This window comes from Rana temporaria, chromosome 1, assembly GCF_905171775.1.
Source record: "Rana temporaria chromosome 1, aRanTem1.1, whole genome shotgun sequence".
Classification (NCBI taxonomy): domain Eukaryota; kingdom Metazoa; phylum Chordata; class Amphibia; order Anura; family Ranidae; genus Rana; species Rana temporaria.
This window is the reverse complement of record NC_053489.1, coordinates 437367268-437511446: the sequence shown is the minus strand read 5'-3', so window position 1 is coordinate 437511446 and position 144179 is coordinate 437367268. Positions and strand designations below refer to the sequence as shown.

At 44.2% G+C, this 144179-nt stretch overlaps 1 protein-coding gene across 2 annotated transcripts; it reads left to right on the top strand.

Annotated features, from left to right (window-relative positions):
- Positions 1-59768: 59768 nt before the first annotated feature.
- RASSF6 (Ras association domain family member 6) lies at positions 59769-127859 on the top strand. Of its 2 annotated transcripts, none has more exons than XM_040326339.1 (11): positions 59769-59866; positions 77503-77595; positions 94750-94828; positions 99031-99179; positions 105524-105621; positions 108510-108694; positions 115920-116021; positions 120549-120600; positions 124205-124323; positions 124411-124508; positions 126269-127859. In XM_040326339.1, exons 2-11 carry the CDS (start codon positions 77531-77533, stop codon positions 126342-126344), a joined length of 1023 nt encoding a protein of 340 aa, XP_040182273.1. In that variant the 5' UTR covers positions 59769-59866; positions 77503-77530; the 3' UTR covers positions 126345-127859. The 2 variants fall into 2 exon arrangements, with proteins under 2 accessions (XP_040182273.1, XP_040182262.1); XM_040326328.1 differs by lacking the exon at positions 59769-59866 and adding an exon at positions 59873-59999.
- Positions 127860-144179: the final 16320 nt, after the last annotated feature.

Sequence of the window (144179 nt, the reverse complement as noted above, 5' to 3'; positions counted from 1 at the left end):
CAATCTACAGCTCTGTAATTTTCTGTAAAATGCAATGCAATATGGCTATCTGGAGGCATTCTGTACACATATGGTGCACAGATAACCTCCGGCGGTCAATCACTAATCACAGCTGGCACTCCCCTACCTGGAACTGCCAGATCACATACTAGAAATGCGAGGAAGAACACAGAACAGAGCTCTGTTCTGTCAGCAGGGATGTGCATGTTTTTGTTTCCGTGCAAACAGGGCCGGCGCTACCACTAGGCAAACTAGGCAGCCTCCTAGGGCGCACTGCTGCCTAGGGCACAGCCACGGCCGCTGGCTTAACTACTCTCTACTGGGAGGAGAGGGCGCCTGGAGCTTGTCAATGCGCCTCGTCCTCTACCCGGCTGTCTAGAACCAGAAATGTGTGTGGCAGTGGGCAGCAATCAGCAGCACCCTTGGGGAGGTGTAGGCGGCCGGGCATCCATCGCTACATGGCAGTGAACAGCGAGGGGCCGACCGAGCGCAGCTAAGCCAGAGAGCCTGGGGCTCAGGAGAAGAGCTCCACCGTGGCACCGCCTCCTCCTTGACCTTGTCCCCTGATGACCCCCCCCAGGAGGCAAGCGGGCGCAGCGTACCCCATGCTTCTAGAGCATGGACTGCTTCCTCTCCGCTCTCTGATGTGAGGCCCAGAGCTAGAGAATAGACAGGCTCGCCGCTCACTGGGTGGACAGATCTGTCACAGAGGACAGGCAGGAGGCGCAGGCTCCTGCGGGAGCTGCTGGAATTGGATGGATCAAAGCAGGAGACTGGCATTATGGCATGTAAGGTACTGTATGTCATCATACACACCTGCAGACAGAGACTGGGACAGAGGTGGGACTGCAGGAACAGGGCTAGGGATCTCTTATCTCCCCCCAACTCCCCCTCTCTCTAAGCCCCCCTCTCTCAGCTACCCTCCCTTCTCTCTCATCCCCCCTCTCTCCAAGCCCCCCTCCCTTCTCTCTCAGCCCCCCTCTCTCTAAGCCCCCTCCCCTCTCTCTCAGCCCTCCTCCTCTCTAAGCCCCCCCTTCTCTTTCAGCCCCCTCTCTCAGCCCCTTCCCTTCTCTCCAAGCCCACCTCACTTCTCCCTCAGCTTCCCTCTCTCCAAGCCCCCCTCCCTTCTCTCTCAGCCCTTACCCCTCTCTCAGCCCCCCACCCTTCTCTCTCAGCCCTCCCCCTCTCTCTAAGCCCCCTCCCTGCACTCTCAGCCCCCCTCTCTCTAAGCCCCCTCCCTTCTCTCTCAGCCCTTCCCTCTCTCTCATCCCCCTCCCTTCTCTCTCAGCCCTCCCCTCTCTCAGCCCCCTCCCTGCTCTCTCAGCCCCCCTCTCTCTAAGCCCCCTCCCTTCTCTCTCAGCCCTTCCCTCTCTCTCATCCCCCTCCCTTCTCTCTCAGCCCTCCCCCTCTCTCAGCCCCCTCTCTCTAAGCCCCCTCCCTGCTCTCTCAGCCCTCCTCCCTTCTTTCTCAGCACCCTCCCCTCTCTCTCAGCCCCTCTCCTCTCACCCCCTCTGAGTCCTCCCCTCCTCTCAGCCCTCCCCTCTCGATCAGCCCCCCTCCTTTCTTTCAGCCACCCCCCCTCTTAGCCATCCTGTGTGCACACTCACAATGCAAGGCTCTATTGCTGAAAAAAAAGCATATTAAATCGCGTTTAAAGTTTGCTGCACAACATTTAGACAAACCTGTGAAATACTGGGAGAATGTATGTATCTAGATGAGATCCAACTTGAACTCTTTAGATACCATAATACACACCATGTTTGGAGGTCAAATGGCACTGCACATCACCCCAAAAACACCATACCAACAATTAAGTTTGAAGGCAGGAACATCATGGTGTGGGGCTGTTTTTCAGCATACAGTACTGGCAAACTTAATTTCATTGAAGGAAAGATGAATGGAAAAATGTACCAAGACATTCTTGATAAAAATCTGCTGCCATCTACCAGGTTGATGAAGATGAAACAAGGGTGAACATTTCAGCAAGACAATGATCCCAAACACAAAGCCAAGGAAGCTCTCAATCTCAATTGGTTTCAAACAAAGAAAATAAAGCTGCTACATTATAGCCCAACCAATCACCTGACTTGAATCCAATAGAATATCTTTGGAAAGAACTAAAGTTCAGAGTTCACAGAAGAGACCCACAGAACCTTCAAGATTTGAAAACTGTTTGTGTGGAAGAATGGGCCAAAATCACACCTGAGCAATGCATGCGACTAGTTTCTCCATACAGGAGGTCATTACCAACAAAGGATTTTGTACCAAATATTAAATAGATTTCAGTTGGCGTGTTCAATACTTTTTCCCTGTTTCATTCCATTTTATTACATATAACTTACTTTCTGAACTTATCTGTTATGGTTTCTTTGTATGTATGGATTGCATAGGTTGTTACTGATATGTGGTGAAAATGTCATGTCAATATCCCCTTTAGAAATATATCCACCTAGAAAAATGGTGACGTGTTCAATACTTATCTCACCCTCTGTATGTATACCATAAATTGTAGATGCTATAACATTTGTGTAAACCTATCAATATACGCTTATTGGGAATTTTTCCCCCAAATATGTTGCAGAATACACATTATCTTAAAACTATGAAGAAGACACTGGCAGCAGGACCGCACTTTGTCACTGACTGTTAGGATACTCAGAACAGGGTCACACAGTGTCACTGATTGCAAGGATTAAGGGCAGCCAGGCTGCAACAGCATCATTGATTGTTAGGATGCAGGCAGTTGCCTGAACCATAGCAACCAATTACACTGTACAGCCTGGTGGCTGAACATACATAGGACTGAACATGCTCTGAGGACAAGGGGCCAGATTCTCTAAAGAGATACGCCGGCGTATCGCCTGATACGCCGTCGTATCTCTGAGTCCGCCCGTCGTATCTATGCGCCTGATTCATAGAATCAGGCATAAATAACCATTAGTCTTGACAGGCGTAAGGCTATTACGCTGTCGGATCTTAAATGCATTTTTTTTTTCGCTGCTAGGTTCGCCGACGTCGTTTTCCCGATCGAGTATGCAAATTAGCAAAATACGCAAATTCCCGAATGTACGCCCGACCGACGCAGTGAAGTTACGACATTTACGTACGATTTGCGACGCGTAAAGTTGCCCCTGGGTATATGAGGCGCAGTCAATGTTAAGTATGGCCGTCTTTCCCGCGTCGAAATTTGAAAATTTACGTTGTTTGCGTAAGTCGTTCCGTGGATCATTTGAATTAGGCGGGCTTGCGCTGGAGGATTTACGTTACACCGCCGCAACTTTACAGGCAAGTGCTTTGTGAATCAAGCACTTGCCCGTAAAACTTGCGGCGGCGTAACGTAAATGAGATACGTTACGCCGCCGCAAAGATACAGCGATCTACCTGAATCTGGCCCAAAGTCTCCAGTACTGCTTTATAATATATGACCCTAATCTTTTCCAGTGACTCGAGACACGGATTACCATAGCTTTTCATGGCCTTGTTTTCACTAGAGAGTTTTAAAGTGATTGTATTGCCGCGTACACACGACCATTTTTAATGGTCTAGAAAAAACTATGTTTTTTCAATGTGATTCTTGTCAAGCCTGCCTTGCCTACACACGATCGTGAAAAAAAATGCTCAAGCAAAGCGCGGTGACGTACAACACGTACAACGGCACTATAAAGGGGCTGATGTTGCATTAGTAAAAGTTTGGTGAGAGACGATTTGCGCTTTTCAGTCTTCATGCTTTTCAGTCTGTTACAGCGTGACGAATGTACTATTTCCAATATAAACGCTAGTTTTACCAGAACGAGCGCTCCCGTCTCATAACTTGCTTCTGAGCATGCACGTTTTATTCACGTCGTTAGAGCCTACAAAATACTCTGGAGCCTACACACGATCATTTTTAATGACATAAAAAAAATGGAATTTTCACGTCATGAAAAACGGTCGTGTGTACTGTACCTGTTGCCGAGAATGTGTTTCCAGCACGACCGCATCGCGCTGATTCTCGGCGACAGGGTGCCAACATCTCACACTCGCTGGAATAGACAAAGCACATTCCAGCCAGCGCGTCATAGAAGCAACGGGGATCCGACTTGGATTTCTGCCAATTCTAACCGCGGCGTTTGGTATGAATCCTGAGGGGGAACTCCACACCAAATTTTAAATAAAAAAACGGCATGAGTTCCCTCCCCAGGGGCATACCAGGCCCTTAGGTCTGGTATGGGTTGTAAGGAGAATCCTCCCACGCCAAAAAAACAGCGTGGGGGTCCCCCCACAATCCATACCAGACCCGCATCCAAAGCACGCTGCCCGGCCGGTCAGGAAAGGAGTGGGGATGAGCGAGCGCCCCCCCTCCTGAGCCGTACCAGGCAGCATGCCCTCAACATGGGGGGGGTTGGGTGCTCTGGGGCAGGGGGGCGCACTGCGGCCCTCCCACCCCAGAGCACCCTGTCCCCATGTTGATAAGGACAGGGCTTCTTCCCGACAACCCTGGCCGTTGGTTGCCGGGGTCTGCGGGCAGGGGGCTTATCGGAATCTGGGAGCCCCCTTTAATAAGGGGACCCCCAGATACCAGCCCCCACCCTAGGTGAATGAATATGGGGTACATCGTACCCCTACCCATTCAACTGGAGGCAAAGTGTAAAAGAAAATAAACACACGACACAGGGTTTTTAAAGTAATTTATTAGTCAGCTCCGGGGGCCCCCCTCTCTTCTTTAGCTCTTTTACCAGGGGGGGCCTTCTTCGGCGAGGGAGGGTGTGTGTCGGTCTTCACCGCCGTCTGGTTCTCTTCCACTCTCCGGGGGTCTTCTCCGCTCTCCGGGGGCATTCTCCTATCTTCTCCGCTCTCCGCTGTCATCTCGGCGCTCCTCGGCTTTTTCTCCATCGTGGCAAGGCGGCTCGGCGCTGGCTCCCGCGATGGGGCTCGTAGGTGGTCAATCTCGCAGAGAAAGGGAGCGAGATTGACACAATATCGCTGTCACCCACTGTACGCAGCATATTACTTGTTTTTATGAGGCTATATATTGCACGGCTGACTCTGAATGTGCAATCAAAGTGTGAAAGTTACTTGTAGTTTATTAAATTCACTATGGCTATTCCTTTTCCAATGGGACCTCTAGTGGTGTGTTATGGGGAGTACAAATATGGTATTTATATTTAAATACCAGATGGTAAATTGGCTAAAGCTGGAAACTGGGGATCATAAATATTTTCGCAAATAATTATTATTGAAGGAAGGCAATCAAGCTATTTAAATTTACATTATGTACAGTCACATGTTGGGCAATCTTCACCACAACACACACAAATAGACAGGGGATAGTGGTGCTGACACCTGGTATAAATGATAACAAGTCCATCAATTCAGTCCTTATTGTAAGATTTTCCGTATAGGGGAAAATAGCCAAGACTAGAGGTAGGGGGAGAATGGGAGAAAGACCTGTATATAATTGCAAAAGTCCATAAACCAGGGCAAGCCTTCAAAGGAAAGTTGAGCGCAGACTCCGGGATACGTGAAGAGAACAGACGCCTCCATTAGTTAGAACTAATGACATTTAATAGGTAACAGGTGCATTTATCCACTTACATCTAAGTTATGGTAATCCAGCACATGTCCTTTTCCACACTAATGTGGAGTCCCTCCGTCCGACGCTTGCTGTGACTTTCCTACAGATTTCCGTGTCCGGGGAGGGTGATCCCATCCAGCAGGATTTCCGGGAGGCCGAGGCTTGGCAGAAGCTGCAGCCCGGTTTTGGTGTGCAGCTCCGGGCGCGGTGACGTCACAGGTGGTCGCGATGATGCGCTCTGACTTACGAGACAGGCGCGCTCTTTTCTCAAGCATCAAGCCTGCAGCTTCTACCAATCCTCGGTCACGGTACCCAGGCCTCCTGGAAATCCTGTTGGATGGAATCACCCTCCCCAGACACGGAAAGCTGTAGGAAAGCCGCATCAAACGTCAGACGGACAGACGCCACATTAGTGTGGAAAAGGACATGTGCTGGATTACCATAACTTAGATGTAAGTGGATAAATGCACCTGTTACCTATTAAATGTCATTAGTTCTAACTAATGGAGGCGCCTGTTCTGTTCTTTTCACAACAAACACAAAGAAATTAATTTTGTAGTAGTGTAGGTTAAGGATCATGTCTAAGGCCCCTTTCACACTGAGGCCCCTTTCACGCTGAGGAGTTGCAAAAACGTGGTAAAAACGATGTGCGTTATTAACACGTTTTTACCGCGTTTGCGGTAAAAATTTTGCTAACGCCCAGGGCCCAGATTCAGGTACGACTTGCGCGGGAGCAAGTGTGATTTGCGCCGCGCAAGTACGGATTTGCTCCCAGGCAAATTTGCGGGTGACCCAGAAAGCAAGCTAAGCCTGAAATGTGCCATTTTTGCACGGAGGCAGTTTCTCTGCCCCGGCGCAATTAAGGGGCAATTTTGCTCAGGGAGCAACTTGCGCTCTCATGGTTTTCCCTCAGCAAATATGCAAATGAGGAACTGCCACTGATTCATAAACTTGCGCGTGTGAGGAGCATTTTGCTCCCAAAGCGCGCAAGCTGTTTGGCCGGGGCAAATTTGCACTTTATAAAAGCAGGGGCAAGTTAGCAACAGATGGCCACAGGTCAGCTGGAGAGCAACTACAGCACTCCTCACCGTGTGTAGGGACTACAAAAAAAAAAAAAAAAAAAACTTTGAGCATAAACTAAATATAGAAAAGCTCCTAATCTGAGCAAAAAAAAAAATATCCCCAAAAAAAAAAAATATAAGCATAATCAAAATAAATAGAAAAAGCTCATTATATGAGCAGCAAGGGATAGGTAAAAAATACAAAAAATAAAAGGAAAATCATTTTTTTTTTGGACATCCTTGTGCCAAGGGTGCCCCGGCTCTGGCTCCTCAGTCTGCGTGGTTAAGCATGTGGTGGGGATGGAGCCTGGGCTGAGGATGGAGCCTGTGGTGGGGATGGAGCATGGGGTGGGGATGGAGGGGGGGAGGAGCATCAACTTCTACTTCCTCACTCCTGGCAGGTGGTGCCTGCATGCCCTCCATGGCGTTGGCCAGGCGGGTGAGCATGCTGTTGGTTTGGGCCAACATCCGCAGCTGCCGGGTGGTATTGGTCCTCTGCTGCCGCCGGGTTAATCTCCCCTCCTCCCGCACAGCAGCAGTGTTGGCCTCCACCGCACCTGCCAACCTGCTCACCTCCGCTGTTAGCAAAGCGATGGCGCCCTGCTGCTCGACCATTCAGGTGACCATGGCTCCACAGTTGGCACTGACTTCCTCCAAGCTCTCAGTATCTCGTATCCCCCCGGTCAGCATGCAGGGTGAGGGCCTGCTGCAGAGAGGAGGAGGAGGATGCCAGGCTGTCCGCCACCCGCCTCAAGTCTCCCACCATGTCCCCTATATGGCGGGTCTGCCGGGCCTGTTCCTCCTGCAGACCTTCACGGAGGCTGGAGGGTACACCCCTCGTTTTACATAGAGCCTTCCTTGGAGGAGAGGCTGGGGCACGAACTAAGGGAAAAGAAGGGGAGTGGGCCACACTGGAGGGAGGGACACTGGAGGGGTGGACACTGTAGGGGGGGACACTGGAGGGGCTTGCCCTGGAGGGGGATGACGTTATGGTCGGGGGGGTGGTAGGGAGGTCAGGGATGGTGGGATCCTCCTGGAGGTACACAGATTCATCCAGGTTGAGGATAATGGACTCCTCCACCACTTCCTCCTCCCTAGATGGACTCTGGGCGATATCCTCCTCCACCAACATGCCCAGTATCTGCAGGGGGCCTGACTGGACGCCATGATGTTCTGGGGATGGCGTGGGTCGCCCTACAGCCGACGATGGCCCAGCCTCATCATCAACATCTGTGGATGACACAAAAAAAATATGTTGCTGGAGCAACACACTTATCACATGTTCCCTTCTACCCCCTCCCATGATACACAGCAGATATGAGAAATAAAAACTTTTTACATCTTCCCTTCTACCCCCTCATATGTTCCCTTCTACCCCCTCCCATGATACACAGCAAATATGAGAAATAAAAACTATTTACATCTTCCCTTCTACCCCCTCCCCCTCATATGTTCCCTTCTACCCCCTCCCATGATACACAGCAAATATGAGAAAAAAACTTACCATTCCCCAAGTCCCCAACAGTGGAGTCATAGCCTGGGAGTCCCTCCACCTGCTCCAGCGCTAAACTCTGTGCGATAACCTCCTCCTCTGGATTGAGTCGTAAAGAGCAGGCTGGTCCTCCTCCGGTGCCCCTGCTATGCTTTCTGATTAGGACAATTTTGTCCCTGACTCGACGACGCATGTCAGTAAATTTTTTTTGGATGTCCTCCCAGGACCTCTCCTCAATGCCCAGGGCATTTATGTCCAATGGGCCTCATATATTGCCCTCCTTTGGGCTACGGTGGCATTCTTCCGCTCTGAACCAAAAAGAACGTCAGTATGGCGCGTCAGTGCCGCAAGCAGTATATCCATCTCAGCGGAGACAAAATTTGCTTTTCTTTTTTTTTTCTTATCAGGAGGTGCCATCTCAGAAAAAAGGGCAAAATTACCTTGCTCAGGGGGGGTGGAACAAGCAGGATGTAATTTTGCACAGGACCTGCGCAGGTCTGCCCCTATTTATTTGCTCAGTGCAAGCAGGTGGGCAGAATTTTCCCTGAAAATAGGCGCAAACCACTGCTGAGTGGAAAAAAGATCATTTGCATAGGGCACACCCACTTTCACTTGCACTGCCTTACGCCCTGATTTTTGCCTTACAAAGGAGCAAGTTAGCAGACAAAAGGAATCCTGAATCAGGTGGCAATCTTTCCAATTTGCCCCAGCGCAGAGCAAATCAGCTGCTCTTTACATGTGTAACTAATGGGCAAATCTACCTGAATCTGGGCCCATGAGTTATAACAGCGTTTTTAGTGCGTTTTCCAAGCGTCAGCGTTAGAAAACAAACACCACCCCCTGACATCATATCCTGTCTACTTCCTGTATTTTCAGAAAGGAAATAGTACAGGGAGAAGATGGAGTATTATGAGCTGATGTTGTTGTTGTTTGTGCTACACGTTTGGCAACGTATTCTCCAACAGAGACCGCAATGTCACTTTTGGGTTCATCCCATCCACCAAATGCACTCAGAGAGAGAACAATTTGTACTAATCTATCGTTAACTGAGAGAGCACCCTGATAAATTCAGAAATTATACTCGGATGAGCATCAGAACGTAAGTAACCATATCCTACTTCTCCAACCGAGTTCCTGTAGTCCTAAACTCCATTATCCCAGTCCTGGCATTCCTAACCCTAATCCAGCTCCCACTAGTCCCAAATCCCTAACCGTAATCCCGCTCCCACTAGTCCCAAATCCCTAACCCTAATCCCGCTCCCACTAGTCCCAAATCTCTAACCCTAATCCCGCTCCCACTAGTCCCAAATCCCTAACCCAGCTCCAACTAGTCCCAAATCTCTAACTCAAATTCCAATCCCACTAGTCCCAAATCCCTAACCCTAATCCCACTCCCACTAGTCCCAAATCCCTAACCGTAATCCCGCTCCCACTAGTCCCAAATCCCTAACCCTAATCCCGCTCCAACTAGTCCCAAATCCCTAACCATAATCCCGCTCCCACTAGTGCCAAATCTCTAACCCTAACCGTAATCCCACTCCCACTAGTCCCAAATCCCTAACCATAAACCTTAAACTATTGGGAGTGGAATTAGGGTTAGGATTAGGGATTTGGGACTATTAGGAGCGGAATAAGGGTTAGGAATTTGGTACTATTAGGATTGGGATTAGGGTTAGGGTTAGGGATTTGGGACTATTAGGAGCCAAATTAGGGTTAGGGTTAGGGATTTGGGACTATTAGGAACGGGATTAGGGTTAGGGTTAGGGATTTGGGCCTATTAGGAGCGGGATTAGAGTTAGGTATTTGAGACTATTAGGAGCCGGATTAGGGTTAGGGTTAGAGATTTGGCACTATTAGGAGCGGGATTAGAGATAGGGATTCGGGACTATTTGGAACGGGGTTAGGGTTAGGGATTTGGGACTATTAGGAGCGGGGTTAGGGTTAGATATTTGGGACTCTTAGGAGCCGAATTAGGGTTAGGGATTTGGGACTATTAGGAGCGGGATTAGGGTTAGGGATTTGGGACTATTAGGAGCCAAATTAGGGTTAGGGTTTGGGATTTGGGACTATTAGGAGCCAAATTAGGGTTAGGGATTTGGGACTATTTGGAGCGGGATTAGGGTTAGGGATTTGGGACTATTAGGAGCGGAATTAGGGTTAGGGTTAGGGATTTGGGACTATTAGGAGCCAAATTAGGGTTAGGGATTTGGGACTATTTGGAGCGGGATTAGGGTTAGGGATTTGGGATTTGGGACTATTAGGAGCGAGATTAGGGTTTAGGGTTAGGGATTTGGGACTATTAGGAGTGGGATTAGAATTAGGGTTAGGGATATGGGATTATGAGGAGCGGGATTAGGGTCATGGCTACGGATTTGGGACTATTAGGAGCAGAATTAGGGTTATGGATTTGGGACTATTAGGAGCGGGATTAGGGATAGGGATTTGGGACTATTAGGAGTGGGATTAGGGTTATGGATTTGGGACTATTAGGAGCAGGGTTAGGGTTAGGGATTTGGGACTATTAGGAGCAGGATTAGGGTTAGGGTTAGGGATTTGGGACTATTAGGAGCGGGATTAGGGTTAGGGATTTGGGACTATGAGGAGCTGAATTAGGGTTAGGGATTTGGGACTATTAGGAGCCGAATTAGGGTTAGGGATTTGGGACTATTGGAAACATAATCCCACTTGTAATACTCATAATCCCACCTTTATTATTCATAATTCCAATTCTAATACTCATAGGCCCTCATAGGCCCAGATTCACATATAATTACGTTGCTCCTGGGCAGCGTAACGTATGTGATTTACGTTACACCGCCGCAGGTTTACAGCGCAAGTGCCTGATTCTCAGAACACTTGCCCGCCCCAATTCAAATGGGGCGGGCACCATTTAAATTAGGCGCGTTCCCGCGCCAAGCGTACTGCGCATGCTCTGTCGGGTAAATTACCCGACGTGCATTGCGCTTAATGACGTCGCACCAACGTCATTTGCTTAGACGTTAATGTAAATGGCGTCCAGCGCCATTCACGGACGTCTTACGCAAACGACGTAGATTTTTTAAATTTCGACGTGGGAACGACGGCCATACTTAACATTGGCTGCGCCTCATAGACCCAGGGGCAACTTTACGCGTCGCAAAGGCTACGGAAACGTCGTAAATTCTCTGCGTCGAGCGCGCGTACGTTCGGGAATTGTCGTAATTTGCTAATTTACATAAGCGACGGGGAAAACAACGTCGACGACACCTAGCGGCGACTTACGATGGCGCAAATGGTGTTGCGCCGTCCTAACGCCTTTGAGAATCTGGGCCATAATCTCACCTTAATTCTTTACAAACCCACTTATATTACTCATAAAGCCACTTCCAATAGTCCCAAACTCCTAACCTTACCCTAATCCCACTTCTCCCAATCTAACCCCTAACCTTAATCTGACCCCTAATAATAATATTAACCACAATTTTCTTTAAATAGCTTTGACTTTCTTCTTGATCTTCTGACACCGGTTTTGTCAAGACAGGATACTGATTGCAGGGATGCAATATCACCATGCGAACGCTTACTTATAACGCTCCGGTAATCTATATTTTTTTATATGTAAAAATGCAGAATACAATAACAAACTCATATTTGTTTCGAAAAAAAGAACATTTATTGTATGTGATTGCGCAACATTTGGCTAAATTTTTTTTATTTTACACAAATTAAATGCCTTGTTGGCTATGGCAAACAACTTAGCTATCATTTTTTTTTCTTGAAAATAGTTGTGAAATGTAAAATAATAAAAAATAAACTTATATAAACACATTAGCCCAGATTCACGTAGACGCGCCTATCTTTAGGCGGGCGTAGCATATCTCAGATACACTACGCCGCCGTAACTTAGTGAGGCAGGTCCCGTATTCACAAAGAACTTGCGCCCTAAGTTACGGCAGCGTAGTGTAACTGTGCCGGCGTAAGCCCGCGTAATTCAAAGTCGGCTGGTGTGGGCGTGTTTTATGATAATGAATCGTGACCCGATGTAATTGACGCATTTAACGAACGGCGCATGCACCGTCCGTGAACGTACCCCAGTGCGCATGCTCTAAATTACGCCGCAAATAGTCAATGCTTTCGACGTGAACATAATTACGTCCAGCCCCATTCACGAACAACTTACGCAAACAACGTAAAATACGACGCTGTTCGTACGTTTCCGACGTCCATACCTAACATGACTTACCCTTGCTTTATGAGGGATAACTTTACGCCGGCGTATGTCTTACGTAAACAACGTATCTTAATACGCCGGGCGCGCGTGCTTTCGTGAATCGGCGTATCTAGCTAATTAGCATATTCGACGCAGAAATATACGGTGGCACCTAGCGTCCAGCGTAAATATGCATCCTAAGATACGATGGCGTAGGAGACTTACGCCGCTCGTATCTAGGTAACTGTGAGGCACATCTGATTCTATGAATCAGGCGCCGAGTTGCAACGGCTCACATTCGGACTTACGACGGCGTACGTGGAGATACACCGTCGTAAGTCCGCTGTGAATCTGGCTCAATGTGTAAATATATTATAACTTTTATTAGAAAACTTTTTAATGGGAACTTTGTATTAGTCAACATTTTACCCAAAAAAGTAAACTCAATAGAATGGTGACTAAAAACAAATTAAATTACCAGTTTTTAATATTTCCCCCAAAAAAACGATATCCGTGATAAAACAGTTGGTGCCGGTGGGATTCCTCTTGGGAACTAGAAGGACGAGGAGGAATAGGAGGAATTGGAGGAGGAGTAGGAGGATGAGGATGTTGCATGTGAGAATATTGGGGGGGTATTTCATAGTGTGCGGTCTGTGACCTATAATTAAATTGGGGGTTCATTGGCATAACATTTGGAGAAAATCGTGGCTGGTATGACATGTGATGAGTATAAGAACTTTCTGGGTTCTGAAGACCATATCCTCCATGGTATAGTTGGTAGATATGTGCATTCCCGTTCGTACGAATGTTATTTTCGTACGAAAATGTTAATTTTCGTACCCGCAGAATAATGTGTACATACGAAAAAATTAAAGCACCAAAATACGAAAACGACAGGATTACGAATGAGCCGCATAACGAACAACTGCAAATACGAAAGAACGATTTGACGAAAATACGACAAAACGAAAACGGCACAAGAACGAAAATTACATCTATAACAAAAGATTTGCATTCTGTATCCTGTTTGAATCCCCTCTCTGCTCGTATCCTCAGCCGTATGTTCACACGACATCCACAACAAAAGATTTGCATTCTGTATCCTGTTTGAATCCCCTCTCTGCTCGTATCCTCAGCCGTATGTTCACACGACATCCACAACAAAAGATTTGCACTCTGTATCTTGTTTGAATCCCTTCTCTGTTCGCACCCTCAGTCGTATGCTCACACGACATCCACAACAAAAGATTTGCATTCTGTATCCTGTTTGAATCCCCTCTCTGCTCGTATCCTCAGCCGTATGTTCACACGACATCCACAACAAAAGATTTGCACTCTGTATCTTGTTTGAATCCCTTCTCTGTTCGCACCCTCAGTCGTATGCTCACACGACATCCACAACAAAAGACCCGCACCCTGTATTTTGAATTCCTTTTTTCTGTTCGTATTTTGGATTCAACAGAATGCAAATCTTTTGCCACAGATGTCACACGAACACACGACCGAAAACACCAAAAGAAAAAGGACCCAAAACACAGAATGCAAATCCCTTGCCACAGATGTAATTTTCGTTTTTTTGAATGGGCAGTGAGTGTAGTTAGTAAAGCAGCTTCTCTTTTGTGCTGAGTAGTACAGTAAAGCCAAATAAACTTTTCTGTGGATTTTCTTCTGAAGGGAGATCAGTTGGCCAGACTTTTGAACCCAAAAATGGTTTTCTGATGGAGGTTAAAAACGGAACAAATTTTCTGAGAGCGAACGGAAAACGATCGTTTTTATGTTTGTTTTTAAAAAAGTCTTAACAATCGTTAATATGGATGAGCCGCGTGTTGAAAGTGCCGCGAATCCCGCGATATATTTACGAAAGTACAAAATGACGAAAATCCTTTTTCTGTTCGTATCTTCAGTCGCATTCCCACATGACATCCACAACAAATTGTCATAGATGTCACACGAACACACGACCGAAAACACGAACAGAAAAAGGAATCCAAAACACAGAATGCAAATCATTGACGAAAATTCACGAAAATTATTGTCTAACAAGTAACGAACATGAATTAAACAGAATAACGAACCATCCCGCATGTACGAAAATAAAACGGTAATGAAAATACGAAACGATCGGAATACGAAAAAATCTCGTCGTACGAAAAACGAACGGGAACGAACAGGAAAACGGGCGTCTTACGAAAAACGAACGGAAACGAACCTACGGAAACGATACGAAACAGAACAAAAAAAAACGAAAACATTTTCTGTGCACATATCTAATAGTTGGTGACTTTCAAGGGCCTGGGGGCGAACAGCTGTGGACTTGTTGGCTGTTTTTTGTTGGTAAGTTTGGACTAATCTGATCATGTCCACTCTGAGATCACATAGCAACGAAGGATCCACTTTGTCTACCTGTGGCATTAAGGGCCTGATCCACAAAGAGCCGCCGTAACTTAAATATTCTAATTTAAGTTACACTGCCGCAAAATTTCTACCTAAGTGCCCGATCCACAAAGCACTTACCTAGAAATTTTCGGCTGTGTAACTTAAATCCGTCCGGCGCAAGGCGTTCCTATTTTCATGGGGCGAGTCTCATTTAAATTAGGCGCGCTCCCGCGCCGGACGTACTGCGCATGCTCACGACGTCATTTTCCCGACGTGCATAGCGCGGTTTTACGTTACGCCCAGTTTTGTGAATCGCGCCGGGTAAAAAAAGTTGCGTCGAAAAAAAAAAAAGATACGGCGGGAAAAAAAATAAAAAAATAAAAAAAATAACAGCGTCGCGGGTAAGAAGGGTCTACTTTTACAAGGTGTAAACAGTTTACACTTTGTAAAAGCAGCCCTAATTTTACACATGCAACTTAATACTTACAGAGAAAAAACGAAGCGTAAAAGCTTCGTGGATCTCCGTAAGTGCTAATTTGCATACCCGAAGCGGCATTTCGACTCGAAATGCCCCCAGCGGCGGATGCGGTACTGCATCCTAAGATCAGACAGTGTAAGTCCCTTACACATGCCGGATCTTCTGCCTAACTTTTGGAAACTGATTCTGTGGATCAGTTCCAAAGATAGAAACAGGGATACGACGGAGTATCAGTAGATATGCCGGCGTATCCCTTTTGAGGATCTGGCCCTAAGCTTTTAAAGAAAGTGAGCATTTCGCTACTTTCGCTTATTTGGGCGATAATTTGATTTTTCACAACCTCGAGTAATTCGATATTATGTGCTTTGTTTGTTTTCTTTCTGTATGTTCCCCTCTTTCTGGGTGGCTGTACAGTGTTATTGGTGTCATCTACATCTTCGTTATCAAATTCCTGGGTTTCATTGGTTTCACTTGTTAGCGTTTCACGCTCTTGCCCCTTTTCGTCACTATTATCTGAACTGAAATTGCTTTCAGTTCTGCAAAAACATAAGAATAAAAAAGGCTTGACTATGCTACATGTTAATTTCGTTGTTAAACATTTTTCAAAAAATGTTCTAAAGTATACTTACCGTCTCTACTGCATATAATAGTCATAATCCCCTTTCTAATAGTCATAATCACACTAATAATAGTCATATTCCCTAATTGTATTCATAATCCCACTTCTTCTATAATCCCACATCCCTCCTAGTCCCATACTAGGGGTAAAATGTTGACTAATATAAAGTGATGCTCATCCGAGTATAATTTCTGAATTTATCAGGGTGCTCTCTCAGTTCACGATAGATTAGTTCAAATTGTCCTCTCTCTGAGTGCATTTGGTGGATGGGATGAACCCAAAAGTGACGTTGCAGTCTCTGTTGGAGAATACGTTGCCAAACGTGTAGCACAAACAACAACAACAGCAGTGGTAAAAACGCGTTAAAAACGCACATAGTTTTTACCGCGTTTTTGCAACTCCTCAGTGTGAAAGGGGCCTTATTGTTGTCTGTGCTCCTTTTGCTTAGATTTTTTTCTCATGTCCTCTCTGTTAAAATTGTAGAGGCACTGTATGTACTAAAACTATTGCATTTCCATGTTCTGTGTACTGTGGGAGATTAGATATAGTGAATGCAGTCTGGGTTTAGAGTAGATTTTCCTACACTGCCACTACTAGTAGCACACACTAGAGGGTGCTACACATATTAAAAAAGACAATTATATTCACAGCCAAATCAGCATCGTTGGAATTTTTAGTCTAGAAGGTCCAGCTGTCTGTTTTCAGTAAAAGGGTAAACCTTCTTCCCCATTTTACAGTTTTGCCATTGCATTCAGACTGACTGCAGTGAAAAGATTCACACATGACTGTAAAAAGACTAATTTCACTGTTTCCAGTCCGGGCACTACTGTGCAAAACAGATGAATCTCAAGAGGCCCATTACATATTTTACTGTAATGGAAAAATCTTATATTTAATTTAATAAAAAAAGGAGTGCAAATGTCAAAAAAGTAGTGCAGGGACCTTTTAAATAATCACTGCAATATGAGTCGCAGCGATATGAATGGTTCCATTGTCGGCAATGGGGAGCGCACTTAGAACAGTCAAATCGCACCGGTTAATGCAGCTTGGCAAAAGCCCTTTGAGTGTTGTTTTTCTATTTTTCAAAAGCAAAAGTGATATTAATTAAATAATTTAAAGCTGAAGCAAAGCTAACGCTGAATTAAAGCTCTTTTACTGCTGCAAGTGGAGTTAAAGAGCGCTCTGATAGACTTCTACGGGGGCTTTAGAGAAGCGCTGAAGCAAGATGAGTGACAGAGGGTATCATTTTTTAGCACAGTGTGAACAGGACTTTAAGGTAACCATTTTATCTAGTTAAAATTTAGTTTAGTCAAATTCCATGTTTGGGATTACAAGTGTAAATGAGCCCTAATATAGCAAACCTTTGGTTTGCCAAAATGCGATATAGCAATGCGATGAAATACTTTAATGAGAAAATGTAATGTATTTTGCCACTGGATGGAGAGAAAGATCACAAAGGGCATGCAACAAAGTTGTGACATCTAAAGAACACTTTGGGGTAGATTCAGCTAGGGGCGCGCACTGATACGGCGGCGCAGCGTACCGTTTTTACGCTACGCCTCCGTAAATTACTGGAGCTATGCTTCATTCACGAAGCAATTGCTCCATAATTTGCGGCGGCGTTTCGTAAAATGGGCCGGCGTAATCACGCGTAATTTAAATGATCCCGAACGTACTGCGCATGCTCCGTCTGGAAAATTTCCCGACGTGCATTGCGGTAAATGACATCGCAAGGACGTCATTGGCTTTGACGTGAACGTAAATGGCGTCCAGCGCCATTCACGAACGAGTTAAGCAAACGATGCAAATTTTGAAAATCGCAACGTGGGAACGACGTCCATACTTACCATTGGCTGCGCCTCCTTATAGCAGGAGCAGCCTTACGGCGAAAACGACGTACGCAAACTACGTAAAAAACGAGCGCCGGCCGTGCGTACGTTTGTGAATCGGCGTTAGTATGCAATTTGCATACTCTACGCTGACAACTACGGGTGCGCCACCTAGCGGCCAGCGTCAGAATGCACCCTAAGATACGACGGCATAAGAGCCTTATGCCAGTGGTATCTTAGGCTACAGTCGGCGTATCAAGCTTTCTGAATACAGTACAGAAAGTAGATACGCCGGCGCTACTTAGCAATTACGCTGCGTATCTATGGATACGCAGGCGTAATTGCTTGCTGAATCTACCCCTTTATAAATAGAGCCCATAGTATTACTGGGAGGTGGGAGGGACCAGGGTGTGCGTATTTGGATCTGTAAGCAGGGAAATTCTTGACATGGGGGTTCCCCTCAAAATCCATGCCAGACGCAGTATTTTTTTCTTAAATTTTCATTGTTGCCATTTTTTTTTTTTTACATTTAGCTGACAGCGGGGAACCGAATCATCAATTGTTAAGGACGCAGCGGCTGCCGCTTGATTGTTAAAGAGGAAGTAAACCCTGATGGGTTTTACTTTCTCTTTGTTTCCCTACAAAGGTAAAGCATAATGGGCTACTATGCATTGCATAGAAGCCCATTATGTGTCACTTACCTGAAACCGAAGCCTGCGATGTCCCCGATTTTCTCGCCTCCACGAAGCGTCCATCTTTCACCCTCTTCCTTCCGGGTATCCCGGCTCCGGCACTGTGATTGACGTGCGGGAGCCGCCAGTCACAGCACGATTTCCTTTAGAAACGGCACGATCAACGTTTCTAAAGATTTCAACAGTGTGCCTGCGCCATTGTCTACGGCGCATGCGCCATAGACTTCGGCGCTAGTCTCTTTTGCAAATATCTCCTAAACCGTGGAGGTTTAGGAGATATTTTAAGCACCTACAGGTAGGCCTTAATCTAGGCTTACCTGTAGGTAAAAGCGGTTGTAAAGGGTTTACAACCACTTTAAGGGTGCCGGTGACTGCTGGTTCCTTAAGCGTTACATCCCGGGACCACTACATATTTACTGTATGCATTTTTTTTCTTTTCTATTTGTGAACTGACATTTACTCCTGTTGTATGTGGTATTTACCTAGCTTGTTTGCTTTATTTAGTAAATACCACATAAAGCAATAGTGAATTGACATTTCAGTATCGCATGCTGTATTTGGGAAACCACCTAAATACCACATGCAGTCTGGTTCTGTAAATAGAGCCAATTAAGTATAGTCCATACCAAAATATACCGGTATTTGCTGCTAGGAAACCATGAATGTCCAAATAAGACAACCAGTTGTGTCAAATATCCTACGATACCAATCCAGTGTAGTGTTTTTTAATAAACACCCTAGGGGAGCAAGAGAGGCGCAAGATAGAACTACATAAGCGATGACAGAGCATGGGAGGGGGGAGAGAAAAAAAAAGTGTTGCAGGGGAAAAAGAAGGTCCATATGACCTGAGGTTTGATCTCCTCCACCAAGCTCCCATTTACATGTAGGACAAGGTGCAATCAGGGATATCTATCAAGTATAATGTAGGAGGCTGTCTGACGGCACGTACACACGACCATTTTTCATGACGAGAAAAAAGCCATTTTTTTAATTGGTCATTAAAAACGAGTGTGTAGGCTCCAGAGCATTTTTCTCGATGAAAAAAATGGGCATTAAAAATTTAGAACATGCTCTATTTTTTTATTGACGTTTTTCACGTAGTTGTTTTTCTCATCGTGAAAAATGATTGTGTGTAGGCTTTAACGACGGGGAAAAAACACGCATGCTCAGAAGCAAGTTATGAAAAGGGAAATTTGCATAATCAAGACCAAAGGGTGTCGCCATCTGAATGGAACTTCCCCTTTCCATCGTACGTGTTGTACGTCACCGCGCTTTGCTCGAGCATTTTTTATCACGATCGTGTGTATGCAAGGCAGGCTTGAGAGGAATCACGTCGAGAAAAACGTTTTTTTCCATGGCATGAAAAACGGTCGTGTGTACGCGGCATTAGAGAAGCAATTTGTATTCTGGAGCAGTACAGAAAATTTATCAATTAAACCAAACCTTCTGAAAGTTTTCATGAGTACCTTTGCTATAGGAAATTGACTTTTCAGTTTGTTTGATACTGTTTATTTTCACTATCCACATAGCAATTGAAGGTGGGTGAGGTTGGTCTTTGAAAGCCAGCCAGTGCCAAGTGGTCAACCTCTATGTTCACTATGCAGAATAATCTTTTTGGCATAGGACCCAGAAGATTGCAGCGCGTACTGTAGTAGTGCCAACTACTACTGTGTTTGTCCACTTTCTCAGCAGTCCTTCAGGTATGAGATGCACATGCCAAGCTAGACCAATGTAGCTATACAAAAAAAACATACCTGGATTATTGCCTCAAGCTGTGATTATTATAGATTTCTGTGTCCCCAGCAGTGACTAGTTCAGATATTAATGTCCCCAGCCATGAACAGTTTAGATCTTAATGTCCCAGCTGTGACCAGTTCAGATACCAATGTCCCCAGGCAGGGCTACCAATAGGGGGTTACATGCAGTCCTCCCGAAAGTCCAAGTAATGTAGCAGGGGGTCTGAGACCAGCAAGTGGCGCCTGTTGCTCTCTCCTCTCCCACCAGTCTTCCCCCTTGCTGGGCTTCCCCAGTGACGTAGCAGAGGGTGCGTCAGAGGGTGCGGGGTCACGTGACGGGTGGCCCCGCCTCCCCTATATAAGAAATGTCACAGCTTCAGCCACGTCATTCGCTGGGCTGTGTCCAGCGGAGAGAGGAGGTCGGCGTGGTTGCGCTCTGGATGGATGGATCTTCTCATCGCTGGACCGGAGATCACCGGTCGCTGGATACAGACAACGTTGGAGCAGGGAGCTGGGACCGAGTAGATTACCACCGCTGGATTTCTTTAATAAATTTTTTATTAATAAAGGACTTTTTTCTACGGTGTGTGTGTGTGTGATTTTCCAACTATTTACACTTCCTTCGTGAAATCGTAGAGGTACATTGTACCCCATTACCAATTCATATGGGGGGCCAGGATCTGGGGGTCCCCTTTGTTAAAGGGGTCTTCCAGATTCTGATAAGCCCCCCGCCCGCAGACCCCCACAACCACCGGGCAAGGGTTGTGGGGATGAGGCCCTTACCCCATCAACATGGGGACATCCTCCCCATGTTGAGGGCATATGGCCTGGTACGGTTCAGGAGAGGGGGGGCCGCACTCTGTCCCCCCTCTTTTCTGCGGCCGGCCAGGTTAACGTACTCGGATAAGGGGTCTGGTGTGAATTTTTGGGGGAACTCCAAGCCATTTTTTTTAATTTGGGGTGAAGTTCCCCTTAAAATCCACACCAGACCTGAAGGGTCTGGAATGGATATTTGGGGGGAACCCCATGTCATTTTTTTTAATTGACGGCGGGGTTCCCCTTAATATCCATTCCAGACCTGAAGGGCCTGGTAATGGAATTTGGGGGGACCCCCCTTGCTATTTTTTTTATTTTTTATGAATGAATTCTCTCTGAATTGCCAGAGCCGACAATTCATTATAGCCGCAAGTCCGGTTTTAAAAGACTTTTTTTCTTTTCAGAAATGACACTTTGTGCAGGGACAGTTCTATGTACGGGAAACATGCGCTATTTCACATGCTAACTTTACACCCCCCCCTAGGTACGAAATTTAAAGTAATATTTCACTTATATTGTTTCACTTTTAGCATTAATAAATTCACTGCTCCCGAAAAAACTGACGTTTTTAAAACTTTTTTTTTGCATTGATACATGTTCCCTGGGACAGGACCCAGGTCCCCAAACACTTTTTAGGACAATAACTTGCATTTTAGCCTTTAAAATTAGCACTTTAGATTTCAAATGTTCGAGTCCCATAGACTTTAACGGGGTTCTAAAGTTCACACAAACATTTGGTGTGTTTGCAAGTTCTGGTGCGAACCGAACAGGGGGGTGTTCGGCTCATCCCTACCGATTACTGTATTTATTGGCGTATAATACTCACTTTTTTACCCTGAAAATGAAGGGTAAACTGTGCCTGCGTGTTATACGCAGGGGGCTGTGGAAAGTTTTTTTCCTGAAACTTCCCGCTTAAAGTTAGGGCGCGTGTTATACGCCTGTGCGTGTTATAAGCCGATAAATACGGTATTTAAAAACGTACTACACTATCCGGAACCTTCGTTTCTTTCAATATCCTTCCTTCCACTAAGAGACAAAGACATTGGTCCAGGAACATAGGAGAGGAACAACCACTCCCAGCACATATATACATGCGGTTGTCTCATTACCGCAAGGTAAGAGGCTACTTCCACTAGTGTGTATTTGCACAAAGAAGGGATTTAGATCTCTCCAGCACTTTTTGCCTGTTGCACATTGGAATGCTGATTTGCACAAGAGAAGAAAAGAATATATTGCCACTGGTTCACCACTTGATTGCAATTTTGCACACTGTAGACATGATTGGATTTCATGGATCAGACTAGCGGTTGTTATTAGCTGTCATTTGCAGTCTGTTCTTCACATTGGGGTAAATTCAGGTAGGGCTGCGCACTCTTACGGAGGCGCAGCGTACCGTTTTAGCGCTACGCCTCCGTAAATTACTTGCGCTACGCTTCATTCACGAAGCAGTAGCTCAGTAATTTGCGCGTGCGCTCCGTAAAACTGGCCGGCGTAAGCGCGCGTAATTTAAATGATCCCGTAGGGGGCGTGGATCATTTAAATTAGGCGCGTTCCCGCGCCGAACGTAGTGCGCATGCTCCGTCGGGAAACTTTCCCGACGTGCATTGCGGTAAATGACGTCGCAAGGACGTCATTTGCTTCAATGTGAACGTAAATGTCGTCCAGTGCCATTCACGATTCACTTACGCAAACAACGTAATTTTCAAAAATCGCGACGCGGGAACGACGGGTATACTTAGCATTGGCTGCTCCTGCTAATAGCATGAGCAGCCTTACGCAGAAACCGACGAACGCAAACGACGTAAAATGCAAACGCCGGGCGCGCGTACGGTTGTGAATCGGCGCGAGTATGCAATTTGCATACTCTACGCTGACCACTACGGGAACGCCACCTAGCGGCCAGCGTAAGAATGCAGCCTACGATACGACGGCATAAGAGCCTTATGCCAGTCATATATTAGGCTACAATCGGCGTATCGAGCTTTCTGAATACAGAAAAGTCGATACGCCGGCGCAAATTAGCAATTACGCTGCGTATCTATGGATACGCAGGCGTAGTTGCTACCTGAATCTACCCCACTGTTTACAGACACCACTGTCTTCATTTGCCTCGTTGTTACTTGTAGTTCCACAGGATGCAATACCTTTAAACCAGTAGTCGCTGTGATCTCATTTGTATTGTGTCAACACAGGAAGATTCTGTTTCTCTGATTATTACAGCCAAGTCAGTCAAGTTACTTTGCTCTGCTATTCAGGAATTCTTCATATAAAAAAAATCATAAAGGCTAGCTGAAGAAGACCAAAAGAATTGAAATCCAGGACTACCTTAAAGGGGTTGTAAAGGTTCGGCTTTTATTTTCTAAATAGGTTCCTTTAAGCTAGTGCATTGTTAGTTCAGTTACCTTATCCTTCGATTTCCCTTCTAAATGTTTTTTTATCTTTGTTTTAATTGCTCACTTCCTGTTTCTCCTCAGTAAGCTTTCCACCATCTTCCGAACGGTGGAAAGTCATTTAGAACAGCTTACTGAACACCTTACTGAGGAGGAACAGGAAGTGAGAAATTCAGACAAAGAAAACAAAGAAAAAAAACATTTAGAAGGGAAATCGAAGGAAAAGGTAAGTGAACCAACAATGCACTAGCTTAACCACTTCCATACCAGGCACTTACGCACCTTCCCGCCCAAGCCAATTTTCAGCTTTCAGCACTGTCGCTCTTTGAATGGCAATTGCGCAGTCATGCTACACTGTACCCAAACAAAATTGGCGTCCTTTTTTCCCCACAAATAGAGCTTTCTTTTGGTGGTATTTGATCACCTCTGCGATTTTTTTTTTTTGCGCAACAACAAAAAAAGGCTGAAAATTTTGAAAAAAAATTAGGTTTTTATTTTTTTCTGTTAATTTTTTTGTAAATAAGTTTTCTCTTTCAATTACGGGCACTGATATGGCGGCACTAATGGGCACCGATGAGATGGCACTGATGGACATCGATGAGGTTGTACTGACGGGCACAGACAAGGTGGCACTAATTGGCGGCGCTGGTATGCGACACTGATGGGCACTCATTGGCAGCACTGATGGGCACACATAGGTGGCACTGATGGGCACATATAGGCGGCACTGATGGGCACACATAGGTGGCACTGATGGGCACACATAGGTGGCACTGATGGGCGGCACAGATGGGCACTCATGGGCGGCACTTATGGGTGGCACTGATGGATACTTATGGGTGGCACAGATGGGCACTGATAGGTGGGCACTGGGCATGGATGGGCACTGTGGGGTGGCACTGATGGACACTGTGGGGTGGCACTGATGGACACTGGGGTGGCACTGATGGACACTGTGGGGCAGCACTGATTTTGCCAGGTTGCCAGTCAGTGCCCATTTGTGCCCATTGGCATCCCTGGTGGTCCATTGGCATCCCTGGTGGTCCAGGGTGGCGATCCGAGGGGGGGCTGCGCTGATAAACAATCAGCGCGAACCCCCCCTGTCAGGAGAGCCGCCGATCGGCTCTCCTCTACTCGCGTCTGTCAGACCCGAGCGAGGAAGAGCCATCAACGGCTCTTCCTGTTTACATCGTGATCAGCCATCATTGGACACGGCTGATCACGTGGTAAAGAGTCTCCGCCGGAGGCTCTTTACCGAGATCGGAGATGCAGGGTGTCAGACTGACACCCCGCATCACCGATCGCCGCGATGCGCGCCCGCACGGGCGCGCGCGGCATGAAATCCTGCAGGATGTTGTGGAACGTCCTGTCAGGATTTCATAACCACTTCCCGGACGTAAATCGGCTATAGGCCAGGCAGGAAGTGGTTAAAGGAACCTATTTAGAAAATAAAAAATGAACCTTTACAACCCCTTTAAGACCTCCCTACCAATTACAGGGATTGCCTTAATTGTGCTCAGAGCTTAAATTTGCCTAGAACTCTCTGAAAAGAGCAGGTTAAATTTCCTTACAGTTAGCAGTTGTTGAATGTTTATAACATTGTCTTTGTTGTTTGCGCCTGTGGGTTGAGGTACAGAAGGGAGTGGTCTGACATAGCTATGGGTCATTCCCCTGCCCTTCTTCTGCCTGTTCACATATGTTTACATAAGGGCTGCCAATATCTAATTGTTCCTTATATTTGATTATCTGACATTATGCACTGCTGTTGCTATTTTAACACTGAAATTTCACCTGGAGTATTTCTGTAAGTTTATGTTGTTCACATTTAAATGCCTTTATCTTATCAGTAGTTATACCTTCTGGTTTACCACAGTTGTGTTTCTTTTCTACTGCTGTGTTTTGCACTAATACTGCATATTAGGTGTGCCAGACGGATTGGGACTGTTCTTGGGGTTGAGAGGCAAAGTACGGAACCAAATATACTTAAAGGGGTGTTCTGGGCAAAAAAATAAAACATTTACAGCCAGCAGCTACACATACCGCAGCTGCTGGCTTTTAATAAAAAGAGACTTACCTGTCCTGGTGTCCCTCGATGTCAACACCGCAGCTGATGTTTCCCATCAGCTGTCGGGTGCTGCCGTCACCATTGCGGGTAAGGGAACCCGGCTGTGAAGCCTTTCGGCTTCACGCGGGAACCCTAATGCGCATGCATGAGGCCCCGCTCCTCTTTCTTATTAGCCCGACGGGGAGGAGGAGGATTGAGCCCTGCGGTGACGTCACGGCCGTGTCACAGCCGCGGCTGGACTCCCGGAAGTGGGAAAGGATACCTGTCTTTGACAGGTTTCCTGTCCCCCCTCCCCCCCAAAAGGTGCCAATTGTGGCACCAGAGGGGGGAAGGAATCCGATGAGCAGAAGTTCCACTTTAGGGTGGAGCTCCGCTTTAAGCAGCTCCTCCAGTGATAGCGCTACGTATTCCCCCCCCCTTAAGGGGGCGTGGCAGGGTGTGTGTCTTATGCCTACATACTTTTGCTAATAGGTGTCCCTCGTTATTATCTCAAAAAGTTGGGAGGTATGGACTTAGAAGAATGCCAAATTCTTAATACTTTCAGGTGCATTCAGGTTGCTTTGACTTGGTTCTGAGCTGATTCTGATTTGCAGTTCAGTTGCTTCCAGCTGCTTATGATTTGCTTTAAGACCCCTTTTACACTGGAGCGTTTTGCAAGCGCTATAGCATTAAAAATAGCACCTGCAAAATGCCCTTAAACAGCTGCACCATTCATTCCAGTGTGGATCCTGCTGGCCGCATCTTTGGAGTGGTGAAGGAGCGGTGTGTTTACCACTCCTTCACTGCTGCTGCCCATTGAAATCGATTGGACAGCATGGCTATACCGCTGCCAATGCGCTGCTGCAGCAGCGCATTGCAGGCGGTTTAAACAGCCCGCAACAGCCCCGCTAGCGGCTGAAATGCACCGCAAATCCGCCGATAGCGTTGGCGGTAAAGATAGCAGAGTTTTACCGCCGCCACTATAAGCGGCTCAGTGTGAAAGGGGTCTAAGTTTCTTTTGCATTTACATTGATTTATAGGAGAAGGCAAAGTAGCTTGGCTACATACACAAATTAACATAAGTCTAATGATGGCATTACAACTGTGATATGGGCATAGGCCATGCCATCAATTTCTTTACCTGTTGGGACACCTATTGCGGTGACAACTTCCCACTGTGAAACAGACATAAAAATCAGCATGGGTCAGGCTGTGTGAGTCTCAGGACTGGACGGATAGAAATAGAAATCCTTTGGCATGTACGCCAGCTCACATATACGTAGTTTATTGCATGTTCAGCTTTTTGTCTATAGTTCAGCTTTAGACTCCATTAACGTTTTGCATAGAGGGAACGCTCTTTCCTGCTCACAATTGTTTGTGTGCAATTTACACGTTTCTATGTGCTGCACATAGGGTAGCCCATTCTACTTTATTGGTAGGCTTTCAATGTAGAATATATGATTAAACATGTTCGATTTTTCTATGTGGAAAAGTTAAAATCCAAGGGCCAGATCCACATACATTTACACTTGCGCCGCGTATCAGAGATACGCTACGCCGCTGTACCTTACCTGGCGTACTTTCAAATCCACAAAGATTTCGCGCCGTAAGTTACGGCGGCGTAGTGTATTTCTGGCGGCGGAATTCAAATCGGCGATCAGGGGGCAGGTTTCATTTAAATGAAGCGCGTCCCCGCGCCGAATGAACTGCGCATGCGTCGTCCAGAAATTTCCCGCCGTGCTTTGCGCGAAATGACGTCGCAACGACGTCATTTTTTGAACTTAGACGTGAGTTACGTCCATCCCTATTCACAGACGACTTACGCAAAAAAAAAAATTCAAATTTCGACACGGGAACGACGGCCATACTTAACATGGCAAGTCTATCTATACGCCGCAAAATACCAGCTTTAACTATACGCCGGAAAAAGCCGACTACAGACGGCGTTAGAAAATGCGACGGCCGCGCGTACGTTCGTGGATCGTCGTAAATCGCTAATTTGCATACCCAACGCGGAAAACGACGCAAACTCCACCCAGCGGGCGCCGAAGTATAGCACCTACGATCCGAAGGCGTACGAAGCCGTACGCCTGTCGGATCGAACCCAGATGCCGTCGTATCTTGGTTTGAGGATTCAAACTAAAGATACGACGTGGGAAATTTGAAAGTACGCCGGCGTATCAGTAGATACGCCGGCGTACTTGCTCTGTGGATCTGGCCCCAAGTGTGTTGTCTGTTAGCCAGTTCAAATGTACCACCCATCCCAGGGAATGTCACATTCTTAGCAGGCTAAAGCATGAAACATTTCATCACACGTGCCTGACAAGCAAGAATTGTCTATGACAGACATCCCTAGGGACATAAAATAATTTGGAATGTCATTTTTATTTTCCAGTACACACATAGACATAGCCTCAGGCGTTTACGCATTCCCTTTCTGAATGTTCCATTGTATCAACGTCTGAAGTTAACCAAGGCACTTGTTTCAATCAACAGGTAACAAACGTGTTAAAGGGCAACTTTTTGTTACATTTTTTACATGTTGCGTCAAGAATATATAAGCAAAGAACCTTTTTTAATTTTAAGGTCTCATGCACACGGGACGTTTTTAATGTGGCTGTTAAGGGGATCTGGCATTCTTTTTTTCTGCCTCTAAACACTCCTGATTGTTAGTCTATATGCCCATGTACACATAGGCATTTAGAGGAGTTCAAAGGCAAGGGTCATTGAGAGGCAGAAAATAACAACTGCCAGTGTTTTGGCAGAAAAAGCGCTTGAACATTAATTAACCACTTCAGCTCCGAGAAGGATGTGCACCCTTCCTAACAGGCCATTTTTGCAAAACGGCACTGCATCGCTTTAACGGACAATTCTTTGACATTGTACCCAAACAAAATTGATGTAATTTTTTTCACACAAATAGAGCTTTCTTTTGGTGGTATTTGATCACCCTTGCTGTATTTATTTTTTGCGCTTTAAACAAAAAAAGTGTGTACATTTTGACAAAAACACAATATTTTGTACTTTTTGCTATAATAAATGTCCAATAAAAAAATTAGAGTGAAAGAGGGAAAGAGCTGTGCATGATGTCATAAGCCTAGGCTAATGATCAGACAGGAAACAGGAAGTGGGCTGTATAAAGTATTTACTGGCAGAAAAAAATGTTTTACTATATAAGACTATATAACAACAAGGGCAAAAGATTTAATAGATAGAAAGATGAAAACATTACCGAAGGTCCGCTTAAACAACCGATGAGTTATCAGCTGTCGGCGGGGTTCCCTGCTGAAAGCTGGATGTAAAAAAATAAAATTGCTGGCAAAAAATAAAATTGTGAAAAAAACTGCATGATTGGGGGTGGGGGGATTATTGACATGGGAGGGATGAGTGATTTGGGGGGGGGGGCTCTGTAATGTCATAAGGGAGGGGGCTCTCTGGGTGATGTCATTGGATGGCCATGCTCCATGACTATATAAGAGATGCCAGACAGCAGACGACAACAAAACAGAGGAAGACAGCCACAGAAGAAGTGCAGCTTTTTTTTTTCCAGGTAACTGGCGGTGAGGAAGAACACAGCAGCAGAAGAAGATAGCACCAGAAGACAGCTCAGGGAGAAGACAGCAGTAGGAGAAGATGGCTCGGGGAGAAGGCAGCAGCGGGAGAAGACGGCACCAGGAGAGACAGCGGCGGGAGAAGATGGCACCGGCAGAGACGGCGGCAGGAAACGAGATGGCTCGGGGAGAAGACAGCACGGGAAAGCTGGCGGCGGGAGAAGACAGCACCCAGAGAGATGGCGGCGGGAGAAGATGGCACCGAGAGAGACAATGGTGGGAGATGTTGTCTCGGGGAGAAGACCGCTCAGAGCTGTTTTTTTTACATTTAACTGCTTTTTGGGGTGAATGGATAAGGGTATGATGTACCCGATACCCATTCACATAGGGGAGGGGATACGGGATAAGCCCCCAGCCTGCAGACCCTGACAGCGGAGCCCCCCCAAAGCACCCATCCCCCCCCCATGTTGAGGGCATTTAGCCTGATATGGTTCAGGAGGGGGGGCTCGCTCATCCTGACCTGCCAGGCTGCATGCTTGGATAAGGGTTTGGTATAGATTTTGAGGGGACCCCACAGTTTTTAAAAGATGGCTAAGGAGACGATGGCTCAGGGAGAAGACAGCACCGGGAGAGATGCCGGTGGGAGAAGATGGCACCGGGAGAGACAGCACTGGGAGTAGAAGGCACCGGGAGAGACTGTGGCGGGAGATGACCGCTCGGGGAGAAGACAGCTCAGAGCTAAAGGGGGGCTTTCAGATTCCGATAATCCCCCAGCCTGCAGACCCTGACAGCAGACCCTGACAGCCAGCGGCCAGGGTTGTCAGGAAGATGCCCTTGTCCCCAAAAACATGGGGGCAAGGTGCTTTTGGATAAGCCCCTAGCCGCAGACCCCGACAGTGGAGCCCCCCAAAGCACCCATCCCCCCATGTTGAGGGCATGCGGCCTGGTATGGTTCAAGAGGGGAGCGCTCGCTCGTCATCCCCCTTTTCTGACCTGCCGGGCTGCATGCTCGGATAAGGGTTTGGTATGGATTTCGGAATCCATACTAGACTTGTAGGGCCTGGGTATGGACCTGGGTAGGGACCCCATGCCATTTTCTTTGCAATTTTTTTTTTTGCCAGTAGTTATTTTTACATTCAGCTGTCAGCTGGGAATCCTGCCGACAGCTTAAGGCCCCATACACACGACCGGATCGATCCGCTGAAACTGGTCCGACGGACCAGTTTCAGCAGATAGATCTGGTCATGTGTAGGCCCGACCGGACAATTGTCCGGCGGATCGGCCAGTTTCCAGCGGATCAAAATTTCTTAGCATGCTAAGAAATCTATCCGCTGGAAACCTGTCCGTCGGACGTTTTCGGTCTACTGTACAGACTCACCGGACACGTCCGACAGACCGCCATCCCTCGCATGCGTCGTACTGATTCGACGCATGCGTGGAAGCTTTGAACTTCAAGCCCGCCCACGTCGCCGCGTCATCGTCGCGTGGACAGCGCGGCCACGCCCCGCGTATTGTTTACGCGCGGATTTCTGTCTGATGGTGTGTACAACCATCAGACAGAAATCTCCTGGCCGACATGTCCGCTGAAAATGGTCCGGCGGACCGTTTTCAGCGGATTATCCGTCCGTGTGTACGAGGCCTTAGACTCATCGGTTGTTAAGGACGCGACGGACGGCTTCATGGCCCCCAGCTTAACAACCAGCTATATACAGGGGTTTATTTACTAAAGGAAAATCCACTTTGCACTACAAGTGCACTTGGAAGTGCAGTCACTGTAGATCTGAGAGGGACATGCAAGGAAAATAAAAAAACAGCATTTTTTCTTGTATATGATTGGATGATAAAATGCAGTGAACTTGGAGTGCAAAGTGGATTTGCCTTTAGTAAATCAACCTCATAGTGTGTTTAAAGAAAAAAAAAAAGTAAAATGCAAAATGCAAGAAAACTGCATGCAAAAAGGCATAAAAAAACAAGGGTTTAAAAACACCAAACGCACTGCAAAACGAGCCTGAAAAGCGCATACCAGCGCAGCCGCATAGCTGTGAACCTAGACTAAGGCCTGATTCACACCGATGCATTTTTAGTGCTTTTTGTATTTTGCAGATTTGCACTACAGAATGTGTTCCATAGGAAACCATGTTCAATGGACTGTAGTGCAAATCTGCAAAATGCAAAAAGTACTAAAAATGCATCGGTGTTCACCAGGCCTTAAAGGGGTTGTAAAGACAAAAATATTTTCCTCTTAAATTAAAGTCTGACAGTAGCTGATAAAGTAAAAAGTAATGTTTTGCATTATAACCAGTTTGATACCTGTTGAAATCAAGCTGTTTTTTTCACCTCCGTCATTCCTGAATCGTTATTCTCACTGACTTCCTGGTTTGCGGTGCGCATTCATTCTTGCTACATCACGGCCTAATTGGAACTACAGTTCCCATTAGGCTTAGCCTCCATGCCTGTGAGGGATAAGAGAGCATCTTCACGCAGGGCTGTAGTCATAGGGAGGGGGTGAGCACATTCTGCTTTCCACCATTCAAAACGGCTCAGATGCTGGTGGAAAGCAAGAAGAGGAGAGACAGGAAATGGCATTTTCAAACCTGGATTACTGAATTTTGGAGGTCAAAAGAAAAAACGACGTAAGTGATATTTAAATGCTCTAGCACCTTTAGTGTTCCTTTAACTTGTTTCTTGATTGATTCTAAATTGCTGCTGAGTTTCTTACAGCTGCTTATAATTTGCTTTAAAGCAGTATTAAACCCAAAAATGTATTACATTGCAGTTTACAATCCTAAGACCCCTTCACACTGGGCGCAGGCGGCATTAACCCTTTTTCGGCCGCTAGTGGGGGTTAAAATCGCACCGCTAGCGGCCGAATATCGCGGTAAAAAGCCCATAACGTGGTTTTTACCGCGATATTCGTCCGCTAGCGGTGCGGTTTTAATCCCTGCTAGTTGCCGAAAAAGGGTAAATACCACCAGCAATGCGCCTCTGCAGATATTACCGCTGTTTCCCATTGATTCCAATGGGAAGGAGCGGTGTAGGAGCGGTAAACACCCCGCTCCTTCACCGCTCCAAAGATTTGGCTAGCAGGACTTTTGGAGCGGTCCTGCTAGCGCACCTCTTCAGTGTGAAAGCCTTCGGGCTTTCACACTGAAGACTGCAGGGCATGAAGTTTTCAGGGGGTATAGCAGCGCCTGAAAAACGTGTCAGTGTGAAAGGGGCTGTCGGGAAAACTGCCATGAGAGCTTTTGGCCGGGAAAACCGGCCGTGTGTATGCTCCATAGCAGTTTTTCCGACAGGAAAACAGCCGGAAAAAAAAGAGAACCAGCTCTCTTTTTTCCCGCCAGGATTCCCGGTGGTCTTTTTCCCAGCAATTCTCCTATGTGAAAAACTGCGATGGAGCATACACACGGCCGGGCCATCACAGTTTTCCTGTCAGGAAAACCTCTTGTGTGTAGGGGAAAACTTACAGAGCAGGTTCTCTGTTTTCCCCTCGGGATTCCCGTCAACCTTTTTACCGCTGGGAATCCTGTATGTTTGTACTAGGCATTAGATGTGGTAGTTGCATTGGGCCATATTCTCTCTAAATATCCGCCTGCTGCACTTAGGGCACTTACACTCCGCTGTCCCAACTTACTGGAGCAGGTGTTGTATTCCCCAAACACTTGCTCCATAAGTTGGGACAGCGGAGTGTAAGTGTCCCGGCGTAGCCTGGCGGATCTCCAAGGGGGCGGCTTCTATTCAAATGAAGCGCGCCCCCGATGCGAAAGAACTGGGCATGCGCCGGGCTGCAAAAAGCCCAGTGCGCATGCTCCAGTTCTCGGCGGAAAACGTCAATGACGCCGACGTGTGCGTCATTGACGTAAAGTCGTATTCAAGAACGACTTACGTAAACGGCGTACCCGACGAAAAAACACGACGGGGACCCGACGCCATCCGTAACATGGCCTACGTGGGACTTGCGGAAATTTACTCCTCATAATAGCAGGACTAAATTTCCGCTTACGCAAACGACGTTAGCGACGGTTACGCGACGCGAACTCGTTCGGGAATCGGCGTAGAAGGATCATTTGCATACGCAAATGACTCCTTCACGTAAATGCCATCTAGCGGCGGCCGGCGTCATTGCATTTAAGATCCGCCAGTGTAAGTGACTTACAGATGGCGGATCTTAAGTGTATCTATGCAAAAATGATTCTAAGAATCAGGAGCATAGATACACTGGCCAAAAAAGGGAGTTACGATGGAGTATCTGACTTACTCCATCGTAACTTCACTGAGAATATGGCCCATTATATTTATATATATAGGCCTAGATTCACGTAGGGCGGCGTATGTGTGGTCGGGCATAGCGTATCTTTACGCTACGCCGCCGCAACTTAGAGAGGCAAGTGCTGTATTCACAAACACTTGCGTCCTAAGTTACGACGGCATAGCGTAAATGTGCCGGCGTAAGCGCGCCTAATTCAAATTGTGAAGAGGTGGGCGAGTTTTATGCAAATAAAGCATGACCCCACGTAAATGAAGTTTTGAACGAACGGCGCATGCGCCGTCCGTGGACATATCCCAGTGCGCATGTGTCGGATAGAATGCCTAAGATACTTTGAACACTGCCTACAACGTGAACGTAACTTACGCACAGCCCTATTCGCGTACGACTTACGCAAATGACGTAAAAAGATACGCTTGTTCCGACGTCCATACTTTGCATGGGCTGCGCCACCTAGAGACCTGCTTTATCCTTATGCCGGCGTATGTCTTACGTAAACGGTGTAACTAAATGCAACGGGCGCACGTACGTTCGTGAATCGGCGTATCTAGCTCATTTGCATATTCGACGCGGAAATCAACGGAAGCGCCACCTAGCGGCCAGCGTATATATGCACCCCAAGATACGACGGCGTAGGAGACTTACGCCGCTCGTATCTTGGCCAAATCTATGCGTAACTGATTCTATGAATCAGGTGCATAGATACGATGCTGGCCATTCGGACTTACGACGGCGTGTCTGGAGATACGCCGTCGTAAGTCTTTAAGAATCTGGGCCATAGGCTTTTTTCCCCCTCTGTTTTCACCTGGCGATCTAGCCAGTAACACACCTCCTGTATTAGTGTCCTCTGGATTAAGGAGCACAGGGGGCATCTTTGGACAGCAGCATTGTTATTCTGGGGTGAGGGGAGTGCTAGGCTGGATGCACACTATACAATTTTCATTCGATTTATTCCTTTAGATTTACCAAAACCATGTAATATGAGGTCAAACCTAAACACTTAAAATTTTTATGAATCAGGCAGGCCCTTGTACTACATAGTTGAAGGTAAATCTTGAACAACAAAAATTGTATAGTATGTATCCAGCTTTAGATATACGAGCAGTTTTTCTTCTAGTCACTCTGCCTGTGCATTATACATACACAGTGCCGATCCACCCTATAGGTTCACTATGCAAGCCGCTTAGGGCCCCGCAATGCTGCGGAGGGCCCCCCAAATTACTAGAGGCCCCGCCTGGTGAGACGTCATTTTTGGCCCCTCACCCGCTTCGCTTCTCAACTCGCTGGCTGCATGGGAGAAGAGGTAAGAAGTCAGCACCCCCGCCATCTCACTTTAATGTAAGATGTCAGTTCCGATAGCAGAACACCCCCCCCCCCCCCCGCGCTTCTCAACTTTAATATTTAACCACTTGCCCACCGGGCCTATTCTGGCACTTCTCTCCTTCATGTAAAAATCATAATTTTTTTGCTAGAAAATTAATCAGAACCCCCAAACATTATATATATATATATTTTTTTTAGCAGACATCCTAGGGAATAAAATGGCAGTCATTGCTATACTTTTTGTAACACCGTATTTGCGCAGCGGTCTTACAAGCGCACTTTTTTTGGGAAAAAATCACTTTTTTGAATTAAAAAATAAGACAACAATAATTTTTGCCCAATTTTTTTATATATTGTGAAAGATAATGTTACGCTGAGTAAATGATACCCAACATGACACGCTTAAAAATTGCGCCCGCTCGTGGCATGGCATCAAACTTTTACCCTTAAAAATCTCGATAGGCGACGTTTAAAAAATTCTACAGGTTGCATTTTTTGAGCTACAGAGTAGTTCTAGGGCTCGAATTATTTCTCTTGCTCTAACGATCGCGGCGATACCTCACTTGTGTGGTTTGAACACCGTTTTCATATGCGGGCGCTACTCGCGTATGCGTTCGCTTCTGTGCGCGAGCTCCTCGGGACGGGGCGTTTTTAAAAAAATGTTTTTATTTTCTTATTTATTTTTATAAATTTTTACACTGCAATTAAAAAAAAAATTATCACTTTTATTCCTATTACAAGGAATGTAAACATCCCTTGTAATAGAAAAAAGCATGACAGGTCCTCTTAAATATGAGATCTGGGGTCAAAAAGACCTCAGATCTCATATTTAGGCTTAAATGCAAAAAAAGAAAAAAAAAAAGTCACTGTCGGCAGTGCCCCCCCCACTTCTCAACTTTAATGTGACATGTCATTTTGCTTAGGGCCCCAGGGAGGTCAGAATCGGCACTGTACATACAGTATAAATGTATTATAAATGTATTGGAAGAGGAGATTACCTTTTGCATTGGCTTTTCCGTAAAATTCATTATCGCCTTTTGAGTACGGAAAAGGGGCAAACAAATGTCATATAGAAGGAAAAGTAGTAGGCAGCATGCTAATGCCTAGAAGGCATTTATGACAGACAACCACATTCCATGAATGTTTAAGACGCCCTTCTCTGTAACAGGCATTCTGCCCTTTGTAAGGCAGGACGAGTATATAAATTCGGAGAAAACAGTCACATGATTTAGAACATAATGACAATAGAAACATACAGAATATGTTTTATAATAGGGAAAGTATCTTTGCCAAGATACACAGACTAGATATGGAACATGCAAACAATAACTTTACTCAGCTTTTGCAGTTTATAACAGATCTAGACAAAACAAGTGACAATAGGTTGTAACTAAGGCGAGACTAAGCTATTTAATTTCATACAGTTAGTTAACTTGCATTTTGAGTGCCAACTTCCTCTGCACACTGTTTGTAATCAGGTGCTTGGCTAAGAATAAAGAGTGAGAGAGACAATAGCTGCAGCTGCTTTTTATAGCTGCTGCCCTGCGGTGCTGAACTGGTTAATAGCTATATCAGCAAGAGGAGGGAGCTGCTGAGTATGAAGTTCAATAGACTGAGTCCGGCAGCACTGCACTGTGGGAACTGTAGTCCAGAGGAGAGAGACTCTACTGTAATCAAGCGCTTTCAAACTGCATTTTCCACAGAAATATTGCCAGAAGGAGGGGAAAGAGCCGTCTTTTCTCTACAGGCTGTACAGGACTTCCTTTTGCCATGATGGAGACTGGAGAGTGCACACTGCTGTCCATTGTGCACCATCACTGCTGCATATCAGTAGCCTAAGTGCTAATTTTGGGAATGCAAACAACCAGAGTCATCTGGGCTCAGAGCAGAGACTAAGCGCTGTGTGTGACCAGATGGTAAGCTGCAATATTGCTGGCACTGGTGAGCTGCTGCTGTGGGGATTTACTATCTGATACTAGAGACACTGAGCCCTTTAGGAACTGACCATACAGCCATATAGTAGCCCTATTGCTGCCTGCAGGTTTGACTGCCATGATTCTGATGTGCACCAACAGTGCAACTGGGCCCTAACACTAGCCAGTTGAAGAGTTAGTACTAAAACATGTCCCTTTACAGCTTCACCCTTTTGTTTATGCTAAGAGGTACCTTTCAGGTATGCATTGCGGCATATCCTAGCCATTCTCCTAGAGTGCACTATAGATTAGTTATAGTATTATTATTCATATTGCAGTTTATTCCTATATGCACTATTTATTGCTGATCTTGCTGATTTATTAGTTGATATCAGTCTAGTAGTACAGAATTTTAACCTAAGTCACTTTAGCCTAGAGATCACATTGTTTAGCAGACTGCCAGTGGCCAGGTACTCTCTCATAGGCTCCAGAGAGGCAGAAGAACTCACGGGGGTGGTTAGAGGACTAGTGCCTAAGAAGATAAGGGGTGGGGATGCAGGATGGCTTAGGGTGAAGTTTTGGAATTGATGAATAATGCACTATTTAACCACTTGCCAACTGTGCTATAGCCAAAAGACAGCTACAGCGCGGCAGGCTAGTTCTAGAGACCATGATATGATGACCCCGGTGATCATGCCTGCCGCGTACCCGCTTCTGGACATAAGTGGCACACTTTGTAAACACAGTGTCCAGAGAATGCCAATCAGTGCCGATCAACAGCTCTTTACCACATGATCAGCTGTGTCTTATGACAGCTGATCACGGATGTAAACAGAAGCCGGCCTGGCTTCTCTAAAATGAACATGTACACTGATAATCAGGGCACTGATTATCAGGGTCCTGATTATCAGTGCAGTCCCAACAGTGCTGCCAGTCTCTGCCCACCAGTGCTTCCAGTTTCTGCCCACTGGTGCTGCCAATAAGTGCCCATTAGCATCATCTATCAGTGTCACCTATCAGTTTCCATCAGTGCAGCCTCATCAGTGCCCATCAGTGCCTCCTCGTTAGTCCCCACCAGTGCCACCTCATCAGTCCACCCTATCAGTTCCCATAAATGCCCATCAGTGCCGCCTCATCAATGATCATCAGTACAGCCTATTAGTGCCCATCAGTGTCACCTATCAGTGCCACCTATCGGTGCCCATCAGTTTCACCTCTCAGTGCAGCCTCATCAGTGCCCACCAGTTCCTCATCATCAGTGCCCACCAGTGCCGCCTTATCAGTGCAGCCTATCAGTGCCCATCAATGCCGCCTCATCAGTGCAGCCACATCAGTGAAGGAGAAAAATTACCTGTTTGCAAAATTTTATAACAAACTATGAAAAAGTTGTTTTTTTTCTTCAAAATTTTCGGTCTTTATTTGTTTGTTTAGCAAAAAAAACAAAAAACAGTGGTGATTAAATAATGCCAAAAAAAAGCTACCGGTATATTTGTGTGAAAAAAATGATGAAAATGTTGTTTGAGTATAGTGTTGCATGACCGAGCAATTGTCATTCAAAGTGTGAAAGCGCTGAAAGCTGAAAATTGGCTTAGGCAGGAAGGGGGTAAAAGTGTCTAGTAGGCAAGGGGTTAAAAGAGATGTATTGGGTTTTTTTTTTTTTTTTCAATCATACTTACCTAGGTGGATGCAGCATAGGACTGATGAGGCATCCGTCCCCAGCCAGCTCTAACACTGAGAACCGAGAGATCTAACACCACTGATTGCTCAGTTCTCAGTGCTCCCTGAGCAGAGAGATTGTGACTGTCAGTCACCGCTCTCTGTTCTTCCCCCGCCTCACTCACTGGAGCGCTGGGCTGTGGAGGGGCAGGAGCGGTTGGCTCAGGCTCTCAGGGGGTTGCTGGGAGGCTGAACCGGGTGCCAGTCTAGGCATGTGGGTGGATCCCGACTGCATTGTCGCGATCTTGCCCAAGTCTGGAGCGGCGCTGTGATGTCAACCGATAGCAGGCTTCAGCCCGCTGTCTGCTGAAAACAGGTCTACAGGAGTGCAGAATAAACTGCACTCCTGTGATCCAAAGCAGAAGTACAGCCAAAACAAGCTTTGGCTGTCATTCTCCTTTAAATTTTATTTTTCTCCTGGAGTTAGACTTTAATTGTGTTGAGATCAGGGCTCCGTGGGGGCCATACTATTTCTTCCAGGACTTCTTTATCTTCTTTTTTATTGAAGATAGTTCTTTATGACTTTGGCTGTATGTTTGGTATCTTTGTACTGCTGCAGAATGAATTTTGGACCGATCAGATGCCTCCCTGAAGTTATTACATAACTAATAAATGGACCTGTTCAATGAGTTACTAATATGTACATTCTGTATTCATCTTTATTGTACTGCTAAATATTACATTTTAAATTCCATATCCCCAAAAGAATGATAAACGATGCATTGAAAAAGACAACGGGCTAGATTCAGCAAGAAGATACGTCGGCGTATCTCCAGATACGGCGCCGTAATTTCAAATCTGCACAGTCGTATCTTTACGCCGATTCTCCAAGGCAGATACGTAGAAAAAATAGGCTTCCTCCGCCGACGTAACTTGAATACGGCGGCGTATAATTGTGTGCATTTTTACGCTGGCCGCTAGGGGCGCTTCCGTTGTTTTCGGCGTAGAATATGCAAATGACCTAGATACGCCGATTCACAAACGTACGTACGCCCGGCGCAATTTTTTACGTCGTTTACGTTAGGCTTTTTCGGCGTAAGGTTACTCCTGCTATTAGGAGGCGCAGCCAATAGTATGGACGTCGTTCCCGCTTCAAAATTTGAATTTTTTACGTTGTTTGCGTAAGTCGTTCGCGAATAGGGCTGGACGTAATTTACGTTCACGTCGAAAGCAATGACGATTTGCGGCGGAATTTCGAGCATGCGCACTGGGATTCTTTCACAAACGGCGCATGCGCCGTTCGTAAAAAACGTAAAATACGCGGGGTCAACATTAATTTAAATAAAACACGCCCCCTCATCCTCATTTGAATTAGGCGCGCTTACGCCGGCCCCATTTACGCTACGCAGCCGTAAGTTAGGAGGCAAGTGCTTTGTGAATACAGCACTTGCCTCTATAACTTACGGCGGCACAGCGTAAATACGATACGCTGCGCCACCGTAATAATTTGCGCAGCTACCTGAATCTAGCCTAACATTGTCATAACTACACTCCTACAGCTGTTACATTTAGATGACACCATATATTCATGCAGCTTTTATATATTCATCATATATCATCAAACACCACTCACATCCATAAGGGTACTCTTATATTACGTTTTATCACAATGTTCATTTCCTCTCTCAGATGCTATCAATATCAGGGTATTTCATAAATTTACCTGTAGACTGATAACATGCCAGCTTTAAACAAGGTGTGCAGCGTAGTGTGAGTCAATGGTATCATGAATGAGCTTTGATATTTATTTTTTCTAAACAGGATGCAATAAATCCCTATTCACACACAGCACAGGCTGTTAGATGCTGTCAAGTTCAATTATGTTTCTCTATTGTAAATTTATATCAAGAGCTAGCTGTGTCACTTCTCATTTGAAAGCAGAACTCCAGCTAAAACTTAAAAGTAAATAAACATGTAAGAATTAAAAATTGGCTTTTGTTACAATACTAAGCATCAATTTTGTGATGTCCCCGGCAGTACTTGTAATCTGCCTCTAGATGTCGTCTTCCAGATTGAGTAATAATCAGACCACTTCCTTTGAGCCCACGCTATCATGGACCTGCCAACCTGATTTTGTCTTTTTAAATAGAAGTCCTCTTTAGGCATGATGAATATGACAGTATTAAAGATAACAGTGAAGCTCTCACTGACTGCAAGCATTTGTTTTCTTGAAGACATTTTAGAAAAGAAAATGAGGAAGTACAAACCTTTTTTTGTGTTTTCTACTGATTGAAGAGCTATTTGTGAGAAGTTTAAGGAGTCTGCTATTATATATCCTCATCTGAATCTTCTAATTGTCTGCTGAGCTGCCCTGGCCTCTAAGATTCCTGGAGTTAAAGTGGAGGTCCACCCTAAAAAAAAAAAGAAAATTACACCAAAATGCTGCAAAAAAAATTGAGAAAAAATAGAAAAGAAAAAACAGAAATTGCGGTTGCTAGGCATATCTTCCTAATCTGCCTCTTCCTAGTCCACGGCTGGTCTTCATCCTCGCGTTGTCTTCTGGGGAATGGGGCGCGCTGTCTTCTGGGAACTGTGTGTATCCCAGAGATCAGCCGCCCATTCATACAGCACCGCGAGACTCGCGCATGCGCAGTAGGAAACGGACAGGGAAGCCACAAGGCTCCACTGCCTGTTTCCCTTAGTGAGGATGGCGGCGCCGGGACCTGCCACGATCGAGGGATCGGCCTCGGGGGGCGGACATTGCGGGCACCTAGGACAAGTAAGTGTCCTTATTAACCCCCCTGGCGGTAACCCCGAGCGTGACTCGGGTTAGATTTTTTCTGCTGCGATCGGTATCCCCGAGTCACGTTTGGGGTAGATATGCAGAGCCTGCAGCGTGCGCTGGCTTACCTTGTCCTGGATCCAGCGATGTCACCGCGCTGTGTGAGCGAGCAGGGCCACGCTCGATTCACACAGCGTCCTCCTGTGCCGCCGATCTCCGTTCCCTGCGACGTTACGACGCACGGGAGCAGAGATCGGCGCCAAATTCAAAAACGTAAACAAACACATTACATACAGTATACTGTAATCTTATAGATTACAGTACTGTATGTAAAAAATACACACCTCCCTTGTCCCTAGTGGTCTGCTCAGTGCCCTACATGTACTTTTGTATAATAAAAACCTTTTTTTCTGCCTACAAACTGTAGATTGTCCATAGCAACCAAAAGTGTCCCTTTATGTCAAAAATGGTTTTAGATCAGCTAAAAAACAGCGATAATAAATTATAATCACTTGCAGAATTGTGCGATAGCGATTTGTGGGGAAATTCGTCATAAAAAAAAAAAAAATAATAATGACAGCGACAATTCTGCAACTGAGAAAATTTCAGTGATTTTGAGTTGATTACATTATTGAATAATTTTTATTATAATTATATTATTATTTGTTATAATTATTTATAATTATTTATTATATTATAATTTATCATTTTGTTTTTAAAAAAATGTCATACCCGGGATGCCTACTAGACTCTTGTTTGGTCAGATTTAAGTGAGTTATTCCTAAAAATTACAGGCCTACAGTATTAAATGCCAAATTTCCTTGCAAATAATTGTACCGCTTTTGGTACGTAATTCCAGACAGAATCATACCAACAGGGAGGTTAAAAGTCAGCAGCTTCAGTGTTTGTAGCTGCTGACTTTTAAAAAAAAAAAAATCGCGGGTGGAACCCCGCTTTAAGCTGGCCATACACTGATCAAAATGCATCTGGTTCATCAGGAACAGTCTGAATTTCAATCAGTGTGTGGCAGTCCCTGCTTGACAGAAGATGTTAGAAATGCTTTCTCAATCAGCCGCTGCCGCCAATCAGCTGGTATTACCTTTCCTTTTCATTCAGCTGATGTAATGTTCTGTAAGGGCCCTTTCCCACTGCTCAGATGAAAAATACGCAGGAAAAAATGAATTTGCATGTTTGATGTGAGTTTTTGAAGCGTTTTTGGTGCTTTTACTGGTTGCCTGACAACAATCATGCACCTGTAAAACATAGGTATATGACTCAAAAAGTGCCTTTTTGGTGTATTTTTTATGCTTTTTACATTTATTTCAATGGGGATTTGTTTTTTGGTGTGCTTCTTAAACATGCAGCAAAAATGCAGCAAAAATGCAGCATGCAGGTTTTTTAAAAACACATGACACACATTGGTGTGAAGAGTTCCATAGGATTTAAATGGATATATTTTTCATGTATTTTTGTGTAGCAAACTCCTGGGTTTAGAAAAGGCTGTTAGGTACATTTAATTTGGTTTTACTGCAATCATTGTAGCAGGAATTGATTGGTTAGGGCTGCTCAGGTTTTCACAAGCTGCTGCTCTGCTACATCCTCCTGTATTCTGGAGATTTCCAGAATAATGTGGGAGGGAGGGCAGAAGCTGCAGTCTAAATATTTATGGAACTTCCACCAATCCCTGGGGAGGTGTGCCCAGAAGGTGAGGAGGGAGCCCATAAATATTTTGAGCCTGAGTGACAAGGGGGGCTAAGGCAGCATCCCAGGGTCCAGCCTGGGCAGAAACTAGTTTGAAGATTCCAGGGTCCAGCTAGGCTTAGCTGGAGGGACAATCTACAGAGCAACCCGGGATCCAAGGGGTCCAGAGAAAGTTCCCAGGAGGAGAGCTGGGAAGGAAGCTGTAGGAGAGAGCCCTTGTTGTTCAGTGACTAAGTAAGCCTTTATAAACCTCATAGGGAATAGTGTTGCTCACGAATATTCGCATTGCGAATATTCGACTCGAATATAGCATATTCGAGAAATCGCGCTATATTTCGAATTTCGCGGTGAATATTCGCAATTCCGAATATTCACATTTTTTCAATTTGATTTTTAAAACAGATCACATCCTATCGACGTCTAAAAGCATTGCTGGTATGATTAGAGACCCTGGGCCGAGTAGCTAAGCTGAGGCGATCCTTTTATGTTGCCAAATTGAAAAAAAAAAAAATTGCGATTTTTCGCTATTGCGAATGCGAAAATGATTGCGAATTTTCGATAACTGTGGTAGGAGAACTCTGATTGTCTCTGATGCAAAAGGGGGGGGCTTTGTGTATGTGTATGTTATGAATATTTGTATGTTTGATATTATTATTTTTTGTAAGAAGGAAAAAATTGCGCATACCTTAAAAAAGGGGAGAATACAGCAGCAACTCAAAAATGTTATACAACATAAATTAATACAAGACAGAAAATGGAGTCGCTCTACAAGAATAAAAAATATGTCTAGTGACAAGACATGTGGGCAAATTATAAAATAAGCAAGCGCAAATAACTTGTGAAATACACAGTGAAACAAATATATAAAGAAATATAGTCCCAATAATAGAAAAATAATCTTTCATAAAAATGTCTTTGATATGTGAAGTGAAAAAAAGTCCAAAGCATGCAGCATGAACGTGTTCAATCTTCAAGGTGTTTGATTGACAAACGGCTGTGACAGATGGATAGAGTAAAGAATCACCACCAATGCAAAACACTTTTTATTTTGTATTGTAAAATATCACGAATATTCTGAGCCAATCAGAGTGCTCCTTCAGCATTTGCCGAATATTCGCAATTATTTTGTATTGTAAAATATCAAGAATATTCTGAGCCAATCAGAGTGCTCCTTCTGCATTTGCCGAATATTCGCAATTATTTTGTATTGTAAAATATCAAGAATATTCTGAGCCAATCAGAGTGCTCCTTCCGCATTTGCCGAATATTCGCAATTATTTTGTATTGTAAAATATCACGAATATTCTGAGCCAATCAGAGTGCTCCTACAGCATTTGTCGAAATTGCGCAATAAATATCGCATTCGCATGTTGCGATATTTCGATAAAATATCACGAATATTCTGAGCCAATCAGAGCGCTCCTCCAGCATTTCTCGAAATTGCGCAATAAATATCGCATTCGCATGTTGCGATATTTCGATAAAATATCACGAATATTCTGAGCCAATCAGAGTGCTCCTACCGCAGTTATCAAAAAAATCGCAATTATTTTCGCATTCGCAATAGCGAAAAATCGCAATCATTTAATTTCGATAAAATATCACGAATATTCGAATTTAGCGAATATATCTCGAATATTCGAATATATATTCGAGATATATCGCGAAATCGAATATGGCATATTCTGCTCAACACTAATAGGGAAAAAGCCTGGTAGATATCGGCAGGGGGCAACCAATGATCTTGTGGCTAAGTGAGTACAAGGCCCCAGTGCTACAAGAGTGTCTGTGTAGTGCTTAAAGTGGTTGTAAAGTCATACTTTTTTTTTTTGTTATCTGAATGCATTCAGATAAAAAGCCTTCTGTGTGCAGCAGCCCCCCTTAGCCCCCCTAACACTTACCAGAGCCCTATCTCGTTCCAGCGATGTCCACGAGTATCTCAGCCATCCGAGATTCTCCCTCCTGATTGGCTGAGACACAGCAGCGGCGCTATTGGCTCTCTCTGCTGTCAAAGTCAGTTAGCCAATCAGGGCAGAGAGTGGGCAGGGCCGGGTCGGGGGTCCATATCTGAATGGACACAGGGAGCTGTGACTCGGCTTGGTTGACCCCATAGTAAGCTCCTTGCTGTGGGGGCACTCAACAAAAGTGAGGGACCAGGATCACAGAAGAGGGACCAGAGAAGAGCAGGATACTGGCTGCTCTGTGCAAATCCACTGCAACAGAGCAGGTAATGTAAGTATGACATTTTTGTTATTTTTATAAGCAAAAAAAGACTTTACAATTACTTTAAAGTGGATGTAAACAAGATTCATGAAATTTGACACAAGCACATATATCTGTAGTGTTTTCTTATCTCTCTCCAAAACACTAAGTCCTGTGTCTTTCTGCTGTTTTGTTGCTCTGTTATTAGCATGATAACTTCTTTCAATTCTCCGTAAACCAAGCTAAAGACCAGCCTGAAGTTTGTGTCGGGAAGGTTGCTATAAATAAATGAGCAGAGAGCTTGTCTTGCCTATGTGGAGTGGGGGTGTGTGCGCCTTTCCTCCAATCAGCTGTCTTGGCTGTGTGTGCCAAGTATACACTCCTAGTGCTGAACAGGAAGAGAAAATCTCCTAACATGATATGCAATTTCTAAAGAATATATAAAGCTGAAGACAGCAAATATACATGTAAAACTTATGTAGGAGGATTTGTCTAATTCCTGTGTATCATCTAAGGCTGATCATTTCACTGGGTATATGTGAGGGTTTACATCCACTTTAAGTCTCCGGGAAAAGGACAGATAACAAGCTGCAGAGAGATTCTGTGAGACTTTGCTAGGAGAGGTACAGCCAGAAGTGTGCCATTGCAGCCAAGCACGGGGTGCAATGCTGTCGGGTGTTGTACAGGAGCAGCTGAAGGTGTACTTTTTGTCCTTTGTCAAGAGTCGGACATGCGTAGCCAGAAGGTTAGTAGTCCTCAAGTTGTTCAAGTTCTACAGTTCGGGGGTATCCTATGCTTCCTATCCCCATCCAAGTTCACCGTTTTCCACAAAAAAAAAATACAAAAATAAACCCCTAGACTGGTTATTGAATCAGAGAAAGACTGCCAAAAATGCTGTGTGCCTCGCTGTGTGCGCTAAGGGGAGCAAATAGGCCCTAATTATCAGCTGCTCTCTAGGACATGCGCTACATTTGTTCCGCTTTCAAAAACTCATGAAAAACTGATCACTGTGAAAGGACCCTAAAATTCAATGTAACATGGCAACCTGGAGGCCTTCCATACACAGTTGGTTTACAGACATTCCCCAGAAATTTCATTTCCTCCATGTGTGATTGGCTCACTGATTTTCCCAGAAGTCAAAAAAGGATAAAGACACTGCTGCAACTTTCCTTACTGGAACTGTGAAAGTGCATCAGCTGATCCTCTTGAACACAGACTATTCAGAAATAAAACTAAAATTAAAGTGACGATAATCTATATCCTTATTCTCCAAAAATAATGGTTTTGTAATCTATGTAATTTCTTATGCCGCATACACACCATCACATTATGTGATGAAAAAAAACGACGTTTTTAAAAACGTCACTTTAAATGACCGTGTGTGGGGGGGGAAACGTCGTTTTATGTCTTTTTTATGTGTCGTTTTTTACTTCACAGAAATTGACCGTGTGTAACAAAAAACGGCGTTTAAAACGACGTTTTTACACCCACGCATGCCCAGAAGCTAGTTATGAAGCGAGCGTCAATGGAAAAAAGTGGTGAACGTAACCTCGCTTTGCTAGAGCATTGTGAGAAAAACGATGGTGTGTAGGCAACTTCGTCTTTGAAAATTTAAGTCTCAAAAACTTTGTTTTTTACTTCACAGAAAATGTCGTTTTTTTCCATCACATAAAGTGATGGTGTGTATGCGGCATTACTGTGTTTTTCTGCCTCTGTGTCCTCCATGCACTGCCGAACCTCTCCTTTTCCTTCCTACTTCCATTTATTTGGCATAAATACTTGCAGTCATGTCCACTAAACATCCCATAGCCCACAGTCCCTAGTCCATCCCAGGAACAATCAAGAGAGGGTAGCTACTAAGGATGAGCTCAGACGTGTTCCCAAGTCCACGTGCCCCCACCTGCCAAGAAGCTGACACTCTGCAGCGCTAATCACAGGCAGTGAGACATTTCCCAATCTGTGCAGCCACGGATCAGGAAATGTCTCACTGCCTGTGATTAGTGCTGCGCAGTGTCAACTACCTGGAGGGCGTGGGCACGCGGACTTGAGAACAGGCCTGAGCTCATCCTTAGTAGCTACTTTTCTACATACAGTGCAACCATGGAGAACAAACATAACCACCCTCTAATAGGAAGTCAGATCACAGCAGCAAAAAAAAAAAAAAGGGAATTTGGAGAGGCTGAGAGCAATAGAAGGTACTTTTTTTTTAGTTAAGATTACATACTTAAGAGTTTTTTTCTACCAGAATTTAGTATCACATTACGTTTCATTTTTTCAATAGTTCCTGGTTTTGAACTATACTGATATTCAACCAGACTGTATGGCGCGTCTCTCTTGTAGGGGATTCCTGATACACGTTCTTTCCCAACCTCTATTGTGCTTACGTCCTTTATTAGTTTCTAACAATGTGCAAACAAATTGTTCTACACTCTCCCTATGCAAAAATATTTATATCATTAGATTGCTTCTCTTTCCCTATCATTTAAACCTCAAAACAGAAACTGAATATATTTCAGCTTACTAGTCATTAGATGTGGTGGCTGTATTAGTTTTCTTGTTAAGCTATTCCCCTTTATTTTTACCTGTTGTCTGTCAGTAGCACACTTCATGTCCTAGGATATATTTATTATTTGTTTACATTTTTGTTTTCTTTTAACTCATAATCTGTCCTAGGGTGACAACTGTACTCAACAACATTGTTATCCTAGAACAGTAAGGCCCCGTACACACGGTCGGACCGAACCGATGAGAATGGTCCGACGGACCATTTTCATCGGTTCACCGCAGAAGTGGCCTGATGGTCTGATGTGTGTACACACCATCAGTTCAAAATCCGATCGGGTCAGAACGCGGTGACGTAAAACACACGACGTGCTGAAAAAAACGAAGTTCAATGCTTCCAAGCATTCGTCGACTTGATTCTGAGCATGCGCGGGTTTTGAACCGATGCTTTTCTGTACTAACCATCGGTTTGGTCCGATCGGGCAGCAGTCCATCGGTTCGGTTTTGAAGCATGTTTTAAAATTTTGGACCGAAGGAAAACAGACCGATGGCCTATACAAACGGTCAGTTTGGTCCGATGAAACTGAACTTCGGTTCATTCTCATTGGTTCGGTCCGACCGTGTGTACGGGGCCTTAGTGTGTTAGGACTATATAACAACTCCCTCTCTTCTCCATATCAGTGAGGGGTGTTTTCAGGGCCAGTGCAAGGATTTTTGTCTACACAAGTGAATGTGCATTTTGCTACCCCCTCCTCTTTGAGCTATGCTGGCAGTGTGTAATGGAAGGGCAGGGTTTTGCATTCCCCTACTTCCCTTCACTCATAAGTGCCAATTCACATCATAAATCGCATTAATCGGTAAGCTGCTATATGTTGCCACTGTGACAAGACCAGACATAGTCGCAGCAGTGGGCATACTATGCAGGAAAGTCTCAACTCCCTGTAAGCGTGACTGGAACGCAGTAAAAAGAGTAATGCAATACCTCCAAGGAACAATTCAGATGAAGTTACGGTTACCAGCTACATCAAATCCAAAACTGGTCGTATATGTGGATGCTGATTGGGCCGGGGACGGCACAGACTGCAAATCCACAATTGGATTCATCTTCCAGTATGGGGAAGAAGCTATAAGTCGGTCTAGTCAAAAGAAAGTAACTGTCGCTCTATCTTCAACTGAAGCAGTGTCAAGAAGTGATATGGATTCGTCATTTTTTTGTGAACATTGGAATAGACATGTCAAAACCAATTCCAATTTTTGAAGACAACCAGGGATGTACAAAGCTCATGCAATCAGAAAGGGACTGTCCTAGAACCAAACACATTGATGTCAACTATCACCTACTGAGGGACAATCAAGAGCAAGGTGTTATTGACATTCAATACTGCCCATCAGAGGAGAAGACTGCTGATGCACTCACCAAGCCGTCATCATTATTTTCAGAAGAAGCTAAATATAATTGGACAAACACATGCTGTTGAGAAGGGGCGTTTAAAGCACAACAGCATAGTTGCTTATAAACTGACTTTATACATCATACCTTTCTATGCAACAGGTGGCGCTGTAGTAGTATAGTGTTATAGCATGTGTTCTATGATATGACAGGATGTACCGTCTTTTTCTGTTCTTCGTACTTGATAGTTGTTCTCTTCTTGTTTCTCATGCTGTAAAGACATGCATTGCAATCCTCTGCTAACAGGTACAGCAGATGCTTGTTCACAACATTTATGTATAGAAAAACATAGAATATATAGTATAAAAGCATTGCCCCTCCTTCTATTGATCACAAGAAATTTCAATCAATTCATTAGCTGTTATCTGGGTGAGACAATAGAACGGGGGGAGGGGGCAAGCCAAAAACCAGATATTTTTAATAATAAATAGAATACATATACGAATGTAGCAAGAATGTATTATTGAAACAAAATTAAATTAATTAATCCATTACAAAAAAAACATGGAAACAAAACGCCCAGGGAAAAAAGACCAGAAATATACAAAATATGAGAGATGGGTGGGAAAAAAATCAATTATCTTAAAGGGGTTGTAAAGCTTCAAAAACATTTTTTTTTAACCAACATGTTATACTTACCTCCACTGTGCAGCTCGTTTTGCACAGAGTGGCCCTGATCCACGTCTTCTGGGGTCCCTTGGCATCTGTCTCGGCTCCTCCCCGTTTATGGTAACCCCCCTGGGAAGCGCTCTCCCAAGGGGTTTACCTTGCGGACGGGCTCCCGATTTGTGTATCCAGTGTCCATAGCCACTGACTACAGGACTCGGCCCCCGCCCCCCAGCCCTTGCTGTGCTGCTATCAAGCTATCCAATGTAGAGCCGAGAAGACCAGGCCGAGTTCAAGCGTGTTCTCGGAGCGGGACTTTCGAGGGCTCAGGTAATGAAACCAGGGGGTTGTGGGGCCTGTAATTATAGGATGTTTTTTCACCTTAATGCATAGGATGCATGAAGGTTTACAAACCCTTTAAATGTAAGTCCAGGTCAAACGAGGGGAGAAAGGGAGATACAGAGAGAGGAATAGAGAGACAGATATAGAGAGAGAGAGGGAGATGAAGAGAAAGGGGAGAGAGAACAAGAGAGAGCGATAAAGAGAGAGAGATACAGAGAGAGGGATACAGAGAGAGTGTGAGAGGGAGAGAGAGAACGAGGGGGGTACAGAGAGAGTGTGAGAGAGGGAGATAAAAAGAGAAAGAGTGATACAGAGAGAGTGTGAGACGGAGAGAGAACGAGGGGGAGAGAGGGAGATAAAGAGAAAGGGGGAGAGAGAGAGAAACGAGAGAGTGTGAGAGGGAGGGAGATAAAGAGAGACAGAGGGAGAGGGAGAGAGAGAGAGAATGAAGGAGGGAGAAAACGAGGAAGAGAGAGCGATAAAGAGAGAGGGAGGGGAGAGAGGAGGGTGAGAAGGAGGAAGAGAGGAGAAAGGAAGAGGGTGGGGGAAGTAAGGGGGAGGAGAGGGCGGAGAGAAGGGGTGGGGGGAGAGAGGGAGAGGGCGGAGGGGGGCTGTTCCTGGTGTGGAAGGCTTACCAATTATGCCCCCCTTTTCAGGCCAGTCTCACCCAGGGCTGTGGCAGCTAGCAGCTCTGATTTCAAACTGCTGTCCATAGAACTTCTCTTACAGCACAGTACAGTCGGATCGGACAAGCAGCGGAATGAGGAAGGGGGTAGTAGTAAAGTGGAGGCCGGATGAAAGGACAGGAGACGGAGTGGATTCAGCCTTACTCCCATGCAAGCTGGCTTTCCCCACTCTCGCTTTGTCACTATGACAGGCTGCCAGTGGCTGTTGGGGGTTAGAGGTGGAGGGGTACAGCTTCTCCTCTACACATTATCCAAGTTGGTCATGGTATCTGGGGAAAAAGACTCTCCTCCGGTAGCTGCACACACAGGCTCCGCCTCCTGCTCCTCTGGCTCTTGTTTATCCTCATCCCCCCTGGATTATCCTCTGGCTTGTCACCCTGCATCCCACAATAGAGCTCTAATCTGCTCTGTGAGGTAGGGTGCGTGATAGCAGAAGTCGTGTGGGGTCACTGTGTCAGCAATGTGGCAGTGCTAGCCACAATCCTGTCACCCTAAGGCGACTGCCTATGACGCCTTAGGGTGGCACAGGCCCTAGGTGTTTTGCAGTCCAGGTAGATTGCTGGGAAAAATGCTAACTGATAGCAGTCCAGATTTCTGGCTGGATGAACAGCTACTTTTTTTTTACTCGTTGAACAGATATAATAAACTGCTTTTAACAGTATAATTTAGGGCTCATTTACACCACAGTCTCTGCATTCACTGTGCATAACTGTATGTGCAGTTGCATGCGTTTTCACTGTGATTGCAGTACAGTTTGTTGAATTTCTTTTTCATTTATTTCAATTTATTTTCTTTAGTAGGTTGCATTTGCATTTTGTTCAAGTGCATTTGCGGTTGGTTTGCGCATGTTTACGCGCTTTTGCAGTGCATTCCAGTGCAAAAAAATACAGCATGCATTATTTTTTGAACGCACGTGAAAGCACTGCAGTGGTGAAAACTAGGATCATTAGAATACATTCATTTTTCTTGCATACACGTTTGTACTTGCTCTGTCCAAAATTTCAAAAAAAAGTATTGCCTTTAGTTCTACTTTAAGATTAGGGGTCGGTTTACACCACAATTTCTGCATTCCAGAGACGTTTCTGCATACACATTGTACTTGCTCTGTCCAACTGTACCCATATAAAATGTATGTGATTTATGTGATTTTTTTCCCCCACAAATAGAGCTTTCTTTTGGTAGTATTTGATCACCTCTGCGGTTTTTATTTTTTGCACTATGAACAAAAAAAATACCAACAATTTTGAAAAAAAAAACAATATTTTTCACTTTAAAACATTTTTTATTTCTTCATATATTTAGGTCAATATGTATTTTGCTACATATTGTTGGTAACAAAAAAAAAATCCCAGCAAGTGTTTATTGATTGGTTTGCACAAAAGTTTATGGCCCGGATTCACGTAGATAGGCGCATCTTTGTGCAGGGAAGTAGTGGGCGTGATCTATTAAAATGAAGTGTGACCCCATGTAAATGAAGGGCCGAACGGCGCATGCTCAGAATCACGTCGAATTTATGCCCTAAGATACGCTGGCACAATGGCAACGACGTGAACGTAACCTACGCCCAGCCCCATTCACGTACCACTTACATAAACAACGTAAAATACGACGGCTGTTCCGTCGTCCATACCCTAACATGACTTACACCTGCTTTAGGTGGAATAACTATACGCCGGACGTACGCCTTACGTAAACGGCGTATACTCATGCGACGGGCGCAAGTACGTTCGTGAATCGGCGTATACGCGGCCAGCGTAAATATGTGCCCAAGATACTACGGCGTAGGAGACTTACATCGGTCGGATGGAGCCGAAATTCAGGCGTATGTTATTTTAAGCATCAGGCGCATAGATACGACGGCGCATCAGTGCACTTACACTGCGTATCAGAAGATACGTTGGCGTAAGTGCTTTCTGAATCCGGGCCATAGCATCTACAAACTATAGGATATTTTTATTTTTTATTTTTTACTAGCAGTGGTGGCAATAAGTGACTCATAGCAGGACTGCGATATTGTGGTTGTCATTCCAACCCTAACTGACACTTTTTGGGGACCAGTGACACTAAGGCCTTGTACACACGATAGGTTAACCAAAGGACAACCGTCTGAAGGACCGTTGTCATAGGTTAACCTATGAAGCTGACTGATGGTCCGTCGTGCATACAAACCATCAGTAAATAAACCGATCGTGTCAGAACGCGGTGACGTAAAACACAACGACGTGCTGAAAAAAACGAAGTTCAATGCTTCCAAGCATGCGTCGACTTGATTCTGAGCATGCGCGGGTTTTTAACCAATGGTTTTGCGTACTAACGATAGGTTTTGACCTATCGGTTAGGCATCCGTCGGTTAAATTTTAAAGCAAGTTGTCATTTTTTTAACCTAAGGTTAAATAACCTATGGGGCCTACACACGATCGGTTTTGACCGATGAAAACAGTCCTTCAGACCGTCGTCCTCTGGCTATCCTATCGTGTGTACGAGGCCTAATACAATGATCAGTGCTTAAAATATGCAATTTCACTGTACTAATGACACTGCCTGGGAAAGGCGTTAACATCAGAAGCAATCAAGGGGTTAACTGTGTGCCTAGCCAGTTTTTTACTATACTGTGTGAGGTGCTTTTACTAAGGGAGGTGATGGAATTTATATATTTATATATATATATATATATATATATATATATATATATATATATATATATATATTGTGAGGGATTAGCTCGTGGGGATCACCTTTTCTGAAATCACAGTCTGTAAGAAGGCACTTTCTTTTAAGTCTGGCGGATGCCAGATTTTATTTATAAACGGTTTGCAGATTAAAATAAACAAAACATGCAGTAAAGCAAACCTTTTCCGTCCAGCACTCAGCGCTCCCCTCACTCAGGTCCCTTCATGAGTTTTTAAGCCAGAGCCCTGTTGTGCTCTCTTCCTGGACATTTAAAGTCCAGCTGATTGTGGACTCCAGTGGACCCAAACATCCGGACCGGAACCCTAGCCAGGCCCAGAGGCTGTAAAACCCGGAATGGATTCCGGTTCAGTCTCTCATGATAGAACGTATGCGAGGTGAAATGTACCTATGATCATGTATCGCACCTCGCATAGCATCACATATCCTCCCCCTCTGCTCAAGCCCCTGCGGCTGAGCACTTGACCCAACCATACAGTGCACACGGGAGAGGGCATCTGCATTATTTTGGAGCTTCCCTGGCCTGTGCTCCACCGTAAATTTAAAAGGCTGTAGAGCCAGGAACCACCTTGTCACACGAGCATTTTTCTCCCTGTTATCACACATCCACTTCAGGGGAGCATGGTCTGTGACCAGCTTAAAGCGGTAGTTCACCCTCCTTCACCCCATTATTCCATTACTTTCGGCATCGTAGCGCGAGCTACGGTATGCCGGTCTTAAATTTTTAAACCCCGTACTCACTGTGCTATTGTTGATTGAAGAATCCGACTCCCGCGGGGAATGGGCGTGCCTATGGAGAGGGAGGATGATTGACGGCCGGCTCTGGCACGTCACGCTCCCCGAAGACAGCCGGAGTAGGTCTCGGCTATTCACAGCGCCTGCGCACAGGCTATGCGCAGGCGCCGTGAATAGCCAAGCCTATTTCGGCTATTTCCGGAGAAGCGTGACGTGCCAGGGCCGGCCGTCAATCACCTTCTCTCACCAGAGGAACGCCCATTCCCCGGATTCTTCAATCAACGATACCGCAGTGAGTACGGGCATAAAAAATGTAAGACCGGCATACCGTAGCTCGCGCTACGATGCCGAATTTAATTGTCTAATAAAAAAAAATTTTTTTTTTTTTTTTTACAGGGCGAACCCCCGCTTTAAATGACCTCCCCAGTAGGTAATACCTCAGGGAGTCTAAGGCCCACTTAATGGCGAGACACTCCTTTTCTACGATGGCATAATTTTTCTCGTGCTTGTTCAGCTTCCTGCTCAGGTATACCACTGGGTGCTCCTCACCATCCCTGATCTGTGACAGTACGGCCCCTAGTTCCACCTCAGAGGCGTCCGTCTGTATAACAAACTCCTGGCTAAAATCCGGGGTTACTGGTACGGGTACCATACAAAGAGCCTGTTTTAACTTCTGAAATGCCCCCTCGGCTTCGGGGTTCCATTTGACCATGACCGACTCCTTACCCTTCGTTAGATCGGTCAAGGGGGCGGCAATGGTGGCAAAATTGGGTATGAAACGCCTGTAATACACCGTAATGCCCAGGAAGGCCCTCACTTGTTTTTTATTGACTGGTTGGGGCCATTTTTGAATTGCCTCAATCTTATTGGTCTGCGGCTTGACCATCCTCCGGCCAATAATGTACCCAAGGTATTTGGCCTCCTCCAGGCCTATGGCACATTTCTTTGGATTGGCCGTGAGACGTGCTTCCCTAAGGGAATCTACGACCGCTTGTACACGGAGCAGGTGCGATTCCCAATCTGGGCTGTGGATGACCACATCGTCCAAGTACGCCGCTGCATACGAGCGATGTGGTCTCAAAATTTTGTCTAGGGTCGTTATGTAGCGAGCCTGTCCCAACCTGTCCACAAGTTCGTCGACCCGGGGCATCGGGTAGGCGTCAAATTTGGACACACTGTTAAGTTTTCTAAAATCATTACAAAACCTAATACTGCCATCAGGTTTTGGGACCAGCACTATGGGACTTGACCACTCACTGTGAGACTCCTCGATCACATCCAACTCTAACATATTTTTTATTTCTTCCGCAACTGCCTCTCGCCGGGCCTCTGGAATTCTATATGGTTTTACATTTACCCGAACCCCTGGTTCCATCACTATGTCATGTTGGATCGTGTTGGTCAGTCCGGGTAAGGGGGAGAAAAAGTCTCTATTTTTCTGCACGAATGCCCTAACGTCACTTTGCTGTGCTACGGACAGAGAATCTGTGATGGGAACGTCAGGTATCACGGGTATCCGGTCTGTTGGAGGCGGGGACGTGGCCAGTAAAGTCTCTCGGTCCTTCCAGGGCTTTAAGAGATTTACATGGTAAATTTGGTGTGGTTTCCTTTTCCCTGGTTGGTAGACTTTGTAGTTTACCTCCCCCACCCTTTGGACAACCTCAAAGGGACCCTGCCACTTGGCTAAAAACTTACTTTCTACCGTGGGAACCAGTACCAACACTCTGTCCCCCGGGTTGAAAGTACGGACCTTGGCCCCCCCGGTTATAGACCCTCCTTTGGGCCTCCTGGGCTCGCTCCATATGTTCCCGTACTAGGGGCAGAATGGTTGTGATTCGGTCCTGCATCAAGGAGACATGCTCTATGATGCTCCTATATGGGCTGACCTCTCCTTCCCACGTTTCTTTAGCAATATCTAGCAGGCCCCTGGGATGCCTACCATACAAGAGCTCAAAGGGGGAATAGCCTGTGGAGGCCTGTGGAACCTCTCGTATGGCAAACATGAGATATGGTAGCAAAAAATCCCAGTCTCTCCCATCCTTGTCGACCACCTTTTTCAACATACTCTTCAATGTTTTATTAAACCTTTCGACCAGACCATCTGTCTGGGGGTGGTAGACAGAAGTACGGAGATGGGAGATTTTGTACAATCTACACAATTCCTTGGTAACCCTTAACATAAAAGGGGTGCCTTGATCGGTCAAGATCTCTTTTGGGATCCCCACTCGACTAAACACCTGGACTAATTCCTTGGCAATAACCTTGGCGGAGGTGTTACGCAAGGGTATGGCCTCAGGATAGCGAGTCGCATAGTCCAGGATCACCAGAATATGCTGGTGACCCCGGGCAGATTTCACGACCGGCCCCACCAGGTCCATGCCAATCCTTTCAAAGGGGACCTCAATTATTGGTAGAGGAACAAGGGGGCTGCGAAAATGGGGCGATGGTGCTGACATTTGGCACTCGGGGCACGATTCGCAGTACTCCTTGACCTCTGCATGCAAACCGGGCCAGAAGAATCTTTGGGTGATTCTCTCCCTGGTTTTTTCGACCCCGAGATGTCCCCCCATAACATGACCATGGGCCAGGTCTAGCACCACCCTGCGAAAGGGTTTGGGAACCAGTAGCTGTTCTACCTCTTCCTCTCCATGTTTTATCACTCGATATAACAAATTGTTTTTAATTGCCATGTAGGGAAAGGACACCACCCAATTAGGATCCACCGGTTCCCCATCCAACACCTTAACATTTTCCCTGGCATTCATGAGGGTGGGCTCTCGCAGCTGCTCAGTACAGAAATCCTCCCTCCTGACCTCCAAGTCGGGTACCACATTTTGGCTACTCTCCATGTCAGGGTCAGGCGAGGTTTCCTGTTCGTTACCCTCAGGCTGGGTGCTAGCTTCTAAGTCATCCGGTTCCCCAGCCATGGCAGGGAATGGTGGAGGATCTCTGGCCTCCTCGATCCCACCAACAGCATGCCCTTCCCTTTGGCAAAACGGGTCTGGTGAGAGTTCTCGAGTTTCGCCAGTAGGGGGAGCGCCATCTACGGGCCTCCCTTCACTCTCCCATAACTTCCAAAAATGGGGAAAGTCTCTCCCCACTAAGGCTTCATGGAGCAGTGAAGGTACCATCCCCACTGAATGTGTTACACAGCCCCAGGGGGTATCAACCTCAACCACCGCTGTCTGGTAGTCCCGAGTGTCCCCATGGATGCATATTACCCCAATACAACTGGGGTGTAGTTTTGCGGGGTCTACACACGCACTCCTGACTAAGGTCACCACACTACCAGAGTCTAGCAGGGCTGTAAGAGGCTTGCCATCTATTGAAATAACGCACATTTGTTTTTCAAGGCGACTCTGACTTGTCGCAACACATGCAAACCTGTGCAAACAGAGAAATGCGTCTTACCCTATCAACATAATCACATTGCATAGGTTCATCATTTAGAGGGCAATCTGCAGCAATATGGCCTAATGCATGGCAACGAAAACACCGTATTTGCCCTACCCCCAGTCCTTTTAACGGTCCCAAAAACCTTCCTGGCTTCTTTGGCCAGTCTCCAGGTCTAGGACCTACAGTCTCATCTGCTGTAACAACAGTCTTATCCACTCTCCCCAAACTCTTGAACCCCGGAACAGTCTTACCCGAACCGTTGGGAGATCTTGCACCCCGAGACACACCGAAGTGGGGCGTAGGTGGGTTTATCAAGTCCTCAGTAGCACTGTACCTCTCCACTAGGTCCACCATTTGGGCTGCAGTGTTGGGGTCCCCCTGTCCGACCCACTTTCTCAGGGTAGCAGGGAGCGCACGCAGGTACCGGTCCATTACCACACGCTCCACAATCTGGGGGCTGGTCAGAGTCTCTGGCTGCAACCACTTCCTGGTGAGGTGGACCAGGTCAAACATTTGTGACCGGGGTGGCTTGTTGCTGGAATAGGACCACTGATGCACGCGCTGGGCCCGAACTGCCATGGTGACACCCAAGCGTGCAAGTATTTCTGTCTTAATGAATGAATGAATGAATGAAAAACGTATAAAGCGCGGCGCATGCGAACTGAATCGCTTCTGGGCGCTAGTTGTTCGTGTCTCATGACATCAAAAGAGCAGAGTTTTGATCTGTCTTCTGAAAGTCAGGTGGTTTTCCTCCAACCGAATGCTGGTTGGTAAAGCGTTCCATAGTCTAGGACCCTGAAAAGCAAACCTTCTTTCTCCTTTGGACTTGTATTTGGTTTTTGGTACCCTGACCAGATTTTGGTCGGTGGATCACAGAACGCGATTCGAATTGTGAGGTTCTATCTTGTCGCAAAGATATTGCGGAGCCTTCCCATGGATGCACTTATGTGTCAGGCAGAGTGCTTTAAATGCAATTAAGAGTCTCATAGTCCTGGGCCTTATCTGGTTCTAGGTCAAAATAGGCCTTTTGGGGTTCTCCTGTTAGGAATGGGGCCAATAGTCCCGCCCACTGCTCTTTTGGCCATCCTTCGCGGTCAGCGACTCTCTCGAAAGTCGCCATGTACGCCTCAACATCATCCGCCGGTGTCATCTTTTGCAGGTGGTAGGAAGCACGTACAATCTTTGGTTCCGCTAACACCGGAGGTGCGGACCCCTTTTTCAGTTCCACCAGAGCTTCGGCGAACTGTCGGTTCATCTCCTGCTGGGCAGCGTGTTGTGCTGCAGCGGCCTCTCGTTGTGCTGCAGCGGCCTCTGCGACTTGGCGGTTGGTTTCCCGCTGGGCTGCATTGGCCTGTAGCAGGGCCTTTAACATTTCTTCGATTTTCAGAAAAGTGCCCGCTGAATCCACCACGTGTGAGGGATTAGCTCGTGGGGATCACCTTTTCTGAAATCACAGTCTGTAAGAAGGCACTTTCTTTTAAGTCTGGCGGATGCCAGATTTTATTTATAAACGGTTTGCAGATTAAAATAAACAAAACAGTAAATTAAATCCTTGCCGTCCGGCGCTAAACTAAACAAACAGGATCTCCTCTCTATACAGTGTGGGGCTAGTCCCTGACACCCACAAAACATGCAGTAAAGCAAACCTTTTCCATCCAGCACTCAGCGCTCCCCTCACTCAGGTCCCTTCCTGAGTTTTAAGCCAGAGCCCTGTTGTGCTCTCTTCCTGGACATTTAAAGTCCAGCTGATTGTGGACTCCAGTGGACCCAAACATCCGGACCGGAACCCTAGCCAGGCCCAGAGGCTGTAAAACCCGGAATGGATTCCGGTTCAGTCTCTCATGATAGAACGTATGCGAGGTGAAATGTACCTATGATCATGTATCGCACCTCGCATAGCGTCACAATATATATATATATATATATATATATATATATATATATATATATATGTAAAACTGCTATACGGTGGACATTAAGTGGTTAAGGGTCGATTCACACCACAATTTCTGCATTCCAGATGCGTTTCTGAATGCACTTTTACATGCATTTTTCTGATGGTGCATTTTTCACCGATTTTTTCTTCCTCTCAGTTCAGGACATGTATGTTCTGGTGCGTTTCTGGTGCATTTACATGTGTTCTAGTGCATTTTCCATGTGTTTTCGACATTCCAGATGAGTTCCATACCGTAAAAATGCTGTGTGCTCTACTTTTTTTTCACTGCGCTGGTGTGAACTAAGGCCATTGGAATAACATACACTACTGTGCATGCATTTTTAATGCAGATTAAGAACGCACTGTACTGCATCGGGTGTGGACCAGCCTTTTAGGCATACATTTTATTTGCACTTGCACTACTTGATAGTAGATCTAAAAGAGATTGTACAATTATGTTATACAGCGAATGGTCATGTTTGGTTTATCAAACGAGCATTTGACACATCTAGTTTAGTACTTTGCCTTCTAATAATATTACAATAGACATGTCCAGTTATTCAGAAGGAGTGTTTGAGAAGTATGTGTCAGAATTAATGGCAATCAAAATGTCTGTTGAAAGAAAAGTTGTGTTTTAAAACACAGATCATAAAGTACACTTTCTTGAAGAGGAGAGTCCATGCCCTGCAGTGACAGATGTCTGAGCCAGGCATAAGCCACACCCCCTCTTACAGGTATGAATGTGCATACAAGTCCCTTTCTATCAGCTGCTCTATCAGGTCTGGTAAACACTCCCGAAATGCACTGAGGCACAAAGGAGTGGCTTCAATCTTCAATACCTGTGTGTCCGTAAAGTAAGTATTAACTCTTCCTTGTCTTCTACGAGTTGATCGGGTGAGCCTTCAGGTCATTTGTACAGTGCCATGTTGTCTTGGACGCACCATGAAGCTGCAAGTGATATGAAGTGTCATTTTCTGGCAGAGCAGGGTAAGTGTAATCTGAACAAAAACTTCCCTAGTTGGAGATTTTAAACATATATCTGAAACAGGCGACACTTCTTCAAAAACTGATATCAGTGTCACTTAACTACGTATAGGTCATGCTGCGCGTGCCCTTGTTTAAGAACACATGGGGGAATAACTACTAAAGAAGTCTAGGTACTAGCTTATAAAAACAGGATGCAGGGATCACTGAGCTTCACTTTAAGTACTTATTAAAGAATTCAATCTTTTAAATGTTTAACTTAGGTCATGTGTACTGAATAGAGATGAAAGTCTATGCTTGGGCTTTTAGATGAAACCGTGCGTGACATGCTAGCGTTCCCTGCATCGTTTTCATTGAAATAGTTTTCTCAGTTTTTGTGATTATTAAATCATTTTTGATAGGTTCTGCTGAAACAAGAAGAAGGTTCATGTGTTTTTAGGCTCTCTGGAGTAAATGTGTATTCTTTATTGAACATCAGCTTATTAGTCCACAGGTTCCAAGGTCTGCAGCAGATCCGGTTGAATCATGGCCAGTTGGTATAAGTGAACATTACTTGATCTGCTTGACAAGTTACTCCATATCGATTTTTTTTTTTGTTTAGTAACATTTGAAAACACATGTTGCCAGCCCCCTTCTACATACCAGCTTGGCACACCAGGCATATGGTTTAAAAATAGGATTTTCTCATCATACTTACCTGTAAAATCCTTTTCTTTGAGTACATGATGGGACACAGAGTCAGGCTAATATTCATTACCTGCTGGGTAATACTTCACCATTAGGTGAATGGACACTGGTAGACCAAAAGTCTTTAGACAGGAAGTGATCCCCTATATAACCCCTCCCATACAGGAAGCACATAAGTTTTGTAGAAAGCATTGAATCCTCAAAAAAGAGGGGAGTATGTGTCCCATGATGTACTCAAAGATAAGTGTAGCGCCCACGCCAAATATAGGGGGTGCAATTTCAAATTTAGGGGAAATCTGGGCCAATACTTGGGCCCAGACCTGTTTAATTAACACAAATTTGCCTCTGTTTTGGCGGTGGTACTACTTGGTAGTTTCTCGTGTTGCCTGCAGGTGGCGTTGCCATCTTGGCCTTATGTTGAAACGCAGGTGTACCATGGTGTGTTGGGTGTCCCTTCTCGGCAGCGGTGCAATGGGAGTGGTGACCCCGCTGTGCATTCTGGGAGGGGGTACTTAAGAGGCAGACGCCATTTATCGGGGTCATTCGCCTCGTGGCCCTCCTGGCGCGAGGTGCGTGTGTGTGAGCCCGACTTTGGGGCCACGTTGGCCCAGAGTTGTTTCGCTGTTGAGTAGGCCCAGCTATGCTGGCTGAGGCCTGCAATCTTAAAAGGGGATCCCAAGCTGTCTGTCCACAAGGGAAGAAGCTGTCTTGGTGAAGGAAATCAGGGAAGGACCTGCCCTGGAGGAAACCGGCAAAGTGCTAGCATCTCGGGTGAGGCCTGGTGACCTAATTAAGGAGGGATCCACTACATTGAAAGCCCTGCAGTCCGCCGGTTCAGGCTTTAAAGGCTCTTCTACTGCAGGGCTGGAGGTTCGGGACTTTGAAATCCTGTGGCAGAGGATTCCTGAACGCATCCAAGCTCATTCAAAGGTCTGTGGCAGAGACCAAGTTCATTCCAAAAGGTCTGTGGCAGAGACCATCTGGACATTAGTTTGTGCATCGACCCGGCTGCTGGGCCAAGTGAGAGGGGACTATCCATGTGAGCAATACCCACTCAATAGCTGAGAGTGGAGACTGATTGACTCTGTACCATGTGCCTGAACCTCCCCCTGCTCTTCTCCTCCCTTCTACTTTCTCTATTTCAAGTTACCTTGCAGTAAAATTAATAAAACCTAACTGTTGGAGGTTTTACATCTGTCTGGACATTGCATTTATCATGGACTTTCCCACCCTGACAACGAAGCTACAGAGGTAACGTGCAAACCCAAAATTTAGCCAGAAGCTCCTTCGGAGGTAGTGCTACATAAGGAATTTACAGGTAAGTATGACAAAAAATCCTATTTTCTTTTTCATAAATCATGGGACATAGAGTCAGGCTAATATTCATTATCTGCTGGGATGTCCCAGAGCAATAGTCTTGAGGGGAGGGAGACACCATGCCAAACAATAATAGCCATCAGAACTTATACAGCAGCCCGCAGAACACTGCAACCGAAAGCCGAATCCTCGGCTGCTCGGACATCCTCTTGATAAATTTTGTGAACGTATGCCCTGAAGACCAGGTAACAGCCTTACAAATCTGTGCCACAGATACCTGATGGCAAAAAGCCCAGGAGGCTCTTACACCCCTGGTAGAATGAGCTCTCACCCTAAAGGGAGGAGCTCGTTGTTTCAGACCGTAGGAATGAATGATCAATTGACAGACCCAATTGGCAATGGAAGCTTTGGAAGTTGCCTGCCCTTTCCTGGGTCCTTTTGGTAAAACAAAAAAAGAGGTCTGATCCTCGGGACTTTGAAATCCTGTGGCAGAGGATTCCTGAACGCATCCAAGCTCATTCAAAGGTCTGTGGCAGAGACCAAGTTCATTCCAAAAGGTCTGTGGCAGAGACCATCTGGACATTAGTTTGTGCATCGACCCGGCTGCTGGGCCAAGTGAGAGGGGACTATCCATGTGAGCAATACCCACTCAATAGCTGAGAGTGGAGACTGATTGACTCTGTACCATGTGCCTGAACCTTCCCCTGCTCTTCTCCTCCCTTCTACTTTCTCTATTTCAAGTTACCTTGCAGTAAAATTAATAAAACCTAACTGTTGGAGGTTTTACATCTGTCTGGACATTGCATTTATCATGGACTTTCCCACCCTGACAACGAAGCTACAGAGGTAACGTGCAAACCCAAAATTTAGCCAGAAGCTCCTTCGGAGGTAGTGCTACATAAGGAATTTACAGGTAAGTATGACAAAAAATCCTATTTTCTTTTTCATAAATCATGGGACATAGAGTCAGGCTAATATTCATTATCTGCTGGGATGTCCCAGAGCAATAGTCTTGAGGGGAGGGAGACACCATGCCAAACAATAATAGCCATCAGAACTTATACAGCAGCCCGCAGAACACTGCAACCGAAAGCCGAATCCTCGGCTGCTCGGACATCCTCTTGATAAATTTTGTGAACGTATGCCCTGAAGACCAGGTAACAGCCTTACAAATCTGTGCCACAGATACCTGATGGCAAAAAGCCCAGGAGGCTCTTACACCCCTGGTAGAATGAGCTCTCACCCTAAAGGGAGGAGCTCGTTGTTTCAGACCGTAGGAATGAATGATCAATTGACAGACCCAATTGGCAATGGAAGCTTTGGAAGTTGCCTGCCCTTTCCTGGGTCCTTTTGGTAAAACAAAAAAAGAGGTCTGATCCTCGGGACTTTGAAATCCTGTGGCAGAGGATTCCTGAACGCATCCAAGCTCATTCAAAGGTCTGTGGCAGAGACCAAGTTCATTCCAAAAGGTCTGTGGCAGAGACCATCTGGACATTAGTTCGTGCATCGACCCGGCTGCTGGGCCAAGTGAGAGGGGACTATCCATGTGAGCAATACCCACTCAATAGCTGAGAGTGGAGACTGATTGACTCTGTACCATGTGCCTGAACCTTCCCCTGCTCTTCTCCTCCCTTCTACATTCTCTATTTCAAGTTACCTTGCAGTAAAATTAATAAAACCTAACTGTTGGAGGTTTTACATCTGTCTGGACATTGCATTTATCATGGACTTTCCCACCCTGACAACGAAGCTACAGAGGTAACGTGCAAACCCAAAATGTAGCCAGAAGCTCCTTCGGAGGTAGTGCTACATAAGGAATTTACAGGTAAGTATGACAAAAAATCCTATTTTCTTTTTCATAAATCATGGGACATAGAGTCAGGCTAATATTCATTATCTGCTGGGATGTCCCAGAGCAATAGTCTTGAGGGGAGGGAGACACCATGCCAAACAATAATAGCCATCAGAACAGCAGCAGAACACTGCAACCGAAAGCCGAATCCTCGGCTGCTCGGACATCCACTTGATAAATTTTGTGAACGTATGCCCTGAAGACCAGGAAACAGCCTTACAAATCTGTGCCACAGATACCTGATGGCAAAAAGCCCAGGAGGCTATTACACCCCTGGTAGAATGAGCTCCCACCCTAAAGGGAGGAGCTTGTTGTTTCAGACCGTAGGAATGAATGATCAATTGACAGACCCAATTGGCAATGGAAGCTTTGGAAGTTGCCTGCCCTTTCCTGGGTCCTTTTGGTAAAACAAAAAAAGAGGTCTGATCCTCGGATCTCTGCAGATCTAGACAAATAAACCTTGACTGCCCGGACACTGGTAAAAAAAAATTATGTGCTTCCTGTATGGGAGGGGTTATTTAGGGGATCACTTCCTATCTAAAGACCTTTGGTCTACCAGTGTCCATTCACCTAATGATAAAGTATAACCCAGCAGGTAATGAATATTAGCTTGACTCTGTGTCCCATGATGTATGAAAAAGAAATGTATGGATTTATGCAATGCTTTGCCAGCCCATATGCTCTTTAATACTCGGCAGATGTTATGAATATAATTTTTTTTTTTTAACTCTCAGTTTTATGCGACCAATGCTATGCTATTCTGCATCTCCAGAATGGGCATTGTGGGCACTTGCAACTTACCTAAATCCTCCTGACAGTCCAAATTTCTGGTCCACCCTGGTTTTAGTTGTAGTATTGAACCATAATGGTGATCCTCCACTTGTCTCCCAAAACTCTCACCTCACGGATCTGTGTGTTAGGCACATAAGAGTGGTGTCAGCCTTCATACAATTACGGGGTATCCGGATGGATGGTGCACTGATCTCCACGATCCGGTGTCCTGAAATTGGTAGCTGAAATGTGGGGAGGGGGGCGGTAGGAGATCGCTCCGACCCAAACCCAAAAGGAGGAGAAGAGACTACTATAGTGTAGTAATTTCGGTAACGCCGTAGGGAGACTGAGGCCGACAGCGCAGACCGGGAGCAGCGGAGGGCATAGTAAGACAGTGTGACAACACTGCAATTATACCCTGCTTGCTTAATATATTTTAATTGTAAGAGTCCAATTTTTTATTATTGCATTAAAAGTTTACCGAAATTACTACACTATAGTAGTCTCCTCTCCTCCTTTTGGGTTTGGGTCGGAGCGATCTCCTACCGCCCCCTCCCCACATTTCAGCTACCAATTTCAGGACACTGGATCGTGGAGATCAGTGCGCCATCCATCTGGATACCCAGTAATTGTATGAAGGCTGACACCACTCTTAGGCCCCGTACAGACGAGCGGACAGTCCGATGAAAACGGTCCGCCGGACCGTTTTCATCGGACATGTCCGCTGGGAGATTTCGGTCTGATGGCTGTACACACCATCAAACCGAAATCAGCGCGGACAGAGAACGCGGTGACGTAGACGACACCGACGTTCTCTATCGCGCGAGTTCAATGCTTCCACGCATGCGTCGAATCAATTTGACGCATGCGCGGGATTTCTGTCCGCTGGTTAGACGTACTAACCAGCGGACATGTCCGCCGGACAGCTTCCCAGCGGACATGTTTCTTAGCATGCTAAGAAACATTTGTCTGCTGGAAATCTGTCCGCTAGCCTGTACACACGATCGGATCTGTCCGCTGACACTGGTCGGCGGACCAGTTTCAGCGGACATGTCCGGTCGTGTGTACAAGGCCTTATGTGCCTAACACACAGATCCGTGAGGTGAGAGTTTTGGGAGACAGGTGTAGGATCACCATTATGGTTCAATACTACAACTAAAACCAGGGTTGGACCAGAAATTTGGACTGTCAGGAGGATTTACCCCCTCATCTATGGGAACAATTTTACATTTTATTATCTCCTTCCTTCATTCATTTTTTGCATTATTGAACCATTTCCATCACGGACATTGATGGTCTAGGAGGCACGTGTTGCACTTTTATATAGAGTCGTTGCATTCAGCAACAGTTCACGTTTTTGCTTTAAGTCACTATTTGGCACAGGAGCACTTTTAATATTGATATTTATATTTATTTATTTATTTATATTAATATCTATTCAATTCTACACGTTTGTATTATATTGCTTGTGATATTTCACCTAGCACCACGACACATGGTGTCAGCACTTTTTGTATGGATTTTTTGACTTTAGCGCTAATCATTTATTTATTTATATATACCTATTTTTATGTTCGGTGAACATCACGAGATTTAGCAGCTTTGGTTTTTATTGTATCTCTACACATTTATCCACATACTCAAAGTAGCGCGAGAGATTCACTTTATTCAATGCACTAGGTGTGCGCGCCTTCCATTTCTCTTGTAGTTCCTTTCGGATTACCCCATCTGAGGAAGGCAGCATCCACCTAGCTTTGGGATACCATATATACCTTTCACACCACCATTTTATCTGATATCTGTCACATCACACCTTGAAAGACCTATTAGCGCTAGAAGTGACTGTGTTTTTTGTATTTAGTATGTAGTAATTCCAAGCGGGAGTATGCTCAAGGAGTGCTCCTTAAACGTTCCTCCTAGGCTTCTGAAATTAACCTCTCAGATAGGGTGCTGCACTGGTGGAGTAAGATGCAGGACTGTTCCCCAAGAACCTTTCCTTGTTCTCATCCTGTTTCCTCCTAACCAGCGTGTACCTCCCTATCTATATACTCTCCATAGTGTTCCCCAATAACCTTTCCCTGCTCTGCTATCTCCTTCTAACCAGTGTGTACCTCCCTATCTAGATACTCCCCATACTGTTCCCCAGGAACCTTTCCCTGCTCTCATCCTGTTTCCTCCTAACCAGCATGTACCTCCCTATCTATATACTCTCCATAGTGTTCCCCAATAACCTTTCCCTGCTCTGCTATCTCCTTCTAACCAGTGTGTACCTCCCTATCTAGATACTCCCCATACTGTTCCCCAGGAACCTTTCCCTGCTCTCATCCTGTTTCCTCCTAACCAGCGTGTACCTCCCTATCTAGATACTCTCCATAGTGTTCCCCGAGAACCTTTCCCTGCTCTGCTATCTCCTTCTAACCAGTGTGTACCTCCCTATCTAGATACTCCCCATACTGTTCCCCAGCAACCTTTCCCTGCTCTCATCCTGTTTCCTCCTAACCAGCGTGTACCTCCCTATCTAGATACTCTCCATACTGTTCCCCAAGAACCTTTCCCTGCTCTGCTATCTCCTTCTAACCAATGTGTACCTCCCTATCTAGATACTCCCCATACTGTTCTCCAAGAACACTTCCTGATTCCGGGGGATACCAATGCAAAACAAGTTTGAAAAAAATTCCATCCGACTCAGGCTGGGTTCACACTTATGCAAATTGGTTTCCTCGCATCCAATTCGCAGTTCAGGAGAGTGTCAGCGGACCCCCTGCTGCGAGCCCCTGTGAACCCAGCCTTAAAGCAGTGATTTTATAATTGTATATAGTGACTGATATTTAAAGAGGAAAGGGTATCCTTCTTTGCCAGCAAATGACATTTCCTTGCTGGCTTTTTAAAAAAAGAAAGAAAGAAAAAAAAACACGCAGACCTTCTGGGTCTGGTTTTGAGGGGGATGCCCATGAAAAAAAACCCATGAAAAAAAAAATATATTAATAAGACATACTTTTTACCCCCCAAAAAATGGGGGAAAATGCCTGTGCGTCTTATGAAGCTAATACTGACCAGGACCGCCCCCCATGACGCTGCTGCCGCCGCGTTAGAATACCGGGCGGCCGTTTCCCATGAGCGCCAGTCAATCCTGTCATCCTGAGCCTGTCACCTTGTGCTCGGCCTTACCTGTCACAGACAGAAGACAGAGCAGGCCGAATGGAGTGCCCCAGGCTCAGGCTGCTCTGTCGGATGTGATGATGTTCTCTCTAGGCACAGGTAAGGCTGCATTGTATGGCACAGACAGGCTTTGTTGTATGGCACAGACAGGCTGCATTTTATGGCACAGACGGGCTGCATTGTATGGCACAGACAGGCTGCCTTTTATGGCACAGACAGGCTGCATTTTATGGCACAGACAGGCTGCATTGTATAGCCCAGACAGTATACATTGTATGGCACAGGTAGGCTGCATTGTATGGCACAGGTCAAGCTGCATTGTATTTCACAGGTCAGGTTGTATTGTATGGCACAGGTCAAGCTGCATTGTATGGCACAAGTCAGGTTGCATTTGATTGGCACTGGTCAGGCAGCAGTTTATGGGCACTGGTAAATATTTTTGCACACCATTTGGTTCAGAATATTTTTAATCTTGTTTTCCTCCTCTAAAACCTAGGTGCATCTTATGGTCAGGTGCATCTTATGGAGTGAAAAATACGGTACTAACACGCTGCATCTGGTAAACGTAATCCAACCAAAGATACGAAGGAAACTTGGACAGCCGCACTCCAAAAATGTTCTTTTAATTAAAATCGATCACAAAATAAACATGCCACAGCAAAAAAAATTGGAACAAAAGCTAACGTTTCGCACTGTAGCTTCAGTGCTTAGTCATAGCTGGTACCAACATTTTTGGTGTGCGGCTGTCCAAGTTTCCTTCGTATTTTTGCATCACTATTGCATTTCCGGCACCCATGGTTTGGTTCCAGTGAGGAGGTTCTTTGAAGACTACTGAGCGGTTATTTTCTCCCCCGTAATCCAACCAAAGATGATACATATCAAAATATCATACTGATCTGCTTTTAACTAATTATGAACAACAGCATTATAATATTGCATTTAAATATATGACATGTCCAGGCATTGATTGTTTAAAGCGGAAGTAAACCCATCCATAAAACAGTTTTATTTCCAGCACGTGCCGGAAATATAACACTCCCAATGGTTGTGCTCTCAACCAAACTGTCAAACCATCCAATGGCTCGTGTCATAACTGATCACATGTGCAGCATCATGGCAGTTGTAGATTAAACAGAGGCCAAGATGGCAGCTTCCTTGGCTGAAAACGATAGGGGGGTTTACTTACACTTTAAAGTGTATGTAAATCCAAAATATTGTTTTCTTAGTTTTTAAATAGAGTGATGATGGGGTTAGGACCCCTGCCAGTTTCTTATTGTCTGTGTCTCTGTTTGACTAAATGTGAGAGACAATCCAATATTTTGAGCTTTTACTGGAACAAGAATAGAGGGGAAATCTTTCAATAGAAACTCTTTTCCAATACAATTATCTAAGAGGGGATTTTCTATGCTTTGGCGAGATTTCCTCTCACCCAGGACAGGAAATGAATGGAAATCTCCGTAATTAGACACAGATGGCAAAAAAATAAAAATGTACATGGGTTTTTAACCATTCTATACTTAGCTCTAAATGAAAAAAAAAATGTGTAGCTTCTTAACAATGCCACATATGCAGAATGTCCCTATTAAATGGAACTCCAGGCTAACAGCTAAATATACTGTATAGTTCCAGTAACTTGTACTGGTTTACCTGTCTAAGAATTTGTTAAAGTGATACTCAACTTTTGTTAAGAAAAAAACATTCCCCCCTGGGTGATCTATATACATTGCAAGGAGTATAACAAACTTTGTTACAGATCCCTACCTTTTGTTATTTTTAATAAATCCATGTGTGTTTGTCTGGGCCTCTGCTCTGAGTGGGTCTAATGGGAGTGGTTTCATAATTAACTGTCAGGTGTGGCAGTAGCAGGGCACTAATGAGGAAATCTGCTGGGCCTGCATCCCTTTAGATGGGTTCCTATTGAAAGTATCTTTTGTTGCAGGGGGTGCCTGAAATCTGACTTGTTTCTTAGTGCCGATTTCTGGAAAAATTGGTAAGCCGATCACAGAAGCAGGAAATTATGTTTCTGGAGAGTGGTCAGTACACACTCTGGGGGTTATTTACGAAAGGCAAATCCACTTTGCACTACAAGTGCAAACTACAAGTGCAAAGTGCACTGAAAGCGCACTTGGAAGGGCAGTCGCTGTAAATCTGAGGGGTAGATGTGAAATGAGGGGAAGCTCTGCTGACTTTATTATCCAATCATGTGCAAGCTAAAATGCTGTTTTTTATTTTCCTTGCATGTCCCCCTCAGATCTACAGCGACTGCACTTCCAAGTGCACTTTCAGTGCAATTCCAAGAGCACTTTGCACTTGTAGTGCAAAGTTTATTTGCCTTTTGTAAATAACCCCCTCTGTGTACAGAACAACCCCAGGTAGCCATATTGCATTGCATTTTCAGAAAATTGCAGAGCTGCAAATTGAAAAGGAAAAGTAATTTTTAATAACATTAAATTACAATATGATTAGTGTCGCAATTATATGCGTTATATTATTTTTTTCTTTATTTACTATTTTATTTCCGCCACAAAAGTGGCCTTTAAATTTGTCAAGCCATTCTAGTAATACACATTCCTCTGATGGTCAGTAAGGTGATGGTGCTACTTGTGGGTTCGGTATATAGCTGCTTTCAGGTAGGTAGGCCCCTGTTCACTGGACAGAAATGATGATTCCTCTTTGCTGTCCAGAAAGTGGGCTGGAGTTGGAGAGGTGACAAGGGAAGGTGGATTGCTGAACCTGGTAAAAAGTGTATCACTTGTCTAACTTTGTACTGTGCAAGAAGTAGACAAATGGTTAACTTGGCATAATTGCAAATCCTTTGGCAGATAAAAGAGTGAATATGTTTGCATTCCATAAAACAGAGGGCCAGATCCACATACATTTAGTTCCGCGCAGCGTATCAGTGATACGCTACGCCGCCGTACCTTACCTGGCGCATTTTCGAATCCTCAGCGAGTTTGCGCCGTAAGTTACGGCGGCGTAGTGTATTTCTGGCGGCGTATTTCAAATTGGGCGGGTTGGGGGCAGGTTTCATTTAGATGAAGCGCGTCCCCGCGCCGAATGAAATGCGCATGCGTCGTCCAGAAATTTCCTGCCGTGCTTTGCGCAAAATGATGTCGCAACAACGTCATTTTTTTAACTTAGACGTGAGTTACGTCCATCCCTATTCACGGACGACTTACGAAAAAAAATATATTCTAATTTTGATGCGGGAACGACGGCCATACTTAACATGGCAATTCTATCTATACGCTTTAACTATACGCCGGAAAAAGCCGACTACAGACGACGTTAGAAAATGCGACGGCCGCGCGTACGAAGTATTGCATCTTAGATCCGAAGGTGTACGAAGCCGTACACCTGTCGGATCTAACCCAGAAGCCGTCATATCTTGTTTTGAGGATTCAAAACAACGATACGACGGGGGAAATTTGAAAGTACGCCGGCGTATCAGTAGATACGCTGGCGTACTTGCTCTGTGGATCTGGCCCAGAAACTACAAACCGCACTTGTTGACTCCAATGTGGACAATTTTGTAGCTTTCATAGCCTCAGAAAATTGGAGACCGGGTGTGAAATAGAAGAAATGCAAACACCAGCTTGTGTACATAAGTCAATGTAGTTTCTTTTGTCATGAGCTTTCTACAACGCTTGGCAAAGTAAATAAAGCATTATGTATTTGCTTTCTTTTGTGCTTTAAATTGCTGTTTTAAATTTGTAAATGCTTTGTTTTTCACTCTTAAAGTCTTTGCTTTTGGTTTTCATTTTACTCTTTTTCCTGTACTGCGTCACAAGACACAGACTTATGTAAAGTGAGGTGGCTTTCCCCAGGGAAAGTACAGTACTTCAGAGAGATGTGTATACATATAAATCCACTTCCTAATAATACTTGATGCTAGTCATCCCAGCTCTGTGCACATACGTAACTGTCCCTGCAAAATCTTTTTTTTTTTAAGAATACAGACTTCCACGTACAGCATACCTTACAGTGATTTGCCAATATGTCACTAGGTCAGCATAAAAACTGCACAACTGAATCAAAATAGTTTCACATTCTAAAAAGTAAACTGACCAGTAAGGAAGAACATTATACAACAAAAAGAAAAACGGAAAAAAAAAATGAAAAAGAAAAATGGAAATTGTCAGACCCAGCATGCAACTCTATCATCAAATAAAGGGCACTCAAGCCAGAAATAAAACTATGATTTTCTATCCCAGAGGAAGAGACATTGGCCCGGATTCACATACATCGGTGCATATTTAAGCGGGCATGGTGTATCTAATATACGCTACGCCGACGCAGCGCACAGATGCAAGCACTGGATTCACAAAGCACTCGCCCCCAAATCTACGCTGGGTTTCCTCAGCGTAAGCCAGCGTAAGTGGAAGTGAGCGTGAGCCATGCTAATGAGGCGTGACCCCATGCTAATGATGGGCCGAGTGACAGACACGTACTTAAAATGAACGGCGCATGTGCCGTCCCATGGACGCAACCCAGTGCGCATGCTCAGAATCACGTCGAAACTACTCCCTAAGATACGTCGAATCACTGCCTACGACGTGAACGTAACCTACGCCCAGCCCTATTCACGTACTACTACGTAAACAACGTAAAATACGACGGCTGTTCCCTGGTCCATACCTTTGCATGAGTTGCGCCTCATAGATGGGGAATAATTATACGCCGGACGTAAGCCTTAAGCAAACCGCGTATATTATGTGCCGGGCGCCACTACGTTCGTAAATCGGAGTATCTCCCTCATTTGCATATTTGCAATGAGGCGGCCAGCGTAAATATGCGCCCACGATACGCCGGCGTAGGAAAGTTACGTCGGTCGGATGAAGCCTATTTTTAGGCGTATCTAGTTCTGTGGGCACGGCGCACAGATACGACGGCGCATAGTTACACTTACGCGGCGTATATCGAGATACGTCGGCGTAAGTGCTTTGTGAATCCGGACCTTTGAGTCTAAGGTGGGCATCCCAAGGCCTCGTACACACGACCGAACATGTCCGCTGAAACTGGTCCGCGGACCAGTTTCCGCGGACATGTCCGACCGTGTGTACGGCCTAGCGGACCGGTTTCCTGGCCTAGCGGACAGGTCTCCAGAGGACAAAAGTTTCTTAGCATGCTAAGAAACGTGTCTGCTGGAAACCTGTCCATCGGACATGTCCGATGGTTAGTGCGACTCATCGGACATGTCCGCTGGTTATGACGTATAACCAGTGGCCCGAAATCCCGCGCATGCGTCGAATTGATTCGACGCATGCGTGGAAGCATTGAACTTCCGTGTCAGAGAACGTCGGTGTCTTCTACGTCACCGCGTTCTCTGTCCGCAGGGATTTTGGTCTGATGGTGTGTACACACATCAGACCAAAAGCTCCCAGCAGACATGTCCGATGAAAACGGTCCGCGGACCGTTTTCATCGGACATGTCTGCTCGTGTGTACAAGGCCCAAGAGTTACAGGCCTCATACCTCTCAAATTTTTCAGGAATACCCCTGTGAGTGTATATTTTATTGCTATATACTATATGTAGCGTGTTGTTCAGCTGAAGCTTCCATTTAGCCACCCGAGGGTGGAATTGGAGATGTCCAGCTCATAAGAATTAGCTTGTGAGCCTAAAATAATGCTCTAACAATTGCTTCACGTATACTGTATAAGCTTCATATGCAAAATGTTCAGTGCAACCTAAAATGGGGGTCCCCAAAATGTTAATTTGGATCACTCTATTAACCGTGTTGACAACTTTTCCCAGTAATGTACCAGCTTCATACAGTTCCATAGTACGGTATATGCATGAGGTCACAAACCGGATCTTGTCTTTTCCCACAATCATATAGGCGTTTAGGTGTATAGTGTGCGCTCATAATGGTTTGATATTTCAAAAACAGCTCTCTAAATATCATGTTAACTGTGAAAAGTTTAACCACTTGCTGACTGCGCTATAGGAGAATGATGGATACAGCGCAGCTGGCTAGTTCTGGAATGCCGTCAAATGACGGCGCCCAGGGTTGCGCTTCTCACTCTATGCTGTATTGGTGTGAGGAGAGGAGGGTGAAACACCACAGCAGTGTGACCTGGCATGATAGCAAGTGCCATCAGTGTCATTATAGTGCCATCAGTGTCCATACAGTGTCCATCAGTGCCAATACAGTGTCCAGCTGTGGCATTACAGTGCCGTCAGTGCAATTACCGTGCCACCAGTGTCCATCAGTGCCAGTACAGTGTCCATCAGTGCCGTCACAGTCCCATCAGTGCCATTACAGTGCAACCAGCTTCCCTACAGTGTTCATCAGTGCCAATTTAGTGTCCATCAGTGCCATTACGGTGCTATCAGTGTCACTACAGTGTCCATCAGTGTCACTACAGTGTTCATCAGTGCCATCAGTGTCCTTGTGGTGTCCATCAGTGCAATTACAGAACCATCAATGCCACTACAGTGTCTATCAGTGCCATTAGTGTCACTAGGGTATCCATTAGTGCCATTTCTGTGTCACTACAGTGTCCATCACTGCAACTACATTGCTCATCAGTGCCACTACAGTGCCCACCATTGACACTACAGTGCTTATCATTGCCACTGCACTGCTCATCAGTGCCACTACACTGCTCATCAGTGTCCTCAGTGCCACTACAGTGCTCATCATTGCCACTACACTGCTCATCAGTGTCACTACATTGCTCATCGGTGCCCTATGATGCCACTACAGTGCTCATCAGTTCCCTACAGTGCCACTACAGTGCTCATCAGTGCCCATCAGTGAGTGCTTATCAGTGCCACTACAGTGTTTATCAGTGCCAATATAGTGCTTATCAGTGCCACTATAGTGCTCATAAGTGCCACTACAGTGCTATGTTATATTAGTGCTTATTAGTGGCACTACAGTGACCTGTTAGTGCTCATCAGTGCCCAATAGTGCCCATCAGTCCACCCTATCAGTAGATCCTCATCACTGGCCGTCAGTGCTGTAAAAATGTGTAAAAAATATGTTTAAAAAATGTGTTTTCATTTTCTTTCCACATTTTAAAAAAAAATTGTGGAAAAATGACATGGTCAAAAGGTTCATTATGCCTAGAATATACGTTGGGGTGTTTGCTTTCCAAAAAAATAGTGATTTTGTGGGCATTTACATTGTCCTGGTGCTCCAGGGCCTACAAAAGTGTGATAGGTAGTCAGGAAATTAGATGTGTAATTTTTGTCCCTGTGACACCTGACAGTGCTTCCTGCATGTTGGGCCTCTGTATGTGGCCAGGCTGTGTAAAAGTCTCACACATGGTATGGCCATACTCGGAAGGAGTAGCAGAATCTGTTTTGTGGTGTAGTTGCAAGTATGCAATTGCCATGTGAGAGAAATAACCTGTTAATATGACAATTTTGTGGGGGGGAAAAATCCTCATTTTGCAAAGAATAGTGGGAAAAAATTACAACTTCAAAAAACCATGCCTCATACTAAATACTTTGGAATGTCCACTTTCCAAAAATGGGTCATTTGGAGGGTATTTGTACTGTCTTGGCATGTTAGTGTCTCAAGAAATGAGATCAGGCCATCAGTACATCCAGTGTGATACATTTTCAATGATTGGCACCATAGCTTGCAGACTCTATAACCAAAGACCAAATAATATACAATGATCTGGGTTATTTTTTACCAAAGAACCTAAGAAATATAGTTTGATTAACAACCACTTGTAAATCTCAATTTGGTTAAAAACTTTTTTTGCTATAACTGCATGCAGGACTGAAGCCTCGCAATGTACTCTGGAAAGTCCTGGTGTTTTCCTATTGCAAAGGCTATTTGTGGGAAGATGTAACATATGACATTGTCACTCACTTATATGCACAAGCTTCTGGAGCTAGAGAAAAAGAAACTATATAAGCAGTTCTAAGCAATCTCAGTGATTGCCTTTCATAATCTTTCGACTCCAGGCGTAAGAAAGATAATTTGTCGTCTCTGCATCAGTTCAGCATCCTTTGAATCCTCCTCCTACTCTCATTCCAATCATTCGTAGAAGCTAAGTATAGTGCAACTGTGAGTGTGTTATTTGAGTGATCATTCTTTGTCAGAATTACCGCGTTACCCATTAGTGTTGCTCACGAATATTCGTATTGCGAATATTCGGCTCGAATATGGCATATTCGAGTATTCGCGAATATCTCGAATTTCGCGGTCAATATTCGCTATTCCGAATATTCAGATTTTTTTTATTTTATTTTTAGAACAGATCACATCCTAGTGATCTCCATCGACGTCTAAAAGCATTGCTGGTATGATTAGAGACCTTGGGCCGAGTAGCTGAAGCGATCATTTTATATTGCGAATATTCGCAATGCGAATATTCGGCAATAGGAATATTGCGCGATTATTTTCTCCGCCCTTCTTTTGCATCAGAGCCAATCAGAGTGCTCCTACCGCAGTTGTCAAAATTCCGCAATAAATATCGCATTCGCATTTTGCGAAATTTTGATAAAATATCACGAATATTCTGAGCCAATCAGAGGGCTCCTACCGCAGTTGTCGAAATTCCGCAATAAATATCGCATTCGCATTTTGCGAAATTTCGATAAAATATCACGAATATTCTGAGCCAATCAGAGTGCTCCTACCGCAGTTGTCGAAATTTCGCAATTATTTTCGCATTCGCAATAGTGAAATTTCGCAAACATTTCATTTCGATAAAATATCACGAATATTCGAATTTAGCGAATATTTCTTGAATATTCGGCTATATATTCGTGATATATCGCGAAATCGAATATGGCGTATTCTGCTCAACACTATTACCCATTACTGCCGATGCAATAGGCCTTTTCTAAACAACCATTTCTAGACAGCATTCAAAAAGGGCTGTATTATTTATATTGTCTTGTCATGGCATTTAGAATGAAAACTCTTCCTCGTAACATTTACTGAATCTTGCATAAGCATTGAAAATTGAAAATTCTTTTCAATTTTTATTTTCTTTCATCAGTCCGAAGCATATCAACTAAAGCCTCGTACACACGACCGAGAAACTCGACGGCGAAACACATCGTTTTGCTCGTCGAGTTCCTTGTTAGGCTGTCGAGGATCTCGGCGAGCCAAATTTCCCCATTCCCGTTGAGGAAAAAGAAGACATGCTCTCTTTTTGGCTCAACGAGATCCTCGACAGTTTCCTCGTCGAAAAGTGTACACACGACCGGTTTCCTCGGCAAAAAAAAAATACCAGCAAGTTTCTTGCTGGTTTTTGCCGAGAAACTCGGTCGTGTGTACGAGGCTTAAGTCATTCAGGGCTTGTAGATTTTGGAATGTTAGAAGTCAGCAGAATTGTGAAATCCACAACCTCACATATAATAAAATATTTATATGGAGAAAATATTGTCACTAGATTTTGGATGTATACAAACAAATCAATGCTTCTCTGTTTTGTGATGTAATGTAAATTAATCTTACCCATCAGATTATTTACTGGATCTTACATAGGCATTGAGCACAAATAGTATGCGTACATGTAGTATCTGAATATACATCCCAGCTGACATTAAAATGTATGTAGGCATTGTTTTAAGTTGAGCTGTAGAATGAAAGCACATTAGGACACTTTTTATAAAAAGTGTGTCATTTCTGGTACTATATAGTAGTTGTGTTCCGTACATAGCATTAACCTATATGACATTGTATAGCAAAATGTATTAATTCATAAATTATTAAATCCTTGTTTTTTTTTTTTCGTCTTTATTAGGTATGTAGCATAACCAAAGTAATTCAAAATGGCCAAAAATGCTTTCTGGGAAACGCCAGTAGCATTTATCAAAGAATCAAAGTACGTCACAAGGTATGTCTTATAGTTCTGCAGATTTGAATAACCTAAACTCAAGAAAGGCATGCATGGATCACTTAAAAGAGAAGTATGGACTTAAAAAAAAAAAAAAAAAAAACATTTATACTTACCTAGGTGGATGCAGCATCGTATCTGTCCCCCGTTGGCTCTGCATTGAAAAAGTTACAGTCAAAGACCACTGATTGCTCAGTTCTCTCCATCACTCTGAGCATAGAGCCCTGACTGTGACAATTTCTCTGCTCTGCCCCCTTCCCCAGGCTCATTGAAGCACTGGGCTGTGGAGGGGGCTGGAGTGGCTGGCTTAGGCTCTCAGTGGATCGCTGAGAGGCTGAGCCAGGTGTCGATCCAGGCATCTGGGTGGAACCCGACTTTTTTGAAACCCGGACTGAGTGACGTCAGCCGACAGCAGACTTTAGCCCAATGTCAACTGAAAACAGGTCACAGGAGTACAGAACGAACTGCACTCCTGTGACCTATAGGGGGAATAAAGCCAAACGAGCTTTGGCTATACTTCTTCTTTAAAACTTTTAAGGTAAACACAGGAGACATGGAGCTTACCAATCGTCTGGAGCTGCAGTGTGCCCACGGTAATCCAAAGGCCCCATACTCACGACCAAACATGTCTGCTGAAACTGGTCCGCGGACCAGTTTCAGCGGACATGTTCGATCGTGTGTAGGCAGTAACGGACAGGATTCCAGCAAACATTCGTCGGCCAGACCGTTTTCCAACGAACAACTGTTTCCTGGTCTTGCTTTAAAACAGTCTGCTGGAATCGTGTCCGTCAGACATGTTCGGTCGTCTGTACACAAAAGCAGCGTACAAAAACCCCGCGCATGCTCAGTCCAAATGAGGAGACGGGAGCGCTCGTTCAGGTAAAACTCGCGTTTGTTTGGGATATGGCACATTCGTCATTAGAAACCTTTTATTCTAGCAAGAGAACAATGTCTTAAAAAGGCGCACTAAACCACATTTTCTTGCCTCGTTTTATTAATTCTTCTCTTGCTAGAATAACCCCGTTCTCTTGCTGATGCAATTTCAATAGAGTTGTCCCATACTGAAATGTCACATTTCTTGCTTGTGATGTAATCCTTTAATAATGTTTTCTATGCCAGACGTGTGTTTTGGTTGGTGGTCCTCCATAATTTATAGTAGTCATTTTTGTAAAGGAATGTGCATCTTTTATTGTTTTTTGTTGTTTCTAGTTATGTCACCATTTAGTTTAATTTTTTTTAACATGTTTTTTTCTTTTTAATTTTTTTTTTTTTTTTTTTTGTGTTTCATTTGAGAATATTAAACCATGTTGGCACACCAAATGTCCCCCCCCCCCCAAGGAGTGTGTCCTTTGTAAATGACCCATTGTATATTTATTAAAGGTTTGCTGCCTAATAATCCCCACAGTATAACAAACAATAGACATGTTTTCAAATGAAAGCAAAAAGCCTTTTATTTAGGCAAATGTCATCACAAAAAATAAACAGAATGGCAGCACTAGAATAGATAGCAAACTATATGCAAACTTGCATTTCCAACATGGTGAAGGATAAACTTCCAAGCCTCAGGAGCCAAACCCAAAAATATGAAGCAGCAGCACAGAAACAAAGGAACCCAAACTGTGGTAGTCCAAACAATATGTCCTTTATGTGGAAGGAAATGGAAGGCAGAGAATCAACGTTTCCTCCTCTTTCCAGCCTTCCCTCCAGGCAGCCTTCCAGCGGATCTAACACGGGGTCTTGCAGGTGGGGTCGATGTGGCAGCAGGAGGATGGTGTTCCGCAAGCCGGGCCGGGTCACATAGCCCAGTGTCTGGGGTCAGCAGGCCCTTCTGCATCCACCAAAGGACCTGGTTCATCAGGGCCTTTGCCAGTCTTCTCTGGTCCTCCTCCCCTTCATTCAAATCGTGGGCCAATGAGGCACTGAAGGCCTCTGTGGGGTTGAGGGGGGCCCTCATGATGGCGCTTGCCTCCTGTATCATGCGGAGGCTTGCCTCCTCCACAGGCCTCAACTGCCTCCTTCGGCCTGATGGCCTCACCTGGGGGGGAGAAGACTGGCTGGTGGTGGTTCTCCTGGCCGGGGGGACCTGCTGCAGGCCACTGGGCCCAGCCTCCTCCTGGCTGCCACTGACCCCGGCCTCCTCCTGGCTGCCACTGACCCCGGCCTCCTCCTGGCTGACAGACACCTGAGGATCTGCCACCTCCTGGCTGATCTCTTCTTCCTGTGTGGAAAAAAAGGACATTTTTTACAATTTCGCTAAATAAAACCACACTCATTTTCATGTTTTTCGTTTAGTATTTTCTGTTCATTATTACTTGAATACACTCTACTTCTGACCCCTGCAGTTGTCATCCCTGACACCTATTTGTCTGTACACCTTTTTTTTTGCTTTTTCCCAGCTTGGCTTTTCTTTTACAATATCAAATCATTAATCCACCAAGAATTATTTACGCCAGAAATATAGAGGAAACTACTATACCTCCTCATCGAAGGGTGGCAGATCTGCATCTCTGTCAGCCAGGCCCTCTTCCTCCGACTCTGCAGGGCTGTGGTCATCTGGGGAATGTCCGCTGGAAGGTAGCATGGAGGAAAGGTTGGAAGAAAGACTCGACATCGTTTTCCTGCCTTCCATTTCGTCCCGCAAAAAAGCCATCTGTTTATAATACCACAGTTTGGGTTCCTTTGCTTGTGTTGCTGCTGCTCCCGATTTTTTGCTTTTATTAGCTTTGTATGCTCTCCTGTATGTGCTTCTGAGGTTGGCAAGTTTATCCTTCACCATGTTGGCAGTGCATCCTGGCACCCATGTTTGCATATAGTTTGCTAGCTCTTCTAGTGCTGCCGCTCGTACATCTTTATTACAATATAAAGAGTGCTTGGAATTCCACAGGATGGGCGTGTCCTGATATTTTTGAAGTAAGGCCTCTATAGCTTCCTTTGTTTGTAGGAGGTCCATTTCACTTTTTGAAAAATGATATTTCTTTTTGAGTCTAGATTCGCAAAACATAAACCAAAGAAAAATAAATATTCAAAAGGATCAGCGTTGACCTTGATATAATATGTGTCTTCAAATTTATTACCTATATCTAATTACAAACACAGTCTCTCTTGTTTAAACAATGATTGGCAGCTCGGCCGCATTGGTTGTACCAAACATTGATTTGCTAGATGCAGAGCCATTGTTAACATTGCAGTAAATATTTTTAATATAGAAAAATAAACAATGCTTACAAATGACAGTATTCATCTAGGCACTCTTTCATGTGTAAATCTCATGCCCCTGACAATGGATGACATAAAAGACACTTCCTAATGACCTCTGTACAACCAACACTTGAACAATACTTTGCCTGATCTGAATACACCATTCAAAAACTTGTCAATGTGGTACAGCATTGTTCACATCTCTATTTTGTGAGTTGTCCAAAAGCATTTGGATACCAAAATAACATTGTGGTACCCCATAGACAGAATAGCTTAAAAAGGGTGCAACCAACAGCCCAAACCCCCATCCCATGTGTCTACATTTTCAAGGCCTCTGCTGATCCCATTTTTAATTTCCTTACCTTCCTGTCTCTCGCTCCTCGTTTCTCACGCTCGCCTAATTACTGCGTAAGATGCGTAATCACGGCGTGCACCTTTTAAACACTCCGCGTATTTATTAAACCCCGCCCTCGTCACCTTTGCTAGGCCCCTAATCAATGAGTTTAGGAAATATGGCGTTAACTGTGTATGTTCAGGATGCGATCGAAGATTCTCCGCGTAACCTACGTAAACACGTTGTTTGCATTCTCTACACTCCGCGTATGTATTAAACGCCGCCCTCTTCTCCGCCCATGGCGTAAGAATTCATCTTTTCCACGCCCATAATCTCTGTGGGAAAGGAAAGATGGCGATGTCACACGAGCGGGCACGATGCTCTCATGCCACAAGTGAAGGGACAGAGGCAGGGACGTCCCGATCAAGGCCAAGAAGATACAAAGCCACTAATATGCGGTTCCAGGAAATGGTGGAGTTAGTTTACATCATGCGAAAGAAGGACTATGATGGTGAATTAGGGCCATACAAGACCCCTAACCGCCGAAAGGCACATATTATGGACAAGGTGGCGAGGAGAATGCAGAGGATGTTTGGGATCACCAGGTCCAAGGAACAGCTGAGGAAACGCTGGTCAGACTTAAAATTGAGGGAGCCACATCAGATGAAGAAAATACTTAAAATTCTGCGTAAAAGTAAGTAAATATATATTGGGGTTGGGGGGGGGGTGGGTGATTGTCTGCAATAATGTGTTGCCATGTATATTTCACCATCTGCCTCCTTGGCCTGCTTGTAATTTTAAAGACATGTTGTCATTTATTTTTTATGACATAAATAACTACATATTTACAAATAGTGTTCTTAGTAAACCACGTAACATCACATAGTTTCTCAGAAAGGCTCGGTTATTCCAGGAACAACACACCTGGACATGGCTCACTGGCCAAAAACTTTGTTTGTAAACATTGTGTAAAAGCTAGTTCTAAAAAATAAAATTAGGAGAATGGGAAAGGCAAACAGGATTCATTCTAAAAACAGTGGTAATAAAGCAGATGTTTTCACATCTGCAATGCAGAGCACCTGTGTCTCCCCAAATCAAAAATGGGTTTTGGTAGGGTCTCCCAGAAATACTGTTTAGGGGGGACATCCATGTGTGTCACTTTGCTAAAAAGGGGCAGGATCAGAGCTTGCCATAGAAGTAATTCCAAAATGTAGGTTTGGTGAAAGATAAAAGTAACTAAATGAAAGCATCTTCTAAGCAATGTATGCGATTTATGCTCTCCAATATCTGTGTGCTGATGAGTCTACATTTTTTTTTTTTTATTTCAGGGGAAAGAAGTCGCCAGCATTTGGAGGAGGCAGAGAGGGCCAGACAAGGCCAAAATCTTCCATCTCAACATGTGGAGGAGGAGGAGGATGTGGAAGGAGAAGAGGATGTGGAAGGAGAAGAGGATGTGGAAGGAGAAGAGGATGTGGAAGGAGAAGAGGATGTGGAAGGAGAGGAGGATGTGGAAGGAGAAGAGGATGTGGAAGGAGAAGAGGATGTGGAAGGAGAAGAGGATGTGGAAGGAGAGGAGGAAGGAAGAAAGGAGGAAGGAAGAGAGGAGGAAGAAGTAATTTTGGACTTAGAATTTATAGCAGATGAAGGGCAAGTGGCGGAAGAACAATTTGGCGAATTGAAAGAAGGTGGATTGATGGATGAAGGAGGAGTCCAAGATGATGGGGAGGTGGTGGAAGAAGGAGGAGTGATAGAAGATGATGGGGAGGTGGTGGAAGAAGGAGGAGTGATAGAAGATGTCGAAGAGGTGGAAAGGAGAAGCCCATCAGGTCAGTGTCACCCTAGCTTGATTAAAAAAAACATATGTAGATAGGCCTCATCGAAAACTAATTTTGGAAATGACCATTTTTTTTTTTTTTAGGGGAGGAGGATGGTGTGTCAATATTTTCACGTGCAAGTGCTGCTATAATTATTCAGCAGGTAATGGAGTGCAGCACTGAAATGCACAATATGCGTGAAAGGATGGTTGTCATGGAACAGAATGTAACAAATGTCCTTTTGGAATGCAGCACGGAAATGGACAATATGCGGCAAAGAATGATGGTCATCGAATCTAATTTTAAAAATATTATTGACATGATGGGCCGTGTCAAAGACTGAAACACCCCCCGCCCATCCCCCGCCCCCACAAACATTTTTACTGTTTTAATAATGAATACGCCAAAATTTGAAGATACACACACAGTGTGCCAACATGTGCTATCTGCCATCACAGAATATCTAGTGTCTGTGCTTTGTGGGTCCAACCCCCTCCTCCATCCTCAAGTAGTTGAGAGGAAGGGTTTGCTCCCACAAAACACAGACATTGATCACCCATGATGTCAGATAGCACATGTGGCCATTTGTCTGTTGAACCAATGACATTTGGCGAATTTGCACTGAATGTGTGTATCTTCAAATTTTGGCGTGTTCCAGTGTGAAAGCACACCATGACTGACTGCTGTTGTGAGTTTTTATATTTTTATAATTTTATTTTTTTACTTTTTGACCATGTTGTACATTTTTGGATACTATAAAGTTTAGACCATAAAGAATAAACACCGAAAAAAAATTATAAAGATATATATATAGAATTATAAATCTCTCTAATCACTGAATTTAGTGAAGTCGAGATTTGACTCCTAAATCTCCACAACAAATATTCGTATTTAAAAACACACCAAAAAAAAAAAAAAACATATAAAAAAAAATGTAATAAATATTGGTTTTGGTGCATAAAAAATATGCCGAGAATAAAAAATACTAAGGCGGTAAACACCCCACCAAAAATATTCTATATATATATATATATATATGTAAACAATAAATCGAACTATATTTGATAAACAAAACTGTGAACTTGTTAAAAAATGTATAATCTTCATAATATTTTTTGTTGAATTACCTGAAAAAAAAAAAAAAAAAAAAAAATTTTTGTAGACTCCTAAGTACAAAAGCAGGGAGTAATGAAAAAAATATAAAATAATTTTTGGGGTCATGAACAAGCAAAAATTAAAAAAATTGACCTCAAAATTTACAAATGGAGTTGCTTCTTATTTCTAGACTCAATACCCTGTTTATAGATGAGTGAATACTGTGCAAAATGTGGTTATTTACTAAAAGTGGAGAAATCAATTATGCAGTAAAATTGAAGAAGTTAGTTAGAGAACCAGGAAGACAGATAAAAAGAGAAAAAGCATTAATGACAAACAACTGTATAAAGTCCAATGGTCTAATTATTTATTATTTGTGAGAATATTCCTTTCTTTGGGGGCCGAATTAGAAAGAAATATGATCTGGCATAGCAATGGCCCCCCGACCCATGAAGTACTCAACATATTTGTCGCGTACCTCACGAGCTGATTGGGGGGCCAAGCCAGCGCGACCAGTGTCCAGCCCAGGAAGGGTATCTGAGGGTAGTCTTGCCTCAGAACCGATGTCGGGTAGGTACGTCTGGGAGTGCCTGCGTAAAAAGTTGTGCAAAATGCAGCAGGCAAATACAACGGTGTCCAATTTATATTCCGCCAGATGTATCGATGTCCTGAACAGGCGGAACCGGTTGGTGAGTATCCCAAAGGCATTCTCGACTACCCTCCGAGCCCTGGCCAACCGAAAATTAAACACACTCCTCTCTGAGGTGAGGGTCCTCTGGGGAAAAGGCCGCATGAGGTGAGGACCAAGCCCGAAAGCCTCGTCCGCTAGGAACACAAACGGAAGTCCTTCCACATTATCTTCATCTGGTGGCAATGCCAGACCACCAGCTTGGAGACGATCATAGAAATCAGTCCGTGCGAACACTCCCCCATCAGACATCCGGCCATTCTTCCCCACGTCCACATATAGAAACTCATACTGTGCCGACACCACCGCCATCAACACAATACTATGATAACCCTTGTAATTATAATAGTAGGACCCCGAGTGGGGTGGGGGCACAATGCGGACGTGTTTCCCATCTATTGCTCCACCGCAGTTTGGAAAATCCCACCGCTGGGCAAATTGGGAAGCCACAGACTGCCATTCCTGTGGTGTGGAGGGTAGCTGTGGGGACAAACAAAAAAAGAGATTTAGTACTTTGGAACAAAAACATCCTACAAGCATCCTTGTGACACTTCAAAGTATTAAAATTGCATTAGAAAAATGTGCATGGAGAATTTGGGAAATGAAATATATAGGGCCACTTCATTAAGAGACTCCACAGCCCTCTGATGGGGACAATAAAAGTTTGAAGGGGGGGGGGGGACACAAAAACCAAAAAGTCCTGTTTTAAAAAATGGCAAGGTGGGTTTGTCCCTAGGATAGCATGCTGGACAGGTTAATATTGGGTAAGGGACAAATATGCAGGTAGGTCAAGAATAAAACATATAAAGCTTATATCAACATGCATAGGGAGAAAAGGGAACGTTAGTTAAACACACAGCATATCTGGGAAATTAAAAATAAAGTTAGTTGGCAACATTATTACAGCCAGGAAACTTACCTTAATATACTCCTCATGCAGAACTTTGATGATGGCAGCACACGTGTCCGGTATGATGACCCCAAGCGCCTGCGGAGAGATGCCTGTCGAGAACTTGAGGTCCTGCAGGCTCCTCCCAGTCGCCAGGTACCGCAACGTGGCAATAAGCCTCTGCTCGGCCGTGATGGCTTGGCGCATCACAGTGTCCTGCCTCGTGATATAGGGGGACAGAAGTTCCAGCAGACTGTTGAATACGGGGTCCGTCATGCGGAGAAAATTCCTAAAGTGATTAGGATTATTCTCCTGGAGTTCCCTAAGCAGAGGCATATGTGAGAACTGGTCACGCTGGCGCAACCAATTCTTGGTCCAGAAACGCCTCCGCCCCCTGTTTCTGGCCAAAGTACTGGAAAAATGAACATATCCAGCAGCCATCCCATAAACAGCACCAACTCGCGAAAATTGACGCTGCTGATCCATCATGGCTTCAAACCGGCCGGCTGGTCAGTCAAGAACACACTCAAACAGAAAGCACTCGCAAATCCAGCACTACCTGCGACAAACGCGTGACAAACAGATACGAGCGCACAGGATGCAACTGCTAAAGCAGAAACAACCTGCTAGCCTATAGCCGAATGACAACTACGTTACCGCAAGCACACGCACTGAACCCGTGAATACACGCTGTCAAAGCCTGGAGACCGAGAAGCGCGAATCAGCTCTAACCAAACCTTCACTAACACGAGCAAACCCGTAACTAGCAAAAGAGGAACAGAGGGCGGCGCCATTAAGTTTGGTCTTCCCCTTTATAGTGACGTCGTACGTAGTTTACGTGCACGCGTTCCGGTACGACGGTAATTTGGTCCGCTGGTGTGTACAAGCCAGCGGAACCAAACAAAAATCAGCCTTGTACGCCGGAAACTGTCCGGCAGACAGTTTCCAGCGCACAGATCCGGTCGTGAGTACAAGGCCAAAGAGTCATGACTCTTTGTCTGCACTGGCAATCTTTTTTTTTATTTATGGTATTCATTTGGTTCTTTTTCCTCAATGTACTGCCATTGAATAAAGAATAATGCTGTTTCAAGCTATCATGCACAAGGGATTCATGTTACACAGAGAACAATATAATCAATACAAAAGAGAGCTGCCGTATGTGGGGCATGAGAGTGTCTCAGTCCCGATATGTATATATATATATAAAGTTAAAGGATGTCCAAGGGATTTTGTGAGACACAGACAACAGGGTGTAAAATATACACAATGGCCGGGATTCACAAAACACTTACGCCAGCGTATCTACAGATACGCCGCGTAAGCGTAAATGTGCGCCGTCGTATCTATGCGCTGCTCCGGTGCCCTCCGCCGCTTACCGGAGGCGATCGGATCTGTTCCCTTGTGTGACATGGAGACGAGTGAGGGGAAGATGGCCCCCACCTGTCTCCATATCATTGCAGGGTATAAGCAACGTCAAAACGTCACTTCCACCAAATGCTCTTAAAGGGACATGTTTTATTTTTTATGACATTTAATTTGTTTTTGTTTTTAATATCATTTGAGTCTAAATATGAAATCTGAGGTCTTTTTGTCGCCAGATCTCATATTTAAGAGGTCCTGACATGCTTTTTTTTTCTATTCTAAGGGATTTTTACATTTCTTGTAATAGGAATAAAAGTGACCCATTTTATTTTATTTTTTAATACGTGAGCAGCACCCGCATATAAAAATGGTGTTTAAACCACACATGTGAGGTATCGCCGTGATCATTAGAGCGAGAGCAATAATTCTAGCCCTATAACTCCTCCCTTTTTGTAACTCAAAAAATGCAACTTAAATTTAAACGTCGCCTATGGAGATTTTTAAGGGTAAAAGTTTGTCGCCATTCCACGAGCGGGCACAATTTTTAAGCGTGACATGTTGGGTTTCAATTTGCTCGGCATAACATTATCTTTCACAATATAAAAAAAAAAATGGGCTAACTTTACTGTTGTCTTATTTTTTTATTAAAAAATTTCCAAAAAAAGTGTGCTTGTAAGACCGCTGCGCAAATACGGTATGACAAAAAGTATTGCAACGATCACCATTTTATTCTCTAGGGTGTTAGAAAAAAATATATATAATGTTTGGGGGTTCTATGTAATTTTCTAGCAAAAAGGCTCGGTCCTTAATTGGTTAAACGTCAGCAGCTACAGTATTTGTAGTTTCTGACTTGTAATTTTTGGAGGGGGGTTGGAGCTCCGCTTTAAACTGGCCTAACACTAGCAGATTTAAAAACAATCGTTTGGTTTTTAAAATTCATATGATAATTCTCATTGTAGCACATGCCGCGTACACATGATTGAAAATTCCGACAACAAAACCGGGATTTTTTTTCTGACAGAATTTTGGCTCAAACTTGTCTTGCATACACACAGTCACACAAATGTTGTCAGAAATTCCGGACGTCAAGAACGCGGTGACGTACAACACTACGACGAGCCGAGAAAAATTAAGTTCAATGATTCCGAGCATGCGTAGGATTTTTGTGCTTCGGAATTGCATACAGGCGATCGGAACAAGAACTTTTGCTGTTGGAAAATTTGAGAACCAGCACTCAAATTTTTCTTGTTGGAAATTCCGACAGCAAATGTCCGATGGGGCCTACGGTCAGAATTTCCGGAATTTCACAGTCGAAAATTCCGGCAGAAAGCTCACATCGAACATTTGTTGTCGATCGTGTGTACGTGGCAAAAGACCAGATGAATTTCATTAGAAAGCACTTCATTCTGTTTCATTTGCTTTAGGCATTTGATTGGGGAATAAATGCAATATACCGAACAAAAAACACATTTACTGTTAGAAATTCAATTATTCGAGAAACATTTTCTATCCTGCTCCTGTGTCTGTGGTAGAAAATGATTGTTGATTTGATCCCACTAATAATTTGAAAATCAAACAAAACGTTCTAAAAAGAGAGTTTTTGAATGAAATTCGTCTAGTTTATGGTCTGCTTTATAGCTGCTTACACATTATTTATTATGTATAAACCACTCACAAAAATATGTATTTGTGACAGAATATCCGAATATCCCTCTTCCACTCTGAAAACAAAAGATCATTTTCAATGCAAAGTTGTTGCTATGCCTTGTATTTTGCATATGTTCCTGGTTTCTATTTATCAGCACAAACCTGTTGCAGGACGTGTTCAGATTCATCTAGGTGTGGAGTAATGCAAATAGACTACGTGGATATATCCAATGAGGAGCACAACTGGGGTTTATTTATAGCAATGAAGACTATTTGATTTGCATGTGCGTCTACATTTTTACTAAGGCCTGGTGCACACCTAGGCATTTTAAGTGCTTTTTGCATTTTGCCGATTTGCACTACAGTCCATTTACCATGGTTTACTAAGGAACACGTTCTGTAGTGCAAATCTGCAAAAAGCACTAAAAATGCACGTGAACAGGCCTAAAACTAACAACAAAAATCAACTTGCTTCCCCCACTGCGGGAAGGGGGTTCAATAAGTCTTGCATTAACTGTAATCTTGCGAACATTGTCGCATAACTCCCAAATGTCCCTGATTTGGAGCAAGTTCTTTCTAAATCCTGCGATAACTCGCGGCAGACCTCCGCAATGTCTCCTGGGTACAATGACAAAAGCTCCCAGGAGACATTGCGGCATCGAGGAAGTGACGGAATACCCGCACACTACCCGATGAATCCATATACAGGAAGCGGCCAGTAACATAAAGGATTACTAAGGTTCGCCTGCCCCTGACAGTGACTCGAGCTGGGCATCGCCGCTTAGTGAAGGATTGGCTCGGGCGGCTCAGGTGCTCTAGTCCTGCAAAGGGAACTGCGTTCCTGCTGTGAAAAAAGTGCAGGGACTCCGTTCCCACGCGTTTCCGCAGGACTTGAGCCCTGATATAGTTGTATATAAAATTCACTATGTATCTTTCAAAAAGTGTTTCCAAATGCTAAACTTTTCATCCAAATTCGAAATTGCTGCATTTGTAAATTTTAGGAGCCAATATAAAGGAAAATTTGTGGTAAAAAAGCACTTGATTTGATTAACCTTTTTTTTGGGTTATGTCCCCTTCAAGGGGCATGACAGGGGGTATGTCCTATGCCTACATACGTTTGCTAGTAGGTGTACCTCATTCACATCTCAAAATGTTGGGAAGTTTGTTGTCATATAAAATTATGAGACATATATCTCTGGCAGTTCTGAAGCTACCTGTGACAATGGGGGGTCTAGCAATGCCAGATTTAAGATCCTATTTTTTTGTGTCTCAATTGACATTCTTACATTGGAGATGCTTCCCCCAGGTTCCTAATGCCACCACGCTACTGGAAGCGGCGGTTGCCACTTCTCAGGAAACCCTATGTTCTGCTTGTTTTGTAGTGAATTTTTATCAATTTTTTACAATAAAGACAAACCTAATGTTTTTTTTGGAGTGCGGCTGTCCATCCCGTCTTTCCTTATATCAATTTCTCAGGAAACCCTGTTGAATATGCTGTTCAGAAAAGAGGTCCTGGGGAGAAAGGTGGGGACGGCAATGGTGCTCCCAGGGAGGGTTTTTTACCTATGTGCACAGAGAATGAAGGATGACCCTTTATGGATGTCACCTAATTGTCATTTGTGGTACAATAAATCACTAAAGGAGATGGGCATAGATGGGCCACATATGGAGTGAAATATCTACACCATATTTACCAAGATGGCAGGTTATCCTCTTTTGCACAGCTACGAGAGCGGTTCAACATACCTAGAACTTGGGGATTTAGATATATTCAATTGCAGCATGCAGCGATAGCCCAGTTTGGGAGGGGGGATGTGAGGGAGTAAAACACTGCTTTGTAAAGGGTCTTGATGGATCCGGACACAACTAAGCATATATCCAGATACTATAGAGATATAGGACAGGGAGGACCTGACTCTAAGGGCTAGATCTAAATGGACAGTGATTATACCAGACTTGAATGAGGACTTGTGACAGCAGGTCCTGACACGTAACTGGTTTCAGTTATTTCCTCCACAGATAGAATGATGTAGCTTCGATATCTACATCAGGTATATTATACACCGACCAGACTATTCAGAATGCACAGAAGGGATACTGCAGACTGCCATAAGTGTAGGGGAGCAGAGAGAACTTTTATCCACATGATATGGGATTGCCCGAAGATAAGGCCTTTGTGGTCCCAGATGACCGAGTTTATATCCAAGCACTTTGCCCTGCTGAATAAATGCTCCCCCCTGAGGTGTCTGCTGGGAGTATTTGATCAAGAAGAGCTTAATGTGCATACAAAACTGTACCTCAGACTTCTGTACTTCGGAATGCAGAAACTGATCGCCCGAAGATGGATTTATGATGAGCAACTTACTTTGGGCATGTGGATAAGGGTAATAAAGACAGATGGACCTCTTTATAAGATGACGTATGAGACAAGGGGGGCCCCAAGAAGTTTAGGAAGGTGTGGCCTCGGTGGATTGATTCCAAAAACACCCTGGTGAAGGAGGGGGTCAGCGGGAACTGACAAATGTTAGCAAAGATGAAAATCAACAGTACTGCGATAGGTGAGAGGATGCATTAAATACACTGGAACGGGAGGGGGGATTTCTTTATTTCTCTGTTTAAACTTATGTTCTTCTGGTTGATGTCAAATGTTCCGGCATTGGGTTTACTTTGTTATTTAAAAAAAAAAAGAGCAAAACTAGGGATGGAGGACCTCAGTGAGAATCTGGGAGAGTATAGGACAGTTAATGTTGTTTATGATGACTTTATTCCTGTGAAGAAACATTCCTATGCAACAATGTTAATGCTTACCATCCTAATGTTTAAATATTTGCTGTAACCTGTTAAGATGCTCAATAAAAATTCCTCTAAAAAAAAGAAAAAAAATTATGAGACATATCTAAAGTTTATCTAAATTGCAAAACAAAAATGTAATGCAGTATATTGCAGCTTACTACACCTTAGATATGGTGGCTTCATTCATTTCTGTTTTCAGGCTTTTTTCCCTTTTTTTCACCTGGTATTGCTTCAAATAGAAAACGGGCAGCACAGTGGTGTAGTGGGTAGCACTCTCGCCTAGCAGTAAAAAGGGTTGCTGGTTTGAATCCCAACCACGATACTACCTGCCTTGAATTTGCATGTTCTCCCTGTGCCTGTGTGGGTTTCCTCCCACACTCCAAAGACATGCTGATAGGTTAATTGGCTTCTGTCTAAATTGGCCCTAGTATATGAATGTGAGTTAGATTGTAAGCTCCTTGAGGGTAGGGACTGATGTGAATGTATATGTAAAGCGCTGCGTAAATTGACGGCGCTATATAAGTACCTAAATAATAATAATATCTACACTAACTTTTCCCTGCATCTATGGAGGAGGCCATTGTTATCACACAGATTAGACTTTAAACATGTCTTTCTGTTCATCTCCATTACATGGAGCATTTATTTAGTCTTTTCAGATCACAGGACGTGACAAGGACACTGCATTTCTAGTAAGATCGATAGGCATTTTCTGTAGTTGCTAAAATATTCTTCATCTGAAAAAAAAAAAAAAAAAAAATGCAGCCATCATATCTAGCAGAAGTTAGTCACACTCATCTGAACTTGCTCTGTCAACATTACACAGAACAAGTCTAGCTGAGAATAAAGCTGACCATACACTAGTAGAATTTAATTTGAACATGTTCATTTTGGGAATGTTCTTTTCATTTTCTTATCATTAGTGGGGCTTCAAATTGACTGATGAGAAAATTAGTAGGAGCGGGATGGAAAAGTTTTCGCAAATGAACAGATATCTAACAATTATTGTGCTTTTCATTTGGCAAATTACATTCATTCCGAAATAACATGTTAATAGCAAAGGAAATTTTAAAGTACTTTCAAACAACATTTATTAAGTCTCTTTAGGCATTATGGAATGAGCTGATGAGATATTTCGTACAATTTTTTTTTTACGTAAATCAACCAGTGTAAGGCCTCGTACACAAGACCGAGGAACTCAGCGGGCGAAACACATCGTTTTCTTCGTCGAGTTCTTGTTAGGCTTGTCGAGGAACTCGACAAGCCAACTTTCTCCATTCCCGTCGAGGAAAAATAGAACATGCTTTATTTTTGGCTCGACGAGTTCCTCGACAGTTTCCTCGATGAAAAATGTACACACGACCGGTTTCCTCGGCAAAAAATCTCTCCCACCAAGTTTCTTGATGGATTCTGCCGAGGAAAACGGTCGTGTGTTCGAGGCCTATGGCGTGTTTAACCACTTGCTGACTGCCCTATAGCAGTTTTACTGCTACAGGGTGGCAGCTCTGTGCAGGATCACACATATACACGTGATTCTGCATTTCCACTTGCAGGTTGCATGCATGCACCGCCAGCGGGCCACTTCTGCTGTGAATCCTCACAGCAGAAGCCGATCTGCGGATGCCGGGCACTCAATGTCCTCTGGCACCAGCCGATCATTGGTAACCAACATAAAATGGGTATCTGCCTAGGTCAGGGATATGCAATTAGCAGACCTCCAGCTGTTGCAAAACTACAAGTCCCATCATGCCTCTTCCTCTGGGTGTCATGCTTGTGGCTGTCAGATGCCTCATGGGATTTTTAATTCTGCAACAGCTGGAGGTGCGCTGAATGCATATCTCTGGCCTAGATGAACAAGGGCTGCTCCTTGCTTTGAAGGCCAGTTAAATGCGTGGGCAGTGGCAAGTTGTTAGATATTGCATATATGTTTTGGGGGTTTAGATAAAATAGGGCAGGGTAAAACACAGTATTTTTTATTAATTTATAGCTTATTTCAAAGCAAAACTTTCAATACAATTAAAGATAAGCCTGAAGCAAAAAATAATAATTAACGTAGGGCTGGCATGACTAGGTAGCAGGGCTAACAAGCATACATAAACATACAGGCAGTCACATACCAGTAGGAGTGGGTTGTGCAGAATTAGAAGGGGCTTGAGGTCTTGTACACATGGCCGAGTTTCTTTTTTTTGCCGAGGAAACCGGTCGCGTGTACACTTTTTGACGAGGAAACCGACGAGGATCTCGTCGGGCCAAAAAGAAAGCATGTCTTCTTTTTCCCCGACGGGAATGGGAAAATTTGGCTCGCCAAGATCCTCGGCGGCTTCACAAGGAAATCGACGAGCAAAACGATGTGTTTTGCCCATCGAGTTTCTCGGCTGTGTGTACGAGGCCTTAGTGTGGTATAGGTTGGGTCAAGGCTGTTGTGCAGAGTATTGAACTATGCGCTGGAAGCTTCTTGTATACAGAAATACGCTTTACATTCATGGAGGATTTATATCAGGAAGAGAACAACAAACAAGTGTATATAAAACAATAAGGAAGGTACAACCTGTGATTACATTATATCATAGAATACATGCTATAACACTGCAGAGTCACCTGCTGGCATAATGCATATATAGTTCACTGTACTTTACATTACTTGCTGTTCTTCTTTTAATAAAGAGTTCTCAGGGCAGTTGGAGGTCATCAGACAAAGAAGAAACTTCCCACCCTCCCTCTCAGTGAATCGGGCAGGGTGCAGCGGCTGTCATAGTTGCTTGGCGGTTGGGATCTTTGGAGGCCTTCTAAAATAACAATGATATGGCATATTGGGAACCATCTATTGTATAGGGTGCGCTGTAAAATTAACAGAGGTTTAACTGGGCATTGGAGATATGGAGGTATCTGTGTAGAATGTGGAGAGTTGGGATCCTCCCTGAGTCGGTGTGTTGCGGCTGGGGACCTGTATGTACTGTATACAAAACGATTCAGGGTTCTTCAATGCCTTCAAAGATCGGCAACCTGGTTTACTATGTATCATTGAGATTATTATGTTTTTGTTAAACAAATGTGTTCTACTGGTTATTTGTTAATAAATGGCCGCTGCTGCCAATTTTACTCCAAAAAATTAAAGTCTAATTATTCTCTAAATGTGGGTAACAATTACAGTAAGTGGGACGGTCTTAGTGGTACAGAAATTTGGGTGTTTGCATCTGTCTTACCATAGTCAAGATGACTGCTGTTTGATTGTTTAGCTTACCTTGTACATGGGTTTTTGCCCTGTTGCAAAATGCCCACATCTATTCTATAGATTAACTCTACATACTGTATTAACTTTTCTTTTCTCTTTCAGGAGCCAACTAGATTCATTACTGAAATCATATAATTGCTATTTTAAGGACCAAAAGAACCTACAAATAACCTACCACCATGTAAGTCGTCATGCGAATATTTGTAGACCTAACCTCACAGTATCCACATTGTTATGTAGCTTACGCAGTATGATTTTTTTAGATTTGTGTGTGTTTATTGTCATTTCACTTATTAGTTAAAGTGGCCTTGAACTCTGAAAACTGGAGATCTTTTGAGGAACAAAAACTAAAGCAGCCCATAGATAGCTAAATTTTCTTTTCTTCCACCACGGGTGAAAACACAGTCAGTGGGGCATATTCTTAAAGATCTGAGGCGGCGGAACGTATGTCCTTTACGTTACGCCGCCGCAAGTTTAAGTGGCAAGTGCCTGATTCCCAAACCACTTACCTGTAAACTTGCGGCGGCGGCGTCGCGTAAAGTCCACCCGCGCAAGCCCTCCTAATTCAAATGATCCTGGTAGGGGGCGTGGATCATTTAAATTAGGCGCGCTCCCGCGCCGATCGTAATGCGCATGCTCCATCGGGTAAATTACCCGACGTGCATTGCGCTAAATGACGTCTCACGGACGTCATTTGTTTTGACTGTAACGTAAATGGCGTCCAGCGCCATTCACGGACGACTTACGCAAACAACGTCAAATTTTCAAATTTCGACGCGGGATCGACGGCCATACTTAACATTGAGTACGCCACCTAGGGGGCATCTTTATCTTTACGCCGCGTATCGCTTACGGAAACGACGTTAAAACACTACGGCAGGCAAGCGTACGTTAGAGAATCGGCGTGACTAGTCATTTGCATATTTCACGCTGACCGCCACCTAGCGGTCAGCGTAAATATTGCAGCCTAAGATACAACGGCGCAGGCCGTCGTATCTTAGGCATGTTTAAGTGTATCTCAGTTTGAGAATACACTTAAACATAGGATCGGACTTACGTCGGCGTATCTGCTGATACGCTGGCGTAAATTATTTGAGAATATGGCCCAGTGTTCCCCCATTAACACAGTCAGTGGTGTTGATGGGGGGAATGCCTACTGCAGCGCTCGTGTGTTCTTCTGGCAGAACACAATAATTGCTGCTAGTGGCTATAGCAAGTGGCAGTAATTGAATGTATAAAAATCTGACAGGCGGTTTTGACTTGGGTACAATCAGCCTGCCCATACATGGATAGAATCTCAGTCAGCTCAGTGGAATCTTAAGACTAAACCTGTTCCCATCCCCATTCTAATCCTATTCTATCTACACTATGAAAGAAAAGATGCCTAAACTAACCTATTCTGAAGCTGCTCCGGGCCAATCACATGTAAGGCCTCGTACACACGACCGAGGAACTCGTTGGGCGAAACACATTGTTTTCCTCGTCGAGTTCCTTGTTAGGCTTGTCGAGGAACTCGACAAGCTTGCTTTGCGTACACACTGTCAAGACAAAATCTCCTCATTCTCAAACGCAGTGACATACAACACATACAATGGCAGGGGAAGTTCGATTCCACTGGCACAACTCTTGGGGCTGGTTTTGCTAATCTCATGTGTTTGCATGTTAAGTAAAAGTTTGTTAAGAGACGATTTGCACTTTTCAGTCTGTTACAGCTTGAAAAATGTGTTATCTCCATTACAAATGCTACTTTCACTCCCGTCTCATACTTTATTCTGAGCAAGTGCGGGTTTCTTAGCATACAAACGCTCGAGTTTCTCGCCGAAAACCAGCCCGACGAGGAACACGACGAGCAAATTTAGACTCTCGTCAAGGAAAAAGAGAACTTGCTCTCTTTTTTGCTCGTCGAGTTCCTCAACAGTTTCCTCGATGAAAAACATACACACGACCGTTTTCCTCTGCAAAAAAGCTCTCCCACCAAGTTTCTTGATGGATTCCGCCGAGGAAACTGGTTGTGTGTACGAGGCCTTAGAGTCCCAGTTCCAGCTTCAGAGTAGAGCAAGGACAGCCTACAACAGATGCCCCATGGTACACCTATGGGTGATGTCATTGCCCAGGCTTTGCAGTCGTTGTCGCTGTCTCTCCTCTACATAGGCATTTTTTCTTTCACAGGGTATATAGGATAGTCTTAGAATGGGGGTGAGAGTAGGTTTAGTCTTAGTTAGAATTTGACTGTAATTAATACGGATGCCCCATAGTACACCTATAGGTGATGTCATTGCCCAGGCTTTGCAGCCATTGTTACTGTCTCTCCTCTATACTGAAGCCAGTGACTTCAGAATAGGTAAGTATAGGCATCTTTTATTTCACAGGGTATAAAGAATATTCTTAGAATGGGGGTGGGAGTAGGTTTAGCCTTAGTTAGAATTTGTTTGGAATTACACTTTAAATTCCTCTTGAAAAATAGAACTTTCTGGCATGTGATTGGGCCAGTCATTAGTGGAGCATCTCTAATATGGGATAGCAAAGCAATGCTCCTTTACCAAGATGGCTTGCTCCATAGAGATATAATAGAAAAAGGCAGTTCTGAAGATTAACACTTAATTTTGATTCATATTATTGTATCAAGAGCCAGTCAGAATGTTTTTATTTTGAAAAGATCAGCAGTGGCAGTCTACAAATGTACCTGTACATGATTCCTTTATTCAAGTATAGGATAGTATATAGGGATATTTCATTTGCTATATATAACTATTAAAGTGTCACTAAATACTCCATGTTTTACCAATTTCCAAATCCAGCATAGATTAATATATCACTGCACGTTCTTAAAATGTAACATACCATTTTTATTTTCTGTTAAACAATCGCTCCACGTGTCACATACAGAACCTCTGTATGTATAGAGCAGTGTACATCTATAGGAATCATTTGCGCCAATATGCACAAACTGCAAATCCCATCTATTAATGTGCTCATCGATAATGAAAATGTGTGTATATTTTCATTCATTCAGATTGGTTTTCCTGGTTCCATGGGTGGTGCTGTGTAGGCAGTGTATGTGCTTTAACTTGTATGTTCCGGCGTTGGCTGTAGTCCTTATCAGGAGTGAATGGGGGTGCTATGTTCCTATGGTGGGAACATGTAGATTGAAAGTAGTCACCCTCATAATGGGAGTTGCAGCTGTGCAATTTTTACTATTTTTATGAATGTGCCATCCATCCCTGCTGTCACTTTAAAACTAGTTGCTGACCAGCCGCCGTCATTCTACGGCGGCAGGTCGGCTCTCCTGGGCGAGAGCCCGTAGCTCTATGTCGGCTCTTTTAGTGGCCACTAGGGGCGCGTGCGCGCCGCCGGGGGCGCGTGCGCGCCGCTCTTCCGTGACTCCCGTGCGGGTGCCCGGCGGGCGCGATTGCCGCTGGGCACCCGCGATTGCTCGTTACAGAGCGGGGAACGGGAGCTGTCAGGGGTTCTGTCAGGGGGGGAAAGGTGGGTCCTGTCAGGCGGGGAAACGCTGATCCTCTGTTCATACAATGTATGAACAGAAGATCAGTGTTTCCCCTAGTGAGGCCACCCCCCCTACAGTAAGAACACACCCAGGGAACATACTTAACCCCTTCCCCGCCCCCTAGTGTTAACCCCTTCCCTGCCAGTGGCATTTTTATAGTAATCCAATGCATTTTTATAGCACTGATCGCTATAAAAATTCCAATGGTCCTAAAAATGAGTCAAAAGTGTCCGAAGTGTCCGCCATAATGTCGCAGCACTGAAAATAAATCGCTGATCGCCGCCATTACTAGTAAAAAAAATATATTAATAAAAATGACATAAAAATACACCCTATTTTGTAAACGCTATAACTTTTGCGCAAACCAATCAATAAACGCTTATTGCGATTTTTTTTTTACGAAAAATATGTAGAAGAATACGTATTATCCTAAACTGAGGAAAAAAAATGTTTTTTTATATATTTTTGGGGGATATTTATTACAGCAAAAAGTAAAAAATATTGTTTTTTTTCAAAATTGTCGCTCTATTTTTGTTTATAGCGCAAAAAATAAAAACCGCAGAGGTGATCAAATACCACCAAAAGAAAGCTCTATTTGTGGAAAAAAAAGGACGCCAATTTTGGTCCCGAATTGCAAAAAGTGCTCTGGTCTTTGGGCAGCAATATGGTCCGGGGGTTAAGTGGTTAAATCTAGCAGGTGATGAGCTGTAGGCCACAGCAACAACTTACTGGAGGTTTATTGAAAGGTGGGACTGTTTGCAGAGATGAAAAGTTACAGTTTTATTGAAAATCAGCAGCATCATATATTTTAAGATCATCAGAATATTCATTATGTATTTGTTGCCCAAAGCTAATTATACTTGAATATCTAATTGCAGGAGACCAAAGGACATATTGTTTTATCAGGTCTTATTGAGATATTCTGGGGAGTTCAACGACCCATACGTTTCAAAATGCAGGATGAGAGAAGTAATTCCACAGAATCAATCCAACTTCCAGAGGTCATAGGATCAAGTATAACAAAAAGGTAAATCCTTTTTCCTTATGGTCCGTACACAAAATCAGAAAATCCCATGAAAAATACTGCTTGATTGTACAATAATCTGATCATTAGCACACAGCCTTTGAGAGCCGACCACGACAATTCATTTAAAATTATCCAAAGGGACAAGCACGAAAATTGTTCTCATCCGATACCAGATCGTACGATTTTTGTTTCATTCTTTGAGTTGTCATTCGAAAATAAAATACAAATACAACACATTACATCACTGCCGAATTCCGTACATAACTTTAGTAAAATCTTCATGCTTTGATATGTTTTGTGGGATAACATAAGACAAACCCTGTTCATTCTTGCCTCCGATTACTGCAATTCTCATGAGGACTGGAGTGTCTTCCTGAGCACTGTAGTGACAGTTAGGCCTCATTCACACTTGGCCGTTCGGGTCCGTCTGTCGGCGGACCTAAACGGCCGCTCCATGCATCGCTATGGAGCGTCGGATGTCAGCAGAGACATCCGACCCGCTAAAAACAGACGTTTGGGGGCCACGTCCCCATCCGTCCATGCGGATCGGATCGGGTAAGATCTGATGAAAACGGACATGCTGTCCGTTTTCATCAGATCGCTCCATAGGAGGACAGCGGTGCCCGACAAGCCCCTCCCCGCTCAGTGAGCAGAGAGGAGCTTGTCATCCGTCGGCTCAGCGGAGATCTGCGGACAGATCTCCCGCTGAGCCGACGGGAGCAGGCGGAGTCCGCCAAGTGTGAATGAAGCCTTGTGTCCATTGCGCTGCTCATTGCTTTTCTTAGGCTACATGTACACTAGCCTACCCTGACCGTGGCTAAGGGAAAATGAAAAATGCATTTTTGCCACGTTTTCCATTTTCCCGCGCCCCTGGGTCAAAACATTCCTATCCTGAATGCGATACTTCCTCGTTGAGGAGAGGGATGCCTGTTGATGCTTCTCCACTAATTTGCTACTGCAGTTTGAGGACCTGATGCTACTCCACCTCTCCTACTTCCTATTTATTATTTCCCCCTTGGCCCTACAAGTTCATTAGAAAACCAGTCATTACTAGGGGGTGGGGAAGTGGGGGCTGACATTAAAAGGCAATGCCCTGCTCCTCTACCAGGATCATCACTGCTGCACAGAGCAGAAAGAGGCTTTATAGGTTGGTCACAGATAAAAGATAAGCTGCTAGAAGGGTCTCCAAGGGCATGGTTAAAATACTACTCTCTGCACACAGTACATGGTACACATATGCCACAGTCAGGGCCGGCCTTTGCGCTGTGCGGAGAGTGCGATCGCACAGGGCGCCATAGCAACATGGGCGCCTGGCGACCGCACAGCTTCTTTAATTCGCCCGTGTATTAAGTAGTGTGCGGGGGCGTGCCGCACACTGGGGGTGTCAGGCCGGCGCCCCCCCCCCCCCCCGCGACGGAAGAGGACCTTGCTGGGTGGGATGGCGTGGTGCCGGGTGCCTGGCTTTGCAGGGGGGGTGCCGTGCAAGCCGCATCCCAGCGAGCCGTCGGCACACCCGGGACCTGGCCGCAGTGATCCCCCTTCTGCTTAGGCAGCTCCGCGGCTCTGAGTCTCGGCTGCCTGTGACTGTCTCAGTCACGCAGCCGAGCAGTGAAGCCTCCTCCCCCTTGCCTGTACTGTGCTGTGTGTGCAGCACGCGGCAAGCAGGTTATCTGAGCCTGCTTGCTTTACAGGTCTGAAGGGGGGGGGGGGGACGGGGGGTGTGTGTGTTCTATTACAGGTCTGAAGGGGGGGGGGGGGGGCAGGGGGGGTGTGTGTGTTCTATTACAGGTCTGAAGGGGGGGCCGGGGGGTGTGTGTGTTCTATTACAGGTCTGAAGGGGGGGGCCGGGGGGTGTGTGTGTTCTATTACAGGTCTGAAGGGGGGGGGACGGGGGTGTGTGTGTTCTATTACAGGTCTGAAGGGGGGGACGGGGGTGTGTGTGTTCTATTACAGGTCTGAAGGGGGGGACGGGGGTGTGTGTGTTCTATTACAGGTCTGAAGGGGGGGGACGGGGGTGTGTGTGTTCTATTACAGGTCTGAAGGGGGGGACGGGGGTGTGTGTGTTCTATTACAGGTCTGAAGGGGGGGACGGGGGTGTGTGTGTTCTATTACAGGTCTGAAGGGGGGGGACGGGGGTGTGTGTGTTCTATTACAGGTCTGAAGGGGGGGACGGGGGTGTGTGTGTTCTATTACAGGTCTGAAGGGGGGGACGGGGGTGTGTGTGTTCTATTACAGGTCTGAAGGGGGGGACGGGGGGTGTGTGTGTTCTATTACAGGTCTGAAGGGGGGGGACGGGGGTGTGTGTGTTCTATTACAGGTCTGAAGGGGGGGGACGGGGGTGTGTGTGTTCTATTACAGGTCTGAAGGGGGGGGGACGGGGGTGTGTGTGTTCTATTACAGGTCTGAAGGGGGGGACGGGGGTGTGTGTGTTCTATTACAGGTCTGAAGGGGGGGACGGGGGGCTGTGTGTGTTCTATTACAGGTCTGAAGGGGGGGTGTGTGTTCTATCTGTATTGTGGTTTTTTTTTATTGTAGGGGGGTCACTCTGCACTGTAGGGGTTTATCTGTATTGTAGGGGGGGGGGGGTGTTTTCTGTATTGTGTGTGTGTGTGTGGGGGGGGGGGGGTTCGCACTGTAGGGGTTGATCTGTATTGTAGGGGGGGGGTGTTTTCTGTATTGTGAGGGGGGGTTCTTTATTGTAGTGGGGTTCTGTATTGTGGGGGGGGTTATTTATTGTAGGGGGTCTGCACTGTAGGGGTGGTCTATCGTAGGGGGGGGGTTCTGTATTGTAGGGGTGAATCTGTATTGTAGAGGGGGTTCTGTATTGTAAGGAGAGATCTGTATTGTAGGGGGAGGGGTATGCACTGTACGGGGGTCTGCGTAACATGCAGGGGGTCCAGAACTGTTAGGGGGTGTCTGTGTAACATACAGGTGTCCGGGGCTGTGTAATGTAAAGGGGTCCAGAGGTGCAGGGTGCTGTGTAATGTAAAGGGGCCCAGAGTGATGTGTAATGTAAAGGGGTCCAGAGGTGCAGGGTGCTGTGTAATGTAAAGGGGCCCAGAGGTGCAGGGTGCTGTGTAATGTAAAGGGGCCCAGAGGTGCAGGGTGCTGTGTAATGTAAAGGGGTCCAAAGGTGCAGTTGTGGAGAGGGGGTACACAGTAGTGACAGAGATATTGAAGAATGCAGGGGGGTGTTTTTACATTTTACGGGAGGGCAGATATAGGATCTGCCCCGGGTGCCAAATGCTCTAGGTACACCTGGCAGGCCACAGGCGGATTCTGCAGGAATGACAGCGTGGGCGGCTGTCCTTGCCTTGCTATGAGGAGCAGGGATGAGGAGCTCATATGCAATGCGCACTGAGAAGACAAAGGAGCGCAAGAATCCACAGAAGCAGGCAGCAGATGTAAAAACTTTTTTCTGTAAGTAAATTATTTTTTTATAAATGCAGTGTACTGCTTAATGCCTGTTTTTGTATTTTCTTTTTTAAATAGGGTGTTTCTTAAAGAACAGTAAATACAAAAGTTAAAAAATACTTTATTGTAATTATGTTTGATATTTGATAGTAAATTTACAGGTAGTGGTATTATACCATGTGATTTACTTTATATGTGGCGTTATTATACCGTGTGAATAAAAGTTGTATTTTTATCATAGCTTGTAATCTTTTTTTTGGGAACTTAACTGAATGGAAGGCTTTAAATGGAGCTGGTATTGGAGAAATGGGTGTGGTTACCGAGGGGTGTGGTTACTAAGGGGCGTGGTCACTGAGGGGCGTGGTCACCAGGGGGCGCTGTAAAGCTTTCTCGCACAGGGCGCCTAAAGGCCTAAGGCCGGCCCTGGCCACAGTCCTGGTACTCATTCAATATGCTTCAATTAGAAGTTTGTTTCGCACAGGGTGCAGGACTTGGGAGTGCATATAGCACATAGCGCAGGGCTTGGGAGTGCGTATCACACAGGGTGCATGACTTAGGAGTGTATATTTTATGGGGTGCATGGCTTGGGTGTGTATATCATAGAACGCATGGCTCGGGAATGTGTGTTGCACGGGGCACTATTTTCAGGATTGTGAAGGACGCAGGGCTCAGGAGTGTGTATCGCACAAGGCACAAAGCTCAGGAGTTTTTATCGCAGAGGGCACAGAGCTCAGGAGTGTGTATCACACAGAACACAGGGCTTGGGATTGTGTATCGCATAGGGTGCAGACCTCGGGAGGGTGTATTGCACAGGGTGCAGGGCTTGGGAGTGTATGCCACATAGGGTCAGGTCTCAGAAGTCTGTATGCATTGCACAGGGTGCAGGAATATGTATTAAATAGGGGGCAAGGTTTGGGAGTAGGTAACACACAGGCCCACGTGGGTACAAAAAGGGCCTATATAAACATACACACACTCACAATACAGTTAGCCATAGCAACAGTTGATGCCAGTAACACAGCAGAAACCAGTCTCTCCAGCTAAGCACACATTTATCATCTAAACAGTGTAATTAATCAATGGAGTTTTGTCTACTGCTTTGCATTCACATCACCAGTTTTATCTGTAGAAGATAAGAGCCACAGGCTTCACTCCACCAATGGAAAATACCATCCGCGACATGATGGCAGATTTTTCTTCCTGGGGCATATATTCAACATGTCCTTGACCTCTTCAAATACAAAATTTGAATACAACTTGAGCTCACAAACACTTCCAATACAACAGGGATCTTTTATTCTGTCCTCTTTACTAAAGGCAAATAGACTGTGAAGAGATTAGTACATGAGCAGAAGGTCTGCTACCTTCCATCATCCACGTATGTGTAAGCAAAAATGCTGTTTTGTTTTTTTTCTTGCATGGTTGGTTTTTCTTTGCAAAGTGAAGCTTTACCTCATTTACTAAGATATGGAGCAAATGCACTTGCAGAGTGCAACTGCATTTTGCAAAGTGCACAGTCTATTTTTCTTTAGTAAATCAACTCAATGGAAAAGGTAGCTCATGTATAGTGGCATGTGGTTGCCATCATCAATTGAACAACTGAATACCTCCATATGGGTGGGATTTTAAGGCAACACAATGTATGTGACAAGTTTATATTTATTATTAAAATACATCATTATATCAAAAATGACAAAAGTATCAAAGACAGGAATAAAAACTTTTCAAGAGAAAACTGTAAGTCACCGCATGCCCAAGGACTAGGCTAAGAGCGTGCAGGACAATTTTCCTGCACGCTATAAAAAAATGCACTTTTTATCAATCAAAAAGTGTTTCCCAGTGCTAAACCTTTCATCTGATTTCTAAATTGCTGCATTTGTAAATTCCAAAAGCCAATATAAAGGAATAGTAGTGGTAAAAAAGCACTTGTGGGTTTAACCAATTAAATATTTTTTGTACAATTCTCCTTTAAGGGGGAGTGACAAGGGGGCTTGTCCTATGCCTGCATACTTTTGCTGGTAGGTGTCCCTCATTCCTATCTCAGAAAGTTAAGAGGTATGGTGACATCTCCCCAACACAAACACAGCCACCAATAAACACTTGATAGAGCTTCTAACTCTTCTCTATTCCAGAAAAAAAAAAAAAGTATTTTATTGCTGTCTGTTTTCCCGAGGGAGAAATTATTTTGGTTTCCTGTGACCACAGGAGAAGAAATCTCGCTAACATGCACACAAACAGCTATGAAAAACTAACAGGGATTTTAATCATTCTCTGTTCTATCCATAACTAATAAAAGTCAAGAATTCTTCTTCATCCTTAGATTTTATATTTTCATGACATCTTATTTTGCATTTATGAGATAAGAATATGGACTAGATAGTGCATATAATTCCTTTTAATATAATAATAAAAGCATAAAACTGCACCCAACAAACAAAGTGAGCAAAACCTTCTGTCAATATAAGGAAGCCAATGTTGTGTGGATAATTCTCTATCCTGGTGCTGCCCAGGTAGCTTCCCTATACTTACACCAGTGTTTGTTCACTACCATTGTAAGAGCAATTCTAAGCTTTTATCATTATATTAATAGGGTTATAGGCACTACCCAGTGCGCCCGTGCTTTCCTTTTGTTTATGACATTTGTTTATTTGCACAAAGACAAAATGCATGAAAGAAAACCATATGATATGATCAATTAAAATAGAGATGCAAATAAATTGCAATGTCAACTTGCTGGTATGGCTGCAATTCATCTATTGTCCATTGTACATTTTAGATGTTTTATTAAAAGGCTACCATTACAGTGATAAATTAGAATTAGTACCCCATGCTCAGCTACTGGTCTTTCTTTGGCTTTAACCATAATGGTCTCATAAAAAAATACACATCTTGGTAAAATGATATCATTTTTGCAATTACATTTTTTCCAGTGGAATGATGCGTTGGGGCGAATTCGATGACCTTTATCACATTACTGAAATGGAAGAAGCTGGAAAGACTTCTGATGGTGAATCAGACTCACAGAATGGTAAATATGAACCAAAAACGAAAAGAAAAACTAGCGCTTTCCAAACTGCCGCAGTAATAACTATTTTTAATAAATCCCAGAAGGAGCTGCTATTTTCTTGGGTACCCTGTTCCCGGTGCCCAAGACTTTGCATGCAGCACCACAGTCTTTGGAACACCTGGGCTTAAAAGTGGATATTTATTGCATCAAAATACTATAATACACAATGATACAACAGCCAAAAAAATGCAAATTGGCAATGAACTCTACCAAAAATAGGTGCAACAGTTGCAACCCCCCCCCCCCCCAAAAAACCCACATATAGACCTAATAATAAACAGGCAGACCTGTGAATGACCATTAATCCCTATAATAGGTAAAATCCTGTCTAAGGGATGATGCTAGGACAATGGTCTGGCTAATCTGTGGCAAACCCTCCACTATTGGCCAGTGTATTGGTTTCAAATCAGGTGTTTGGGGAACTCAAAATTAGGTTCCTCCGTACAGGTGCCTGCATGATGTTCCAAATGGAAAATCCTGTTCCTTTAAACAAGGTGTAGCAGGGTTTGGCCAGTTGCCTTTTACTATCTTCCAAGATAACCACTTGTGTCCCCTCGCTCTCTTTCTGGGGCTCAGTGGACTCATCTGCAGTGGTGTCCTCCTTGACGATCCGGCAGCATCACCAGGCTTAACAGTGGCATTTCCACAAACCAAATGTTATTTACTCAGCCTCTCTGCATCTCCGACACTGTGGTAAACCGTCGTGTTAGCAGCCTGCTACACTGTCAGTCTCCAACAACATTCCCCTTATGACTGCCTCTAGCCCAGGAACAGTCATTTTATGTTCCTCTCTTTAGAGCCCTGGTCAAGCTGGGATCTGTATTTCCAGGACTAGTTGGAAGTACAGGCTCATTCTCCCTGGGGACTACATTCCCCACAAGTCATAGTTCCTTCCAGCAGAGTCTGTCTTTCCCAGAATCCACAGCAGCTCAGTTTCTGCTTCCTCTTAGTGATTCCAGGTCTCAGATTACACACACAGCCCAGCATCAGCAGCAGTGTCCTTTCTCTACCCCCTTATCGGGAAGAGGAGAGGAGTTGCAGGGCAGTAGCAGTGATATTATCCTGTCTCTGTTGTCAGACAGACCAGGGGCTGAATAAACTGCGTAATAGGAGGGATTTAACAGATTGCAGTGCTTACTGAATCTGCATTCACATGGGCGTTTTGAATTGTGGGCAGAATCGCTGCAAGGTGTGAATAACAAATTGCAAAACGCACATTTCAGATGCCATTCATTTAAAATGGCACTCAAACATGCAGTGCAGTTCTGGTGCGATTGTCGTGCGATAAATCGCGTTGCAATCATGGCAAACCACGTCTCATGAAGCATGTTGCCCAAAAGAAGCTCCTGAACTTTTTTGGGCCAACAAACATTTTAGGTTCCATTCAAATAAATGGCATCTGAAATGTGCATTGTGAAATTTGTGATTCACTCCTGGGTGGCGATTCTGCCCGAGATTCAAAAAGCCCATGTGGGAATACAGCTTCAGGGAAAGCACCCTGCAGTACACATACAACAGTCCTCTCAATCCTATGCTGACACAACAGTTACAAAACAAAGCGAAAAACCTAGTGGATCTTCTTATGAACATGCATCAATTTAAAGATTGCAGGTAGAATGGCTCGAAATCTAGATGTAAGGATCACAGGAATATAAATCCCCTTTCTCTGTAGCAAAAACAGGAAAAAACGTTATCTTAGAACACAACTGAGTCTGTGATTTGTCTCAGTACACAGTGCCGAGTCCAGGACAACCTGGGCTCAGAAGAAGTGCGTTGAGCATTGCTGGCCATCAAACTTGGGAAATGTAGTGATAGACAAAAATAGCTGCAGGATAAATCTCTGGATTGAGAAAAAAATATTACAGAAAAAAGATGGTTTTGTTATTTTAACCTTTAATGCGCTATTATTTTCTATTTTGTTATATTTGGCTGGAATTCTACAGGGTGGGCCATTTATATGGATACACCTTAATAAAATGGGAATGGTTTGTGATATTAACTTCTTGTTTGTGGCACATTAGTATATGTGAGGGGGAAACTTTTCAAGATGGGTGGTGACCATGGCGGCCATTTTGAAGTCGGCCATTTTGAATCCAACTTTTGTTTTTTCAATAGGAAGAGGGTCATGTGACACATCAAACTTATTGGGAATTTCACAAGAAAAACAATGGTGTGCTTGGTTTTAACGTAACTTTATTCTTTCATGAGTTGTTTACAAGTTTCTGACCACTTATAAAATGTGTTCAATGTGCCTATAGCGGAGCGTTAAAATCATGGTAAAACACTGCTATTTTACCACGATTTTAACGCTCCGCTATAGGCGTATCCAGTGTGAAAGGGGTGTAATGATGAAATATCAGTGGCTGTCCTAGCTTCATTCAGCAAGAGCCCTCAGCGTAGCACTCGCCGCATGTCACTGGAGAGCACATTGAACACATTTTATAAGTGGTCAGAAACTTGTAAATAACTCATGAAAGAATAAAGTTACGTTAAAACCAAGCACACCATTGTTTTTCCTCTGAAATTCCCAATAAGTTTGATGTGTCACATGACCCTCTTCCTTTTGAAAAAACAAAAGTTGGATTCAAAATGGCCGACTTCAAAATGGCCACCATGGTCACCACCCATCTTGAACAGTTCCCCCCCTCACATATACTAATGTGCCACAAACAGGAAGTTAATATCACCAACCATTCCCATTTTATTAAGGTGTATCCATATAAATGGCCCACCCTGTACTTTAAAAAATATAAAATCTCACATTTTATCACACTTTGCATATTTTAGTTCTTCCTATTTCAACACCTTCATTTAACCTGTTAACCGTTTTCTTCCTATAACCCCTTCAGACTGTGACTATAACTGTAGCACCCTGAAGCCCCACCTTAATGACCATGCCCCTGATTCACCGTCTTTATACCGCACCATGAGTGATGCCGCACTAGTTAGGAAAAGGATTCGTCCAGACACTCCAGACAGAAGTCATCTACAGAAGCATCGGTTTTCCATTAATGGACACTTCTATAATTATAAGGTAAGAAGCAAGCTTCTACGATCATCTAGTAATATTCTACCATTATTTACAATAGTTAGCAAATATAGGACTGTAGACGTGCAGCAGGTAATAAATACCTGAAATCTGCATTTGTAATATCCTTTTGTTACCTGCACAGCACATACTAGGCTAATGGTGTGAGGTTATAATGTGAACCAGTCAGGCTATAGTGCTGTCATTCAAACAAGTTTGGCAAACTGAGAGGTGTTTATCCTATATACAAGAAAGCACAGTCAAAGTGGTTTAATAATGTACAGTTAAGTCACTAATCTTATCACTACACATCTGTTGTAGATAGAATGGAATGTGCTGTTTATAGGGAAAACATAGTATGTTGCACTGTCAGTTGGGAAGCTAGCCTTGACATTGCAATAAATGTGTGGACTATACCTTTACCTTGCTTGCTCAACTCAGCACATTTTAACTCTATGTCTTTTAAAACTGTATAGGGATCCAATTCCTCCATGACCTCTTGCTAGACCAAGGGTCCCCAACCCCAGGGCCATGAACCTGTACCGGTCCGTGGTCTGTCAGATGCCGGGCCACACTGCCATTTGGGGGAGGCACATCAGGCTGCATCATGGTGGCTGCCTGGAGATGAGCTATTTGGTAGCTGAAGGGGGATACTGAGTGGCGACAAGGCAACCAGCGGCGGGAGGGGTGTTCACCTTCCTGGGGCTCCGGTGTGTCAGACCGAAAGGCAGCATGAGGCTGGCCTGTTCCGGTGCTGCTGTAAACAAAAGCACAATAGAAGTCTCCTTGAGCGGGGATTGGAGGGGGAGTCGGAAGGAGGCTCAGGCACCTGGCTGCTCGCACACAGCCAGGCCTCTATGTGAGCATTCTATGGGTGGCAAGTGGCATGCTGCATCTGGTGGCAGGCAATGGTGGCAAGTGACATGCTGCATCTGGTGGCAGGCAATGGTGACAAGTGACAAGCTCAGAGCTCCCACTGATTCTGCATTATGGTGAGTGAACAATTTCATTATATATTACAATGTATTAATAGAAATAATGTGATTCAATCATCCTGATACCATATAAAGTATGGTGTCGGGATGATTGAAGTGCTAACACCAGCCATTAGCCCGACAAATCACCCGCTGCCAATTTCCCCATCAACCTCGACTCCAACCGCCCCCAAGTCCTTCGTAAAATTTTCTTCCACAAAACAGGTCCCCCGTGCCAAAAAGGTTGGGGACAGCTGTGCTTGACCACAGCGGCCCCACCACACCTGGGTCATTATATTTACTTTGATGGCTACTGTGGCTCCTTCACTTCAGCTGTAAATAATTGCCATTGAGGTATCATACCCTGTAATTATTTATGTCCGTAGTGTAAGAGAATGACACCGGTAGTAATTGACAACTTGCTTAGAGTACAAGCTCTGCATACTTTCGCTGGTATATTATAACATAATTTGTGGCCTGGGCAAAAATATATAAGGAAAGCTCAGGTAGAGATCCAAAAATCCAAGCCATTTGCATCTTCCAAGTTAGTAGGGTTGTGTGTACTGAAACTGGAAAACTTAAGGAAGAAATATATTTAGTTAACCGCTTGCCATCCAGCCATACATGAATGGCCAGACGGCTTTCTTCTGAGGGCAGGAGGCCAATTTAAATAGGTGCATGCCCTCTAATATCTACACGAGGACACTCCCATGTCCATTGCAGATCAAGAAACAAGGGTACAGAGCCACTGGAATTGGTCCTACATCATATGATTGCTATGACCAATCACAGTGATCACAAATATAAAGAAATGCTGCATTTTGCAACCAGCGCTTTGCTTCCTCTTACACAGCAATCAACTGTGAGAGGAAACAGAGTGTTTGCCTACTCTGGATGCCAGCATCTTTTTTTGCAGTGTCCCTGATCACTAACTACAGTGTCCTTGATCACTAGCCACACCTGTACAGTGTGACCAGATGAATGCAGCCATCCAATGTTTCCCTGATCGATACCACACCTGTACAGTGTCAACAGATGAATGCAGCCAAACACAGTGTCCCTGATTGCTACCAAACTGTTACAGTGTTAATCAGACAAGTGCAGCTAGCCACAGTGTTCCTGATCACTATCTACACAAATACATTGTAACATGACCAGTGCAACTAGCCACAGTGTCCCTGCTCACTAGCCACACCAATATTTAAACCCAGCAACATTGTCCCTAATCACTAGCCACACCAGTGCCAGTGTCGCCAGACCAGTGTAAGCCAGCAACAGTGTCCTTAATCACTGCCATACCAGCCACAGTTTCACCAGATCAGTGCCAGTGTAAGCCAGCATTTCTGATTTGTGTCACAAGTGTAAACCAGTAGCAGTGTTCTGATTGCTGCCAGAATATGCAAAGAACAGTGTCCCTGATCACTGCCATACCAGTCAGTGTCACCAGACCAGTACAGCCAACAGCAATGTTCCTGATTGCCACTACACTAGTGCCAGAGTCAGTAAAACCAGGAACATTGTCCTGATCACTGCCACACCAGTGCCAGTATCACCAGACCCCGTGTAGGCCAGAAGCAGTGTCCCAATCACCACCACACCAGTGCAATGTCACCAATGCCAGTTTAAGCCAGCACTAGTAGGCTTATCACCAGTCACATCAGTACACTATCATCTAGTACCGTTGTTAGCCAGAATCAGTCCCCTAATTGCCAAGCAGTACCAGTAACAGCCACTGCACAAAAATATCCAAAAAAATGTACACTCGTGTGGAGGCCTTTCAAATTATGAGTATAGCTGATTAGAGCAGTGGGGGGAGACCTGAGGAAAGCAGTGGTTCATTAATGGCCACTGATTCAGAGGATGAATGAAAAAAAATCAGATGTACTATGTCATCAAGCGCTGTACATTCTACAAATTGAAACAGGCAAGCACCAACAGTAAGGTGACCAGATTTTTTAAATGAAATCCGGGGACATATTTTTTCTTTACTAGCAATGGCAAGAATCAGCACTCTCTGCCCGTCGCCGCCCACCTCACAGCCCCTCAGGTCTTACTCTTCGGGCCCCGGCTACTACTGGATGGGGAGCGGAGGAAGATCACTCCGTCAGGGAAGGCAAGGAGATAGGCAGGTGGCTGGCCAGGATTTGAGCCAAGGCAGAAGAACATGTGAGCGGAGCTGAATGCGCATGCGCCCGAAACTGAAGAAATGTTCCCTCCACTCCAACCAGCACATGATCATCAGAAAGGGGTACAGATAATGGGAAAAATACAACCCCCCTATGCTAGTAGGCACGGCGGAGCGGGGTGTGTAATTCTAATTTTTTTATTTTAATTCTGCACTGACTGTCTTTGAAATTGCCCCTGCCCCCTATTAAATCCAATCTGGGGACAAAACCAGGGACAGACTTGGCATGGGGACAGTGTCCCCAATCAGGGGACTGTCCCCTGAAACTGGGGATGTCTGGTCACCCTAACCAACAGTGCAGTATATTCTGGTGAAAATGTGATAGGTAGTCAGGGAGTTAGATGCATATTTTGTGCCCTTTGACAGCCTGAAGGTGCTCCTTAGATTTTTGGCTCCTCTATGCAGTTAGGCTCTAAATAAGGCCCCATTCACACCTAAACATGTCGTAAACACATGTAAAAGCACACATTTTTGAAACAAGCAAACAATTCTTATCACTTTTAAGGAGCCATTCGTTGTTGTTTATTTTTTAACTGTAAGTGCCATTCATTGTTAATGGCACCACATACTGTATGTGTCAAAATACGCAATTAAAAAAGTGGGAAGCTCAACACTGAAAAAGTCCCATGAGCTACTTTTACTTGTTTGTAGCATGTAGGACAGCCCATTTAAATGAATGAGCTGCCCTTTGCGTGTAACAAACACGCACAAAACACGTGAGAATATAACTGTGTGCAGGTCATGGGCTGAAAGGGGCCTAAGTCTCGTAAATGTGGTATCTCCATACTAGGGAACAGTAACAGAATGTGTTTTCTAACCAGCCGGACACACCGCTAGGGGTCTACACATAATTTTTATTAATCTGCTAATTATTTGAAGTTTCTAAAAGATATTTTTAAGAGAGGTAATTATGTTTATAAATAAGAAAATTAGACAGATTATTAAAAAGTGCTGACGTTTCAGAAAAAAAAACAACAGAAACGAGAATACTGAGAAAAATCCCATTCATAGATCTTGGTGTACATTGAAGACAATAGTTTTGAGCGGAATACTTTTTTCCCAACATTTTTAGAGATAAGGTGTATATGAGGAAAACAACAATTGTAATGATCAGCTTAAAGCACAAGTGTCATGAAAATTATATTTTCCATACGTAAAATGGTGAAATAGCACTTTCAGCTATTTAGCTAAATTAGCGTGCTGCAGATTACAGAAGTGACTTGAGTTGTCAAGTTCTAGAAAGTTGTATTTCTGTGACACCTAGTGGCAATATTAGGAGCTGCAATACTGACTTTTTCTTCCTCAATTAATTTAGAAGAATGCTTTGCTACCCCATGAATTAAAAATATAGGCACATTGTAACCCAAAATGATCTGAGATTTAAGTCGCAGAACAAAATACCACAGTCCTGAAGATTAATCTTATTTTCAAAGCACTTATATACAGGGGCATGGCGGGGATTGTGAAATGCCTTGGCAGTGGCACCCTTGGGCACTAAGGAGAGGGGAAATGGAATGGTGCTGAATTGTGGGTAAACTTGAGTTTATGCAGTGTATACACAGCACACATATGGCACAGTCTTTGCACCCACAAAATATGCTTTTATTGCTGTGCCACTGGCAAAGGTCGAACAGACACATATAAAGATCAGCACAATCAAATAAAAAATTAAAAATTAAACTCTCCCATTACATATGCGTTTATGCATACAGAATATAGACAAAGAGTTAATCATTTCTCTGAACCTATTAAAGGATAAGTTTTAAGGGTGGAACTGGAACATGTAACATGCTCTCACTCCTGCAGACTCTCGCCGATCTATCCCCCCCCCCCCACTTCCTCTATTGTGACAGTGGCCGGGGATCTTCTCTCCTCATCTGCTGTCACAATTTGAAAAGAACACGGCATGCAGGGCGCACCCATCATTCATTCACAAAGGTCTGTGAATGAATGAATTACAAGTACCGACATCCTTTTAAGCTGACGGCATGTAGTTCTCAATGAACTACCAAGGCTCTAGAGGGTGCTCTAGGTAGTTCAATGAGTCTTCCTGTTATTTTGTAACAGCCTGCCTGTATGAGGTATGAGTAGACAGATACGCTGACAGTCTGCAGGAACTTGAGATTGCACCCGTGACCTGCTGATCATGGGTGCAATGCTTGCAGGCTCCTAAAAAAAAGAATAATAATAATATTAAATGTGCATTTCTTTTTTATTTTTTTTTTAAACAGCCAATCAGTTTACGAGAGAAAGCAGAGTTGTGGCTGAAAAATGCAGTCTTTGGTTTCATTTGTGATTGGTCACAGTGATCATGTGGTACAGAGCTAATTTCATCATCCCTGTACCCTTTGTTTTGTGATCTCCTGTGCTTTAATGGACACAGCAATTATGCGATGCAAAGGAAAGGCTAATGCTGTCCAAGGATGTACCGGTGTATTTCTGGATTGGAAGGGAGATATCTAGGTCATCGCTGCAGCAATGATCGAGATATCATTTTTTAGGGCCGGAAAAAAGTGTTTTTGTGCAAAAAAAAATAATTAAAGTGTATTTTTTCCACTGCGCCGATATTGGGTGACATAAAAATATTCCCTAGATCCTCTACATGTTTGAGGGTTCTGTGTAGTTTTCTAGGAAACAAAATATGTTTCTTACATGTAGGAAAAGCTTGTCGGAATTGAAGCGGCCCGGCCATTTATTGACAATGGTCAGACAGCAAAGGGTTAATACATAGTTTGCATATACTGGTTAAAAGAAACCCTGTTATGACATACAACATTCCAGAAGTGATGATCTCCTGGGTCTCCTCTTTTTGGTTCCTCCTGTTGATACTCTCTTCTATAGTGATGTGAAGGTATGAGAGAGGAAACAATGACAGCGGTGGGTGACCCAGAAGTTTGACACTTCCAGCAGTTTTGGCTTCCCTGCAGACTTTGGAGGAACACCTTTACTGAACAGAGAAGCATTGTTGTGGCATGGGCAGCAAAAAAAGCAAGTATTCCTTCTCTTATTTTGCAGGTCTACTTGTTTATCAAAGTTGTATGTTATGACAGGGTCACTTTAAAGTGTCAGTAAACGTTTGGCATGAAATATGAATAAGGCATATACATATATATATATATATATATATATATATATATATATATATATATATATATATATATATAGTGTGTTTTTGTCTCAATTCAGAGCACTAAGGCCTCGTACACACGACCGAACATGTCCGCTGAAACTGGTCGGTCGGACCAGTTTCAGCAGACATGTTCGGTCGTGTGTAGGGCCGACTGAACAATTTTCCGGCCGACCGGACAGGTTTCCAGCGGACAAATGTTTCTTAGCGTGCTAAGAAACATGTCCGCTGGAAGCCTGTCCGCCGGACATGTCCGATGGTCAGTACGACTCATCGGACATGTCCGCTGGCCCGAGAACCCACGCATGACGTCGAAGTGATTCAACTCATGCGTGGAAGCATTAAACTTCCGGGTTCGCGCACGTTGTCGCGTCATCGTCGTCGTCACCGCGTCGTCTGTCCGCAGGGGAATTTGGTCTGATGGTGTGTACAGCCATCAGACCAAATGATCCCAGCGGACATGTCCGATGAAAACGGTCCGCTTTCATCGGACATGTCCGCTCGTCTGTACGAGGCCTAAGTATAATTTCTGTCTCCTGTCCCATTCCACTGCTATCTGCGGGAATCACTTCTTGCAGGTTCTCCCGACACTAATACATACAATGTGACAGAGGGGGGAGCTCCAGTAATGTGAAAGGGGGTGTATCCTTTCTCCAGTCAGCTCTCAGCTCTCCTCGATGAGCTCTGTAGAGTGTAACTCAAGCTCCCTGTCCCCTGATTTCTAAAAGCTCATATAAGCTGTATAAATTCTGCACTTTGAATGGCTGAAGAGATGAGATGGCAACAGCTAAACAGGCACAACTTAGGTAGAAGGATTTGTGGAGGAGGATGAATTTATGTAGAAGGGTGTATGTAAGGGTTTAGAACCACTTTCTGGGTGCATATTATGTGAGCCCATGCTATAAGAAATGAACTGTGTACTAATTGATATTTTCTTATTCACAGACCTCTATATTCACTCCAGCTTTTGGCTCCGAGACAAAGGTTATGATTAACAGCACTATGAAAACAAAAGAAGTCATTGAGCAATTATTACATAAGTTCATGGTAGGTAGCATGTGTCCAGTATCCCTTCTGTATTTGTGTTTATTGAAGTTGTCGTCACATACAAAAGAGAACAAATAATTAAAAAAAAAAGACAAAGTAAACAAACTAAACTAGAATGTAATGCCCCGTACACACGATCGGAATACCCGATGGCCTAAAATCCGATGGAATTTTCCGTCGGAATTACGTTCAAGCTGTCTTGCATACACACTGTCAGTCCAAATTCCGACCGTCCAAAACACGGTGACGTAAAACACTACGACGAGCCAAGAAAAATTAAGTTCAATGCTTCCGAGCATGCGTCGACTTGATTCTGAGCATGCATGTTTTTTTCTCCTTCGGAGTTGCACACAGACGATAGGAATTTGCTATCTTTTTTTTTTCCATTGGAAAAAAATAATACATGTTCTATTTCTAAACACAGATGGAAAAAAATCCGAAGGGCCCCACACATGATCGGAATTTCCGATGAAAAAAGTACATTTTCGAATTCCGATCATGTGTACGTGGCAAAAGAAGCACATACTACCCATCCCTTCCCGTCTTTATGTTGATAAATATGTGGTAAGAATAGACTGCTTTAAAATTTCACTTACAGTAACTATAAAAGATAATAGATAACAAGTATATATACACGCAAACCCAGGCAAAAAAATCAAGAAGGTGTAAATATAGGTTTTAAGTATAACAAAGGACACTACTAAAAAAAAAATGGATATGACGGTGAGGAGTTAAACCACAGATTTCCTTTGCTGTCTGTGTCCCTGTTAGGCCTCGTACACACGATAGGTTAACCAGAGGACAACTGTCTGAAGGACTGTTGTCATAGGTTAACCTATGAAGCTGACTGATGGTCCGTCGTGCCTACACACCATCAGTTAAAAAAACGATCGTGTCAGAACGGGGGTGACGTAAAACACAACGACGTGCTGAAAAAAAACGAAGTTCAAATCTTCCAAGCATGCGTCGACTTGATTCTGAGCATGCGTGGATTTTTAACCGATGGACGTGCCTACTAATGATCGTTTTTTTCCCATCGGTTATGAATCCATAGGTTCATTTTAAAGCAAGTTGGCTTTTTTTTAACCTAAGGTTAAATAACCTATGAGGCCCACACACGATCGGTTTGGACCGATGAAAACAGTCCGTCAGACCGTTGTCCTCTGGTTAACCTATCGTGTGTGCGAGGCCTAAGTGGGATTTCCCTCAAACTGGAAAGTTATCCTCTAACTTCCTGTTCAGTCGCTACAGTATAGGAAGTGTACAAAAATCTCCCTCATCAGATGGCAAAAAAAACACACAGATTGCAAAAAATAAAAAATTGGCTTTAGATATACTTTAACCTCTTGTCTATTGCTGTACGTCTTTAAACAGAGAAGTGGTGGACACTTATTTCTACAGTGATGTTTATAAATGCCACTACAGAAAAACACATTGGGTAGTTATGGATATGGTACAGAGCCAATCCGAGCACCTCTATACCATGAGATCACTGTGTTTAAACAAAAGGGAGACCAATCACAGTGATAACATATGTAAACAGTGTAGTGAGCCCGTCTTTCGTTCCAGATCACTGTACAGATCATGGCAGCAGCAGATTCCAGTAAATAATTTTTTCTCCTTTTGCCTTCCTCCTCCCCCTTACATTTGATTTCCATCATATCCCACCTGTGACCTGTATATTAACGCTTCATCTCCTTTACCCTAGGCATCTCCCTTATAACCCCTTCACCACCTGCTCCCCCTGTTTATAACCAGTATACGCTGTATCTAGTGGACCATTACCAAGCTCCATGTTTTAACCACCTCACTATCAGCATGTTTTTTTACTTCCAAAAATTTTTGGCCAAAAACATATGAGATCTCTTTGTGGTGTCTACTTTCCAAAATGGGTAATTTTGGGGATGTTCACACTGTCCTTTTGTTTACAGAAAGTAACTGAAACAAGTTGTTATTAAATATGTTTGTCTTTTTTCCTATGTATACTAAAAGATAAAAGAAGCTTTATCTGGCTCCAAAAACATCATACAATTTGTGCTTCACGACAGAGTAATTGTCTGTCAAAGTATCACAATACTAGAAACTTAAAAGGACTTGGTAATGATGGATGATCTAGGCTGATACTCAAGTGGTTAAAAAAGGAGAAGCCACAAGCCAGACCAGACTCTTTGACAGCCAAATTAAATCCAAAATGATAAGGCAATGCAGGGCACTGTAAGACCTCGTACACACGATAGGTTAACCAGAGGACAACGGTCTGAAGGACCGTTTTCATTGGTCCAAACTGATCGTGTGTAGGCCCCATAGGTTATTTAACCTTAGGTTAAAAAAATGGCAACTTGCTTATAATTTAACCGATGGATTGCTAACCGATAGGTCAAAACCGATCGTTAGTACACACAACCATCGGTTAAAAATCCACACATGCTCAGAATCAAGTTGACGCATGCTTGGAAGCATTGTACTTCGTTTTTTTCAGCACGTGGTTGTGTTTTACGTCACCGCGTTCTGACACGATCGTTTTTTTAACTGATGGTGTGTACGCACAACGGACCATCAGTCAGCTTCATAGGTTAAACTAGGACAACGGTCCTTCAGATCGTTGTCCTCTGGTTAACCTATAGTGTGTACTGGGCCTAAGAAAGGAGCAAGCTCTAAAAAACATTTGGCCTATGACCATTTTGCATGGATAACCACAACTTTTTAGATCTGGAAAAGAATGGAAGATCATGATGATGTATTTCTCCTGCCTTTACTCTTTCACACAAGTAGCAGTGGTATACTAATATCATTGGCGTTTTATGATGTTAGGGAGTGCAAAGCCCAATAATGCTGATATTGTGCCACTTACAGTCAGGTCCATAAATATTGGGACATCGACACAATTCTAATCTTTTTGGCTCTATACACCACCACAATGGATTTGAAATGAAATAAAACAAGATGTGCTTTAACTGCAGACGTTCAGCTTTAATTTGAGGGTATTTACATCCAAATCAGGTGAACGGTGTAGGAATTACAACAGTTTGTTTATGTGCCTCCCACTTTTTAATGGACCAAAAGTAATGGGACAATTGGCTACTCAGCTGTTCCATGGCCTGGTGTGTGTTATTCCCTCATTATCCCATTTACAAGGAGCAGATAAAAGGTTAATTTCAAGTGTGCTATTTGCATTTGGAATCTGTTGCTGTTAAACCTCAATATGAGATCCAAAGAGCTGTCACTATCAGTGAAGCAAGACATCATTAGACTGAAAAAACAAAACAACCCCATCAGAGAGATAGCAACAACATTAGGTGTGGCCAAATCAACTGTTTGGAACATCCTTAAAAAGAAAGAACACACCGGTGAGCTCAGCAACACCAAAAGACCCGGAAGACCACGGAAAACAACAGTGGTGGATGACCGAAGAATTCTTTCCCTGGTAAAGAAAACACCCTTCACAACAGTTGGCCAGATCAAGAACACTCTCCAGGAGGTAGGTGTATGTGTGTCAAAGTCAACAATCAAGAGAAGACTTCACCAGAGTGAATACAGAGGGTTCACCACAAGATGTAAACCATTGGTTTACAGCCTTCACAGTTCTGGAACAACATCCTATGGACAGATGAGACCAAGATCAACTTGTACCAGAGTGATGGGAAGAAAAGAGTATGGAGAAGGAAAGGAACTGCTCATGATCCAAAGCATACCACCTCATCAGTGAAGCATGGTGGTGGTAGTGTCATGGCGTGGGCATATATGGCTGCCAATGGAACTGGTTCTCTTGTATTTATTGATGATGTGACTACTGACAAAAGCAGCAGGATGAATTCTGAAGTGTTTCGGGCAATATTATCTGCTCATATTCAGCCAAATGCTTCAGAACTCATTGGACGGCGCTTCACAGTGCAGATTGACAATGACCCGAAGCATACTGCGAAAGCAACCAAAGAGTTTTTTAAGGGAAAGAAGTGGAATGTTATGCAATGGCCAAGTCAATCACCTGACCTGAATCCAATTGAGAATGCATTTCACTTGCTGAAGACAAAACTGAAGGGAAAATGCCCCAAAAACAAGCAGGAACTGAAGAAAGTTGCAGTAGAGGCCTGGCAGAGCATCATCAGGGATGAAACCCATCGTCTGGTGATGTCTATGCGTTCCAGACTTCAGGGTGTTATTGACTGCAAAGGATTTGTAACCAAGTTTTAAAAAGTGAAAGTTTGATTTATGATTGTTAATCTGTCCCATTACTTTTAGTCCCTTAAAAAGTGGGAGGCACATATACAAACTGTTGTAATTCCTACACCGTTCACCTGATTTGGATGTAAATACCCTCAAATTAAAGCTGCAAGTCTGCAGTTAAAGGACATCTTGTTTGTTTAATTTCAAATCCATTGTGGTGGTGTATAGAGCCAAAAAGATTCGAATTGTGTCGATGTCCCAATATTTATGGACCTGACTGTATAGGAGAACCATAGGTAGAGTGAAGAAACTTTTTAATGATATATTGCCTATGGAATTAAATATTTCTTTTTTTTCTCACAGATTGAGAATAGCTCAAATGAGTTTGCACTATATATTATTCATGCATCAGGAGGTAAGCATGCATATGTTTTATAAATGGAGTTACGGTACTTGTTATAGTGTGAAAAGCTCCATCATATAGCAAACACTTTTGAAATGTAACTCCAATTTTTGTTAGTAGTAGTTAGTCACATTCAATGGGAATTGTTATGTAATGTTGAAGACTTCTCCAGCACCCGTCCAAATGGCTTCCTTGGTTCTTGGCAACTCAGTTTTATAATCAAATCATAATTTTCTTCACTTTACCCTCCTCTTCTTTCTCCCAGTATCCCTTCCCCTTACTATCCTTCTCTCTTCCTTTCTTATGTTCCTTTCTACTCTCTACACAAGCTTGACACTGGGGGGAGATTTACCAAAACTGGAGCACACAGAATCTGGTGCAGCTGTGCATACTAACCAATCTGCTTTAAACTTCAGCTTGTGCAATTAAGCTTTAATAGTAAAACCTAGAAGCTGATTAGTTACTATGTACAACTGCGCCAGATTTTTGTGCGCACCAGTTTTAGTAAACCCATCCCTCCGTGCTCACCTCTGATTGATGTTGATGTGTTCATCAGCTTATCACACTTGACCCCTTCAATTTATACACCCTGTTCTTTGTTGCTAAGGTTGGTCATGAATGTTACTGTCCTGAGGTTTGTTCTTGGTAACTTACAAAATAACAGTCTTTAGTGTTAATTTAGCATCAGCCCATTACAGGCTAAGAAAATCCTGTCCATTTGTGGATAAAGTTGTACAATATGGAGTGAACAGCATCTCCTTCTGCCTTCCTGTAGACTGTGAGCCCAGTTCTACTGCTGCAGAAGCTACCAGCCCACCTGGCTAATTGCTTCCCCAGTCCTCCTGACTGGTACACTCGTCTCCAGTCCTTCCTGACTGGCACACTCATCTCCAGTCAGGAAGGACTGGCACACTCTTCCCCAGTCCTCCTGACTTGCACACTTCCCCAGTCCTTCCTGACTGGCACACTTCCATGAAGATTCCCCAGTGCAAGGATGAAGACATAAGCACAACGCTGTCCTCAGAGAACACTGTTACAGCTGACAGTCTCTCCCCTTGTGTTGTCCCTACACTGTGCTGTTATTACTCGCTGTCTCTACTTGCTCTTTGCCGCTGCCTCTTTCGGCATCCCTCCATTTGCCTCCTATGATGGGATCCTTCCAGGCCAACCTCCCTAGCTCCAGCACGAGGTAATACCCCTCCCTGGCAGGGATCCCTCAAGGGCCACTGACAGCTTCTCCTCAGCACTCCATCTTCCACCTGACTCTCCTGCTGGCATGACCCATGTCTATTTTCAAGATTTTCTCAGTCCTCCTTTTAGCCCACCTCTGGGGATTTGCTGAGGTCACATAAATATTCATGACAGCTCCTCCACACCTCCTCCCTCTAGTTCTTGAGCATTCTCCAATATTCCAGATACCAGGGGGAGGCACCATTCCTATTTGTGTTTGTCCACTGTGGCTTGTTAATAAACACTACTAATTTTTAAGAGCAACGACCAAAGTGCAGATCATCTTTTCTTCAGGCACCAGAGAGCTGCCAGGATGAGTCATCTAGCTCTGGCCTCTAGTAACCCTGACCCTGGTTTTAATCTTAGAGTCAGCCAAATGCTTTTACCTACACTACTCTTCTAGTAGCACAAACTAGGGTGCTACAGGTATTGCAAGCGTAGTAATATAAATACACAAAATACACACTGATTTGAGTAAATGGTGGACTGGATATAGTATATTGTATTTTATATACTTAAAATTGGATATGATAACTTAGGTTTTGCACAGAGGGCATTCATATTTGTACTTATAGCTAAATTGCTCAACACTGTATATTGATTATTTGTGTTTTATATACTGTATATGTGGAAACACATTTAGCGGTTGATTTACTGAAACTTGAGAGTGCAAACGCTGTGCATGGTAGCCAGTCTGCTTCTAATTTCAGCTTGTTCAATTAAGCTTTGACAAAAAGTAACCTGGAATCTGATTGGTTTCTATGCAGAATTGCACCAGATTTTGCACTCTCCGGTTTTAGTAAACCAACCCCTTAGTGTCAGCTGCAGTATTGTCAGCTACTTTAAATTACACAAGGAGTTACACATACTGTAAATGTGCTGGAGTTTCTTGTAAAAACATGGAAGTGTGAAGTGCTCCTATCCAGGCCAAGGGACTGAAAAGTGAACTGTCCATAGACCTAAATGGGAACTGGCAGGACAAGGTGATGCTTTACATGCTTTTAGTCCCTGCACAGCTGTTAATAGGAGGTCCCTCGGTGGGTTGAAGAACTGGCTCAACAACACGAATGCTAGAGTGTCATCTCCCAATTCTGGTGATTGGCCTCTCAGGTCTTAGGAAAACATCATGGGAGAAGGTCACATACTACTCTATACGTCTGTGTATTTGCCATGGCTGCTACTAATTAGTGGGTAATGCGGGGAACATGAGTATAAGTGGATGTGTAGTGAGCTAATTAAAAGTCTTCCCATCACTCATCTTATCCCATTTTAGGAATTTCAAAATTTTTAGAATTCTAGGGCCAAATCCTCAAAGGAGATACGCAGGCGGAACTGCTGTTCAGCCTGCGCATCCCTGTGCCTATCTTTGGATCTGATCCTCAAAAGGATTTTTCCAAAGATAGGCAGAAGATCTGACATCTGTAAGACACTTACACTGTCAGATCTTAAGATGCAGTACCGCATCCGCCGCTGGGGGGCATTTCAAGTTGAAATGCCGCTTTGCGTATGCAAATGAGTACTTAGGCAGATCCACAAAGCTTTTTAGCTTTGTGTTTTCTGCGTAAGTTATGTTGTGCATACGTAAAATTAGTTCTGCTTTTACAAAGTGTAAACTAGTAACACCTTGTAAAAACAGACCTTTTTTTCGATCGCCGCGATTTTTTTTAAATTTAAAATTTTTTTTCCCGGCGCGTAACTTTTTTTTTACCCGACGCAACTTTATTGTCCCGTCGCAATCCACAAAGCCCGACGTAACGTAATTTCGCGCGCTGCCCGTCGGGAAAAATGACGTCACACGCATGCGCAGTACGTCCGGCGCGGGAGCGCGCCTAATTTAAATGGGAATCGCCCATTTGAATTAGGAACGCCTTGCAACGGACGGAGTTAAGTTGCACTGCCGCAATTTTCCAGGTAAGTGCTTTAAGGATCGGCACCTAACTTCGGAGAATTGCGGCAGTGTAACTTAACTCTGAAAAGTTAAGTTACGCTCCGTTTCTGAGGATTTGGCCCCTAGTTTGCACCAACCCTTGTACATGTTACTTTACTGGACAGTTTGGTCTTCATGTAAATATGGAGAAATATATGAATAAAGAATTCATAAAGAAAGAAAATAAAAAAGGATATTTATATATTGAATACTATGATAACATGTAAACCCAAAAATATTTTTAGAAATCAATATCTTCCTAGATATTAGTCATTTGATAATCCACATTTTTTCTTCTACCTAGTAATTATGCAGGTAGATTGTCGTAGTTGAAACATACTGAAGTTGATGTAAATTATTTATTCAACATATACAATCTAATATATATTGGAGGCTTTAACAATGCAATAAGCATTGTTAAATTACATGATTATATTCTAAAATACATTTATCTTTCAGAAAAGAAAAAGCTAAAGGACATAGACTGCCCTTTGTGGGAGCGGCTCTTACAAGGTCCTTCAGGAAGCATAGCAAGAATGTTCCTCATGGACAGAGAGGCAGAGGAGATAAGCGGTGATGTAAGTACATACTGGAACATCAGTTCTTACTTACTTCTTAGCTATTTAAAGATTTTAAATATGCTTTTTGTTTTCCTTTTTTGGCAGGTAGCACAGTACATTAAGTTTAACCTTCCACTTTTAGAAAACATATTGCAGAGGTTAAATGAGGAGGAAGAAAGGGAAATTCAGAGAACTGTAGATAAGTAAGTATCGGTTTATTTATTTATTTGACCCTACAATATAGTAGTTTTAATATTGTCAGACAGTGAGAGGTTGAAAATAACCTGGGCATAAATTTCCTATAAGTTTCCCGCGCCTCGGGAGCCACAGGTGCCCAATACAGCATGCGGTGTAAGGCAATGCCTGTATGCGACTGTACTTATATAAACACAGATGCTTCTGTGCATCTGCAGTTACCTGTGCATGCACGTACATCATGTTTCCTGAATGCGAAAGTTTGGGAAAAGCCTCATACATGTAAGCGTGGGTAGATGCACTGCTGCTTAGATGACCCCCAAAAAGTTATGCCCAGCATATTTTAAGCCTTAAAATTTCTTTACTGTTTTTAGGAAAGTGTACATACAGGGCTGGATTCACGTAGATCTGCGCATTTTTACGGCGGCGTAGCGTATCGTATTTACGCTACGCCGTCTTAAGTCAGAGAGGCAAGTGCTGTATTCACAAAGCACTTGCCTCCTAACTTACGGCGGCGTAGCGTAAATGGGGCCGGCGTAAGCGCGCCTAAATCAAATGAGGATGAGGGGGGCGTGTTTTATGTAAATGATTGGTGACCCGACGTGATTGACGTTTTTTACGAACGGCGCATGCGCCGTCCGTGTACATATCCCAGTGTGCATTGCTCCAAAATACGCCGCAAGGACGTATTGGTTTTGACGTGAACGTAAATTACACGGACGACTTGCGCAAACGACGTAAAATTTTCAAATTTTGACGCGGGAACGACGGCCATACTTAACATTGGCTACGCCACCTAGGGGGCAGCTTTATCTTTATCTCTTACGGAAACGGCGTATCTTTACTGCGACGGGCAAGCGTAAGTTCGTGAATCGGCGTATCTAGTCATTTACATATTCTACGCTGAAATCAGCGGAAGCGCCACCTAGCGGCCAGCGGAAAAATTGCACCCTAAGATACGACGGCGCAGGCCATCGTATCTTAGCTAGGTTTAAGTGTATCTCAGTTTGAGCATACACTTAGGCCTCGTACACACCACCGGATCTATCCGCTGGGATTTATCCACGGATCAGTTCCAGCGGATAGATCCAGTGGTGTGTACGTCCGAGCGGACATTTATCGGCGGAAAAAATTCCAGCCGACAGATTTCCAGCGGATAAAAATTTCTTAGCATGCTAAGAAATCTATCCGCTGGAATCCTGTCCAGCAGGTTGATTCGGTGGTCTGTACAGACTCACCGGATCAATCCGTCCGCTCCTCTCCCTCGCATGCGTCGTAATGATTCGACGCATGCGTGGAAGTCTTTATCTTCCAGCGTCGCGCACGTCGGCGCGACACGTCACCGCGGATGGATTCCGTGCGGATTTCGATCTGATGGTTAGTACACCCATCAGATCAAAATCCGCCAGAGGATTTATCCGCTGGAACGGTCCGGAGGACCGTTTCCAGCGGATAATCCTCTCGTGTGTACGGGGCCTTAAACTTACGACGGGCTTAGATTCCGAGTTACGTTGACGTATCTACGGATACGCCGGCGTAACTCTTTGTGAATCCAGCCCAATGGGTATGAATGTCCATAAACTGCCCACAATTTAACTACAGACTTAGGGCATATTGAATTTGTTAAATCTAAGCAATGTACAAAATGATATATAATGCACATTTGATTTAAAAATAGTATCTTGTGATTTAGTATTGTATCGTTCATTCAATCAATGATAATATCATTAAAAAAAACGAAAGTTACCATCTTTCTCTTAATTTTTAGGTACGTCTATGAAAAGTCCATAGTACTTCAATACCTGAATTTGAAAACGGTTAAAAAAACTGAGACTACTGTTTAGTTGTCTAAATACATTTCACGAAGTGGAGGCAAAGTAAATATTTCAACAGCATAAGATTCTACAATGAGAGTCACCACAGAGGCTGCACTAATGATTAGCAGAATCCTACAGAAGACAAGAGCTGGAAAGACTTAGAATATTATATTAAAAACAACACATGTACCTCAGGCTGCAGAACATTCAAACAGTGTGATTTATTTAGTAATGTATTTATTCTTAAAGTCTATGTAATAGGTTAAGGTGTAGCTTATAAAAAAAAGAGATTTCTACATCAGTGTTTCTCCACTGGGGTGCTGTTTGGGTTCCCCCACCCCCCTTAGGTGCTGCAGCACATAACCCAGTTTTCCATGGATCACCATAACAACCAATAATGCCCTAAGGTAGGCCACATATCATCATTTATTGCTACGATGTTAGCAGCTGGCCAGCCTGATGGTGATAATCCAGGGCAGACGCCATGAAGGGCCACCCCTAGCATTCTGGAGGGGGAGAGTCTGCCTCCTCCAGACCTGTGCAATCTCCCGCTTGCTGCTGGAGTCCAAAGCTGGGGCTGTGATGTGAAGAGGGGACTATGGGATTTGGAGGAGGGAGGGCATTGTAATGGGGGCTCTGTGATGGGGGAAACTCAGTGGTGATGAGTAGAGTAATGACCATCCCCATCAGGAGACACTATTGGGATGGGAGTACTCTGTCATCGAGGTCCTCCAATGTGATGGGGGAGCTCTGATGTATAGAGAGGACTCTGATGGGATGGGGCGGGGGCTCCCACATGAAAGGAGCCTCTGACAAAAAGAGGACTCTGATATGAAAGGGGGCTGTAATGGGGGAACCTCTGATGTGATTGGGGAACCTCTGATGTGAAGTTAAATTTATCAAGGCTGTTATGTGCATCATCCCAATCTCAGGTTTCTGATTGATAAGTAACACTTAGGATTTTTACAGCTTAGACTGGGGTGCTTCGAGATTTTGCATACTTCTAAAGGATGTCCCGACTATAAAAAGATTTAGCAACACTGGTGTACATTATTATTATTATTATTATTATTATTATTATTATTATTACTTGATTTATGTTGGAATTAAAAGTTATTCTTTTGTATTCAGTAAACCAATTGCTATAATATACATAGGGCAGTTTAAACATGAATTACCTTCTTTTTTTTCCCTGTATGTGCATATTTGTTATAGAGATTTTCCATCCAACAATTATAATTATGCCCACCATAAATCACATTGGCAGGAAAAGAGTTACCTCTTCTCTCTATAAAGTGTTTTTTTAAAGGACTGTAAGCTAATGTATTTATTGATTATAACAAAAAGGTGCTTGTTTGTTAAGCAGTGTAAATATAGATTGGGTAAAAACACTTTTAATTCAACAAATCACACAATTTTCTTAAATAAGTATATTGGATTTCATATACAGTATACCAAGGAATGAGAAGATAAAACACAACATCAATTAACTGTTTTAGAATTAGACAGACCCTAATTTGTCCAATCTGTATGAACATTGGTGAACAAAAGAAAAAAGGTTATATGCAGTAAACTGTGTGTATATATATATATATATATATATATATATATATATATATATATATATATATATATATATATATATGTGTGTGTATATATATATATATATATATATATATATAGCTCTATATCTATATATATATATATATATATATATATATATATATATATATATATATATATATATATATATATATATATATATAGATTTGTTTCTGTGTTCCTAAACTGAATATATTTTTAGAAATAAAATATATATTTTCTGATTAATGATGTGTGTTTTGTGGGATTTCTTTGCTGGCTAGTAGTCTAAAAAACATGGCACAGAACGTGATTGTTGGTACAGGCTGTGTGATGGCTGGAACATTTTAGCTCTACAGGGATAAGAGAAATATTACTGTGGCACATAAGTAAATTTATAATTACAAAGACAGTTTGGCATGCTCGAAATTGTAATTGTACAACATACTCAAAGTTTGCAACCCAGAGTTGATGACTAGTGTTGCTCACGAATATTCGCATTGCGAATATTCGACTCGAATATAGCATATTCGAGAAATCGCGCTATATTTCGAAATTCGCGGTGAATATTCGCAATTCCGAATATTCGATTTTTTACAATTTTTTTTTTGAATCAGATCACATCCTAGATATCTCCATCGACGTCTAAAAGCATTGCTGGTATCATTAGAGACCCTGGGCCGAGTAGCTGAAGCGTTCATTGAATTTTCCAGAAAGATCGCAATGCGATTATTCGGCAAACGCAATATCGCGCGATTATTTTCCTCGCCCCGATCTTCCGCATCAGAGCGATTTTTACAGTTTCATTTTTAAAACAGATCACATCCTAGTGATCTCCATAGACGTCTGAAAGCATTGCTGGTATGATTAGAGCCATTGGGCCGAGTAGCTGAAGCGATCATTTTATATTGCCGAATATTCGCAATGCGAATATTCGGCAATAGGAATATTGCGCGATTATTTGCTCCGCCCTTTTGCATCAGAGCCAATCAGAGTTCTCCTTCCACACTCGTCACAGGTTAGCAACCAATAGGAACCTGCCTGCATGGACATTATATAAGCTCACTCCCAGCACCATTTCATTGCAGATTCAGAAGCTGGCTATAGAGTGTGGAGGCTGTTTCTGTGTTCCTGGTTTCCTGTGTCTTTGTTCTTGATTGATTTAGATCATCACCAGCATTGCTATTTAGTGATTCCAGTGGATCTTTTCCAGTATATCAACTGCTTTTTTCAAAGCAATAGACCCAAGAGCTTTTTTCAAAGCTACGTTTTGTGCTGTTTTGTGCTGTTTTTTTCATTTGTGTTACTGTTTGATCCTGCAATCCTCCCTGTTCAGTTATATTTGCAAGATATTTCAGAACACATATTGATCTGAGCTTTATAAAAGAGCTTTTCTAAAAGCTAAGTTTTGTTCATCTTGTGTTACTGTTAGATCTTGCAGGTTCGCTGTTCAGTGATATTTGATAGGCATCTCAGTTCAAATTTTGTTTAGTTTTCCCTAAAGAGCTTTTATAAAAGCTAAGTTTTGTGTTCAGTTTAGTTAAATTTTGTGTAGTAAGTGTACACACTGTTAGTGTACATTTATTTCATCTAGCTTAGCTTAGTGTGTGTTTAGTGTCTGTGTTTTGTGTTTAAAAAAAAAAAAAAAAAAAAAAGTTAGTGTTTGTTTAGTGCTTTTTTTTTTTTTCTTTAATTTTGTAGTCCTTGTCTGGTGTACTACTTTTCTTATAGTTTAGTAGCTGTCTGTGTACGTCTTTGTCTGCGTGCCTGTCTTGTAAAAAAAACACAAAAACACATTTTGTTCACATTTTCCCCCCCAATAAAGTTTAACCCCCCCACACACATATCAGCAATAATGAGCGGCATCCGTGGCCGTGGCAGCAGGGGTAGGGGAGTTACTCCCAGTGCTGGATCGCTGCCAGCACGGGGTACCTCTCGTGCCCCTACTAGTGGTAGAGGATCGGGTGCAAGGGGAGTACGCCTGATCCGGGAGTTCTTCCCATCGGGCAGCCGCCCGATATTGCCATCTCAGGCTCAAGTAGTGGTGGACTACATGGGGCACAGCAGTGCCACTGAGTCGTCGGTCCCGACTCACAGTAGTACCACCATTACACCGTTGCCTGTACTACCCCCCCCCAGCCCCCAAGAGTCCAGCATCTTACTGTTCGACAGCGACAGTGATAGGGATCTCTTGGGGGAGGCCATGCATCAGGCAGACCTCCAGCTCTGTCCTGATGGTCAGGACCTTTTTGAAGGGATGGATGAGGAGGATGGGATACCTGCTGGCAGTATCCCAGAGACATCCCTTCAAACTGGTGCTGCTGTTTTGGTGCAGGAAACAGCAGCACCTAGTCAGACCCAGGCGTGGGTGAGGGGACAGCGGAGCCAGGCTAGAGGCTCCATGTCACGTGGTTCCCTCAGACCAACACATCTCAGCCCTTGGTCTGACATCTCTGGGGGCGAAGAGGGTGACCCATCATGGTTGCCATCTGACGCGTCGGCTCACTACGTCAGTGACGACGGGGAAGGTAGGCACCCTGGTGAAACGGTGCGCCAGGTCACCACCAGGGAGACCATCGTCAGGGTCTCCACTGGTGATGGCAGCAGGAGGTGTCAGGAGGAGGAGCAGCAGCAGCAGCAGCAGCAGCAGGCAGCTCCACCTGTGCGCACCGAATCCCAGCAGGTGCAAGTAAGCGTCACCCCATCTGACAGGAGGGCGGTGCTGAAGTCACCTGTCTGGAATTTCTTTACCCTGGTGGCAGACAACCCTACCGTGGCCATCTGCCGGATTTGTAAAGTGAGGGTGAAGAGAGGGAAGTGTTTGGCTCGGGTGGGTACCACAGCCCTGAACCAGCACCTGAGGATAAACCACTGGGCGTTGTATGAAGAGATGAAGCGTGGTGGTGGTAGCAGCGCCACCACCACACGTGAGCAGGGTACAGCAGCCCCTGCCACATCTTCATCTGTTTCCAGCAGGTCATGCCCCCCCGCTCCCTCTAGTAGAGGTACTGGTACCGGCAGCCAGACCTCTACTTCCACAGCACCCTCCACGTCTGTGTCCCGCACTGCCGTCCGGCGCCAGGCGTCGATTTCAGACGCCTTTGACCGCACCACTCCCTTCCCCCCTGGAGACCGACGTGTGCGTTCCCTCAATGGGCTCCTGGCAAGGGTTATTGCCCAACATCTGCTGCCCTTCAACATAGTTGACAGCAACCCCTTCAGGCAGATGTTGGAGCAGGCCCAACCCCAATGGCGTGTCCCCAGCCGCCATTTCTTTGCCAGGACTGGTGTCCCTGCCCTACACCAGCACATTGTGCAGAATGTAACCCTGTCGCTGGATCACGCTGTCAGCGACAGGGTTCATCTGACAATGGATGGCTGGACCAGCAGGCATGGGCAGGGACGCTACATCAGCTTCACGGCCCATTGGGTTTCCCTCCGAGGCGTCGGTGAGGGATCGTCGGCAACCGATCTTGTGGTGCCGCCCCGGGGTGTCCAGGGGAGAACTGCTGGTCTCCCTCAAGCCACTGTCTCCGCAGCTGCTGAGCCTCCCAGCAAGCGCCCCCGTAGCTACTCAAGTGTGGGGCACGTGCGCTGTCAGGCCGTGCTCCAGCTTGTTAGTTTAGGGGACCGGAGACACACTGCAGAAGAAGTGCTGAAAGCACTTCAAGCTCAGGTCCAGAAGTGGCTGACACCCCGAAGGCTCCAGCCAGGTATGGTTGTCTGCGATAACGGCAGCAACCTACTCGCCGCCCTCCATGCTGGCAGTCTGACGCACGTGCCCTGTCTGGCACATGTCCTCAACCTGGTGGTGCAGAAGTTCCTGCGCACTTATCCAGGGTTGAGTGACATTGTGGCAAAGGCGCGTAGGATTGCCAGCCACTTCAGGCGCTCCCCAACCGCTACCGCGTCCCTGTCCAAATTGCAGCGGAAGTACAATCTGCCCCTTCACAGGCTGATTGTGGACAGTGTGACGCGGTGGAACTCCACCCTCCACATGCTGAAGAGGTTGTGGGAGCAGCAAAGGGCGGTGAGGGAGTACCTGATGGAACTAGGCACTCAGAGGGCTTCACCACAACTCCCTTTCATCGCCTGTGCGGAGTGGGGGCAGATAAACCAGGTCTGCCAAGTGTTGTCCTCCTTCGAGCAGGCGACCAAGATGGTCAGCAGTGAGCAAATTGGCCTCAATAGCGTGCTGCCAATACTGTTCATGCTGGAGAGGACACTAGATCGCCTGCTCGAGGCTGGGGAGAGTGCCTTGGTGGAGCAGGAGGAGTCAGCAATGCTCCACCGAGACCAGGGCCAGGACGAGGAGGAGGAGGAGGAGGATGATGATGAAGAGGAGGAGGAGGTGGTTGCTGGTGTCGTCCCGGAGTCAGGGCCTGGTCAGGAGGGAGAGCCGGTGTTGGGGGCACCGATAGTCCGGGGGTTGGGCATGTCTGAGTTTGACCAGCAGCGCCTCAGGGAAGAAGAGTCGCACCTCATTCACCTGGCCAGCATTGAGGAGTCACAGCGGGCTGTGCTCTTCCCCATGGCTGCCCACATGCTGAGATGCCTCAGGAGGGACCCCCGGGTTAAGACCATCAAGACGAGGGATGATTTCTGGATGGCCACCCTTTTGGATCCCAGGTGCAAGGGGAAACTGGAGCAGTTCATCCCAGCCAGCCGGAGGCAGCACCGGATGGAGGAACTGCAGGCAGCCATTGTCAGACGGTTGGAGCAGGCAACTCCCCGGCCTCCAGTTGTCCCCCCTCATCTCACCCAGCAGGTGGCTGCACCCAGCTGCAGCCGAGCAGGGGACCTAATGGAAGAGATGAGGATGTTCTTCCAAACCGAGCGACCCAGTACCACCACCAGCAGCAGCAGCAGCAGTCACCACCAGCGGCTGGCCCACATGGTGGCAGACTACATGGCGTCCGTCGGTGCTTCTGACAGTATGAGCACCGACGACCCCATGGAGTACTGGGTTGCCAGATTGGACACCTGCCGCGAGCTCGCTCAGTATGCGCTGGAGTTATTGTCTTGCCCCCCCTCCAGCGTACTATCTGAGCGGACATTCAGCGCGGCAGGTGGGGTGGTCACGGACAAGAGGACCCGTCTGTCCACAGACTCCGTGGACAGACTCACATTCATAAAGATGAATGAGTCCTGGATCGGCGGTGACTTTCTGGCACCCGTCGTCGGTTCAGGGCGCTGAAGGGTCCCTTGCCATGCATTCCCTGATGAAGCCCCGGACCTGATGTATTTACAGTGCTGAATATAACTATTTCAACATCAGAGAAAATCAATGTTAATATTTGGTACAGTAGGCTTTCTTTGCAATTACAGCGGTCAAACATTTCTTGTAGTTTTACACCAGCTTTGCACACACTGGAGGAGGGATTTTGGCCCACTCCTCCACACAGATCTTCTCTACATCAGTCATGTTTCTGGGCTATCGCTGAGAAACACGGAGTTTGAGCTCCCTCCAAAGATTCTCTATTGGGTTTAGGTCTGGAGACTGGCTAGGCCACGCCAGAACCTTGATATGCTCCTTACAGAGCCAATCCTTGGTTATCCTGGCTGTGTGCTTTGGGTCATTCTCATGTTGGAAGACCCAGCCTCGACCCATCTTCAAAGCTCTAACTCAGGGAAGGAGGTTGTTGCCCAAAATCTTGCAATACATGGCCCCGGTCATCCTCTCCTTAATATAGTGCAGTCACCCTGTCCCATGTGCAGAAAAACACCACCAAAGCATGATGCTACCACCCCCATGCTTCACATTAGGGATGGCGTTCTTGGCATGGTACTCATCATTATTCTTCCTCCGAACACGGTTAGTGAAATTATGATCAAAAAATTATATTATAGTCTCATCTGACCACATGATTTTCTCCCATGACTCCTTTGGATCAGTCAAGACAATTATGTCAGCAGTTATTTCACACCCTATATACTCTTATTAAGACTGCTGTACATCATGGCAACTCCTGCCCATGTGATATGACTCTGTATCAACTACTACTGTTAATACTGCTACTGCTGCTTCTGCTGCCCAGTCAAGACACCTATGTCAGCAGTTATTTCACACCCTATATACTCTTATTAAGACTGCTGTACATCATGGCACCTCCTGCCCATGTGATATGACTCTGTATCAACTACTACTGTTAATACTACTACTGCTGCTTCAGCTGCTGCTGCCGCCCAGTCAATACACCTATGTCAGCAGTTGTTTAACACTCTATATACTCTTATTCCTACTGCTGTTCATCATGGCACCTCCTGCCCATGTGATATGACTCTGTATCAACTACTACTGTTAATACTACTGCTGCTGCTTCTGCTGCTGCTGCTGCCCAGTCAAGACACCTATGTCAGCAGTTATTTGACACTCTATATACTCCTATTCCTACTGCTGTTCATGATGGCACCTCCTGCCCATGTGATATGACTCTGTATCAACTACTACTGTTAATACTACTGCTGCTTCTGCTGCTGCTGCCCAGTCAAGACACCTATGTCAGCAGTTATTTGACACTCTATATACTCCTATTCCTACTGCTGTTCATCATGGCACCTCCTGCCCATGTGATATGACTCTGTATCAACTACTACTGTTAATACTACTGCTGCTGCTTCTGCTGCTGCTGCTGCCCAGTCAAGACACCTATGTCAGCAGTTATTTGACACTCTATATACTCCTATTCCTACTGCTGTTCATCATGGCACCTCCTGCCCATGTGATATGACTCTGTATCAACTACTACTGTTAATACTACTGCTGCTTCTGCTGCTGCTGCCCAGTCAAGACACCTATGTCAGCAGTTATTTGACACTCTATATACTCCTATTCCTACTGCTGTTCATCATGGCACCTCCTGCCCATGTGATATGACTCTGTATCAACTACTACTGTTAATACTACTGCTGCTGCTTCTGCTGCTGCTGCTGCCCAGTCAAGACACCTATGTCAGCAGTTATTTGACACTCTATATACTCCTATTCCTACTGCTGTTCATCATGGCACCTCCTGCCCATGTGATATGACTCTGTATCAACTACTACTGTTAATACTACTGCTGCTTCTGCTGCTGCTGCCCAGTCAAGACACCTATGTCAGCAGTTATTTGACACTCTATATACTCCTATTCCTACTGCTGTTCATCATGGCACCTCCTGCCCATGTGATATGACTCTGTATCAACTACTACTGTTAATACTACTGCTGCTTCTGCTGCTGCTGCCCAGTCAAGACACCTATGTCAGCAGTTATTTGACACTCTATATACTCCTATTCCTACTGCTGTTCATCATGGCACCTCCTGCCCATGTGATATGACTCTGTATCAACTACTACTGTTAATACTACTGCTGCTGCTTCTGCTGCTGCTGCTGCCCAGTCAAGACACCTATGTCAGCAGTTATTTGACACTCTATATACTCCTATTCCTACTGCTGTTCATGATGGCACCTCCTGCCCATGTGATATGACTCTGTATCAACTACTACTGTTAATACTACTGCTGCTTCTGCTGCTGCTGCCCAGTCAAGACACCTATGTCAGCAGTTATTTGACACTCTATATACTCCTATTCCTACTGCTGTTCATCATGGCACCTCCTGCCCATGTGATATGACTCTGTATCAACTACTACTGTTAATACTACTGCTGCTGCTTCTGCTGCTGCTGCTGCCCAGTCAAGACACCTATGTCAGCAGTTATTTGACACTCTATATACTCCTATTCCTACTGCTGTTCATCATGGCACCTCCTGCCCATGTGATATGACTCTGTATCAACTACTACTGTTAATACTACTGCTGCTTCTGCTGCTGCTGCCCAGTCAAGACACCTATGTCAGCAGTTATTTGACACTCTATATACTCCTATTCCTACTGCTGTTCATCATGGCACCTCCTGCCCATGTGATATGACTCTGTATCAACTACTACTGTTAATACTACTGCTGCTGCTTCTGCTGCTGCTGCTGCCCAGTCAAGACACCTATGTCAGCAGTTATTTGACACTCTATATACTCCTATTCCTACTGCTGTTCATGATGGCACCTCCTGCCCATGTGATATGACTCTGTATCAACTACTACTGTTAATACTACTGCTGCTTCTGCTGCTGCTGCCCAGTCAAGACACCTATGTCAGCAGTTATTTGACACTCTATATACTCCTATTCCTACTGCTGTTCATCATGGCACCTCCTGCCCATGTGATATGACTCTGTATCAACTACTACTGTTAATACTACTGCTGCTGCTTCTGCTGCTGCTGCTGCCCAGTCAAGACACCTATGTCAGCAGTTATTTGACACTCTATATACTCCTATTCCTACTGCTGTTCATCATGGCACCTCCTGCCCATGTGATATGACTCTGTATCAACTACTACTGTTAATACTACTGCTGCTTCTGCTGCTGCTGCCCAGTCAAGACACCTATGTCAGCAGTTATTTGACACTCTATATACTCCTATTCCTACTGCTGTTCATCATGGCACCTCCTGCCCATGTGATATGACTCTGTATCAACTACTACTGTTAATACTACTGCTGCTGCTTCTGCTGCTGCTGCTGCCCAGTCAAGACACCTATGTCAGCAGTTATTTGACACTCTATATACTCCTATTCCTACTGCTGTTCATCATGGCACCTCCTGCCCATGTGATATGACTCTGTATCAACTACTACTGTTAATACTACTGCTGCTTCTGCTGCTGCTGCCCAGTCAAGACACCTATGTCAGCAGTTATTTGACACTCTATATACTCCTATTCCTACTGCTGTTCATCATGGCACCTCCTGCCCATGTGATATGACTCTGTATCAACTACTACTGTTAATACTACTGCTGCTTCTGCTGCTGCTGCCCAGTCAAGACACCTATGTCAGCAGTTATTTGACACTCTATATACTCCTATTCCTACTGCTGTTCATCATGGCACCTCCTGCCCATGTGATATGACTCTGTATCAACTACTACTGTTAATACTACTGCTGCTGCTTCTGCTGCTGCTGCTGCCCAGTCAAGACACCTATGTCAGCAGTTATTTGACACTCTATATACTCCTATTCCTACTGCTGTTCATCATGGCACCTCCTGCCCATGTGATATGACTCTGTATCAACTACTACTGTTAATACTACTGCTGCTGCTTCTGCTGCTGCTGCTGCCCAGTCAAGACACCTATGTCAGCAGTTATTTGACACTCTATATACTCCTATTCCTACTGCTGTTCATGATGGCACCTCCTGCCCATGTGATATGACTCTGTATCAACTACTACTGTTAATACTACTGCTGCTTCTGCTGCTGCTGCCCAGTCAAGACACCTATGTCAGCAGTTATTTGACACTCTATATACTCCTATTCCTACTGCTGTTCATCATGGCACCTCCTGCCCATGTGATATGACTCTGTATCAACTACTACTGTTAATACTACTGCTGCTTCTGCTGCTGCTGCCCAGTCAAGACACCTATGTCAGCAGTTATTTGACACTCTATATACTCCTATTCCTACTGCTGTTCATGATGGCACCTCCTGCCCATGTGATATGACTCTGTATCAACTACTACTGTTAATACTACTGCTGCTTCTGCTGCTGCTGCCCAGTCAAGACACCTATGTCAGCAGTTATTTGACACTCTATATACTCCTATTCCTACTGCTGTTCATCATGGCACCTCCTGCCCATGTGATATGACTCTGTATCAACTACTACTGTTAATACTACTACTGCTGCTTCTGCTGCCCAGTCAAGACACCTATGTCATCAGTTATTTCACACCCTATATACTCTTATTAAGACTGCTGTTCATCATGGCACCTCTTGCCCGAGTGATTTGACACTGTATTGTCAATGTCTACTACTACTATTACAGCTCAGTCAAGACACCTGTGTCCCAATTTTTTGGTACACTATTGACTACTATGACCACTACTGATGCTGTAAAGTATTCCCCAAGTGTTTTTATGCTATGTATTACTATTACCACTACTGCTTGTAAATCATGCCTGTGTGATACTTAGTGGGAATGCTTTAATAAGCATTCCTAGTATGGATACCCGTAAATGTATTAATCTTAATTAGTGTGAATGCTTTAATAAACATTTCCAGTATTGATATCCGTAAATTTAGTAATCTTATTATTCCTTACGTTTTTTGGTTCTGCGTAACTTCGGCATACTTTCAGCTATTGAGACCATTCAACTGTAAAAATGTTCGTCTCGTTCAGCTAATGATGGGACTTCTTCAAGTTTTTTTCTACTTTTTACACTTTTATAAATTTTAAGCTTTTAGACCCTTTTTTTAAACATTGAAGTCAATGAGAACATCCTTTTCCCCTTTGAATTCACATGCCATGCCAAAAGTTTCAGCTACTTCATACTTTCACTTACAGACACTGAAAAACCTTTAAAGCGGTCACAAAATATTTAGCTATCCGGCTATGACTTTTCAGATCGTTATCGTTTACAATTTTTTGGTGAAAACGCAATTTACGTTTTGCGAATTTTTCAAAAAAATGCAATAGGTTATAATGTAATCCTATGGAGGGGATTTAGAGTCTGTCATGTGACCTTAACATTGGAGATCTTTGTAATTAAAAATATCTTTACAAAAAGGGGAAACAAATTGGTCTCACGCCCACAAGATCTACTTTTCATACACAATTTTTATATCAAAACGTAGCTATGCTTGTCTGGTTTATGGCAATGTGACCAATTCTGCGATACGTATTTTAGTTTTAATTATTGGAGCAACAGCCAGAAATTATGTCTCATAGACTCTCATGTGAAATTATCTAAAAAATGTTGCTGCAGAACTCACAAAGACGCTCTTTTCTAAATCGCAGACATGGCCACATTTTTAAGTTTATCTACATAAATTTCATATCGATGCGTTTACAAGGGCCGTGTATTTCAAACGGTGTAGTCGTTGTATCAATTGCATGTACGTTTGAGGATTTATTAAGCTTTGTTTGGAGGCTTAAATCATGTATTAGATCTGTGAATTAAAAGCGTTTGTAATGTTATTTCTTTCCATAAATAACTTTCCTGACCTCAGTGCAATATTCCTCCTCACTGACCTGGGGGGGAGGGGAAACCTATTGAGGGGGGAGGGGCGACCAGGAAGTCAGCATACTCTATACTTTGCAGATAGAGAAAGAAGCTGTGTGTCCTAAAGATAGTGTAGTGGTTATGGTGAATGTCTTTGGCAAGGGGCTCACCAATTAAGCTATTCAGCATTCCCACTCGCATTTTCCTCAGGAAATGCATTGTCTAGTTATATTATATTTTAATACTCCTGCTGCTGCCTCCATGCTGAGTAAAGCTTCATGACCTTTCTGGCACAGCGGATCCACCAACAGCCTCCGCTACAAGCTACCAGACCGGACTACCAGACCGGATCTAAACAGCAAGTGTAACTATAACAATGAACCTTATGTTAAACCCTGTTTTGCGGCATTTATACTGCAACCATTGGGCTGACTGCAAGAGCTCATCTGCATTCTCTCTCTTTCTTGCTCTCCCTCTCTCTCTCTTTGTATATATATATATATTGTTGCTTTTGTTATGTTCATTTTTCAACAGTTTATTTTGTGTTCGTCGTGTCTGTGTCGTGTGCTTTAGTTTGTCCTAGGTTAATGTTAAATAAAATAATAGTATAAAATGTTTTTGCTTATTATGAAGTTAAATGTGTTGATGTTGATTTGTTTGATGTGAAGTTAGATGTGTTTAAAAACCTACAACTCTATCTCAAAAAGAAATGAAACATTTCCAAAAAATAAGTTTTTTTAATACAAAAATAAATTTAAATATAGCTCTCAATCCGTTTCTGAATGCGGTGCATTTCCGCAATCTGACCCGATAGCTGCTGCTCTAGCAGAGCATTTTGTTGGTTGAGGTAGCTCATCTTCCGCTGGTTCTGAAGGATCTTCTGGTGCGTCTTTTGGATGAGTATATTTTGCCTCCTCAGATCTCTTGATGCTTTTAGGATATAATAAAAAAACATTTGGATTTCAAATAACGTTACCAAATAAATAAATATTTTTTTTTGCTTATTAATCAATCATTATCATGTGTATACACTTGTTATGTGTCTAACACATCCCGGGAGTGCAGAATTATTAGGCAAATGAGTATTTGGACCACATCATCCTCTTTATGCATGTTGTCTTACTCCAAGCTGTATAGGCTCGAAAGCCTACTACAGATTAGGCATATTAGGTAATGTACATCTCTGTAATGAGAAGGTGTGTGGTCTAATGACATCAACACTCTATATCAGGTGTGCATAATTATTAGTCAATTTCCTTTTCTTTGGCAAAATTGGCCAAAAGAAGGATTTGACAGACTCTGAAAAGTCCAAAATAGAGAGATATCTAGCAGAGGGATGCAGCACTCTTAAAGTTGCAAAGCTTCTGAAGCGTGATCATCAAACAAAAGAAGCGTGTGGAAAAACAAAGGTGCAAAATAACTGCCCATGAACTGAGAAAAGTTAAGCGTGCAGCTGCCAAGATGCCACTTGCCACAAGATTGGCCATATTTCAGAGCTGCAACATCACTGGGGTGCCCAAAAGCACAAGGTGTGCAATACCCAGAGACATGGCCAAGGTAAGAAAGGCTGAAAGACGATGACCACTGAACAAGACACACAAGCTGCAACGTCAAGACTGTGCCAATAAATATCTCAAGAAAGATTTTTCTAAGGTTTTATGGACTGCTGAAATGAGAGTGAGTCTTGATGGGCCAGATGGAAGAGCCCGTGGCTGGATTGGTAAAGGGCAGGGAGCTCCAGTCCGACTCAGACGCCAGCAAGGTGGTGGTGGAGTACTGGTTTGGGCTGGTATCATCAAAGATGAGCTTGTGGGGCCTTTTCGGATTGAGGATGGAGTCAAGCTCAACTCCCAGTCCTACTGCCAGATTATGGAAGAGACCTTCTTCAAGCAGTGGTACAGGAAAAAGTCACCATCCTTCAAGAAAAACATGATTTTCATGCAGGACAATGCTCCATCACACGTGTCAAAGTACTCCACAGCGTGGCTGGCAAGAAAGGGTATTAAATAAAAAAAAGTAATGACATGGCCTCCTTGTTCACCTGATCTGAACCCCATTGAGAACCTGTGGTCCATCATCAAATGTGGGATTTACAAGGAGGGAAAACAGTACACCTCTCTGAACAGTGTCTGGCAGGCTGTGGTTGCTGCTGCACGCAATGTTGATGGTGAACAGATCAAAACACTGACAGAATCCATGGATGTCAGGCTTTTGAGTGTCCTTGCAAAGAAAGGTGGCTATATTGGTCACTGATTTGTTTTTGTTTTGTTTTTAAATGTCAGAAATGTGTATTTGTGAATGTTGAGATGTTATATTGGTTTCACTGTTAAAAATAAATCATTGAAATGGCTATCTATTTATTTTTTGGTTAAGTTGCCTAATAATTCTGCACAGTAATAGTAGTCACCTGCACACACAGATATCCCCCGAAAATAACTAACACTAAAAACAAACTAAAAACTACTTCCAAAAAAATTCAGCTTTGATATTAATGAGTTTTTTGGGTTCATTGAGAACATGGTTGTTGTTCAATAATAAAATGAATCCTCAAAAAATACAACTTGCCTAATAATTATGCACTACCTGTATACTTCTAGCATCAATACCATATTATGGTTCTACAATCTGACAGGTGCGCTTTATATGTTGTCCATTTTTATATCTACATTTTGTTGTTGAAATGTTATTAATCATTGTGCACATATTTACCTTCCTGAATGAGGCTCACAGGACCGCTCTCTTCCTCCTGCTCTTCTGCTTGAGAAGTTGGGGTGGTGGGGGGGGGAAGCTCCTCAGCTTGCTCCTCAACAGGAGCTGGGGTTGGGGAGTGGGAGGGCCCTGGCTGCTCCTCCTCATCCATCTCCTCCTCTGCCGCATCCTCCTCTGCCGCATCCTCCTCCTCCTCATCGGCCTGGCGCCTTCTGCGCTTGGCGCGGACAACTGGCATTGGAGCTCCTATAATAACACAATGTTCATATATTATAAAAATGTTTTCTAATGACGTATGCAAATTCTGTGTACTGTGCTGTATTGTATATGAATACAAATTGATTTATATAGACAGTTAACCAATGGGACAATGTTATATTAAAGGGTCTTGTGGGCACTACAGGGGACTGAGCGTGAGCTGGGATGCAACCATGTTAAAATGAGCTGTTTTTGTCTCCTTTGTTTTGTTCAGACCATCTCATGTTAAAAAAAGGGCCTGATGGAGCACACGGGATTACTATAACAACCCCACTCCTAACACAGGAATTTAGTGGTAATCTATATATATAAAACTCAACGTGTGTGTGTGCATAAATGTATGTATGTATGTATGTATGTATGTATGTTCCAGCATCACGTACAAACGGCTAAAGATATTTATATGAAACTTGGCACACAGGTTACTTATATGTCAGCCACAAACATAGGATAGGTGGTTTAAACCTTACCCACCCCCACTTGCCATGGTCGGGGTTTTTCTTTAAAGTCCCATGCAAAGCAATGGGAAAATTATGTTCCCACATAACTTCTGTGTTCCTGTCTGCTGCCCCATGTATTTTTTCAACAGTACTATGAATACCTTGGCCGGTGGTGATATATGTTAGCACAACATGGCATCTTGGTTAACAACATCTGACCTTACATGAATTACATATGACCTTACATAACTGTCACCAAAGGAGCTGCGGTGGCTCCACGCGATTGCCACTGCACTGACAACTGATTCACCTCTGCAGCTAGGGGTTCGGATCCCGCTCTCGGCTACCTGTGAATTGAGTTTGGTGGTCTCAGCCCCGCCCCTGGTGGGTGTGCTATGCGAGGTTGGGTTGGGAGGACCCCCTCACACCCGCCATTGCCAACCGGGGCATGGAGAAAGGTGGCAGATTGCCTCTGGGGGAGGCCTCCCAACTCCTGCAGGCCGGCTCCTCTCTCTTTCGAGTTCACGCACAAAATACACTTTTTAAAAAAAAAACATAACTGTCAACAATAACTTACCTGGATGATATTTAGCCCGAAGACGTCTGACATGAACCATTTGGCGCCTCTTCAGGTCAGACCACTTCTTAACAATGGCCTTGTGGTCATGTTGGCCGCCAAAGTCAGCGATTAGGGCGCTGACCACAGCCCTTTTCTGTGGCTGCCTCCGCAGCTCATCGTATCCTGTTTCCAGGAACTTCTGCAAGATGAAGAACAAAGTATATTGTAATACTTCTGTTGACAGCCTTATGGATATATGACGTAAATGTATGCTATTCAACAATTGGAAGCATTCTCGCCTTATTAATCAATGACAGGGGTAACATGAAAGATTTTATATCCTGCCATTTCGGTCGCCACCTTTTTTGCATAAATATAGCAGCCATTATCATTTGCATAATTATGAATATATTATTAACAACACAGGATACACGTATAGGGGAGATATGCGTTGCTAACTCTTTTCCCTGTCAGGAGCCTAACGCCCCGGGGGGTCAGAGACGGGACCTTTTTCGGAGGACCACTGACGTATGTACCAGTCGCAGTTTTTTGTGATGTCACTCTTTAGGTGTGTGCACATTTTTCACTGCATCCGGGTGGAGTTTTTGGGTTGTGTTTTGCACGCCACAGGCTTTTCAACAGGAAAAAAAACAGCTGGAGGCAGAATGGTTGCAAAACACTACGTGTTTGTTACTTAACTCTGGGTTTCAAGACCAGTCCACCTCCAGCTGTTGCAAAACTACTACTCCCATCAGCCACGGTCTGTCAGTGCATGCTAAGAATTTTACTTTTGCTGCATTTAGGGTGCCACAGTTTAGAGACCCGTGCATAAAGGCCTGAAAAATGGGGGCCTGCAGAACTTACAATACTAGAAGTGCCAGCATTCCCAGGCATGCTGGAAGTTGTAGTTCTGCAACATCTAAAGGGCAATATGTATTCGAACGTCCTTGGGCCTTGAGGACACTGAAGTCAGGACGTTCGCATACGTCCTATGTCCAAAAAATTTTTAAATTCATTATGCTAAATAACAAGGAAAAGTGCCTAAATACACATTTGCCAACCAGGGTGTCTGCAGCTGTCCAGGCATGCTGGGACTTGTAGTTTTGTAAAAGCAGGAGACACATTTTTTGTGAAATACTAATATATGATCATATATACTAACTTTTAAACTAGACTTAAATGCTGGGCTGGGCTGGGACTTGTAGTTTTGTAAAAGCAGGAGACACATTTTTGGTTAAATACTAATATCTGATCATATATA

Bases quoted from the DNA above. Each gene is read 5' to 3' on its own strand.
- RASSF6 (XM_040326339.1), top strand. From the start codon at position 77,531: ATGGCCAAAAATGCTTTCTGGGAAACGCCAGTAGCATTTATCAAAGAA. The intron at 124,324-124,410 runs GTAAGTACATAC...CTTTTTTGGCAG, and splicing joins CAGAGGAGATAAGCGGTGAT to GTAGCACAGTACATTAAGTT. The intron at 124,509-126,268 runs GTAAGTATCGGT...CTTAATTTTTAG, and splicing joins ATTCAGAGAACTGTAGATAA to GTACGTCTATGAAAAGTCCA.